The 144,179-nt window shown below is 43.8% G+C and overlaps 1 protein-coding gene across 1 annotated transcript; it reads left to right on the forward strand.

Annotated features, from left to right (window-relative positions):
- The first annotated feature begins 10,587 nt into the window (after nucleotides 1-10,587).
- On the forward strand, nucleotides 10,588-102,108 carry GRV2 (DNAJ heat shock N-terminal domain-containing protein). Its single transcript, XM_087396469.1, has 23 exons — nucleotides 10,588-11,441; nucleotides 25,382-25,517; nucleotides 26,007-26,240; nucleotides 26,435-26,522; nucleotides 55,640-55,848; nucleotides 56,978-57,079; nucleotides 57,267-57,329; nucleotides 57,410-59,647; nucleotides 60,895-61,257; nucleotides 61,746-61,886; nucleotides 64,760-65,152; nucleotides 65,280-65,771; nucleotides 85,601-85,824; nucleotides 85,929-86,273; nucleotides 97,729-98,023; nucleotides 98,138-98,614; nucleotides 98,713-99,058; nucleotides 99,205-99,548; nucleotides 99,746-100,219; nucleotides 100,308-100,432; nucleotides 100,588-100,711; nucleotides 100,862-100,930; nucleotides 101,203-102,108. The coding sequence occupies exons 1-23, from the start codon at nucleotides 11,101-11,103 to the stop codon at nucleotides 101,425-101,427; spliced, it is 7,848 nt and encodes a 2,615-aa protein (XP_087252595.1). The 5' UTR covers nucleotides 10,588-11,100; the 3' UTR covers nucleotides 101,428-102,108.
- The last annotated feature ends 42,071 nt before the right edge of the window (nucleotides 102,109-144,179 follow it).

Below are 144,179 nucleotides of genomic sequence, written 5' to 3' on the forward strand. Positions count from 1 at the left end.
TAGATATAAAATAAAAGCCTGATTCCTTTTGTTGACTTTGATAGCTAGTTTCTAAATGGCAAGTACAAACCCTTATAGATTCCGCGATGTCAAGTACAAGTCCTCATAACTTTGAAGTGGCCTCATTAAATCTCCTTAATTTTTAATGGCATGTGATAGTTTCCCTTCTCTAAGAAAGTATTGATAAGCATCCAATTACATTAGTCTCTATAATTTTGTAAATGTGAGAGGGACTATATACATTAGGATGCATACAAGCTCATTTTTCAACATGTAATGTTGCAATAGGAAGCTATAGAATCTTTACTAGTTGAGTACACTTCTATGAATTCTCCACAACCATTAATTGATGTATGAAGTTTGGGTAATTTTCCCTCCCTTTAATAAAGGTTGTGTAATTGTATATGCAATCAATATCTAAGGAAGGCTTGCTCTTCATGTCCTTGCCTACCAAATGTGTGAGTGTTTGAATTCCTAATTTACTCGAGGTGCTTTAGAGATTAAGATCCTTGCCACGAGGAAAGAATAGCCAAGATGAATTGATAAGGAAAATTTAAAAGGGTGTGGATAGAAGCTGGGTAGGATACAAGTTTCTAATTGTTTGACCCTCATGGTTGGAAGATGTATGCTCTCAACCTAAAGTTTTGATATGAGGATCATTGAATTGTATGTTAGAGCTTAAATTCTAGTTAAGCTACTCAAAACTATTAATTTTTATAAAATGTCTTCCTCAAATGCTTATGAAAATAGCATGAGCTTGGTCAATTGAGCTTATGAAGGGTCCTATATCATTTGAGTTAAGTAGACATCTTGTCGGCTCCTTAGGGATGTGGTAAGGATACTTTAGCAAAGCCCATATTAAAGATATTGAAGTGAGGTTGGACCAAAACTCAGTTACTTACACTATTTTTTGCTACAGAAGAGGTGGTCTCATCTTCATCTTGATCATCCTTCAAAAGCAAAGGCACCCCATGACCAAAGATTGTGAGTTTGGGGTGAGGGTAGTTCCTTGGAGGAGACTCGATTGGTGGGTGGCCCTAACCCATGGCCTAACATTTAAAGCCAGAGTGACATTTTGGGAAAAGGGTTTTTATAGGAAAATCATACTGTTTGGTGAAATTTTGAATTTTATCTCAACACAAAAAATCCAATAGAATTTGTGGGGAAAAAATGGGAAAAAAGGTGGGGGATCACATGCAAGCTTGGCATTAAATTTCCCATTTCCAACAAAACTACCACAATGTGATAAGGTCTTAAGAAGGAACTGCTTGGCATACAAGCCACAACGTCTATCTATGAGACAAGAAGCACTAATGCAATCTTGTATCGCATTAAAATTTCCCATTTCCAACAACACTATGACAACATGATAAGGCCTTAAAAAGAATTTTTTGACGGTCCATCACACAAGGTTCACCCACAAGCCATAATGTCAGTCTGTAAAATGAGAAGCCCCAACACAATTTATAGACCAAGCTACCATGAAGCGTAACTAAAAAATGGGGAACATGGTGTGTCGTGTCCATGTCCTCCACTGTAAGGCCATGGTACCAAGGAAAGAGGTACACTAGATGCAGCAATGGGCCTCTACTCCATGCGTGTCAAGGCAGTGTCGAGGGAGCTCAACTGGATGAGGAATACGCCTCTTCCATAGATGGTGACCTCCTGGATGTGATCGCCCTCTAATGTCAAGCTCGCCTGGATCCACTCTCGCACCTAGGCGTGAGGCCCACAATTCTACCCATGAGTGCCTTGTCTTGGAGGGACTGAACTGCCTATTGTACCTGTTGCTTGTTAGCTCGGGAAAGAAGAACCTTAACACGATTGTGGGATTCGAGGGTGCTGCAATAGAGCCCCTCTGGCCAAACCAAGGGTCACCTCTAAGATTTTCTTTGGCCTTAACAAGCACAAATGTTACCAAGCTACATAATGGGCAACCTAGATATGCAAAGTGGTAATGCTAAACATTGTCTCCCATATGCTATCCTCCAATGAAGAAATAGGATGTTGCTAGGAAGGAGGAGTCACATCTTGTACCTCAATTTGGAAGACTCTCTATCCTTGGATCCCGTAAGGTGGTGTGGCATGGCCAATGGAGAAGGTGTAGCCCCCCTCTGTCAACCATGTTGTCATAACCCAAGTGAAGTCTCATTGCATCCTCTATGTCATAGAGCCATGATATATACTTTAGGCACCTCTAAAGACAATTTGGGATCATCTTGAGATCTCTATCCATGCACTAATGGCACCTCCCAAGAGCCTGCATCTCTCCAATCGTGGGTAGATGGGCCATTTTCCTCAGGTAACCATTTAGAATAATTATGTAAACTTTCAAGGCTGACGGTTGGTCCACAAATGTGTCCTTCCTCATGATGAACCACATGGGGCATGTGCTACTCGATCCAATGTTGCTCTCTCAAAGAAGTCTAGGAAATCGCCTCCATCTAGAAATGGCAACCATTGCATGTCCTGTACAAGAAGAATGGCACCTCAACACCCCTCTTTGAGTGCTCCACTCGTGAGGCCCAAAATAACTCTCTTGGATGACTAATCTTATCCTGAAATATGATTGAAACCAGGTTTGATGGTCTAGTTTGTACCCAAGTGGCCCACTACCTTGATTCTTAGGCACTGCAGCAAGTCTAGGGCCCCATCTAGCTTTGAGATGAAGAAGGCCTCCAAGCCCCACCTTTGTAAAGTTTGGAGTAGAAGGATTTGAGGGCTCAATGCAAAACTCAATCCTCAAAGGCACCCTTGTCTTACAGAATTGTCCATACTAGTGTGATAGAGTAAAGCCTTTATGCAAACCATTTGTCCAAGACTAAAAGATGGCAGAGTCTATCTCTAACATGCATGTTCTTGCCCCCTCGGATGAGAGATGGCTTGTGTTTGTGACTTTCGAAGGGATATCACACCCTACTACTCATAAAACTGTAGATTATTGGTCTCCTCCAACAATCCAAGAGTCAACATCCTTCATAAAAAGGAAGGCTACTACTGACAAGCAAGTGCATAAACATTCACAATCGCAAATTAAGAGTCTCCCATCCATAGACCAATGCATAGTGCCTTCCCTCGTATGAGCTCTCAGTAATCGAACACATATGGGCCCAAAGACGAGGTTAGTGAAATGCAAACAACCCTACTCCTACCCACTACTGGTGGCCACACCTCTAATCCTCGCCACGAGAGGAGACAGGTCAATTTTTTTACATCTGTAGCTCATAGCATGTTCTCCTCAATCAAAATGATGTCTACCAATCATCCCACCATAGTCCTCTGCAACTCTTGACAAGGAATCAAATATTTGTGGCTATTGATTTGCTCAATCATAACTAAATGATGTGGTGATGCTCCAGTTGAGGGAGATGCAAGGGCTGGAGAAAATTGTGGGGCAAAATCAAGGATGCACTAGGAGGGAAGGAGTACAAATCGAAGAATGAGGAGGTGGAAATGGAAGGGGGGAAATGAAGCAAAAGCAAACAAGGCAAGGAAAGTAGAGGAGGAGAAGTTTTTGTGAGGGATGAAAGTTGTCAAAAATTAAATTTATTGACATTTTGCCCCTTTTCTATTATTGGTCTTTATTTTATTTCTTTTTCTCTTAATGAAATAATCCATAATCCACCCATAGTACCCCTGTTGGATAGCATTTCACAAGAGGCAGTCTTTCTAGAATAGGCACCTACTCATAGGAGAGCCTTGTTCTCTACACCCCTGTCCTCATGAGCTAGACCATAGTCGGTTGGAAGGTGCACAAGCTCCACAACCGTGCTCGTAGTCAACTACAGTACCTGATACTCCGAGAGGAGTTGCAAAGGGCAGTGGTAGGGCAGACAGTGGGGACATCCTTTTGATTCAGGAGCATATGTTCTCAGCAACAGTAGAGGCAACAGACATCAAATGGTGACACCACATTCTCCTAGGGAGAGGCCCAGAGGAGTGGTCCCCTTTAGTAGGACGGAGCGGAGGGGTCTACATCACGGTCTCACAAACTTTAGCTCCAGAGGTCAACGATCAAGGCGAGCTTATTCCAAGATGGGTAGTTTGGATGGGAGTTAGGGCGGGAGAGTCTAGGATTGGGATCTTGAACCTGTATGCCCCAATGTGCAAACAACACCACCCAACCTTTTGGAGGAGGCTATCGGAGTGTCTTCCGGATGTAGACTCCTGGATTGTTGGAGGGGACTTTAACAACCTAGAGTTTGGGGAAACCAAGCAAGGCGGCACCTCCTTCTCTAAGATGCCAGTAGCAGAGCGTAGCACTTGGGAGCAGTTCATTTTCATGATCAGCGGCAGCGGTAGAGACCCATGGCGAGAGCCAGATTTCAATAAGATACCTAGCAGCCTCCTCTTCTCTTTCGGACAGAGGAGACATGATGGACTGCTTGAGAGACTAGAGTGTTTCTATGTTGGGGACTAGGAACTACACAAAGGCGGCTCTATCGGGATTCTGGCAAGTACCATGACATTAGACCACTCTCTGGTAGTACTTCAGTTAGATCGGCCCCGTTGAGGTCTTCCCTAAAAGGGGGTCCACATTCCAGAGGACCTCTTGTAGGATGAGGAAATCCAGTAGGTCATGGTAGAGATTTGGGAGCACTTAGAGATGACACCATGCAAGGGCTAGGCTTCATGGGTGGCCCATGCAATCTAGAGGAGCAGTGAGGAGTTACAGGCTCATGCCCTTAGGCAGAGGAGGACTCTTCAAGAGCGCGAGCGGGCTCTGAGGAGAGACCTCGCCTCCATAGAGCGGCTTAGGGAGCAGGACCCAAGTTCTCAGTGGCTTAGCGACAGGTTCAAGAGCGCTCGCTTAGAGCTCCAGGACACGGAGATTCGGCAGGTTGAGTTCTCGTATCTTCCCGAGCCTGGTGGGATGATAAAGCAATTTTTTCAAGCCACTGGACCTCGATCAGCAGACACATAGCTGTAGCATCTCTGAGATTTACAAGGCATCATGCACACTGATCCGCAGGAGATATTAGACCTGACCATAGGTTTTTACAGTGAGCTTTTTCAGTGACTCCAGTTGGTGGTATTGTGGCCTGAGAGGTAGTTTGGGATCACGTTCCATCACCAGTAGTCTCGCACCATTTATGCAGCAGACTAGATGAGCCTTTCACGAATGAGGAGCTCTGGGAAGCCCTCAAAGCTCTCCTAACCCAAAAGTGTCCTGGTAAGGATGGTGACTTCGGCCTTCTTCCGAAACTTATGGGAGATTATTTCCAACTAGCATGCTAGGAGATTTTTGACACGGGCTCCCTCCCTCAGTCCCTGAGCAGAGTCCCTGAGCAGAGGGTGGATTTGTTTGATCCCAAAAGAGGGAGATAGGTCAGACATCCGATAGTGGAGACTGATCACTCCGCTTGACACTGCACAAGATACTTGCCAAGGTCTTGAGCTTGCAATTACAGCCCCATCTTACTCATCATCCACAACACGTAGACAGGGTTCGTCTGGGAGCGCAACATCCTGGAAAACATCTTCATGTTCTGGGAGACAGTGGATTGGTCCAAGGAGGAGTCACAGCCGCTATCCATCCTCTTGGATTTCGAGAAGGCCTACAATAGGGTGGAGTGGTCCTTCCTAAAGGGTACTATGTGGAGATCGGGTTTCTTAGATAGATGGGTCAAAGGAGTTTTTTCGCTTTATGCGGGGAGCTCTAGCCAAATTCTTATTGGAGGACACATGGGTGAGGCTTTTCCTCTCTCTCGCTTGGTCTGACAGGGTTGCCCACTCACTCCCTCCTCTTCTTGTTCATGGCGGAGGCTTTGGGCTACTACTTGCCATCACAGGTGGCGGGCCTTACAGGGTTGAGACTCCCAATGAGATAGGAGGAGGAACTGCTTGACTCTGAGTTTGCAGATAACACGGCCTTGTATGTTGAGGGCATCACAGTGAGTTTGGAGAGAGTCAAGGCAGCCCTAGCTATTTATTGCGAGGCCTCGAGTGCATGGATCAACTGAACGAAGTCCATAGGTTTCTTCACGGGCTATGAGGAGACACAGGAGATTCGTGATTGGGGGAGTGGCTTTGGCTTTAGATGGATACCGCAGGGCCAGACAATGAGATACCTTGGTTGCTAGGTTGGTATTGACATTACAGTAGAGTATTAAATTGCCCCAGTCCTTGCAACGCAAGCTTCTCTACTGGAGCTCGTCTAAGCTCTCCCTAGTAGGTCGTGCCTTAGTGGCAAACCACATCCTTCTACCGGAGCTCGTCCAAGCTCTCCCTAGTAGGTCGTGCTTTCATAGAGATGCATTGGGTAGCTCCAACGGTTGGTTCGAAACTTCCTTTGGGCAGGTTCGAACGGCATGTGGAATATTAGAGCCCGGGTCCACTTAGCAGCAGATGGTGATTATGCCGTAGGCACTAGGAGGCTTGGGTATCATTGATTCAGAGATGCAGAGTAGAGCCCTTCTAGGAAAGTTGGTTGTTTGTAGCCTCACCCCAGGTGCAGAGCCTTGGAAGCTCTTCTTACAAGGAGGGCTTCTTAGGAACACCCCATGCATCGGAGGACAGTGGCAGCCTTCACATAGATGGATCTTCTCAGAGGCCCCCCTTACAAGGAAGGGTTCCCCCTTGATGAGGAGCCTTCACAGGGCGTATGCTCGAGCAGCGAACTCACATTGGTTGAGCATAGTGGGACAGTGGTCCTGACCGGGTCTTTTAGCAAATGGAGTAGATTACCCATGGAGGCAAAGGCGAGGCTTGGCACCGTAGCACACTTGCGAGGGGTAGGGCAGCAGATGAGAGGGATGGACCTAGCCTGGTGAGAGGGACTTCGCATTTGGAGGGACAACATTTGGTTGGGGCAGTTTTCTCGGAGTGGTGTCCCCTTGAGGATGATGATGATGATGTCCCCTTGATGATGATGTAGTGAGGCAGCACTTACCCTCGCTTCTTCCGTGTAGGACTTGGAGGCCTACTTCATCCACTCACTAAGAGAGACCCTAAGATGGATGGGAGTCTTGATGGGATTCATTGGCATATGATCATAGTGGTGGGACGTTTGGGGAAGGAGTGGCACATTGACCCTCCCAATATCTCAGAGCAGGATGCCCCCAAAGGGCGCCTCTAGCTATGGGAGGGTAGACCCTTGAGGGAGGTTGAGTGGGATCCTGGAGAGTGGTTTTGGCCCTCCAAGGGCAGCCTTGCCGAGCAGATGGATGAGGTGCCCTTCTTTTCCTACACCACACGTATTGGCAGGAGGCTTTGAGGTGGAACCCCTCCAGGGAGTGGCATTGGGTGACCCAGAGAGTGCCTTGAGATGTCCGTTCCAGGTTTTGGATGCGGTTATGGTCTAGTATGTGGCCGAAGAAGATATCTTATTTCTTCTGGCTAGCCACCCTCGGAGGCTTGCCCATTGGACCGTGGTTGGAGCAGATGCGAGTGGAGGGGAAGTGCCATTATTGCTTTGCTAGTTTCCTTGAGACGATCCCGCACTACCTTTGGAGCTATTGTGGAGCAGCGAGGATCTGGAAGGGAGCCCTCACGATCATGACCCGTATGCAAAGTCTTTAGAGGGACTACACCTGGGGGATGGTGGCTTGGTTGACAAAGGGAGGACACACGTTCTAGATTGATGAGATCTCCCCAGCCTATCGAATACAAGGTCAGAGCATTCAAGCATTCAGAGGATAGCGCTCCATGAGGCAGTCCCTCCTGATAGCCTAGCTCCCCCTTCTCCTCTAGAGGACAGTGTTTGGGAGGTGGTAGCCAGTATCATTGCATGGAACATTTGGGTGGCTCGCTGCATTTTCGTGATAGGTGAGCATTTGGTTCCACCCTCGGCTACCCTAGTCACCATCTGGCAAGATATCATCTACACTGTACACTCCACCTAGGAGCATGGGACTCCAGGCTCTAGAGCAACTATCGAGAGGCATGCTCATTTCTGCAAGGCTTGGCGTGCATAAGTTTTCTACATTTTCACTTCGCGAGGGATTCACTGGTTGTATAGTCCCCCCACTTGGCTGTTAGCCCCTGTACCAGAGATCCCCTAGGCAGTGAGCTAAGTTTCTCTAGAATAGACCAATTTTCCTTTTAGCCTTTTCCCCGAGTTTTTCCATACTCAAGCACCTTCGGGGCTACTATTTTGTATGAATTCTTTCAAGCATTAATAGAAGGTTCCTTTCTTTGCACAAAAAAAAAAAAGGGTAGCTTGGTAACAGAAGGTCACTGAGTCCCCCTAGCCATGCTCATTGCCATCTAGCAAGATATTAGCTACACCCCGATTGCCATCTAGCAAGATATTGTCCATACCTTGCACACCATATGGGAGCACAGGATGTTAGGATCTTAGCTGATCATTGAGAGGTGGGTGTGTTGTTGTAAGGCTTGGCTTGCACTAGTTATTGGTCCCTATTTTAGAGATTTCCTAGGCCTTGGGCAAGGTTCTCTAAAACTACGCTTGTTGAACAATAAGGTTTTCTCTTTGTGTTTTCATCCAAGATTCAGATGGCTGATTTGTATGGTTGGTTTTTCAAGAATTACTAGAAAGTCCTTTTATCTGTTAAGAAGAAAAAGAAGAAGTTGCATTTCAAAGCAACACAAGTAGCTGAGCTGCAATGAGATGAGTGGTGGTGATTTATTGTGTGATGTATGTTTTGCGTGATACATGTATTATTGTAAGAAGCATCAATATAGACAATCCCTATTTCATATGGTACAACCTTATCTTGAGTTTAGTCTTAATTCCCATATTGAAATCCAAAATTATAACCTAGTCATGTAACATGTCAAGTAAAATGGAAAGTATACCTCATTTGTTCAAAGTTATGAACAAGCTTTTGTGTGGAATGAGATGGTATTAGTGCTCTCTTTTATAGAAGCTATGTAAAATAGATCATGCCTTCCATGCGAAAAATAGTTGTTCATGAGTTCATGTATATAATTATAATTGATTTTTGATGACATGGTTTTCGTTTTCATAATTTTGTAAGTGTGAGAGGGACTTTATACAGTAGGATGCGTACAAGCTCATGTTTCAACATGTAAGGTTGCACTAGGAAGCTAAAATCTTCTCTATGTGAGAATGCTTCTATGACTTCTCCATAAGCATGCTACTCATGTATGAAGTTTGGATAATTGTCCATGCCTTCAAATAAGTTTAGGTAATTATTGTCTATCCCTTCAATAACAAAGGAAATGCTTGCTCTTCACGTCCTCATTTAAGAGAGTGTGAGCATTTGAATTCTTACTTTACTCAAGGTGGTTTAGAGATTACAATCCTAGCCATGAGGAAAGAATAGTTGAGTGTTATAAGGTTCAATCTAGATGAGATGATAGGGAATTTTTGAGAGGGATTTTGGGATAGAAGCCAGGTAGGATATAAGTGTTTGCAAGTTTCTAATTGTTTGAAGCTGTATGCTCTCAGCTTAAAGTTTTGAAAGGGGGATCATGGAAAAGCTATATGTCAGTGGTTAAACTTTGGTTGAGCTACTTAGTTTCAGGTGGCAATGTCTTGCTCGAAGGCTTACAAAAATAGCCTATGCTAGGTCGAGTGAGCTTAGTAGGAATCTTGTGACTCTTAGGGATGGGGGTAAGGATACTTTAGCAAAGCCCATACTAGAGATATTGAAGCGAGGTCGACCAAAACCTAGTTTACGTACATTATTTTTTGAAATAAAAGAGAAGGTTTTTATATTCATCTTGATCATCCTTTGAAAGCAAAGGCACTCATGATCACATATTGTGAGTTTCTAGTTCAAATCCATTATCGCTATGACGTTGAGTGTGAGTATGAGAGAACGAGAGTCATCATGCCTATAAGAAAAGACTTAAGATGAAGTAATTAAATGTGGTTGTTTGATCTGGGCTTAATTACATCATGGTGGGTGTGATTGAGTATGGTAAGGTTGTGAGGACACACATTCAAGAAAGGGGTAAGGGAGGATGTAGGTAGTTCCTTGGAGGAGACTCAATTGGATGGCCTTAAACCATAGCTTAGGGTGTAAAGTTGCAAGGACATGGTGGGAAGAGGGTTTTAATGGAAAAAATCCTCATTTTAAATATTATAATGTTTGGTGAAAATGTGGATTTTAAACCTCAAAGAAGAGGAGAGGGACCACATGAGAGTTTGGCATTTTGTAGGTATAAGCCACAACATTTGTCTGTGATGGGAAGGACTGCTGAAATCCTTTATTGGAAGCACACTATGAGTGGCGCGCTCGTCCAAGATGCTACTTTGGGTGTATTGTGGATTATTATGGAGTAAAAGAAAGGAAATATAAAAAGGGCCAGACTTCATGAAATTTCATTTCAGGCCACTTTCATCTCCTTCCTCCTCCTCCTTCTTTGCTCACAGAGCTACTCCTCTTCTCTCTCACGTTGTCTGTGTGCGAGATGGGAAGCACCACTGCAACCCATGAAAACTTCTCTTTCTAGCAAAATGTAAGGAGGAGTCACACAAGGTTGACCATATACACAACACCCGTCTACGAGACGGGAAGCACTGACGCAATCCTGGATCAAGTCACAAGACTCGAGGGATTATTATTATTAACGTTAAGAAAGAAAAGAAAAGAAAAGACGAATAATATAAAAGGGGCCAGGAGTGATGAAATTTCATTTCCTGTTTCACAAAAGCTCTTCCTCTTTTCTACTCTGCTTGTATTTTTTGTGCAGCTTCTTCATCTTGTTCATCCGTTTATCGCCATCGCCATGATCATCTTCGATTTGCGGCTCCTCCTGCACCGCACCATTCCCTTGCATCTCCAGCATCACTTTCGTTTTCTTCCGTCTCAGATGCAAGATTTCACCTCCTCTGTCTCCCTTTGCCGCATCTTGCTTCCCCCAGCTCTGCCTCCTCCCAAGGAAATCGCACAGCCCTTCCAGCTCGGTATTCGGCGCTGAACGGTTTTGGCCTTGGGGTCGATCGGCAGGGAAGACACCGGGTGCAACTTTCAGCTGCGCAGCCTGTTTGTGGCATATTGAGCTTTGGAAGAAATTGGTCTCTTGCTTCAATACGATCACGCTCCGCAGAAATAGGAAGAGCTGGGGGCGAGTCAGTCGGGGGGCCGCACTGAAGCGGCGTGGAGCTGGTGGCTTCTCCGCTCGAATGCGCGCCCCCGATTGCACCCACTCCATCGCCTTCAGACCATGGATTTCGCTAATCGCCCCTCTACATCTGTAGCCTCCGAGAATGCTTCCCAGGACGTTGCTTTACAAGAAGAACCCGAGTATCTCGCACGGTATTTGGTTACAAAGCACTCCTGGAGAGGCAAGTACAAAAGAATCCTTTGCATATCGCAGGTGTCTATCATCACTCTTGATCCGACAACTCTCAGCGTCACAAATTCATATGACGTGGTGACGGACTTCGAAACAGCGGCGCCAGTAATTGGTCGGGATGATCCCCAGCCGCACCATGCTCAGGAATTCATTATTAACCTTAGGACTGATGGACGTGGCAAATTCAAAGCGATCAAATTTTCATCCAGGTTCCTTTGCCCTATATGCTCCTTGTTGTTCCTTTTGAATGCTGGCATAAATCATTACATAATTAATGCCGATTTAAAATTCTGTCTACGTAGGTAGGCCTCCAGAACTGTCGAAATTCAATGCAATTCAATAATATTGAGTGGCAAGACACAACGTTAAACCACCCTAAGTGTCTCCATTATCGTGGAGAAATCGTTGGAGTTTAAAGAAAGAAAGATCATTATCCAAAGTACTTAACCGTCGATTGGGAATAAGGGAAAATGAATTAATTCGCTAGGAGTTTAAAGCATTCTTGTAGGCTCGTTGGCAAAACAAGGTGCCAGCACTAGCAAAAGCGGTCTTGAATTCGACTGAGTGTAGACTGGCAAATACAACGGGCTAAAAAGTCTGCAGAATTTTCTGGTGTTAATTAGCGGTTCTTGCGTGTAACTCATACCGTGGGCTTGACTAACAGTCCAAACAAAACATTTAAGCACAAGTCATATGCATTGTACTTGTTGAGGTGACAAATAAATATGCTGGACACAACTACTGCAACCTGTCTGCAGAGTTCATCGAAAGAGACGTGAAGATAACATGGACTAGACTCTTTTCTAATTGTGCTGTGTTCTATTTTCTATCCACGGCAGCTGTTAAGAACTGAATCTAGCCAAAAGGTATTAGTCAAGACAAGTTTTAAGGCAAATACTGATTATCCTAAGCATGTGAACAGTATTGAGCTGCTACTGCCTCCAATTTGCACGATTAAATGATTATAACTCATTGGCAGCACGCTGAAACTGAGAACATGACCTGAGGCCCTCTTACCATCTCAAGGACATGACCTAAGGTCCTCTACCATCTCACATCGCTTGTTATGGAAAAGATGGAATTGCCACCTTCTCCTCCGGCTCATGGAGAATAGGAACCATGGGTTTTGCTGCCCTTTGCATCCAAGGAGCAATCTACTTCTCAACTAGGATCCCACAGAGGTTAGAGAGACCAATTTCATCCAATGATGTCAATTGTCGTTCTCGCTAGCGTCTCCTTCTATTCCTGAGCCCAGTTATCAGTCAGGATCAAGAGATCGACCTGATGTAGAGAAGTAAGACGAAGAAGAAGATTCTAATGAATTATAGAGGGCGGTAGGGTGATTTTACTTCTGAGCAATAAATGTATCTCCTGAGGCCAGTCAAGAGGACCGCGGGTGTCTATGATCCAGACACGTAGGAGACTTAGCAAATGGAAGCTGAGTTGATATACAAGGTTCAGGCTAGAAATGAATCCGCTAGAGCTGATGCACTCGAAGCTGACGCGTAGTACTATGATGAGCAGATTAGTGCAGCGGAATATCATTTGCAGGGGTTGAGGAACGAATGTGAAGGCCAAATTCTGAGGATGCAACACGAACTAGATCAATGCAAGAAGGAATTGATCGAGTTTGAGGCAAGGAATCAGGACTCAGAAGAGCTGGTTATTGGCCTGCACAAAGTCTCAGAGGGAATGCTAGTCTGCACTACGTTGTGTTTTTAGAGGATGAGTTTGGGAATGTTCCTGGATTCATCTAGGTAAATGCTAGTCTGCCACAGAAATGCTTACGATTGAATGGAAGCGGGTGGCTACCCTTGGGACAGAACTGAAGCAGAGGAAAGCCCCTGAATCAGCATTGAAGGCTCAGCTTGAGAGAACGATGCATTGAAGATTCGAGTGGATGACTTTGAAGACAGAGGGCAATTGGGGTCTGAAGTCCTTGAATTGTGCCAGGAATTGCTGTGGAATGCACAGGCTGCATAGTTTAGAGAAGCAACTTCAAGAAGATGAGGAGACAGGTTATCTTTTCAGAGGGGCTAGCCAGTTTCTATTCAATCATCAAGGCTCAAATTTTGCAGGAAATCCTGACTATGAGATTTCAGAGATTGATTCGTCACCCGTGATACTGACTTTCGGGCAAATATCCAGTTGCACGACGAATGGTAGACCTGCTAGGAGAAACATATGTTTAATGTCTGGCGAAGATATTTTGGTGGCAGGAGTCTCATTGAAGCTAGTGCGTGCCTAGATTGAGTGCTTCGCACAGCTGCTCGACCCTCACGTAAAGGCAAGAAAGTATAGCAGAGTGGCGCATATGGATTGAGCGATGCTATGTTCAAACTAGAAGAAGAACTGATGGCATTATCGTGGAGAAGTTCTGATTGAGAGCCAGGATTCGGAATCTGGATTCAGGCGATGTACAAGCAGCTTGACAGATTTAATGGATGGCAAACTTCCTTGTGGAGGACAACCCTGTGTAACTGATAGTGATCTAGCTGGATTGCACATCAAGGATCCTGTAGTGCATGGTGTAAAGACACTCTAATGCGCAGGCTCATTTTCATGTTGTAGGAGATAAAGCATTCTGACTAAATGGCACTGCATGTGTCATTCTAGAGCTGATCGCCTGTGTGCAGGTGACAGTTAATTAGGAGCCGCATTAGTGTGCAAAAGACTCTGTTGCCGCAGGTAGAGAGATCTGAAGGTCCTTTCGTTCCCCTGTTTCAGAGATCCGTCCGGTTTGTGCTATCAATACAATGGAAAGATATAATGAGATTGCTGTGCTCTTATTCTTGCAGCATTTCTATTTTGTCATTTCATACTGTTTCTGCTGTTAAGATGTGTTGACGATAAATTGTGCATTAAAATGTTTTCATTGTTCACTCTCTTTCAATGTGCATGGATGGATCAGCACGAGTTGGAAAGAAACCCAGATGGCAGCTTATGCTTGGGTACTGATGAGAACATAAGTGTATCTTTGCTTACTAAGTTCTTTTTGTTCATTTTTAGTTTTTCTCATTTACTCTTAATTTTGTCTGAAGTCGCTTACAAGCTTCCTTCTTTTCTTTGTTCTTTTGCGTGTTCCCTTTAAATATTTTAATTTGTAAGATTGGATATATTCTATTCTTATGAAGGGGTGTGTGTGTGTGTGTGTATGTATAACACACACACACACACACACACACACACACACACATGTATATGTATATGTATATATGTATGTATGTATTTTAGTGTTACAAAGGTATATATATATGAGTGTGTTTATCAATACGTCTTGGAAGGCATAGACTATGTCATTGAATGGAAGGGCCTACCTAAAGATGAGATCTCCTTGGACAGGCCATGAATTACTTGGATTTTGTTATCTGAATTGGTGTAGTTCAATTTTAAGAGAGCTCATGAAGTCTGGTGGAATGTCTGATTATTGACCTTGATTCCATTGGCCAAATCCTAAGAATCATGATCATATAATCTGGATAATCTGTCAGTGACTGCTGCTGAGATGGATTGTTTAATCAGTAACTGACATTCTCGGATTCAAAATTTTGCAGATTTGGCCCCTTTTCTGATTTTCTGCTTACAAATCTAGTATATTCAAAATTTGTTAAGATGAATAGAATCTTGTTGAGTATTAGAGAAGGCTATGATAGTTTGTACCAGAAAATTGACAACTTGACTGATCTTGTCAGAAAGGGTCTTTTGCAGGATAATATGGTTGAACCTGTTGGAATGTGCACAATCATGAGTGCATGAAGGTGCAAGTGTTATAGGGAGAGGGCTAAATTGAAAGTTGGAAGGCATATAATGCCTTGAGGAAAGATCTCATTACCCCGGATCCACTTGTATGAGATGAGGCTCCAAGGAGTGGCTAGGTGATTGAGGGTTGGGGCACCCTCAGTACACAGCTCCTGTGACACATTTGTATTTCTCCCAAAAAATAAAGAGAAATATTTTATATTGACTTTGGTCAAAGAAGTGGACTCCGGCTAACTAGAACAAGTTTCTTTTTTGCTTTGTGTTGCATTGGTTAAATAGTACTGCGGGGATGCCCACAACGGACTACGATTAGTCCAAGAGCTAGAATGCATGCATTTGGCTAACCTCTAATGGGTTAAAGTGCTGGATATTATTTGTGCAAGTTGTAGGACTTTGGAGAGTGCTTAATTCCCCCACTTTAAGGTGAAAAGCACAAGACAAGTGGCGCCTCATTTAATGAAGGGCCCACTTGAGCCGAAAGCATAAAAGGTGCCCCAAGAAAGTGCCTACTTTTGGAGAGATCTCAGCTTTCTGGGCTATTTTAGGCAAGAAAGCAGGCCAGCTTTTGGAAAGGACATGCTTTCCAGTTGCTTGGCCTATTCTATAAATTAAGGGTCTTTTACCTCTCGAGATCTGTAGTCAGCTCTTGCTCCCTGCAATAAAGACTTTTTTTTGTGGGACGCGGGGGGGGGGGGGCAGCCCTTATATCTGGCCCCTAGTGCTGTGTTTTCTCTCTCCCTTCCTCTACCGTATTCTCTGTCTACTGTGATTTTTTTCCCCATTGAGTTTCCTGCTTGTTGTTTGGGGTTCCTAGCTTGTTGTTTTTTTCCCAGCCCCATGGTTGAGTTTCTTGCTTGTTGTTTGGGGTTCCTAGCTTGCAGACGAATTACTTCTACAATTGTGATTCACTCCGTGGTGCTGCGTCTGGTTCTCCTTGCTGCCAATTGGATCCCAGCCTGTCTTGGCGAGGTTTTCTTCAGTGCGAATTGACCAAAAGGCTGCAATTTGCGGTATCAGAGCACAAGCTTGCCACTTTCCTTGGTGGCAATGATCCAAGAAATAGTCTAATTGAGGAGGGACATCAATGATTTGGAAGAGCCAAAGGATTTTCAGCCCGAAGTAGAGTTTTTCAACGCCAAGATCTGGACAAGGAGCTCCTATTTGATTGCGATCCAGCTCAGCCTACTCTGCCTTCTCAGATCGCTTTGAATTTGTATGCAAAGTGCGTGTGATTTTGGTGTGCAATTACTCTTTGAATTCCAGTGGAATTTGGCTTGGGAAGTTTTCCTTAATTGCTGTCCTGTAATTGTGAATTTCAAGCCCTTACAATCTCAAATTTTGACGATCTGGTTCAGCTTTGTTTGCTGTCCCAAAACAGTAAGTTATTTGGACTATTTTCTGCACAAAGTGTTGATTTCTGGGTGAGTTCTTGGAGCAGACTTGATTGGGAAACAATCTGGCCAGTTCCTCTCAACGATTCTGTCTTATTTTTGCCTCAGCAAGCCTAGAATCAGTTCAGAACTGTTTTTTCTTGATTCTTGACCATGTCATGGCTTTAGAACATGGCAGTTCAGCCACCCGACGGCCCAGTCCCATAGGGCTAGACGATGACCTTGATGAAGATTTGTGAGAACCAAAATTCAAGAGTTGGAAACTCTACAGAAGATCCCTTGATTTCAGCATCTTTTCGAGGGATAACACATGTTCAAGCAAGTGATGGTGTCTAAGGAAGTAAGTCAGCAGTGTTCTCCTAGCTTGTTACCTTGCCAATACTGACATAGTTCAAGGTAAAGGGGGAAGGAGTCCACGCCCAAGTGGAAAGCAAAAGAGATGGCCTATGCCATAGAGTAAGAGACATAAAAGAAAGTCTTCCAATTCTAGTTTCAGTACAAGTTCATCGACTTCACATTGGAAGTGCTTAGGAAAGCACTTAGATTCCAAGGCAAAGATGCTCAAAGGAGGTAAATCTGTCCGTTTTATCACCTACGACGGAGCTTTTGGACACACAGACAAATCTATGAAGTTTGTGTGCCAATTTGATGTGACTTTTGGTGTTGAGAATCCTCTTAGCTTCGCATGCTGAGTCTATATATCACACACATGGCCAGTGCATGGTGGAATGCGCAATTGGTTGCCGGGAAAGTTCTCAAGACTTGGGTAGATTTTAAGAAAGTATTCTATTGCCAGTTTCTCCCAAAACAGTTTGTGGCAGAAGTACACGACATTGGTATGTCTTCACATGGACGAGGACGAGCCTATCAAAAGTTTACAACAAAAAAAATTGGGATTCCTAAGTGCAAGTTTTCTTTTTTTTCAAAAATCACAGTTGAGGTATAGCTTCGAAAGTACACGGCATGACCCCCACCTCAGGTACGAGCTTATGTGAACAGAGCTTCATGACGTTATGCATTCAGCTGCACTCGCAGTTCTCTTGCATATCAATAACCAAAGATCACCCTTTCTTTGAGAAAGTGAAGAATTGAGGAGCAGAAAAGGAGAAGAGGAAAGAATCTTCTATGCCACTAACTAAATTTACTCTAGAGCAGACCGAAACCTTCTGAAAGGAGGGAAAGTGTTTTGGATGCGGGACAGAAGGACACTTGGCAACCAACTGTGCCGAAAAATCCAAGAACTCAAAGGATTAAAAAAAGCCAAAAGAAACACCATCATTGTTGTTTGAAGTTTTCAGCTTCCAAATGAAATCCTTCTACAAGTGTGATTTACACCTGGGTGCTGCTGCCGACTGTTCTTGTTGCGTATTGGATCCCAACCTATCTAACTCTTGAAGATACATGTCCAAATATCTCAATATGGTATCAATGCCAATGGCTTTGAGAGTCCTTGAGCAAGGTGCGAGTTGAAGAAGCGGCCTGCTATGTGGCCAGCAAGGCATAAAATGAAAAAAAACGGGGCACGCACGTCGACATCTGGGCACTTTAATCCAACTTTGACAAGTACATGCATAAAAGGTTGGCAGTATGCACAACAAAGCCAACCAATAAAAGCTGCACACATGCACAGCGGCTATGGCGGGCATTAACGTAGTGTAGAAGCAACACTATCTAAAGAATGGCTTGTAATTGACATGCAAGCAGTGCGTAGGACTAGAATGGCGGTAGAGTGTGGACCAGTGACCAAACAAAACAAGCCAACTTACGCAGTCTGCAACACAAACAACACATGCGCAGAGCAGAGAATTGACGCGATACACAGATAGAGCTTATCCCACATACAAAGTGGAGGCCTAATGTTGAAGGCATATAATACATTGAGGAAAGGAGACCTTATTACCCTGGATCCACTTTTATGGGATGAGGCTCCAAGGAGTGGCTAGGGGACTGAGGGTTGGGGCACCCTCAGTACACGGCTCTGTTAGAATTATAGATATAATTCAGCAGTGACCAATGTAATTTAATAAGCTAGTTAGGGGCACTTTTCCCTCTTTAAGAGGTTTTTTCCCCTAACCGCAGTTAGTCCACTAACTATGGTTAGTGACTACTAAGGTTTTGTCACTATGACAAAACCTTATCTCACTCCTTCAGTTATCACTCTTACACTCATCTATTTGCAACTAAGCTTTCAGTTCTCACCTTTGCTCTCTCTCCCGATCTCACATTTGGTATCAGAACCTCGTTGAGCTCTTGCCTCCAGCCCAATCTCGAAGCAGCCCATACAGCTTGCCGTATCGTCCGTACAGATCTGTACGGACTGATTTCGTACAGTCCGTATTGTACCTGCGACGCCTTGCCATTCGTCATCGTCATCGTATAGCTCCTGCACTGGTTCCGAATAGCACCGCCTGCTTCATCGTATGGCCGTACAGCTCGTCGCCGTACAGCCTGCAATCCGTATTGTACCTGCGTTGCCTTCCGTACAGCTCCATCGCTATCTTCGCCATACAGATCGTACGACTCTTGCACCAGATTCGGTACATCGTCGCCAACCTTCGTCAGTACTACCCGCACATGTGGCGCCTCGTAGTTCGTGCAATATGTCAGGTCGTACACCTGCAACTAGTCGGTACGTTCGCCGTACATCTGTGCTAGCTTGCCGTACATATCCGTACAGCCATACGGATTTCGACAGTACAGGCTGAGTTGCACAGCTCCGTACAAACTGCCGTATTGTTTGCAAGTGGGCTTGGAAATTTACAGTTTTGCAGGACTTGATTCTACTTGCAAGGTTCTTTGGCAGGCGCATTCTTTGCATATAGCCATTGTTTGGCTCAGTTTTGTGGGAGCACAGTTGGATTTTTTGGGCAAACATTGCAGTAAATCTGCAAGTGTTGAAGAAATTTGGGACTTTTGCAATTACACTGTAATTTTGCAGTAAAATTTGGGGCTTTTGTAAAATTTTGGCAGACATTGCAAGCAAATTGCAAAGATTGGCCAAGAAATTGGGGATTTTGCAGGAGAATAGCTATTTGGGTGAAATTTGACTCAATTTTAACTCGAAATTTGGGGCTTTTGCAGATCTAATCTGAAATTTGGGGTTTTTGTTTAGAAATTGCAGATTTGGGGCTTTTAGCAAATTTGCTTCTTTCTGGTTGCAATTTCATGCCACAAATTGGGGCTTTTGTGTTGGGAGAGTAATTTTGGAGATTTCAGTTCATACTGCCTTTCTGTGAGTGCTTTGAAGCGTTTTGGCCAGGTTTTGGGAGAGATTGGATGCTCTGGTAGATTTATGACAGAGACATTACAGAGATTTGAGTTGCATTTTTAGCCAGTGTTTGGATGTGTTTTTTGGGATTTGTGCACTCCATTCCCAGCAAGGGAATTCAGATTTGCATTTGCTGTATTTTCTTTCTCAGACATGGCCCAGCAAAATCGGAATGATTTCCAGTTCGGTGGTCTTTCACAGGAAGACAAGTTGGATGTTACCAACTACTCCCTCTGGAGTTTTATGGTACGCAATATTCTAATTTCTCGTAATTTGTGGGATTATGTGAATGGGGATGAGATCCGACCAGCAGGTATGGCACCTAATACCCCTCCCCAGCAAGGAGCTGAAAGAGGTCGTGCACAGGGTGCAGTTGCTGGACAGGTTGTTGGGGCAGCTGTAGCCACCACTTCAGAACAAAAGAGATGGGATTCACGGGATGCCTTAGCTTTGTCATGCATCTCTCTTTCAGTGAAAAGATTTATCATTACGCATATCTGGTCGTGTAAGACCTCGAAGGCAGCGTGGGATATCTAGAAAGCATGTATGCAGCCCGGAATGATGCAAGGGTATCTTTCTTGAAAAGAGAGTTAAGTAATACACATATGGAAGAGGGTGACTCCATGTCAGTCCACCTCACAAAGTTAAAGGATCTCAGAGAGCAATTATTGAACATTGATGAGATTATTCCTGATTCAGAGATGATTACCACCACTCTGAATTCTCTTCCTGAGACTTATCTCAGCTTTCATACCTCGCTGAACTTATCATTGAGGGGGGGTGCAAATCCTCTCACTTTTCATGAGTTGATAGGACTTCTGCTTTAGGAAGAGCAGACCAGGAAAAACTTGGCTTCATGTGCAAGTGAACAAGCTATGCTCTCAAAGTTCAAGTCAAAAGGAAAGGGACAGGCAAAGACATCAGTAAATCAGCCTTCCAGTGGGTCAGGACAGCCTTCACAAAAGGCTAAGAATGATGCAAGTAAGCCCAAGAAGAAGTTTTTTTGTCATTACTGCAAAAAGCCAGGTCATCACATTGTAGAATGCAAGAAAAGGCTTGCAAAAGAGAAGAAAAACAGTTTCGGTATGGCTGTTTCAGATTCAGCTCCTCATGCATCTGGACAGTGGGGATGCTGCAGCCAACTTTGTTGGACAGGATTATGCCTTTTTATCTTGCATTTCAGATTCTAGGCTGGCTGCTCTAGATGCTCGGGATAGTACAACCATTTGTAAAGATGATACATATGCCTTTTTGACTTGCAGTTATGATCCTTTCATGGATGCATCAGCTTTCAGTGTCAATGAAACACTGAATACTTGGTATTTTGACAGCGGTGCCTCCAAGCATATCACTTTTAGGAAGTGTCTCTTTACTTCCTTGCATCCACCTCCCGTTGGTAAGAAAGTCACTTGTGCCAACAACTCGTCATATTCAGTACGTGGTACAGGAGAAGTTGAGCTTACCGCCATTGATGGCTCAGTTTTCAGACTTTCAGATGTCTTGTATGTGCCTGGTATCACCAAGAATCTCCTTTTAGTGTCCACTCTTAACAGGGCTGGATTTCAGGTCATCTTTGAGGATGACAAATGTGCTGTTCGAGACAAAGAAAATGATTATGCCTTGAGATTATCTGGTACTCTGCTGCGTGGGCTTTTTCAACTTGATCTTTTTGAGAAAAGAGCAGCCCATGCTCTTGCAGTTTCTACTCCTACTGCTGCCATGCATAATGCAAAGTTATGGCATGCCAGATATGGCCACATGCATTACAACAGCTTGATGACACTTCAGAAGCACTCTATGGTTGATGCATTGCCACCTCTTGAGATACCTCCTCCACATGCCTGTGAAGGGTGCATTTTAGGCAAGATGCACAGATTCCCCTTAAAAAAGGATGGTTCAGTTAAAGCTGTCCGAAAATTACAGCTTATACACAGTGATGTCTGTGGTCCCATGAGGACTCCATCATTGGGTGGTCATCTGTACTTTGTTACTTTTATTGATGATTACTCCAATTTCACTTGGGTCTTTGGGCTGAAGCGAAAATCAGAAGTATTCATGGTGTTTAAACACTTTTCAGCCATGGTTGAAAATGAATCTGGACTCAAGATACAGACATTGCGCACAGATAAAGGGGGGGAATACTTGTCTGCAGATTTTGATGCTTTTCTGAAAGGCAAGGGTATTGTGCATCAGCTCACAGTGAGGCTGATCCCTCAGCAAAATGGCAAAGCTGAGAGGAAAAATAGAACTCTTATGGAGATGGACAGATGTATGCTCAAAAGCAAACACATGCCTCACAAATTCTGGCTTGAAGGTCTAATGTGTGCCAACTACATCTTAAATCGGTTTCCCACTAAGGCTTTGAAAACAAAAACTCCCTATGAAGTCCGGAATGGGAGAAAGCCTTCAATGGATCATTTCCGCATCTTTGGATGCCTTGCATATGCTCATGTGCCAGTTGAATTTCGGCATAAGTTGTCAGATAAGGCAATTAAGTGCATATTTGTTGGGTACAGTGCAGAAAGCAAGGGGTACCGTCTCTACAATCTTGCTACACGCAAGATCATTGTCAGTAGAGATGTGATATTTGCAGAAAATCCAGCTCACACTCGGGCTGAATTTCATATGCCTTCTTCTTCAGAGGATGTTTTTGAGGGGTTACTACCCATTGCCTTGGGTTCCCTTGCTGATATTTCTGATCAAATCAGAATTTACAGCCACCTCCCGATGCTCCAGTTCAGCCACAGGATGTCTTGTCACCTCCACAGGCAGTAGAACAGGTGGTTCAGCAAGAAATTGCAGACATACATGTAGCAAAAACAGTCCCAAACTGGCTGTTATAGACTCTCAGGGAGAGTAAGATTGATGCTCCATTACCTGGCAGGACTTGCAGTAAAGTAAGGCACATGGAAGGTGCTAATTCAGTGGAATCAGCATATGCAGGTACTCTTCTCGATGAGGAGGAGCCTGCAACATTCGAAGAAGCAAAGGACAATGTGCATTGGATGAATGCCATGCACGATGAATTGTAGTCCATTTAGAAAAATCAGACTTGGGATGTCGTAGACTTGCCACCAGGTAAACATGCCATTGGTACACGATGGGTTTTCAAGGTGAAACTGAAGCCATATGGCTCCATTGATAGATTCAAGGCAAGGCTGGTTGCCAAAGGCTATGCTCAGAAAAAGGGCATAGATTATGAGGAGACTTTTGCTCCTACATCCCGGATGACCACCATCCGATCTGTTATTGCAATGGCTGCACATTTTGAGTGGAATGTTCATCAGTTGGACATTAAAACAGCCTTCCTAAATGGAGACTTGTTGGAAGAGGTTTATGTCAAACAACCTCCAGGCTTTGAAATTTCAGGAAATGCACTTTACGTATGCAAGCTAAATAAAGCTTTGTATGGGCTGAAACAGGCCCCTCGTGCATGGTATGCCAAGATTTATGCCTTTTTGACCAGTAAGGGGCTGCGCAATACTCCTACTGAGAGCACCCTCTACATCAAGAAGGATGGGGGGGAAATTTTAGTCATCATTCTTTATGTCGATGACTTACTGCTCACAGGGTCCAACAAAGATAATATTGTAGATTTCAACGCTGATTTGCAGACCAACTTTGACATGTCAGATATGGGGCTGCTTCACTTTTATTTGGGGATCCAGTTCTCTCAAGAGAGATGTGGCACTGTTATGTCTCAGTCCAAGTATGTGCAGAAACTCTTGGATAGATTTAACATGCATGATTGTAAGCCCATAGCCACTCCCATGGAGCCGGGGTTGAAACTCACAATGCATGATGCAGGAGAATCAGTTGATGCCACATTTTACAGTCAGGCTGTTGGATGCCTCATTTATCTCTGCAACACTAGACCTGATATTCAGTTTGCAGTATCTCAGGTGAGCAGGTATATGCACAGCCCAAAAACTATGCATTGGCAGGCAGAAGCGCATCTTCCATTATTTGCAGGGCACGAAGTCTTTTGGCTTGTTATTTCCCAGGGGGGGTGACTTGCAGATGCATGCCTACAGTGATTCAGATTGGGCTGGTGATTATGACACTAGGCAGTCCACTAGTGGCAATTGTTTCTTTTTGGGTAAAGCTTGCATTTCCTGGCTGAGCAAGAAACAATCTACAGTGGCTACCTCATCATGTGAAGCTGAGTACAAGGCAGCTTTCACAGCAATAGTTGAATGTGTCTGGCTGCGTCGTCTATTTGCTGATCTTCATCTGTCATTGGAGGGTCCTTCTCCAATTCTCACTGATAGTCAGAGTGCCATTGCAGTGGCAAAGAATCCAGTGTTTCATGCTCGCACGAAGCACATTGAGGTTCACTATCACTATGTCAGAGAGAAGTTGCATGCAGGAGAGATCAGTATGATCTTTGTGTCCACACATGACAATGTTGCAGATATTTCCACCAAAGCACTTCCACGTGAAAAGTTTGAGGCATTTCGTAGCGCCCTGAACTTATATCCGTTTGGTGATTAATCATCCTTGTACATGACATTGGCACTGCAGGGGGGTGTTAGAATTATAGATATATTTCAGTAGTGACCAATGTAAGTTAGGGGCACTTTTCCCTCTTTAAGAGGTTTTGCCCCCTAACCGCAGTTAGTCCACTAACTATGGTTAGTGACTACTAAGGTTTTGTCACTATGACAAAACCTTATCTCACTCCTTCAGTTGTATCACTCTTACACTCATCTATTTGCAACTAAGCTTTCAGTTCTCACCTTTGCTCTCTCTCCCGATCTCACAGGCTCCTAGTGACATGTGTCCAAATATCTCAATAGAACACTGATCTAATGCCGATGCAACTTCATATAAGATTCTTTAAGTCGGCAAGGCCTTGCTCACGAGAATTGGTAAAAATTTGATGCATTATACTGCAGATTGTAGCTTAAATAGTTGCTTGACACTACAATGCACACATGGCAATGGGCACTTTGAAACTTGCGGGCATCAGCACAGGTCTATGCAAAAATCTCGAGAATTTTCCTTTTCAAGGGTGACATGTGGTAATAGGTAAAATCAATATTGGAGGTGATGTCCATGATGAAATTTTCACGGGGCTTGCATCTAGGTTCAATATCTCTTTGCCAATTTCAGATTCAGTACAGGGAAAATTCCTGACATATCCCAATAATTATGGGCTGTGATAAAAATGAAGCACAGAGAGCCCTGATTTTTAATTTTAAAAGGTCTAGGAAAGCAATAAGATCCTAGGCTAGCCTTAGAACTTGGAAGGAAATCCTAGAGCTCAAGATTGAATTGCCAAACATTGTTTAGACTACTTGAAATGTGCACCTTTTAGCTTTGAAGGACATGGGCTGCACTTACAGCAGTGACATTGAGGGGCTCCTTGTTGAGTGTGACAGCCTGGATCGTCCGATTGGGAAGGATACGAAATCCTGTTTGTTGAGATACCGCACGATAAGCTGCCCATCCCGTCTTTGCCACACTGCCCATGCTTTGCTTTGCCCATCCCACTACACAAGGCAATGCTCATGTGTACCTGTATTCTCTTGTTATTGTTACTATTTTTCGGCAGGGAGTTGGTTGTAGTTGCCAGTGGTAATTTGAATTTTCAGGTTGGTTCATTACAGTTTTAGTATTTCGTTTAGAGAAAATCAATGTTTAGAAAATTTGTCATTTTAACATAGCAAACCATTATCGTCCTTCTCATTTGTCTTGATCTCAATGCTAATGATGTGGAAACCTTCAGGTATCGTGCTGCTTTATTAACAGAGCTCCACAGATTGAAATGGAGCAAAAATATAAGTCCAGTGCCCTCTGTTTCTGTGGTTGCTGACTTTATGGTCCTTCATTTGCGGCGCCGAACTTCGAGCTGGGTTCCATTTGTAAGGTTCTAACTGTTCTAAATGACCACAATAATTTTGTTTTCTACTATATTCTGTCCATTTTAAGCTCTGCAATTTTCAGGCAGGCAGCAGTGGAACCAAACCCCCTTTCTGCCCTCTCGTTGAACCACGTGGCATACTATAAAAAGCAACACCCAGGGAGCACAGTGGCTTCGAACAAGATTCTACCCGCCCAGCCTGACCGTTCACTGCTGCCTGCCCGGTTCTAGTTTTGTTGTTTAATGTGTTTATCATGATTTGAAAACTTTGATATAACATTGTACAAGGAAAGGTCATTAGAAATACTTGGTTTTTCTGTGATGTGATGCATTTGATGGCTGCTGGCCATGAACCGGATTTTGTTCCTACTGGCATGTGGATGCCTGAATGCAACCATAGGAATTTCTCAAATTTGCTCTTCTTTTATAAACAAATTTGTGTGTTTTTAATACTGGGTTTCAGCTTAGCATGGCTATTTATTTGATACAGACTCTACGGATTACAGCTGTTGGGGTTGAGGTCCGACAACCCAAGACGGGGGATCTGCACTGGTGCCTTGATTTTCGGGATATGGATTCACCAAGCATTATTCTTCTCTGTGATGCTTATGGGAGAAAAGGGGTGGAAGGAGGTGGTTTTGTGCTCTGCCCACTCTATGGCCGGAAGTGCAAGGCATTTATTGCTGCTTCTGGTGTGTCAAACTCGGCCATCCTCTCAAAGTTGGTAAGTTTCTGAAACATATGTCAAGCATTCACTCTTACTTTTGCTTTGACTTTGTTGGGACACTTGCACACGAAATTGGGGGATATCTGAAACATCAATCAGACCATGCTCTTAAATTTACTTTTTATAAAGGGGGGCACATTGGGGCATGATTTGTGAGATGCTTTCTAAATAATAATCATGGGCTTTCACAGACAAATGTTGCAAAAACACAGTTGGGGTTGACGTTGACCATTGACAGCTCTCAATCCATCGGGGCAGCTGAATTTCTGAAGCAGAGAGGTGAATTCTTACACTTGCCATGTTGAGAAAGATAAGAGCTTCATTTTTAGTACCTCACAGTTGACTGTGAAAAAATCAGGCAGGTGTTTGGGTGCTAGATTGAGATGAACATTGATGGTAGACAAGGTTGTTAAAATAAATCCCTATGTTGTGTTGGTTTTTGTGTGTGCAATTTGTGTTTGAATACCACAATACTCTCTTAATTTAAAGAAGGTATGTTTTTTCTGAATGGTTTATGTTTCATAGCACAAGTGCATGAGATGGGGATGAGGATAAGGTTAAGTCCCTATAAAAATTGGTATTCTGTTTCACTGCATGTACTGTGTTAAAAAAAAAAAGGTGAACGGTAGAAAATCAGGCGGTCATGTTAGAAATGAAGAGGGAATGAATCACTCAATCCTCCACCCAAGATCTCTCCAACTCTTACACACTCAATGTAGATAGATGATCACAGATGCAAGTAAAAAAAACACACTCAGATATAACAGCAAATATAGACGGAGAGAGAAAGTATATCCATCCACCGAATGGTGGGCAGAAAATGGCTCCAAGGGAGCAATACAAATCTCAGCAGGGTGCAGGAGAAAACTGATGAACTCTCTCTCAAAAACTATCCCAGATCTGAGTGCTAAACACAGCCTTGGAGAAGGGCTTTCTGTACTGCACTGGATGCTGGGCTGAATGTAGAGTGGGCCTTTTATAGGCTCTGCCCCGGCCCCTTCAGATGACTGACCAGCAGGGTCGGTTACCCTGTCTGGTGGCCGACCATAGGGCCCTTTAAACCCACCAGGGTTGGCCCTGGTCGGTGGCCCTGGTTGGGCCGACTTGGCCAGCCACAGGCCCTTATATAAGGGTGCCCTGGGCGGCCAGTTTGCGCAGCTGCAGGTGCCTCCATGTGAGGCCTAGAGCCCCCTCATACCTGCTGTTGCAGGCTGCGACCAGCCCGTGTGCTGGTCGCCTATCTTTGCCATGCACTCCTCCCTCTGATGCCGGCCTGGGTCTCTCCCCAGCCCTCCTACCTCTCACTGCCCCTTGTCCCCTCGCATCGGGGGCTCACAGGTGGGCACAGTGAGATTCTAACAGGTCATTTGCCCTGTGCCCACTGTGACAAATGTTCTTGGAAAATATTTGTTCAATAGATTGAATCCAGTGAAACTATGGGTTGGCTGACAGCCAGCTTTCCTCCTGGCACAGTGGCATAGTATCATGAGGGGCACGGTTTTGATGTCTCCAGTTGATTTTAAGACTTTATATCCAAAGGTAAAAGGGGATTTTGTTGAAAACATTAACAACAGCGATTTGGGATTTCATGTCAACACTTTACAATATTTGTCCATTGATAGAAAAAGAACCTGTAAAATTTTGGGTTAGTTATGGTTTAACATACCATCTCAGCACATATGTATGGACTAGACATGTATGAATGGATCATTGCTTCTGGGAGGCTGTGTTGACTTTGCTGGGAATATATGTGCACGGTGTTGTTGTTGGAAAGGTCACCTCCCCATCTGTAAGCCCCCATATGAGGAGAGCATGGGGGGGGTGAACCTAGTGTCTGAGAGAAGGCCACATGGGCAGCACTATGGCTGCCATGGGGGCAGAGAGGGGCTGTCAAATGGGCAGCACCTCACATCAAAAGAAGAGAGGAGGGTACCTGGCTGATCTGCAGGAGCATAAGGCGGAGCAGAGGACAGCAGCAGGTACCCAAGAGAAGAGGCGTCTCATGGCGGGGTCCTGGTGCGGGGCACGATTGGGGCCTGCACAAGGGCCTGTGGATGCTGGAACAGCTGCAGCAAAGGGTAGCTTAGCAGCAGCCCAAAAGGGCCTGGCTAGGGCCCTTTTATAGGGCTGGTTGGACCAGCCAACCACGTCCGCCATGGGGAGGAAGAGAACCGACCAGCAGTCGGCCATTAAAGGCTGCTGGGCTGGTAGGTTTTCCCAGCCCTTGGGGGCCTATAAAAGGAGAGGCCTCAGGCCTCATTTCATATCACTTGGAGCAGCAGTTCAGGGAGCAGAAGGAGCAGCAGATCAGCCACCTGTGGGCCTCTATCCAGAAGGAGACAAGTGGGCTGTAGAGCTGCAGACCTAGCTTAGAGTGCTGCCCACCTAGGCTGGTGCAAAGACAGCAAGGTGGAAGGGATCTAGATGGAAAGTCTACTTGCGCTCGAGGTGGAGCTCGCGGGCTCGAGTCTAGAGATAGCCTGGGTGGATAGGAGAAGTACCTTGTGGTAAGATCAAAGGACCACACCATTGGTGGGCTTAGAGTGCTGCCGACCTAGCTTAGAGTGCTGCCGACCTAGCTTAGAGTGCTGCCCACCTAGGCTGGTGCAAAGACAGCAAGGTGGAAGGGATCTAGATGGAAAGTCTACTTGCGCTCGAGGTGGAGCTCGCGGGCTCGAGTCTAGAGATAGCCTGGGTGGATAGGAGAAGTACCTTGTGGTAAGATCACATTGGTGGGACTCTGGATCTATCTCTTTTGTATTGTGTCCATAGCTTTGGACGGAAATATATTATTTTGGTGGTTTCTATATGTGGCTGGTTCATTGTCTATTGATGAGTCTGCACATCTATCTGATGCACATTAAGTTAAGAAGTTTGTGATTCCACACCCCACACCACACCGTGTGAGCTCCTGGGCTATTCTATTAGTCTTCCGCTGTGCGTACCCTCTGTTGGTCGATTTCTAACATGGTATTAGAGCCCAAGTAGGAGGCTCACAGGTGTGGGAGCCTGAAGGCAAGGACCTTGCTGAAGGACGACCCTGATTTAGAAGCTCTTCGGAATTGGTTTCCACGACTGGAGGACAGTGCCCTTGCGAAAAGGAGGGTGACTCAGGTTCAATCAGGTGCGTTCAGTGTTTTGGTCTACGGAAGGTTGAGTTTGTTTGACTTTGCTATGTGGTTTAGCAGCAGAGATGTTGATCTCTTCATCCTCTTCAGCCCCTACTCTCCCTTCCTCCTCTCCCAAATTTCTTTCTTTCACCATCCTCAACTTTGGAGAGTCCGGGAAACTGGATGGGTCAAATTACCCAATCTGGAAGGTTAAGATCTAGAGTCATTTAGTGGCTCAGAAGCTGTGGAAACTGACAACGGGAGTGGAGGCGTAGCCAGAAGATATGGTGGATAAACAGGGGAGATACTGATGGTAGTAGACGAAAAGGAGCTCAAAGCTTGGAAAGATAGAGATGCCCATGCCCTAGCATTGATCATAGGGACTACGGCGGACTTTGTGCTTCCTCACATCCAGATGGCCGAGACGTCAGTAGAGGAGTGGGTCATTGTGAAGGATCTGTTCGAGACAGACAACACATCCCGGATCTTGCTTCTTCAGCATCGGCTCTACAACCTTGATATGGATGAGGGAGATTCGGTACATGACCACTTGACGAAGGTCAAGGTGGTGAGGGATCAACTAGCACTGGTTGGTTAGAAGGTGGACTCGTGCCATTTGGCCTTGATGGTATTGAGGAGGCTACCTTAGAGTTTCAAAAGCTCTGTTACGACTGTTACAGTAGGACATATGTTAACAACCAAACAAAACTCAGGAAACTTCTTCCCGTCGATTTAAGCTCACAATCACAGGCGATGGCATCACGATTATCCTCCCAGCCTATCTCATGGATTGCATGCACACACAAGATACGTAATTCATTTTCTTCATGCCTATCCACAAGCCCACAAATCCTTAGATGGTTCCCTCTTGCCACATGTCATCATTTTAGACCTTTAGCTTGATACACCATTTACCCCTCTCTTGGGGCACAATTAAAACATTTGCCCCTTGGCATTCTTACACATTTAGGTGCACCTAGGGCTGAGCACTCAGAACCACCTAATACACCCTCACCTAGGACCTTGGCAGTTACTTCCCTTGATCATTTAATTTACGCACATAAAATATTACAGAAGTCGGTCCTCTAAGGGAAAATGCCCACCGATCTTTCCGAGGTCATGCTATCTCGGCTAGAGCATAACATTCATTCCCTCTTCAAGCATCAACGCCCTTGATGATGAAATCTGGGAACACTCTTCGTAATTGGTATACGGATTCCCAGGTAGCTTCTGATAGAGGTAGACCATGCCATGCAGCCAACACCGTGGGTATCTTCCGATTGCGCACTTGCATTGTTCCTCGGTCCAAGTTTCCTGTTGGTTTGCGTCTTGCATTATCCTCTATCTCCTGAAACAAAACAACACCTTCGATTAGTGAGTCACCTGTATGCAAAAATTTCTTTAAACGAGAAACATGAAACACTGGGTGCACCTTACAACCCTGTGGCAATTCTAATTTATAGGCTACCTTGCCTATTCTTTTTAGAATTAACCATGGCCCACAATATTGAGGTGATAACTTAGCACACTCTCCTGCAGTCAAAGACTTGGAGTGCGAAGGAACTTTGAGAAAAACTTTTTCTCCTTCCTTAAATTCTCTAGCGGATCGGTTTTCATTCGCATACGCCTTAGCTCTATCCATAGCTTGGCGAATGTTAGCTCTCACAAGTGCTAGCATCTCCCGCATCCGAACCACAAAGTTCGCGGCACTAGGCACTTTCTGAGGTATTCCAACTATAGTTGGATTCGTTGGCCTATAACCATGGTTCAGTTCAGACGGACTGAACCCTGTAGAGGAATGTTTTCTATCATTGTAGGCAAACTCTAACAATGGCAACCACTTGTCCCATGTATGTTGCCTCAATGACACATATGCTATAAGCATATCCTCTAAAATTTGGTTGATTCTTTCCGTCTGACCATCCGCTTCTGGATGATTCCTACTACTCATTCCCAACTCAGTCCTTAGTGTCTCAAACACCGCAGTCCAAAAATGACCGGTAAATTTGATAACTGTTTGACACTATGGATTTGGGTGATCCATGCAGACGAAATATATGTCTAATAAACAAATCCGCCACTTGCGGGGCACTAACAGATTCTCTAGTTGGAATGAAGTGAGCCATCTTGGTAAGACAATCAACCACGACAAGGATAGAATCATATCCACCTTGTGTCGTAGGCAAACCTACAATAAAGTCCATGGAAATGCTCTCCCACTTACTTGGGTGGCTTCACCCGCTCTGCCTTACTTACCTGACATGAAAAACAACGTGTCACATATTCATGAATATGCTTTTTCATCTTTGGTCAAAAGAAATCTCGCTTCACGAGATCATATGTCTTCTCGACTCTGGATGTCCCGCACATGGGCTATCATGGCATTGTTGAATGACTCTCTGCTTGAGATCATTTTGATTAGGTACTACTACCTTGCCATTTCTTTTCAGCATACCATCCCTTATGGCATATCTTGCATAAGTTTGGCCTTTTCTGGATGCCAGGTTTTAACATATGAGCCTTAGGCCATAGGCTCTGGACGAACTCGTCCACCTTTTGAGTTTCTCTAATCTCGGCCATTAGAGCACTCTCTAACACCGTGAAACTCATGTTATGCATAATGCGTGACAACGCATCAGCAACTTTGTTATCCTTCCCTCTTCGGTACCGAATCGTCAAATTAAACTCTTGCATGAGTTTTGCCCACCTAGCTTGGCGGCCTCTCAAGTCAGGTTGTTTACAAAAATGTTTCAGAGTATCGTGATCAACATTCACATAAAACTCTGATCCATACAAATAATGTCTCCATGTTTTCAAAGCATGGACAACAGCATACAACCCTAATTCATGAGTTGGCCAATTTCGTTGAGAGGGAGAAAGCTTCTTGCTTTCAAAGGCTACTGGCCTTCCCTCTTGGAGGAGAACTGCTCCTACTGCAATGCCACTTGCATCGGTTTCAAGGAACAACGGTTTCTGGGGATCAACTATTTTTAACACCGGTCCTGTGACCACAGCTTGTTTTATGGTGTTAAAACTTTCCTGTTGATTCTGTCCCCATATAAAAGGTACTTTGTTTGAGGTCAGATCAGTCAATTGCGATACTATTTCGGAATATTTTTTGATATGCCTTCGATAAAATTGGACAAATCCTAAGAATGATCGCAAAGCGGTCAAACTCTGAGGGATTGGCCAAGTCAGTATCGCAGCCACTTTCTTTGGATCCATGAGAACTTCTCCGATATCTCTTTAGCCAACTCGGCCATTTCCCCATCTTGGGTAGCCTCAGTGCTAGCCGATGCATCATCAATCGACTCTACTGATGCTATACACAGACACAGAAACTCTTTCGGAGTCTTGCGAATTTCCATGGCTGAAATCAATGGTCTTCGAGGTAAATCCTTTTCACCTCGCAAAACATATTCTACCCCGTTCATCTTGAACCGGTAAATATGCTTTTTCCAATCAATGGCTGGATTTTTCTAAAAATGCCAAGCCATGCCTAGGGCTATATATGTGTGAGCAAACCTGGTCAACTCAAAGTCCAGCTTCTCAATATTGTCATGTATTCGAAGTTCCAACTGGGTAACCCTCTGGTCCCATACTTCAGTTGAACTTCCGTCTGCCATCCTGACCGTATAAGCATAGTCAGATGGACTAGTTTTCAACTTGAGCCTCTTAATAAGCTTCGAGTTAATTACATTGTGCATTGACGCTGAGTCAAACAATACAATCACATCATGATTGGCTACTTGCCCTTTCATTTTAATCAACTCGGGCTCATCGAAGAACTATATACCCCGTTGTTGCGGGCTTTGAAAGGATGTTATCGGGTGCATCGCTTACTAACTTAGTAACAGACACACTTAACAACACAGGTACTAACCTCTGAGAAGGTCCCACCTATTGCATCTGCATATGTTCCGCCTCCTGCATTTCTGTGTCGCATTCAGATATTATCATATTGGCCGTGCGATGGTCTTTGTTTAGTGGACAATCTTTCCACTGATGTTGCTGAAGGCAGCCGAAGCACAATCCTTCTTTTCTAGCTTTTTCTTTTTGCTCAGGGGTCAACGAGGACTTTGACCAAGCCCGGGCTGCCATCGGAGTTACTTTTCTTTTCACCCCAACGGTGGTACTTGTCTTTGCTTTTCCCTCAACCGGCTTCACCTGCTTGGTTTGGCCACTTGGCTGCGAGACACTTGCCTTTGAAGTCCATTTCCTCTGAGATCCCCCTTTTCTTGGGTACTCATGCTGAGTCCCTGCCTGCACAAACCCACTAGGTCTGCCTCTGGCATCCTCATAGTTCAGGGCTACGGCAATAGATTCATCTAATGTAGTCACATATTTAGCCCGAACTTCCATTTTAATTTTGTCATTCAGTCCATAGATATAGTCTTTCAACTGAATCGACATAGGGAGAGGGTCTGTTATTTTCATAACACATTCCTTGAACTTGTCAGTGTACTCTGCCACCGACAAATTCCTCTGGCGAAGGTTTCTGTAAGCATCCCAAGCTCGGGACTCTTCGTTAGGTGGAAGAAAGTGTTTCTTAAATTCAGCCTTAAACCCTTCCTAGGTGGTAGGGGCAACCTGATCTTTCTGTTGTTTTATCCACCACCTATCTGCTGCCTCAATAAACAGGTGAGTGGTCTCGCGGATTTTCTTTAGATCAGATCTAATTTCACAAATGGCGAAGGCTTCTTCCCACTTGTGTAACCAAACCTCGATCACATCAGAACTGCGCTCGGTCATGCGACCAGCGTACTTTTCCGGTCTATAATTGGCAATATTAGGTACCTTGACCTTCGCACGTTCTGACGAATGTATACTGGGCTCTAGCTCTGCTGGAGCTTTGCCCTTTTCATTTCCAGATGGTCTAGCTGACAAGGCTTGCACCATCTCTCTAATTTCATTTTGACTAGCGTTCACTTGAAGGTGTTGGTTCATGATCTGTTGTAAGGCATCTTCTAGTACAGAAATCCTACCCACCAGAGTAGGTGTTGTGTGGTGGGACACTTGTTGCGTAGATTGCACTCTAGATTCACCAGGATTTACCCTGGAATCTTGTCCCTCTGCCTCCATTCTTTCAAAAGGGAAAATAGATTTTTTTTTTTCACTTCTTTTCGTACGCCAAAACTCCAAAAGTATATCACACTTCAAATTCCCCTTTTCTGTATAGGAATAAATACACTGCAAACTGAAAACTGAAAATTTGTATAGAAGGGAAAAAGAAATGCCCCCTGGAAGCTCCATGAAGTCTTGAGAGGATATGCCTATCCCTGGTATTCGGATCTTCAATAAAACAGTCAAACCACTGCCAAAGTGCGTAATTTGCGCGATGTCTTAGTCTTGGCCAGACAAGTTCAAAATCTAGGCGACCTGGTCTTGACGTGATTGTAAATCACATGGCCTTCACCAGATCAGCACATACACTTCAAGAATGAAGATAGGCGTTTAGATCCCGAACTTTGTTTCTTCTTCTTCACAGTGAATCACGGGTTACAGCACTGTGTTTACAGAATTTTTCCAAGGCAATCTCGTAAGTAACCTGCGCACGTAACCGTACCCACGCTCAGACGATCACCTCGCTCCCGGGTTATTTGCGTGACTACATCCTAGATGCGCAACTCTTCCATGCATCTTCGGCGCTGCTCATCAACCTACCCAACTATTACACAGCTTGCACACCCGCGACGCCAAGGAGTTCTGAAAACACCACGTGGTACAGTTGTAACGACGTCCGCTAACTGACACCGTAAATCATCTAAAGCCATAGTTTCCACTCCTGCGACCGCGTTTCCCACAGTATGGCACAGCAGGTCCTTCGATGCGTCAAACGCCCAACCAGTCCCATACTGCTCTCAATACACTTTTCTCAATACACTTTGCGCTCTGATACCAATTGTTAACAACAAACAAAACTCTCGATTCAAGCTCACAATCATAGGCGATGGCATCACGATTATCCTCCCAGTCTATCTCATGGATTGCATGCACACACAAGATACGTAATTCATTTTCTTCATGCCTATCCACAAGCCCACAAATCCCTAGATGGTTCCCTCCTGCCACATATCATCATTTTAGACCTTTAGCTTGGTACACCATTTACCCCTCTCTTGGGGCACAATTAAAACATTTGCCCCTTGGCATTCTTACACATTTAGGTGCACCTAGGCCTGAGCACTTAGAACCACCTAGTCGATGGCAATACACCCTCACCTAGGACCTTGGTAGTTACTTCTCTTGACCATTTAATTTACGCACATAAAATATTATAGAAGTCGGTCCTCTAAGGGAAAATGCCCACCGATCTTTCCGAGGTAATGCTATCTCGGCTAGAGCATAACAACAGAGGACCAAACCTCTGACTTTTGAGGAGTTGGGTCCATTACTGCTACAGGAAGAAGCTAGGGAGAAGCTCTACAACAACGACAAAGACGACAAGGCGTTGTTGGCGAAGGATTACGCTGGCAAAAGAAAGGGCAAGCCTAACAGTGGCAAGTCCAAGAAGGATGACTCTGATGACGAGGACACTTCCAAGAGGAAGAAGAAGAAGTGCTTCTATTGTGACACACTAGGTCATTTTGCGAAGGACTATAGAAAGAAGGCGGCGGATTAGAAAAACAAGAGGAAGGAGTTTGACTCAGATTCATAGCGTAACATAAAAGCCAAAGCTAATGTGGTAATCGAAGAGCTGTTCTTGGTGACATCTCCATGTGTTATTGAGGTTAGATATGCCGACCTAGAAACCATAGTGATGATGTCTGACATTGAGATGTGGGTCGACGTGGAGTCAGAGACCTTTGTGAAGGTGAAGGGCAGCATGGAGTGCTTGGTATCTTTCAGGTGCGTGGCTATTGATACTGACACGAGGGTGGATTCCATGGAGTGCCCTGGAGTTTCATGTTCAGATGGATGCTGTACTTCAAGAGGGGACAGTGCAGGATTACACATGCTATTGGTATGTGCCTCGATGAGGTGCATGGTTTGCTTTCAGAGCAAGCACACATGTAGTACTACGATATGGTATGTACTTGATGTTCTTAAATTGAGCCTTTATAGCATGCTGTGGAGAGACTTCGCTCTCCATTTGTCTCAAGGAATGCGAGATTTGAAGGAATTGGCCTTCTTCAAAGGCAAAAGGGGAAGTGTGGGTGCTTCTTCAAATCTCGGACATAGATTGCTGGAAGGTGACGGACAAGGTGTACTGAAGCCAGAAGAGTACCTGCTTGAGAGCTCAGTGAGAGTTCGTGGTCCAGGTTATTTGGAGATATTCATTTGTTGTGGACCTTGCCAAAGGAAGGACGGGTTGAAACAAACCCTCAGAGCATGGTGCCTGGAAGACTCCAGGTTGTTCACTCATTATGAGGGGGACAATTGGAAGATGGTGGCGGCTGGATTGCTCGAGTTCGATGGTGGGAACGTGACTAAAGGTGGTGGTGCCAGGAGGTGCTACCAGAGATAAAGCTGTGTACTAGGATATTGTGTGGAAGCAAAACCAGATCTGGTGGAGCAGGAGCCACTGGATGAAAAAACTGAAGGTGGTGGTGCCAGGAGGTGCTACTAGAGATAAAGCTGTGTACCAGGATATTGTGCGGAAGCAGAACTAGACCTTGTGGAGCAGGAGCCACTGGATGAAAAGCCAGTAAAAGATTTCAACATTGAAATGTTCTAGAGGACTTTGACCAGGGATTTACTGGAGCATTGTCATTGACGTGTTGGCATTGGTGGGTGAGATGAGTCGGTGAGAGGGGTTGTTGGAAAGGTCACCTTCCCATCTGTAAGCCCCCATATGAGGAGAGCATTGGGGGGGTGAACCTAGTGTCTGAGAGAAGGCCACATGGCCAGCACTATGGCTGCTATGGGGGCAGAGATCAGAGAAAGAGAAAAGAAAGAGAGGGGGCTGTCAAGCAGGCACCTCACATCAAAAGAAGAGAGGAGGGTACCTGGCTGATTTGCGGGAGCATAAGGCGGAGCAGAGGACAGCAGCAAGAGAAGAGGCGTCTCATAGTGGGGTGCCGCAGCAGCAGAGGCGCACACGTGCGGGGCAGGATTGGGGCCTGCACAAGGGCCTGTGGATGTTGGAACAGCTGCAGCAAAGGGCAGCCTACCAGCAGCCCAAAAGGGCCTGGCTAGGGCCCTTTTATAGGGCTGGTTGGAGCCAGCCAACCAAGTCGGCCAGGGGAGGAAGAGAACCGCCCAGCAGTTGGCCATTAAAGGCTGCTGGGTCGGTAGGTTTTCCCAGCCCTTGGGGGCCTATAAAAGGAGAGGCCTCAGGCCTCATTTCATATCACTTGGAGCAGCAGTTCAGGGAGCAGAAGGAGCACCAGATCAGCCACCTGTGGGCCTCTATCCAGAAGGAGACAAGTGGGCTGTAGAGCTGCAGACCTAGCTCAGAGTACTGCCCACCTAGGCTGGTGCAAAGACAGCAAGGTGGAAGGGATCTAGATGGAAAGTCTACTTACGCTCGAGCATGGTTGTAAGACACGTTAAGACATAACACATTAGACACGCTTTAGAGACGAGTGTCTAAAGTGTCTTAAAAATAAGACACGTAAGACACGTCATTGTAATAATAAATATTTAATTTATATATGTATAAGAATACAATTGTACAACTTGCTAGCATAGCTAGCAGCTAGATTCTATAAGTACAATAAGTTACACTTAAACAAAGCACTTGTACAATGTACTTAGGACTTCAAAGGTAAAGTTTAGACTCACGGCCCAAGAGCTTGCAAGTCACGACACAACTTTAAAGGTTTAGACTGACAATTGAATCTTGATTTTTTTAAATCCAGATAAACAACTTAACAAGAGCTTAGAGGGCTACATAGATTATATATCAATCATCATATATCAATAAACATAAATATCATGACAATAGTCAGTCAGTCACATGTGACATGAATGAAATCTACATCTCGATACATATAATAGGAAACTTTTGACTTTCAAGATTCATCCTAATCTGAATCTGTGAGGTCACTACCACTACTGGATCCAAAGTCGCCATCAATGATAGCATGGTTAAGTCAAACTCAATGTTTGTTGTTACACCCTACTTTAAAAAAAAAAAAGTGTCTAAAGGTGTCTTAAGGTAAGACACGTGTCTTAAGGTAAGACACGTGTCTTAAGTGTTGTATCATAAGACACGAGTGTCTTAACAACCATGCGCTCAAGGTGGAGCTCGTGGGCTCGAGTCTAGAGATAGCCGGTGGATAGGAGAAGTACCTTGTGGTAAGATCAGAGGACCACACCATTGGTGGGACTCTGGATCTATCTCTTTTGTATTGTGTCCATAGCTTTGGACGGAAATATATTATTTTGGTGGTTTCTATATCTAGATGGTTCATTGTCTATTGATGAGTCTGCACATCTATGTGATGCACATTAAGTTAAGAAGTTTGTGATTTCACATCCTACACCACACCGTGTGAGCTCTTGGGCTATTCTATCAGTCTTCCGTTGTGCGTACCCTCTGTTGGTCGATTTCTAATAGTTGTGTCCCCGCCGCCCCCCCAGTCCTCCTCTTTTCAATTCCTTTCTCCACATGTTGTCTTTCTCCACAAGTGAAATTAGGCAAAGATTCCCCTGTCTAATCTATTTCCTTCCTTTTTCTTGTCCTAAAATTGCCTAGAAAAGCTTAATGTATTGAAGGCCAAGATTGGGCCAAGTTAGTCAAGGTTAGGGCTAATTTGGCTAGGGGGGTTTTAGGCCTAGAGAGGGCAAAAAGGAGATATAGTGGAGGGGGGAGTATTTAAGTCCATCTCGTTACCCTTGTACTTACCTTGGATGTCACCTAATCCTATCTCCTATCCTTCGCCCTCCTGCTACTTGCTGCCTACTCTCTCTCTCTCTCTCTCTCTCTCTCTCTCTCTCTCTCTCTCTGTCCCTCCCCTGAGTTTTATCGCGACCACTTCTTGAGAGTATCAGAGAGGGATTCATCATCAGACCCCAGTATCTGGAGGATAGAGGAGTCTCCCATGCATTGAGGATTGCCATTGGGTTAGTGCGGGTTTCGTCCCATAAGCTAAGATCTGTGCATGGCTGCCGAGAATGCGTTGAAGATCATGACCGGGAGAAAGAAAGAAAGAAAGAAATTTTATTAGAGTCTTCGGAAGACCGATGGGTCTATGAGACTGAAAGAAAACCTGATACAAATCACAGTAAGGGTGGAGCTACTGAAACGAGCATCATCACCCGTGCTGATCCCTAAGTCTGATCGTACATAATCAAATACATTTGGATGTAACAATGAAAAGAAAAGAAAAGGACTAGAGCGGAGGGGAATATTCGTATGTCATGTCGTTTGGCTAGTGCATAGCCGGTGATGGGACGCTGGCGCTCATCAAGGTGTGCCGTGCATCTCGGCCTCCTGGACGAGGCTTGACACAAGACCAGAGCCACCGTGACTCCCATGGGATGTATCTCGGGTCTAAACAATGACGGGAGGTCCCCCAGAGTGATCTGTGTCCCCCCTCGATGTCTCGTGTGTCGTGCTGTGGTCGTCGGGTCGGGGTCTTTGTCACGTCTGCGGCTAGAGATTGGACGATCAATGTCACTCGATGGGAAGAACTCTGTGATCCTGCTCTGAGAGGTGTTTGATGATGTGGCCAAGCCTCATCGCCTGAGTAATTACTCTCTATGTTGGACCCCCTCATGAATGAGGCCATGAGGCATCTTTGATTTGGGTAGGCGAGGAATCTGGAAAGGAGCCCGGAGTTGTCTTTGAAGACGCAGTGGTAGCGATCTCGGATCTTGTAGTACACTGGGCACCTGAAAATAAAATGCTGCTCCGACTTAACCTCTTGACAGTCGCACAATATGCATAAGCGATGCTCCGAGTGAGGCATATGAAGCTCAGTGTACCCTGGTGGTGTGATGAATCCCTCCTCCGAAATATGAAGACAATAATCTCTGTAGAAACTCAGCTTCACTGGGAGCTCCCTCGGCTCCAACCAGGTCCTAAAGGTGTGTAGCTGTAGGATATCCTCTCGAATGACCTGGTTGGTGTGTGGCCCAATCGGGATGCTGGGTGGGAGTATCGGAGGGGCATCTAAACTGTATCGAAAAGGAGGTATCCTATCGATGTGGAACCCTAGTCTCACAAACCATCTGTGAGTCCGTGCATACCAGCATCGCTCGTCTCCCTGTGCTGCCAACCTCATGGAGGAATCGAGAGCCAACCATGGCAACCTCTGTCTCCCTAATGTGTAGTCCCCATATGATCTAACCCGATGTAGATATGTGATGGTCTGAAAGGCTGCATCTAGTTGGAGTGGAGAAGCACCAAACTCGGCCTGAATGATGTGATGTGGTATAGACGGTTTCCCCCGGATCATCCGTGAGAGCATGAGGATCTGTAGGCGCTCCACCCGTGTCCACTCTATCTCTGACATGTTAGGCCCCCAACAAGTGCTGCCATACATACCGGCTGGTCGGACCAAGGAGTCGAAGAGAAGAGCCTTGGTCCGAGGGTCTTGGAAGTGGGAGTGAAAGCATTGTCTCTCTAGCCGAGCCAGTGAGGCATATCCCCTGCTCAGTCTGGCTTGCATCGCTGGTCTCATCGTGAAGATCGGGCCGGAGAAGATGACCCCTAAGTAAGTGTATGAGGATACGATCTCAATTGGTGACCCACCGAAAGTAAAAGTAACTTGCTTCCGTTGCATGTTTGCTCGAGAGGTGTTAAAGATCATGACCTTGGTCTTGCCAAGGTTGACCTCCAAATCATGGGATAAACAAAAAACCTGCAGTGCATCCAGGTGTCGCTGGAGCCCCTCGGGTGTGGACGATAAGAGTGCCACGTCATCTGCATAAAGAAGAATCCCGATGATGATCCCGGCAAGTGAGCGACCGGTCCCTCCGAACATCCCCATGAAAGTCTCAAGCTCATCGATGTAGAGGCCAAACAGGGTCAGTGATAAGGGACAACCCTGTTTGACCCCTATGGTACTTAGGATCTCATCTGTCCAACTTGCGCCTGTCCGAACTCGGCCTGAGACTCTCTCATACAGTGCCATGATTACCCAGATGATCTCCTGATCAAATCCCAGTGTTTCTAGGCGTGTGATGAGATGAGCTCGAGGTAATGTGTCAAAGGCTTTGCGGAAATCCACAAAGCAACAATATATCCTCTCCTTCCGTGATCTGGGCTCCTCAATGACACTCTTGGGTGTGAGTATGTGATCCATAGTCTCATGGTCTTGCCTAAAACCGGCCTGACCCTCTGCTCTGAGCCCTCTCATCTCTGCGAACAGGCTGACCGATGCATCCAATACAGCTGCATAGATCTTGGACATCACATATCCAATCATGATAGTCCTGTAGTTACTCGGGTCCATGGGATTCCCTGCCTTGTGGATGGGGGTGATGGTGTTGAGTGTCCAAGGTGGGGGAAGCCAAGGCAAACAGTGTCATTGAATAGCTTTGCTAGGATTGGGGCTAACGTGTCGATCCCATATGCGATAAACTCAGTGCATAGCCCCTCGTGATCTTCGCTCGGCCATTGTGCAGTTTCAATGTCGCGTCCTTGACTCCCCCTCTGGTGAATAACGTGCAAGTGGTGGGGCGAGGTGTGTGTATGAGATCTGGAGTGGGCTGGTGTGGGACATCATAAAGATGGTGTGCATACGTGTGCCAGACTCTCATGTCGGTGAAGGGTGATGGGGACCTACGCTCAAGGAATCTCCGCCAAAAATCCTTAGAGTTGCTGCTGTACAAGATGTGCAGCAGCTCCTCCTCATTTCGACGAAGATATGCTTGCTTCTTCTGACGTACGAGACGTCGGTACTTGCGTACCGTGTTTGGTGTGTTTGAGAGGTGACATCTGGTTTCAAATCGGAGCTGTCGGCGATAAGCCTTGCACTCCGTATTGTACCAATTGTTGCAGGGTACAGAACCAAGAGGTGGTGGTCTAGTGGACCGTGTGGTGTGAGCAAAGATTTGGAGGGCAGCCTCGTGGAGTGTGCGACTAATCAGGGCAGCACGGTCCTCTATGAGTGGTATGTGATCGATGTAGGTTAGGAGTCTGTTTAGGTGTCCAGAGTAGGCCGGTGAGAGGGTGTGATCAAAGTGTATGTTGTGGTAGGTGTCGTGCTTCCTATGTGGTGTGTGTGGTGTGGCTAAGTGTGGGGTGGCGATAGTGAAGAATAGGTATGTGTGATCAGCTCCTGGAGGGAGTGGTGCTACGGTGAAGTCGGTGATACATGAAGTGAAGGTAGGGGATCCCATGATGTAATCTACTACACTGGTGCCCCCCCGTGTGGGAAGCAAGTAAAACCACCTGAGGAGGGCCATAGGTGGAGCCCGTTGTAGATGATGAGATCATGCATTCTGCCCAGATCAAGGAGCGCGTGTCCATATGGTGTAACAGGCCCGTGTGGGTCCGATGAGGTCCTGGTCATACCTGCTCCGTCTAGGTCCATGTCTGGTAGCATGATAGAGTCGTCTTGGAAGTCCAGGAGTGGTGCCTGGTGCGTGCTCGTCTTGGCGTTGAAGTCCCCAATGAGGAGAACTTCCCCACGGACGAAAAGGTCTGGGATATCCCGATGTAAGGGTGCATATGGCGATGCCTCACCCTCTCTCGTGCCACTTTGGCGAAGTGGGATGTGTTTGGCGGGAAGTAGCATATTGCTATGAAAAGGTCACGGGTGTTTGTGCGTCGGATCTGGATCCACATGAATCGGGAGTGTGCGTCCTTCCTCTCAATGGAGATGGCTCCAACGAGGGAAGACCTGTACAATACAGCGACCCCGCCTGATACTCGGACTCCTCCTGTATCCCTCGTCTCATCCCTGAAGGCTGATTCCCATGTGTATTCACTGACTATTGGTAGTGGACGCTCTGGGCTCTGGTGTGTCTCCGTGTAAAAGACTATGTCTTGTCTTGTATAAGACTTTGAGAAGTTCCCTGGGTCTGACCATAAGGTACCATTACAATTCCAAATAGTGCAGTCCAGGGTCTCGGAAACCTGAGTCTCATAGGCCCCGTCCCCCTAGGAGGTATGGGTGGGAGCCCGACGGGTGCCAGTCAGCAACCTACCATCTTGGACCGCAGCCCATTTTCCCTCCTTGCGGGCAGCATCCCGCTGCTGCAGAAGAACTTGTCGCTCCTTAATCTGTAGTGGTGTCAAATCCTCGTCCATGGACAGGGTGGGATGCTCTCGTAGAGAGGCTTGGCGTCGGAGTGTCGCTAGTCGAGCATGTGAATCTTTGAAGTGAATGACTAGGGGCTGCTCTCGGTTGGGATCTCTCCCAACACGCCATGCTCCCTCTATGCCATGGTCGGGGACTCCCATGGTGGTGGTCACAAAGGTGATCGCCTCCTCCATGGGCGTTGTAGTGGTGCTAGTGCTGTCTCGCGTGATCCCTCGTACTCGGATGTTGAGGGCCTTCGAAGCCCTCTGCGCTGCTCTTGTATGGCAGCTGAAACGGTTGCCTTTGCGGGCTCCTGTTTCGCCACGTCCACCCATCTAGTCGTCTTTGCTATAGCCGACTGTATCGTGGCTATCTGTGCCTCCATCTCTGTGACTGGGGTCCCTCCAGTCGCCGCTCTGAGGGTCCCGAGCTCCTCTCGAAGCTGTGTGATGTCGTGTTTGAGTCCCTGGATAAGGGTGCCGTGCTGCTGTATAATGCAGGCTTGCTCCTTGGTGTATCGGGCCTGCTCCTAGGTGTAATGTGTCAGCTCTGCCTGACGGGCCCGGATGCTATGTATCTCAGCCAATAGGGAGTCCCAAGCATCTGGCGGGGGCCTAAGATGTCCTGGTCCAGGTGGGAACTAGATCTCAAGAGGGGTTGGAATGAAGGTGGGCTACTGAGGTTGTACTGAGGGTGGGGGCAGCATGATCTGGGTGGGGGAGTGATATGTAGGAGTAGCGAGGCCGGACGAGGTGATGAAGGGTGGCTGGTTGAGAGGTGGAGGTGATACGAGGGGAAAGTACTGTGGAGCCGTGGCTAGTGGGGCGAGTGGTGAGGTTACTGGAGAGGAGACCTGTGATGATGATGTAGGAGAGGGGGAGGAGAGAGGTGGCGTAGATGATGAGGCGGATGATGGTGGTGACATAGGGGTGGTAACCATAGAGGTCGAGGATGTGGTGAGCGGCATGGGCTTTGGGTGAACCCCTTTCTTCTAGGCCGTGGTGCTGTCCACTGTCAAACCGCTCCGGTTATTTGACCGTCCCCTGCTGCTCTCTGATCTGTCGCAGAAGCGTCTCCCTATGTCCTTGCATCTCCATCAAATAAAGCCCGATACAGACCTGGTCATGGAAATGGATCTGTTGTGACAAAGGATCGAAGCCACTCCTCTCTAGGTAGAGACACCGGTAGCATCCCCGAATCTTGTAGTAGGCTAGGCAAACACAAAGAAAATGCTCCTTTGTCCCAACCACCCCCAGCGTACATAGTGTGCAGACCCGTTGCTCTCTGGGTATATCCGCTGCTCTCCTTGTCTGGGTCCTCAGCTTTTCACCTCAAGAGGGCTGCCAATGGAGGTGGTTGTATCCTACACATACTTGGAGGTTCCTTTTCTCTGGCCCGGTCTTCACGATGCGACCAGCGCTACAGGCAGAATTGAGCAAGGGTTACGCAGCATTGGCCAGATTTGAGTGTGTTAGAAATGACCCAATAGAGGGTACGCACAGTGGAAGACTGATAGTAATGTCCCGGAGCTCACACAGTGTGTGTGTGGGGTGTGGAATCACAAACTTCTTAACTTATGTGCATAAAATAGATGTGCAGATTCATCAATAGACAATGAACCAGCCAGATAGAGAAACCACCAAAATAATATATTTCCGTCCAAAGCTATGGACACAATACAAAAGAGATAGAGCTAGAGTCCCACCACTGGTGTGGTTCTCTGATCTTACCACAAGGTACTTCTCCTATCTGCCGGCTATCTCTAGACTTGAGCCCGCATGCTCCACCTTGAGCGTAAGTAGACTTTCCGTCCAAAGATCTTCTCCACCTTGCTGTCTGGAAACCAGCCTAGGTGGGCTGCCACTCAAGCTCAGTCTGCAGCTCCTTTAGGGTCACCTTCACCTCCTATGGATAGGCCCAAGGCTAGCCTGCTTGCTGCTCCTGTCTGCTGTCGGAGGGCTGCTCTAGATGTGTGATGATCACAACACCTTGCTGCCCTAGAAGACAGCCAAGGTCCAGCCTCTAGGGAACTGTCTGCAGAACACCTTTCACTCTCCTTCACCCCCAGTGTGAGGCCCAAGGGAGTGGCTTCTGGCTGCTCCTGTCTGCTCCTGTTCTTGCTGGATAGTTGGATGATGAATGAGGCCCATAGCCTCTCCTTTTATAGGCCCCAAGGGGCTGGCAAAAAACCGACCAGTCAGGCTGCCTATGGCTGACCCAATCAGGCTGACCAGGCCCTGATCTGGTCTGTCTATAAATGCCCCTTTGGGGCTCTCTTTTCTAGGGCCTTTGGCCCACACTTCAAGGCCGGATCCAGCCCCTAGTTCTGCTAAATAGCTGGCCTGGTTGGTTGGCTCCAACCAGCCCTAACCAGCCAGTTCTCTGGCGAAAGCTGGAGGCAAGAGGCTGGGAGTAAGGAGCAGGCCCGGGAAGGAAGTGCTCTGATACCAAATGTGAGAAAACAAAATGGAAGCAAGAGTGAGCAAAGAGAGAGTGAGCTGAACGTAGTTCACTCCCGAATGTCAATTGAATTGAAGTGAATGAAGTGTGTGTACAAGGATAGAGATAAGGGTTTTGTCTAAGTGACAAAACCCTATCTAATCACTAACCGTGGTAGATATTAGATCATGGTTAGGGGGGAGAACCTATAAGAGGGAAAAGTGCCCCTAACTCACTTATTACATTACATTGGCCACTGCCTAGAATATATTAATAATTCTAACAGAGGGGGCAACCCTGCTTCACACTTATGGTGCTCTCAACCCAATCTGATAGCCCCCCCAGGAACGCGGACTCGCCATCTGACGGACTCGTATAGACTCATCACTCCCCAGATCATGACCTCTAGGAGATGCAACCCCTGTAGTTTCCTGATTAGGCGAGAGCGAGGGATTGTGCCAAAAGCCTTCCGAAAGTCTACAAAGCAAGTGTAGACCTTCTGCCGTCTCGACTTGGCCTCCTCGATGATGGCTCTTAGGGTAAAAATATAGTTTAGTGAGGAGTATTGTCTCCGGAAGCCTGCCTTCCCAAGAGCCCGCTGTCCATGATCCTCTCTATAACTACTGATCGCCCTCTCCAGTATCGATCCATAAATCTTAGCCAAAGTGTGACTAATCATGAGAGTGCGGTAGTTCCTAGTATCCATAGGGTCCCTTGCCTTATGTATCGATACAATGGTGGTAGTGCTCCAAGTAGATGGGAACCTGTGACATACTGCATGGTTGAACAACTGCGCTGGAACTGGGGCCAAGACCTCCTATCCATGTGCGAAGTGCTCTGTATGTAGCCCCTCATGGTTTGGTGCTCTCCAGTTGTGCAGACGAAGGAGAGAAAATTAGAATTAGAATTTATTATTATCGTACAAAAATCTCCTCCGATGTGGAGGGGTCAAGAATTTTCAAGTTCTTGACGGTACGAAAAAAGACGGGCGACGAACGTTGCCGGAGGGGCAATGGTGAGAATTGATGAGAGCTGAGTGGTGTCTACCGACATCTGCTAGTAGTCGTCCCTGATATGTGTATATCTTGGGCATTGTAGGGCTACATGTGCCTTTGTCTCGATTGTCTGTGAATCACAGAATTTGCAAACTCTGGCATGTCGTGGCAAATTCAGCCTAGCTCCTTTCTCTATTGCCAAGGTGTGTGATCGTGTGTGGAATCTGGCAATATTCCTGCGATAGAGAGAGGGACGGGAGTGTTGATGCATGGTTGAGCAAAGGCATCTGATGTCATGAATGATGACCAGCATAGGGGGTTTATTTGATCTTGGTAGTATTCTAATGTTGTCTTCTTTTCTGCTGTCAACCATTGAGCCTGTAGGGTGCATAGTAAGGACAATTGAAATTCTTGTAGATTGACCTTTCCAGGTGCCATAGTTAAGTATGATTCCACTTTCCATCTGCTGAACCATTTCCTTATGTCTGTCCCCCATCCTGTACAGATGATCTTTCTTTCATGGTTTTTTTGAAGTTTCATACTTGCTGTCCATGCTCACTCTAATCAGTGCATGGAACTGAATTGGCCTCCTGCCCATTTCCAATAGGAGCATTGCGTAAGGGGTAGTAGCCTTGACTCCTAGATGTCATCGTAGGAATGCTTTCTGCATTTTTTCAATCTCATTCCATGTGGATGGAGAGATGTTGCCTCCCCATACTTCTACTCCGTATAGCACTGTTTAAACTACATATGCATCAAACAACCTATTCCGGATCTTCCAGTTCCGGGTGTCAATGTGCCTACATTTATTTTCAAATTGATAGTATTTTCCCCAACTTGTATCCAACCTTCTTTGTGCACATTGCCACCATCTGTGGTCAGCTGGTATGTCGATTCCACACAAAGAGAGAGAGAGAGAGAGAGAGAGAGATTAACGTCTACGAGAGGCCTTGCAAGCCTATGAGACAAAGTGCGAACCCAAGAAGTACCTCATACAAGCCACCGAGGGCTGAAGCAAAGGGTTCACTAAGACCCTTGCTGAGAACTGAAAACTTGAAAACTGAAAAAACTGAAAGCAAAAGCTAACATGCTAACATGCTCATCTAGTGGGCAAAGTAAGACACTAGAGTAGCAAAGTAACATAAGCGTGTCAAGTGCTCAGAGCTAGCACTCCTAGTATGTGCTTAGGTTCCATATATCCAGGTAACCTAGTGGCACTCTGATGAGATGTGAAGCTCTCGTATCTGTGTCTGTTGAGTTGTCTCGCGATGTGGGAGAGGGTGTGGTCTCCTTGATCTCTGGATCTGGTGGGCTACGTCAAGTGTGATGCCTCCTCTCTGGCGGTCACACATGAGAATGGAGGAGGATAGGTCGGACCTCGATCATGCATACTCTGGGCTCTCTTCGTGTTGTATGTAAAGAGTGTCACTCGTATGATTGCATCCTAGTGGACAGTCATGCTACTGATCCATGATGCTCTCATCTCATCAAGCTTCTCACCCTCAGCCACATTGGCAGTTGACTCTGATGCATAGAAGTCTGTGATCTGTCGATGGTGACCTGTGCTCTGTTGCATCAGTGTGTCTCTTTGTCGATGCATCTCAAGCAGGTAGAACCCAACACAAACTTGATCATGAAAATGTATCAACCATGTGAGTGGACCAAAGCCATGCCCCTCCTGAAAGAGACAGTGATATCGTCCTCGGATCTCATAATAGTCAGGACGGGTACATAGAAAATGCTCCTCCGTCTCGATCTCCCCCATCTGGCATAGTGTGCACGTCCTCTGCTCTCTGGGTATGCCTGCAACTCTCCCTGTCTCAATCCGCAGCTGATGTGATGAGACTCGTATCTGACTAATGGCGATCCTCAGTGCATGTGAAACTCTCCTATCCTCAAGATATTCAGGTCTGATGACAAGACTGTGCTTTGAGACCCTCAGGAAGTGATCATGGTAGAACTGGAGCTTGGTGGAGAGATCCTCTTCCCCCCAAGCCCTAGATGTATGGAGCTGGAGGAGGTCCAACCATATGATACGGTTGATCTCATCTCGTGGGATCATCTCGGGTGGTGCGTCCAGGCTGTACTGAAAGGGGGGGAGTCTGTCCATCTGAATGCCGTGACTACCAAACCATGTGGAGAGAGAGAGAGAGAGAGAGAGAGAGAGAGAGAGAGAGAGAGAGAGAGAGAGAGATTAACGTCCGTGGGAGGCCTCGCGGGCCTATGGGACTAAGTACGGAATCAAGTAGCTCATACAGACCACTGTGGGAAGGGGCAAAGGGCTCACTAAGGCCCTTGCTGAGTACTAAGATACTATACTAGTACAAAGTAGAATAGCAAAGTAAAAATGCGAAATGAGAAAGAAAGAAAGAAAGAAAGGTTATTAATGTCCACTGGAGACCTAAAAGGTCTATGGGACAAAAGAGACCTGCTTATACATCAGTACAGAGAGGGCCATAGGCAACCTCCCTGAGAGTATCATGAGATTCCTCCAAAAAACAAAACACATAGAACCTAAAAACATAGAACATAAAACATAAAAAGAGAACTAGGTACTAGGCTATGGGGTGGCCATTACATCAGTTTAAGACTGAGGGTCTTTAGGTTTTTGTCTTAATTCTCTAATTACTACAAGACCGTCACGATAGACTGCCCATTTTCCTGCTTCCCTGGCTGCCCAAACCTTAGCAAGCTCGGTAGCTTTGTTCTTCAGTTGGGTTCTTGTAAGCTCCTCAGCAATCCATATCTTTGTCCCCTTCAGCTTATAGGATTGTCGTAGAATCCTCTTCTTGAGTGTCTTCGAGTTGAAGGTGATGACAGCGTGTCCATTCCTGGGCGATAAATAAACTGGGAAAGACTCCTCTTCATAATCATTCTTGTCATCAGTTGGGCTTGCTGACCAATCAATGGCCGGGACTGCTGCCTTGATTCTTTCGATTGCCTCATCGAAAGTGTCATTCTCATGCTGCCAATCTGGTATTCCCCCTATTTGAATCTTCATAGCATTCTCTTTCCGAAGGTGATGTTCTTGGATCTCTGTTTAGATGTCAACCTTGGGTTCAGCCGTCACTTTCACCTGGATGAGCTCTCTAACCGTGGAAATCAGCTGTGATGTTGGGGGTTCAGCTTTACATGTTTGTACGGCTGCTGCAATAATCTCCTGCTTCCGTGGGCCTTCCAAAGCTGCAATACGAGCTAGGGCTTGGGTGAGTTGGGACCTCAGGTCTTGCACTTCTTGCTGGAGATGGTAAATCTGCTCTTGCGGCTTGGTCGGCGTCGAGGGAGGTTGAATCTTATACCTAGAGTACGTCCTGTCGGAGGGAGCAGGGGTTGTGGTTGCCATGGCGGAGTAAAGCTTGGGGGGATGAGGGGAGGATGGGCTGGCCATATCGACTATCCCCTTTTTGGCTGGACTAACCCCTTGGCTGGGCCTGGGGTACAGCCCACCTAAGAGTGGGGAGAGGAAGAAGAAGAGTCTCGATGACTTGAGCGGCGAGAAAATGACGACGACCTGAAGGTTGAGCGACGACAAGCTGGGCGGGCTGAGCGACGACCGGCCGGACGGGAGAGAGAGAGAGTGACATGAAGATATCAAGTGCTCAGAGCTAGAGTCCCAAGTGCGTGGATTTCCCCTACGTATCTGGGCTTCATGATGGCTCTTTGATGAGATGCAAAGAGCTCACGTATCTGCATCTGTCGGGATGTCTCCTGTCGTGGTGGAGGACATGGTCTCCTCGATCTCTGGATCGGATGGGCTATGTCAAGAGTAATGCCTCGCCTCGGTTGATCTCCCCTAAGGAGAGCTGAGATAGGTCGAACCTCGATCGTGTTTGCTGTGGTCGTCTGTCGCGCCGTGTACGATCTCTGTGTCCCTCGTCTGGCAGTGCTGTGTCGGCTACCTCCGCTGATCCATATATCTCTCATGTCGACTAGCTCCTCCTCCTCCGTCCTAGAGTGCCCTAGGGCCGAGTCAGATGCATAGAAATCTCCAACCTGTCGGTGCGCTCGGTCTACCTCGGTACCCTATGGTGCGGTGGTTCCATCCTCTTGCTCTCATATGTCGTAGTAGTATCTCCGTGTGTCGTCGCATCTCCATCAGGTAGAGCCCAATGCAGACCTGGTCTTGGAAGTGGATCAGTCGTGAGAGTGGGCCAAAGCCGTATCCTTGTTGAAAAAGGCAGTGGTAGCGCGCCCTCGGATCTCATAGTAGGCTGGGCATACACACAGAAAGTGCTCCTTTGTCTCGACTGTCCCCATCGTGCACAACCTGCAAGTCCGTTGCTCTCTGGGTATGTGTGCAACTCTCCCTGTCTCGATCCTCAAAACTGATGGGACGAGACCCGCATCTGCGCGATGGCAATCCTCAGTGCGTGTGAGACTCCTATGTCGTCGAGATATTGAGGTCTGATGATGAGCCCATCTTTCGATACTCTCAAAAAATGGTCATAGTAGAGTTGGGTTTTGGTGGGGAACTTCTGGTTGTCCCCCCCCCAAGTGCGAGATGTGTGGAGCTGGAGGAGATCTATCCGTATGATGCGGTTAATCTCATCTCGTGGGATCGACTCGAGCGGTGCATCCATGCTATACTGAAACGGGGGAAGCCGATCCATCTAAATCCCGTGACTGGCGAACCATGCGGTGGTGTGTGCAAACCATGCTGTACCTTCCCCACTCTCAGATAGTCGTATGGAGGACTCTAGTGCCAGTGTCGGAAGTCTCTCACGAGGTAGGTCCCAAACTCTGTGGAGGAAAGTCACTGTCTGAAAGATGGCATCAACCTGGAGAGGGGTCATGGCAAACTTTGCCTGAACTATCTGATGGGGGACCGAGGGCTTGCTCCGGATCATCGTGGAGCCCATAATCACCTGCAGCCACTTGAATCTCTTCCATTGTGCTGCTGAAATATCACACCCCCAAAACGGTGCCGCATACATGTTACTAGAGTGTCGAAAAGCCAACACTTCGTCGGTGGATCCTGGAAGTGTGCCTAGAAGCACTGTCGCTCTAGTCGGGCCAAGGCACCATGCCCTCGTGTGAGTTGTGCTCTGGCTGCGTGGGTCATCGTGAAACTGACCCTGTGAATACTGCACCCAAGTATGTGTAGGACTGCACAATCTCCACTGGCCGACTCTGGTATGTAAAGCTATGTCGGTGAAGCACTGTGTAGGAGGTGTTGAAGATCATGACCCTGGTCTTCCCAAGGTTAACCATCATGCCTCTCTCTCTGCAGAAGACCTCTAGGGCATCTAGATGTCTCTGTATTCCCTCTGTTGAAGATGACAAGAGGACTATGTCATCTGCATATAGTAGAATCTGTTTCATCAAGTCCGCTAGTGGTGCTCCCTTGCCTCCTAGGCGGTCTATGAAAGATGTAATCTCATCAATGTAGAATCCAAAGAGAGTCGGTGAGAGAGGGCACCCCTGCTTTACTATGATCGTGCTCTCAATCCAGTCTGATAGGCCTCCTGGGGCACGAACTCTCCCTCTAACGGACTCGTATAGGCTCACCTCTCCCCAGATCAGAACCTGTGGAATTTGCATATCCTGTAGTCTCTTGATCATGCAGGATCGCGGGACAATGTCGAAGGCCTTCCGAAAGTCTACAAAACAAGCGTAGACTTGATGGTGTCTCGACCTCGCCTCCTCAATGATAGCCCTCAAGGTGAAGATGTGGTCTAGAGTGGAGTGCTATCTCTGGAAGCCTGCGTGCCCTAGAGCATGTTGCCCATGTGCTTCTGTATGACTGCTGATCTCCCTTTCCAGTATCGATCCATAGATCTTGGCCAGCGTGTGGCCAATCATGAGAGTGTGATAGTTCCCAGTATCCATGGGGTCGCCTGCTTTGTGTATCGGTACTATGGTGGTGGTACTCCGTGAGGGTGGGAAGCCGTGACATAAGGCGTGGTTGAACATCTGTGCTAGTACCGGAGCCAAGACCTCCTGTCCATGATCAAAGTGCTCAGTCCGTAGTCCCTCATGGTCTTGTGCTCTCCGGTTATGAAGCCAGCTGAGTATTCTGTGCAGTGAACAAGTGGCAAGTGGTAGGTCGGGGCATAGTGGACATATCAGGTGGTGCCTGCATCGAGACATCATAAAGAGAGCATGCATAAGTGTGCCAAACACTTGGGATTGAGAGAGACGATCATGGGAGGCCTCGCGGGCCTATGGGACAAAGTGCGAAAAACACAAAAAGGGAAAAAAACTCATACAAGCCACAAAGGGCTGGAGCAAAGGGTGCGCAAAGGCCCTTGCTGTGCTGAAAAAAAAAAAGGAGCTTAGTTGCTCAAGCAAAATAGAAAACAAAACATGTCGTATCTTATCATGTCATGTCATGTCATATCATGCGCTATCTGAAGTGGGGAGGAGAGAGCTGGACTTGGAACTTTTGAATTGGAATTGGAACTCAGAATCCGAAACCCGGCACTGTGGTGGCTCGTCTATAAGTAGCAGAGATATCTTGGATCTGTGTGTGTCTGGCCGTCTCACATTGTGGTGGTAGAGGAGGGCGTGGTCTCCTCGATCTCTGAACCCGCTGAGCTATGTTTTGAGTGACCCCCCCGTCTCGGTGAGGAAAGCTGTGATAGGTCGGACCTCAATCAAGTGTGCTCTGGTCGCTCTCGGTGTCATGGGTAACCTTTGCAATCCTCTCTCAGCAGTCCATACCGCCCGCATATCAGCTAGCTCCTCCTCCTCCACCCCACTGTGTCATGGAGCTGACTCAAAAGTATAGAAATCTGTGACATGCCGCTGTGTCTGGTCAGCCTATGTATCTTGTGGTCTGGTCCCCTCCTGCTGCTCCCTGATCTGTCGTAGCAAGGTCTCCTGTGGCAGCGCATGATAGACCAATGCAGACCTAGTCATAGAAGTGTATCAATCGCGATAGCGGGCTGAACCCACTGTCGTCCTGATAAAGATAGTGGTATTGCCCCCGGATCTTGTAGTAGGCTGGCCAGGCGTAGAGAAAATGCTCCTCTGTCTCAATCTCTCCTAGTGTGCATAACATGCAGATCCGCTACTCTTTGGGTATATGTGCTGCTCTCCCTGTCTCAATCCTCAGCTGATGAGATGAAACTCGCATCTGCCCAATGGCGATCCTCAGTGCGTGTGAGACTCCCCTGTGCTTGAGGTACTGGGGTTTGATGATGACGCCCTCCTCTGAGACTCTGAGAGAGAGATTAACGTCCTCGAGAGGCCTCGCGGGCCTATGGTACAAAGTACATCAATTGGAAAAAACTCATACAAGCCTTGAAGGGCTCAAGCAAAGGGCACAGTAGTACCCTTGCTGAGTACAACGATAAGCTAAAACTATAGAGCTTAAGAGCTCAAACAAACTCAAAACTCAAATAAAGACTGAGAGCTGAGTCTCAGAAACCGAACCCCGTCACCATGGTGGCTCTCCGGTGAGCTGCGACGATATCTCGGATCTGCGTCTGTCGAGCTGTCTCGTACTGTGGCGGGGGACGTGGTCTCCTCGATCTCTAGATCAAAAAAGAGAGAGAGGCTCTATTAACATCTATGGAAGAGCAAAAAGACCTATGGCACCAATAAGTACCTTGTGCATCAGATGTCCGAAATGGGAGTATGTGAAGCATTTCCTTGGAAGTAAATGAAGCATTTCCACCATTATTATAAACCATAACTGTTTTACATAATATGGCTTGCATTATTAAGTTTAAGACTGTGAGTCTTTAGGCATAGATTGACACGTGCTTTCCCTTCTCTATAAACCACCCATTTGCCCTCCTTCCTCGCTTTCTTTAGTTTCGTCTGGTTGGTTGGTAATGTTTTGCATCACTCCAGGCATGAAACATTGTTGCTTTGTGTCCTGTACTTCTGCCAACTAGATTTGAGTGATTGGAACCTGGATGGCAGTCAAGCTAGAGGAGCTGCATCTTGTCATATGGAAGTATACACGAATGCTTTGATCGTGCTTTTTTCATTATTTAAAGCTAGGCACATGAGATTTCTTTTGAAAGGCTATATGGTAGATGAATGCGAGAAATTAATTTTCCTACAATAAATACGCTGGCAGTTAGTCTCTCCCAAACCAAATACTTGGAATGTCTCCCGACTGGGCATGGCAGCTATACCAACACTGGATAGGCATTGATGTTGCTTGCTGCTGCTGGCTCTTCCCATTGTTATTTTATGTTAATGTTTTCTTGTCTTTTATTCTGATGCAACTAATCATTTGTTTGTTTTTTGTAATAATGCAAGCAGTCTTGTTCACCTTTTGAGTGTTAAAAGTATGCATATTGTTGAGTTTTTAGAGGAAGGACGGATGAATCATAATTCAAACCAGTTGTCTGCCAACTTATGCGAAGGGATAGCTGATCAATCATAGGGTATCCCTGTTTATGTTCAGTTTTGCCAAGCATTTTAGCAAAGCTTCTGAATTCAATATTCTCTCTGTGCATTTTCTCTGTGTTTGCAGGCATGAATTTACATTCTAACTATTTGATATCAATTTCATTCTGCAACAAGGCCCTTTTATTTTGGCCTTTGAAGGCAGTTCTTTCTGCGTTCTTTTTGTAATCTTTCTGTAGCTCTAAAAATATTATGGTAGATGGTTGTCATTGAAGTTTTGATTAAGTATGCTGTTGAGTGGTATGGAGCTGGCACAGGTAGAATATTAGCATGTGCAATTTTGCTTCTTATGCTTCCATTTTATTAATTTGTGGCTAATAAAATGGTTTGTGGTTTTGCACCAGCCATGGCCGCAGTTGGCGGAGAGGAGATAAGATATGGAGAGTGGTCTGTTACTAGGCTACGGTCTGCTGGACATGGTACCGCAAATATTGTAGGATTGAGTTTTGGACGTGGAGGAAAGAGTGGATTAGGCGACAATGGTGATTGTGTACCCAGACAACTTGTGTTGACAAAGGTGTCTTTAGTAGAGCGAAGACCAGATAATTACGAGGTAACTTCTTATGAAGCACATACTCATTGAGCTACAAAATCAGTTTCTGAAGTCCATATGATGGGGTTGACATGCATTAAGTGAAGGACTGTAAATAGGTTTGTAGATTAATTAATCAATTAGCAACTTGTCTTATAATAATATCATTCAATGAATATGGTTCCTCAGTCATGCTCAATTCCTTGCAGTTTCACGCACCCAGTGTCAGTGGTGAAATCTTTTAAGTACATTGTGCATCCATCCTTCTTTGTCTATGGTTGCCACTTTGACTCAGAAGTGGTGTCTGCAGGTGCAGAAATCATGCAAGAGCCTTTCATTCTACATGAGTGTTTCCTAAACGTTTAAAACTAGATCTTAAAAAAAACCTCAAATCTAGATGGGATTCAGATTAAAAGCATGATTTTGTGTTTACAGTTTTGACCAGCATGCCTAGTATATATGTTAATGGCTTGAGAAGATATGAGCACATCAAAATGAGCCATCGCATGAAGAAAACTACAATAGCGACCAACATGCGACTTACCTGGTTATTGACAATGTTGGGACTGTATGAACATGAAAGCCTTTGCTAGATGCATGCAACAAGATCTCCTGTGCATATGGATGAAGTGTTTGCACTAAATCATACTTTAGATTACAATGCCAACTAATTTGGATACTTTATGAAGATCTGGTCAGTTTAGAAGCTTTAAATGATGTATCAAATGGATCGTGTGAAGTAATACATGCCTTTTGAAACTCTTTTGACCTCTATTTAATGCACTTGTTTTAGCATTTTGGGGTCAAAGAAGCAATCATAGCCAAGAGTAGTATGGATGCACAATATATAGGGAAGATTCACCGATGAGACCAAGAACAAAAATGCAATTGCACCCACATCATTACACAGAAATTTGGGTTTTTGAAGTTGCAAGTATGGTCTTAAGCTTCTTTTAAAATATATTTTCAAGTTTTGGGGTAATGATGGATCTCACGTCTGCAAGGATTAAGATGTGCTTTTCCAGGAAAACCCTATATTTAGTGCCATCTAGTTTTGTCATTTCCTTTCTGTGTTTTGAACTGGTTTAAACTGTCACATTTTTTCTGTGTTTTTGAACTGGTTTAAACTGTCATTTGAGTGAAAACGCAGGCTGTCATTGTTCGGCCGTTATCTTCAGTTGCTGCACTAGTCCGGTTTGCTGAGGAGCCACAAATGTTTGCTGTGGAATTCAATGATGGCTGTCCCATTCATGTAAGTAGAATAAATGTCCTCTCTGAATGATGGAATTTGCAGTTCTGTGGGAGTGCTTACAGTAGCCCCTTGTCTTGCATGTACTATTGTAATACAAACCATGGAAAGTGTTGATTATGTGATTATATAGTTGTTTCAAATTTCACTCAACTTTTGAAGGGATATATAAAAGAGGGAAATTTTCCAGGTATATTCAAGCACATCACGTGACAGCTTATTGGCTGCTGTACGAGATGTTGTGCAGACAGAGGTGAGCTGTATTTGCAGTTATTTTAACTATTTCTTTACTTGCCGAAATTTGTGGACTTACTTGGTCATCTTCTATTGCAGGGGCAGCGACCGATACCTGTTTTGCCAAGATTGACTCTTCCAGGTCACCGTCTTGATCCTCCATGTGGCAGAGTACTGCCTTTACCCCAGCCTGCTACCACTGCCCACCATCGACTATTTGCAGATGTTGAGGGTGAGGCTTTGCATTTAAAACACCTTGCTACTGCTGCCAAGGATGCAGTAGCTGAAGGTGGTTCTCTTCCTGGATCCAAAGCAAGATTTTGGCGTCGGGTTAGGGAATTCAATGCTTGTGTTCCATACAGTGGTCTTCAACCTAGCATTGAGGTAGCAGATGTTACACTTATGGCATTACTTTCAATGCTTCCTTCTCCACCTAACTTGCCCCCAGAAGCTCCTCCACCACCTGCTCCATCACCAAAAGCATCGGCAACATTGATGGGCCTTATAGCTTGCCTAAGGCGGTTGCTTGGTTCTACAAGTGCAGCTTCAGTGGTGGTTTCTATGCCCATTGCTGTTCAACGTATTATGGGGCTATTGCGAAGTGGGTCTGAAGGAGTAGCAGCAGAGGCAACTAGCCTTGTTGCTGTGCTTGTTGGAGGTGGCCCTGGAGAGAGCAATTTTGTACTCAATTCCAAGGGAGAGAGACATGCAACTTTGATGCATGCAAAGTCTGCCCTCCTTGGGCATGAATCATACATAACAGTCCTAGTAAATAGACTCAAGCCAATGTCTGTATCACCTTTACTGTCCATGGCAGCTGTGGAGGTGTTGGAGGCTATGCTTTGTGAACCTCAAAGCGAGACAACAGACCATTCTACTTTTGTAGAAATGCTACGTCAGGTGGCAGGTTTACGAAGGCGTCTATTTGCCTTGTTTGGACATCCTGCAGAAACTGTAAGAGAGACTGTTGCAGTGATTATGCGGACTATTGCTGAGGAGGATGCTATTGCTGCAGAGTCCATGCGAGATGCTGCCTTACGGGATGGTGCTTTGTTGAGACATCTTGAACATGCCTTCTTTCTTGAGCCAGGTGAACGTCGTGAAGTTAGCAGGCAACTTGTAGCATTGTGGGCAGATGCATACCAACCTGCATTAGAGCTCCTTTCACGCGTGATACCTCCTGGTCTTGTGGCATATCTGCATACACTTCCATGTGAAGATGAAGAAGATGTACCAGATCCTGCAGCTCAAGCCACTTTTTCCACAAAGCGCAGGCAGAGGCGCATTCTTCAGAGGAGAAGGGGACGAATGTTCCGCACAAAGAATGCAGGGGAAGTTGCTGGCAAGACAGAGGGAAATGTTCTTCCAGATATTGGAAATGCAATACATGCAAATGGAGTAGCACTATCCAATGCACAGGTGCAAGTGAACAGTCCCACTTTAAATATGCCAACATCAAGTCCAACTGGTGGGGTGGCTTCTATAGAGAATCACACTGGAGATTGGGCAGCTTCACCATTGTCTCCGGACCCTTATTCTTCTATTTTTGTAGCCAATAATCTTTTGAATCAAAGCAGTATTGATGCAGCTACAAGTGATAATGCTGTTGGTTTATCCACCTATGCAAATGTCCCAGCTCCTGCTCAAGTGGTGACAGAAAGTGCTTCTGTTGGATCAGGGCGACTGCTTTGTAACTGGCCAGAATTTTGGCGAGAGTTTGGACTTGATCACAGTCGTGCAGATTTAATTTGGAATGAACGCACTCGACAGGAGCTGAAAGAAGCACTAAAAGCTGAGGTTCATCATTTGAATGTGGAAAAGGAGCGCACTGAAGATGTTAATGTTTTGGGATTTGACGTTGCTGACAAAAAAGGACAGGAGTTTTCCAACCAACTCTCTTGGAACTATGCAGAGTTTGGCGTCAAGTATCCTAGCCTTTCGAAAGAAGTGTGTGTTGGCCAATATTACCTTAGGCTTTTGCTTGATGGTGGGGGGATGGGAGGCCGTGCTCAGGATTTTCCTCTCAGAGATCCAGCTGCCTTTTTCCGGGCTCTCTATCATCGCTTTTTATGTGATGCTGATACAGGTTTGGCAGTTGAAGGAGCAAATTGGGATGAAATCGGTACTTCAGAAGACTGGTGTGACATGGGCAAGCTTGATGGCTTTGGTGGAGGAGGTGGCTCCTCTGTCAGGGAATTATGTGCACGGGCAATGACAATTGTGTATGAGCAACACTTTTCTGTGATAGGTGCCTTTGATGGAACTGCTCACATTACTGTCCTGCTCGATCGGACAAATGATAGGGCTCTTCGACATCGCCTTTTGTTGCTCCTGAAGGTGAAAATATACTTTTTATAGGTTTTGTGTGCTTGTTATGCTTACTCAGTTTTTTCCATTATTTTGTGGATGCTATTCTCTCCTATTCGACTCTCTTGTTCGCCCATGGGCTGGGTTGGGCTGTATGGCAGTCCCTTTTAGACGGTGTATCTAACGGCGGAGGTTACGGAACTAGTTGGATCCTTGATGACAGTGAAGGCACATGGGATCCTCCGAAATCTGATGTTGAGATGAGAGCCTTGTTGGCTCTCTGTTGCTGTTGCTCAAGGATGATGGATGGTGTCCTTCTCAGGCTCGCATTTTGCAATGCCCATCCATCTAGTAGTCTCCTCAATAGCTGACTACATGGTGGCTATCTGCCTCCATTACTGGAGCAACCTGATGGCATACATCGGCAAGCTGCTTACGGAGCTGTGTGACTTCCAGAATGAGGCTATAAATATACCTCTGCTGCTTGGCCTCTTGCACACGAAGACAATGAACCTCAATGAGGATCTGCTCCAAGACTGAGAACTGCCGTGGCTGATACGTGTAGAGTAGGGGTGCAGAGGGCTGGGTTTGGGAGGATGCGAGCCTGGCAGTGGATAGGGAGGTCATGAAAGGGGGCTGGCTGAGGGTATAGGGGATAGGGGCAGGGGGTGAGAATGATAGAGGGCTGGGAGGGAGGGAGGGGGGAGACATCTAAGGGGGGGCTGATGTGAATGCGGGAAAGGGGGCTGTCTGAGGGGGAGAGGTGACAGGAAGGTTGAATGCTATGGGGGATAGGGGATAGGGGCAGGGGGTGAGAATGATAGAGGGCTGGGAGGGAGGGAGTGAGAGGACATCTAAGGGGGGGCTGATGTGAATGCGGGAAAGGGGGCTGTCTGAGGGGGAGAGGCGACAAGAAGGTTGAATGCTATGGGGCAAAAGGGGGCACTGTGGTACTAGAGCTCGGACTGGAGGGGCACACTGATGATAATGCTGACGCTGCAGACTTCTGCAGAGCGATACTATCAGTTAGTCCACTATGATGAAAATTGACGTTATTGTCAATGCTGGTGTTTTCTGCATGTGTCTAGATCTCCACGATCCTAACCCGTTCAAAAGAAATGAAAGAGAAAAAGAGGAAGAAAAAATAACCCTCCCTTTCCTCACTGCAAACACCTAAAAAAAAAGACAAGATTGAAGATAAAAGAACAGAAAACCAAAGAGGAGGGCAGTGAACTTATCTTTGATGCCATCCTGCTCTTTACTTGCACATGAATCAGGTGCTGATGAAGGTGCCAGCCAATGCAGAGGCATGCGTTTCTGTAGGAGGTTGTGTGTTAGCAGTAGATCTTTTGACAACCGCACATGAAACATCCGAGAGAACATCCATCCCCCTACAGTCCAATCTTATTGCAGCCACAGCTTTTGTGGAGCCACAGAAAGAGTGGCACTACATCAATAAAGATGGAGTTCAGGTTGGCCCCATGGAGAAAGATGGAATCAGAAGGGCCTGGTCAAAGCAAGAAATTGACTGGAACACCAAGTGTTGGGCTTCAGGAATGACAGAATGGAAAAAGCTATGTGATATTCGTGAAATACGCTGGGCTTTGGCTTCTCGAGTTGCAGTCCTCACACCAGCACAGGTACACAGTTCTGCGCTTTCTAGATCTCCTTCTATTTAAAATGCATGTGTAATAGAGTTAACATCTGGAAAATTCTCTATATCTTTCTCATGTAGTCTGTAGTATTAATATCTACATTAAGATTTTATATCTTTCTCATGTTGTATGTCTGTAACATATATTAATCTTTGTACATTTTGGTGTACTTGATGAAGACTTAATGCCATGCTCTCAAACATTCAAGGCATGTGAAGGTACACACATGCGCGCACGCACGCACCCACACACACACACGCATGCACAGAGCGCAGATCAACTATGCATCCTTTGTTGTATACAAATCATATTGCCTCTCTTGTAGCTTAATATTTTCTGAAAGTATGAATGGAGAATATCAATGGCTCTCTACTAAGTTTTACTTGAGCATGTGACGTTTTGTAAGATTTGTTTATGAAGAGCTTATTAGAATAACCTACTTGTTGATGTTGTCATTGTGCTTTGAAATACAGGTGGGGGAGGTTGCTTTATCTATTTTGCACAGTATGGTGAATGTACATTCTGACCTGGATGATGCCGGAGAGCTAGTGACTCCAACTCCACGAGTGAAGCGTATTTTATCCAGCGCACGCTGCCTTCCTCATATAGCACAAGTACGTTTTTTCCAGCTGCTTATTCCCAGCCCCCTCAAAAAGAAGGAAGGAGGGGGGGTGGTACTCATCTTGTGCCTTTGTGTTTGCAATTTTGGTCCAGTTTCCACTCCTTGAAGCTCATCATTTGCCTTTTTCGGTGTAAACAAGCCATTGTGGAACCAGGAGAATCAGCTTTAATCTACCGCTTCTCTGCTGTTATGTTGCAGTGCTGCTATTGATCTCAGTTACTTTCTAGAATGGCTAGTAGATTCAGGCTTTGTGAACTCCTCGATAAGATACAGCCAAGAAACAACCATATCATATTGTTTGAATGTGTGTGTAAGGTACCTTTGTACAGAGGTTGCCTCATCCCTTACAAAACAAAGACAATTTTCTTAGATTCAAGTCATCTCATCTATATTGAAGTCTTACATGTGCACTACCTAATAACCAGTCCACGTGCAGGCCCCCATATGTGCCCCATGTCCAGATATGGTAAGCGCATGCACGGATGCTGTAATGTCTCTGGACTTTCTGACTGTCTTTGTCATCTTCACTAACGATATTATGTAATAAGTGAGAATACTACCGCACCTCTCTAGCCTATTATCATTCTACAGAGCGGAATATATGCTCCCCTCAAAAGAGTGTTTACTGGATGACTGTGCAAAAAGGCTGATTACACATAGGCGAGAATACAACTGTATGAATGTCACCCTTCCTGTAGAGATGGAGATGGAATGAGGCAGGCTGCTCCTCTACTGCTCCCTGACTGCTGCACTGACCGAGGCTGTAGGCTGCTGCTGGAGGTTGGTGCTAAAACTCGAGCTGATCCTGGAATGAGTGGGAGAGGGACCCTTTACATAGGTTGGGCCCTCCTATTGACAGACGACTGGATCCTGCCTTATCCGACTGGATGCTGATCTGGACGACCCCTTCTGCTGGACTACAACTAGTCTGCTTCTGCTCCAGCTGTCCCAACCTGTGGCGTGGCAGTCAGTTGTTGGCTGCGCCTAGTCCATCTTCTGTATGCACATGTGGCAGGCCTGGACTGGGTGCCTGTACTAACGCCTACACCTGTCCCTGCAACTGCGGATGACATCAGCACTCTGCTTGTACCTGCAGACTGTGCCTATACCTCTTGATGATATCAGCATGCTGTGAATAATGTCTACAGGTGCTTGCTGCTCCGCTGCATCTGCTTTAGGGGCAGCAGGTTGTCTTCAAAGCTCAGCCATGCCATGGGCTGACAAATGCCCATGGCATCCCCTTCTTGAAACTAGGGAAGATACACTGGTCGTTGTAAGCTGAAATGAGGTGAGGATAATTGAAGAAGAAATCCTCGTTGACATGGGGCTTCGCCCGAGCTGCAGTGCTTGAATTTGATTGGGTAGAGACAGTGTTGGTAGACTGTTCCCTTGTTAAACTGGTGGAGCAGGATCTGCTCAAGCTCCATGACTTTGTGTCATCCACGATCTTTGGATGCTCCACATCGGGAATGGCTGGCAATGTGCTGGCCCATGTGTGGCTTGAGCCTCCACACATGAAAAACAGGGTGGTCCATGTCTTTGGCAACTGGAATTTTATGGACACATCGTCGATGATATGAAGGATTGGAAAGGGTCTAAAGGTCCAATGTGAAAGCCCAAGGCAATGTCTTTCAATCTGCTTGAGGCGCTTCTTAATGTTGCCAAGGTAAACCCAATGCACTTCCTTATATCCCATGCTGTATCTATGTTTGTTGGCTTGTAACTCTTGAGCTTTGGCAATGCGATCCTTGACAGTCTCCATGGATGTGACCATTGTAAGATTATGAGTAGTGTGGTGTGAACGCACCCTTGGGACACATTCCCCTCCAGTTAGGAGGTTTGTTTCCCTAGGGTTAACTTCCTTGGTAGAGAGCATTCCCCTCCAGTTAGGAGGTTTGTTTCCCTAGGGTTGCTTCCTTGGTAGAGGATATATTACTCATTCTCTTGCATTTTCAATACATCTCTAAATTTTGGTGTTATCCTCACCCCTACTTCCAACATTTGGTGTCAAAGCCCTACTTCTCTACCAGCTCATGCTAGTCTTGCTTTAGGGGCAGTTCGATAGGTATTTTAGCCCTTGGTATGGCCTTGTAGGCTAGTGTGTGTGCTAGTCACATTGTGCACTATTATTTCATAGCATAAAGTCAACCTTATAACATTAAAATTTGCCCATGGTTGTACTTCTTCCTGCACAATTGAGTGTTGCTGCAATAAAATGGCTCGTTTTTCAGCTTCTAAGCTCAGTTTCTCAGCTCCATTGCTTCCTAGCAACCTAACAAACTCCTACCCAAGGAGGAAATGGCCCCAAGTCTTCAAGGCATGGTCCATGGATGATTGCCAATAGTTCCTTGGCCTGCAGATGGTATAAGCACTCTGCGCCTGTACATGTTGGTGATGCCAGCATGCTGCGGATATGTCTAGCTGCTCCATGTGTGCCTGCTACATCTGCTGTTGGGGCTGCAGGATGTCTGCAAACCTCCCAGCAAGGCAGCCATGCTATGGCCTGACAGATGTCCGCCATCCATAGAAGGTTTTTGCCTTCAACAGTCATTAGTGCTTGTTTCAAGGGGCCTTTAGATCCTGGAGAACAAAAGCTAGCAGGTGAAAGTAGCAAAAAGTGCTATTGGTCCCAAAGATCTATGTAGAACTCCCATTTTTTATGTGAGGAAAGTGTGCATCCTTTTAGGCCAGGTTCAGGCAATCTGAACTGGGAAGAAAGGAAGTCCTGTTAGGTTGTTGCATTATCAGCTGATTTTCATCTTTTAAACAATTGAAGGTGGTTTTTAACATGTATAGATGTTTTTGGAGCAGCTGTTTGCTTACACTGCGTATGAATTTTTATATAAGACGTTTGTGTGACCACAGGCAATTTTAATAGGAGAGCCAGCAATTGTGGAGGGTGCTGCATCTCTTCTGAAGGCAATAGTGACAAGGAATCCTAAAGCAATGGCCTGGCTTTACAACACGGGTGCTTTCTATTTTGCATTAGCTTATGCCGGATCAAACTTGAGCTCTGTTGCAAACCTCTTTGCCGCTACACATACCCACCAAGCCTTTCATGGGGGTGCTGAAGCAGCTGTGTCTTCATCACTTCCCTTGGCAAAGCGTAGTATACTTGGTGGACTCTTACCTGAGTCTCTCCTTTATGTTCTTGAGAGGAGTGGTCCCGTGGCCTTTGCTACTGCAATGGTTGCTGATTCAGACACTCCAGAAATAATATGGACATACAAGATGCGGGCAGAACGACTCATTGATCAGGTTTTCTAAATTTCCATTGGCTGAGAATCGTATCAACAGAAATAATATTATTTTGTTTTGCAAAACTTTTTACTTTCTTTTTTGGCAGGCATACTTACCTGTTTCATGAATGTTGTGACACTTGCAGGTTCTCAAGCATCTTGGAGATTTCACCCGCAAATTATCCCAACATTGCCATTCTCTTTATGACTATGCCCCCATGCCGCCTGTCACTTATCCAGAGCTTCAAGATGAGATGTGGTGCCATCGTTACTATCTCCGGAATCTGTGTGATGAAATCAGGTTTCCTGAATGGCCCATTGTGGAGCATGTTGAATTTCTCCAGTCCTTACTCACTATGTGGCGTGAAGAGGTGACAAGAAGACCCATGGACCTTTCTGAGGAGGAAGCTTGCAAAATACTAGAGATATCTTTAGAAGAGGACATGGAGATTGGAGATAACAGCAATGACAAACGCCAAACTGGGGGTGAAGACGAGGGGAAAAATGGAGATGGCCGCATTGATGAAGAAACATTGAAAAGACAGTACAGAAAGCTTGCAATGAAGTATCATCCAGACAAAAATCCAGATGGAAGGGAGAAGTTTGTGGCTGTGCAGAAGGCTTACGAATGTTTGCAGGTTTGTGTGCATCTTGGTAATAAATTACTGTGTAGTTTAGTTCTGCTTTGAAAATTCTCTCAAGTTGAGCTATGCCTATGTGAAGCAATTAGGGTTTTGTATGCAGAAAATATAGTTTCTTTCAGCAGGCACTAGCTACAGATCATAGATGTTGGTGGTGGGCATGTCTTGATTGTAAGGAACCCATAAGATGAGGGGCAGTTTATAATCCATGAGAATTTTGAAACGCGTTCAATCTGAGGGGAGTCTTGCAAACGCCTTCGTGCTCTTCTGCTATAGAGGGAGACCAAAAATTCGTATTCTCGGTTTCAATTGGACTTGTCCATATCCCAAGATAGCAGACTTGTCCATATCCCAAGATAGCAGAGGAGGTTACAGGTGTTCCACAGTGTTTCAGTCAGCTAAATAGGGATCCCTGGTGGAAAGTTGCCCCACATTGAAAGTTGATGGCTTCAGAAGTCTCTTGTAGACAGCCTAGCCAATTTTTAATGTCAGAGCTCCTGAGTCTTCCCTTGAGCAAGCATGCCAGCATTCCCCTCAGGAAGACTGGATGCCTTCATGCTTTATATGTTTTGATAGAGTTTCTCTTGTATGAAAGAAAGGCCATTGAAGGGAAAGTTTGTTGATGGCTGGATACTGGAAATAATATATTATTACACTTTCTCAACCGTCTAAAGGATTCGATGTGGGTGCAGAATCTCTTCAAGAATTACTTCCTTAAGTTGAGGCCTATGTGGAAGCTTTCTCCCCTGCACTTTTTGGTTAGTATTAAGAAGGTTCTTTTGAGTTTGAGGGAAGATGATGTAACCTGGGCAACACTAGTAGTATTTGATGCCATCTTGCCAGAAAGAAAGAAAGAAAGAAGAAAGAAGTTTATTAAAGTCTTCAAAAGACCAATGGGTCTATGAGACTGTGAGAAACCTGGTACAAACAAGCTGTGAGGTGGAGCTACTGAATGAGCATCCACACCAATGTAGGATGCAGAATGCAAAAATGCAAAATGATAGTACTAGGTACAACATAGTCATGCCAGTGGTCGACTACAAATCAACATCATCATCATCATCATCATCGCCATCAGGACATCAGGGTGGATGAGGCAATGGAGGCATGAAATCGGCAATAGAGTGCTGTCGGCTGCTCACGGGTGCGGCTCTGTGATGTCTCGTAGTCATAGCTCTTTGTCTAACAAGGGCCATAGTAACCTCTATCGGTCGGGCTCCAACTCTGAACAAAGAGGGGATGTCTCCAAGTGTAGTCTGTGTGTCAACCCTCTGTCTGAGCTGTTGGGTCACTGGCTTTGGATCGCGATCATGTCGAAGCGTCGTCTCGTGGGTGTCCATGTGATATGGCAAGAAGAACTTCGTGATAGAGCTCTAAGAAGGGTCTGCTAAGGAAGAATTCAGCTCTTGTCTCCGTGATCGAAGTATCCTCTCGCGGTGCTTGACCACCTCATGGATGAAGCCCGCCAAGCATCTCTGGTCTGGGTAGGAGAGGAACCGGGACAAAACCCCAAAACTATCTCTGAAGAGGCGATAGAAACGCCCTCCGATCTCATAGTAAACAGGGCACAAGTGCTCCTCCGTCTCAACCTCCTGTATGTTAGGAGGGGAGAAAACGGAGCATCCATACTGTACTGGAAGGGAGGGAGTCTATCCATGTGGAGGCCTAGTCGGTCAAACCATCTCTTAGTACGTGCATACTAGCATCTTCGGTCCCCCCTTGCTGAAAGCGCCATAGAGGAGGACAAAGCTAGCCAAGGTAGTCTGCTGCGCCCAGAAGTGTAATCCCCGTACTCCCTGACTTCGTACAGATACGTGATGACCTGAAATGCAGCATCTAGCTATAATGAGGATGACCCAAACTCAGCCTGAATGATCTGGTGAGGAATGGACGGCTTTTCGCGAATCATCCGCGATAGCATGAGAACCTGTAGCCGCTCCACACGAGCCCACTCTGTATTCGACAAATCTGGCCCCTGACAAGGGCTCCCATACATCCCCGTTGTGCGGACCAAGGAGTCAAAAAGTAGCTCCTTGGTCCGTGGATCCTGAATGTGCGAGCAGAAGCACTGTCTCTGTAGTCTGGCCAATGAAGCGTATCCCCTACCCAGGCGGGCCTGCATTGTTGGTCTCATAGTGAAGATGGGTCCGGAGAAGACAACCCCCAGATGCGTGTATGATGAAACTATCTCAACAGGTGACCCATCAAACGTGAACTGCTCCTAGTGCATGACGGCTCGAGTATTGAAGATCATAACCTTGGCTTTACCAAGGTTGACCTTCAAATCATGAGACTCACAAAAAGACTGTAGTGCGTTAAGGTGTCTTTGGAGCCCCTCAGTCGAGGGAGACAAAAGTGCCACGTCATCTGCATATAGCAATATCTGGATCAGAGTGCCAACAAGAGAGCATCCATCTCCCCCCTATATCTGCAACACTGTCTCGAGATCGTCAATTTAGAGGCCGAACAGGGTAAGTGATAAAGGACACCCTTGTTCGATCCCAATAGTGCTCATGATCTCGTTTGTCCACCCTGACCCTGCTCGAACTCTGCTTGAGACCTCTCGTAAAGTGCCATGATAGTCCAAATGATCTCCTGGTCATAACCCAAATCCTGTAGGTGTCGGAGGAGGTGAGCTCTTGGCTCCGTGTCAACTGCTTTGCAGAAGTCAACAAAGCAGCAATAAACACTCTGCTTGCGTGCCCTCGCCTCCTCGATGATACACCTGAGCGTGAGAATGTGATCCATGGTTTCATGATCTCGCCGGAATCCATTCTCTAAGTCCTCGACACTTTGCGAATCGATTGACCTTGGAATCAAGCACTGATGCATAAATCTTGGACATGACATGTCCAATCAAAATGGTCTTGTAGTTCTCTGGGCTCATGGGATCCCCTGCCTTGTGGATGGGTGAAATAGTGTTAATGGTCCAGGTGCGTGGAAACCCCAAGCAAACTGCTTCATTAAAGAGCTTTGCTAAGATCGGGTCTAGGAGGTTAATCCCGTATGCAATGAACTCAGTGCATAGCCCCTCATGATCCTTCGCTCGGCCATTATGAAGTTTCATTATGGCATCCTTCACTCCCCCCTTAGTGAAGAGGGTGGAAGAAGTGGGGCGTGGTATATGTGAGATGTCTAGGACTGGCTGATTTGGGATATCATATAATGTGCATGCATAGTTATGCTAGACTTGGCTGTCAGTGAGAGGTGAGGGGGACCGTCCCTCTAGAAATCTATGCCAAAAGTCCTTAGAGTTGTTACTAAACAAAATGTTAAGTAGTTTCTCCTCGTTCCAACGAATGAAATCTAGTTTCTTTCTACGTACCAGTCGACATTACTTGCGTAGCGTCTCTGGTTCGCTCGGAAGATTGTTTTTGGCTGTGAATCTGAGTTAACGGCGTAGAGCCTTACACTCATCATCGTACCAGCTATTACAAGGTATGGTCCCGGGTGGTGGTGGGCGGGTGGAGCGAGTGGTGTGAGCGAAAGCGTGAAGTGCAGCCTCGTGTAGTGAGCGGGTGGGTGATCAGGGCAGCGCGATTCTCTAATAGGGGTATGAACTCAATATAAGCGAGAAGTATGTATAGATTGCCCGAGTAAATAGGTGTGTGATCGCGGTCAAAGCGTATGTCATGATAGTTGGAGTAAGAAATGAGTAGGGTGGAAGGTGCTGTGCAACGGGGAGTGGAAATACTAAAGAATAAGTAGGTATGATCAGCTCCTGGGGGGTGAGGTGCTACAGTGATACAAGATGTGAAGGCAGGGGATCCCATGATGTAATCAACAACGCTAGAGCCTCCCCCATGTGGGAAGAATGTGAGAACACCTGAGAGCATACAGAGCTTAAGATAGGGATCCAGAATATACGTTCTAATGCTGATCAGATCTAGTAATAAAACCATGCGGTATATATTTCAAGGAAAAGGTTGGTTTTGTCTACTATTGTTCTCTTACAGATGCTCTCTAAAACAGAAGACATACTGGGCTGAAAGGATCCCAATGCTGACCCGGCATTCATGTCCTGCTTCACCTCCAGGGATCCACAAGATAGTGGCTCTTGAGATATTTGGCTTGTTTAGGCCCGTTAGGACATCAACAGACTGCGGGTATGCAATGGCATCGGCTACTTGTTGAATAATGTGTGCAACATATTACACACATGATTCAATAATTAGCCGATACCATCTCATACACCATCCTGGAAACAGAGAGTGAAGGGCAGATATATACAGAACCAAAAGTACATGAAGTGATTGAAGGGCTTCTGTGAGGTCTTTGGCTTCTTCGACTGAAAGATGCTTGGCAAGGAATTAGATTGCAGAGAGGCCAAAAGGCTTTCATGGTCAATACTTCTTTATCCATGCAACTTGTACAATATGAGGACAAGAAATACTATTATTGCTGCCAAGCATCAAAGTGGTTTAGGTGCTCCTGTTGGGCCGTGTCTTTTTTCTGCTGTAGGTGGTGTGAAGCTCCCTTATAATTCATTGATGCTATCTACTTTTCTGCTTCTTGTTGTTGTGCTTGTGTGTCTACGTTTGCTTATGCTTCTCATTGTCATGACCCACTTCAATGCGTTAAAATAAAAAAGTATGCAAATGTGCAGAATCGGACACAGCATTGGCCCTCCAAATCGGAATTGCGATAGCAAGATGTAGCATGTGAAACTCCTCATGTGTTAACATGAGGAGGGACGCCCATTCTTTTGTGGCTCCTGTGATCGCCTAAGGTCCACCTTCTCATTTACACCTACACTTGGCCTAAGACTCTTCGACCTACCTTTTTATGCATCCTAGCACCCATCCATTTCCTATTTTCCTTAGGACCTAACACATGTGTGCGTGTGTGTGTGGTGTGTGTGACTCCCTGCTTAGCTCTCCACATTGCTTGGGAAATCTTTCGGCCGTCTAGCTAGAAGTGTTTTCAGTTCTTTTGTACTAGCTGTTCTTTGTTGGAGCAGCGCTCACTACTTTTAGTTGTCAGTATTTTGTTGTGGGTAGTAGCTGTCCCACTTTGGGACAGCTATGAATTTACATGTTTTCTTAAAGCAAAATTTCTTTTACCCAAAAAAAAAAGTGTGTGTGACTCCCGCTTTGGCAAAAGTTCTTCTTATGGTGAGTTTTGATTGGGGTTTTTCCTTTTGGGCAGCCCTTAGCTTGTTGTCACATTGTACCTGCCACTTCTAGATGATGTCTGACCTTGAGGGAATCTATGCCTCATCTTTTTTGGCATTGCCTTGAGTCACGGGATTTCTTGCTTATGCTACAACAACAGGTTTAGGCTTGTCTTCCCAATGCTTCTTTTGGAAAACATTTTTGGCTGCTTGGATTTTATCCTGTCAAGCAGGGTTTTGATCTCCTTTTTTACTTGGTCCATCATTGACCTTTTGGAAGGACCGCAACCATTGGGTCTTTGGTGATCCCATTCCTAAATATCAGTTCTTCTAGGCATCTCTATTTCAAGTCCTTTATGATTTTCTACGTGCGCATGATTTAGATTATCTTGCTCTCTTGTTATATAATGAAATCTTTTGATGCTTGTAATTGGAGGTCCCAGCTTTTGGAATTGATTCTTGTAATATAATCCTCAATGGATTTCACACTCTCCCCCCCCTCCCCCCCCCCCCCAAAAAAAAAAGAAGAAGAAAAAAGAGTGTCTTTTATTATCATAATCTTCGAAAGATATCTAGGTTCATTATGTAGTCAATTATTCCTACCTGTAAAATACCTATTTCTAGCCTAACGAAGTATTATGTTTCATTTTGTTCCTCCTTCCGGTGCACAAATTTATAGGCCCTAATGCAAGAATGGAAGAGGGACACATTTGGGGAAAGGCCAAAGATGGCAGAGAAGGGGAAGCGGTAGGGGAGTGGAAGGAGGAGAGAGAGATAGGAGATACGATATGATATGATTGTATTAACGTCCTCGTGAGACCCTTCAGGATCTATGGGACAGTGATCACTATCAACAAGTAGTGATTGTTTACATCCATTGAAAGAAAATAGCAAAAATAAAAACATAAATGTGCCATGCAGTGAGTACTTGTTGTGCTAGCCTGTGTGCTAGACCAAGTACTTTGTTGTGATATTATAAAATTTCCTTTATGTAGTTGCCTAGCTCTTTGGCTGGCCATTCCAGTATGGATTTCAGGTTGCTTCTATTGCCCCTATAACATTCTCTGATTTGCGCATATGCTCGACATGTTAGGAGCACATGCTGCTCATTTTCTACTTCTCCTGCGGGGCATATTTTACATGTTAGGAGAGAAAGGGGTAGGGAGGAAAGAGGAAGAGAGTGAGAGGGGTGAGGGAAAGAGAGAGTTAGAGAGAGATTGGGAGAAAGAAAGAAAGAAAGAAAGTTTATTAAAGTCTTCGGAAGACCGATGGGTCTATGAGACTGTGGAAATCTTGATACAACAAGCTGTGGTAGTGGAGCTACTAAACGAGCGTCCATACCAATGCAAAATGCAAAAATGCAGAATGGTAGTACTAAGTCCTAAGTACAACATAGTCATGTTGATGGTCAACTATATATCAGTCTCAGCATCATCATCAATATCATCATCATCATCATCGGCAACAGCAAGATATCAGGATGGATGAGGCAGTGGAGGCATGAAGTTGGCAATAGAGTGCTGTCGGCCACTCAGAGGTGTGGTCCTAGCACGTCTCCTGGTCGTAGCTCTGTGTTTGACCAAGGCTACTGTGACCCCTGTTGGTCGGGCTCCGACTCTAAAGGAGGAGGGGATGTCCCCAAGTGTGATCTATGTGTCGATCCTCTGTCTGAGCTGTCAGGTCACAGGCTCTGGGTCATGGTCATGTCGAGGCCTCGTCTCGTGGGGATCCATGTGATCTAGCTGAGATAGAGCTCTGAGAGGGATCAGCCGAGGAAGAAGGCTGCTCCTGTCTCCGTGCTTGAAGTATCCTCTCATGGTGTCTAAGTGCCTCATGAATAAAACCTGCCAAACACCGCTGGTCGGGGTAGGAGAGGAAACAGGCCAAAATCCCATAACTATCCCTGAAGAGGTAGTGGAAACGCCCTCGGATCTCATAGTACACATGACACCTGAAGATGAAATGCTCCTCTGTCTCAACCTCTTGCATGTCACATAGTGTGCATATGCGCCTCTCCTTGGGTAGTCGCTCTGCTCTGCCGCTCTCGATGTGAAGTCTATGTGAAGAGACCGGGAACTGCCCAAGAGAGAGAGTGAAGGGAGCACGTAGGAGGAAGGAGGTGGGAGATAAGATTCGATGTCACGTCATAAAGTGTACAATAGGGGGTGGATGTGGACTTATATAGTCCCTCCACATTGTCCACCTAAAAGGCCTCTAAAGGGCCTCTAAATTGGCCCTTTCCCCTCTTCATTACAGCCATCCCTTCCCATAGAATTTTTCCCTCAAAATTTCACATCCTGGCTGTCCAAAAAGTGCAGCAAACAGCAACTACTAATCAGCCTGGTAGGAGATAGGGGTGGTCGTGAAACAATGCTTTCTGGCTGCCATGAATTCTCATCCTTAAGATACATCATATTGGCATTTCCAGCGTGCATACCTCCCATCATAGGTTGCTGCAAATCTTGCAATCCTGGCTGCTTATTTGCCAAGTGAGTGCCAGGCATTGCCACCCCTTCTGCAGGCTGTCCCACCATTGCATGAAAGACAGACCCTCGTCCAAAGTATCTTGGATGCATTGTTGAATGAGGAAAGGTTGGCTGTCCTTGGTTAATGGACTGGAAATTATTGGCCTGTTGGACATTTCCCATTCTAGGACCAACTGAAGGCATCACGGGTGGCTGTTCACCAAAGGGTACATGACTAGGTGCGTGCCTATGTTTCTTTTGCTTCTTTGTAGCTGTCTTCTTACTTTTGGAAGGGGCATTCAAAATTTCAGCAAGGTTTTGAGTTATCTGTGTCAAGGTGCCCCTTGCACTTGCTAGCGGTACCTTAAATAGGGTTTCCGCATCTTGCTCTTTAACCTCATCTGCCTCATCTTGGGAAACCGTAGTGGCATGCTCTGGGGGAACATGCTGTTCCTCATCATCTTGCTCTTCTTCTTCTTCATACCATGCCTTATATTCAAAGGACTTTGAGTCCTTCCCCGACCACTGGGTGTATCCATCATTGTGGCTATAATAAAAATGCAGCAAAGGCTTCCTTTTCCATCACTACCAGGGCTCACTTGTGTAATAAGATGGTGATGGTCCCGGCAACGGAATCGCTGAAACCGGCCTCTAGCAAGCTAAAGGGCAGTAATCCATAACTAACTTAACATCCGCATTAATCATAGCCACAATGCATCACTTTCAGCCACTACCAGTGAGAAATAAACTTCAAGACACTGGAAAGGAGGCTAGAATGCCCCTGCTCAAAAACCATACACAAGAGACATAGATTGGCCCCAAATGCTTTGGCCCTTTTGGTATTTATTCATTTCTTTTGTCAATGGAATATGCTTTAACAACAAGGGCTCACCCCTAGCACTTTGCTTCAAGCATAAACTGGCACCCAACGGCCAAGGCAAGGCTAAGGCATTCCAGAGTGTCTGTGACCATATGAAGCTGACAATGCATTCCACAAGGCATCCAACTTGCTAAAAAGTGTTTGGCAGTCCCAAAACCCAATGTCCAGCCTCTCAAGGCGACAAGGCACAACACAAATCCCAAAATGCATAAGTGACCTCAAGGCAAGATGAAACTCTGCATCAAAGCCGTAAAATCAGGCAATCAGCCTCGGATGCGTGTACAGCCAACAATAGATCTCGAGATGCGTGCCAATGCTTGCAGGTGGGCCGTACAGCCAAGAGCTGCCTTGGAATGCACGATGAAGGCTGTACAAATGCTCACGGGAGAGAAGGAACCGTCGTACGTTCAAGAAATAGCATCGAAATGCGTGCTAGGGTGCATGCAAGTATATGCATTCAAAAGGACTGCCACGTGGCTCATTAATGCCTCTAACCCACTCTTGTTGTTCACACTTGTGCCTTCCCTTGGGCCTAACATTTAGGCCCTCTTATTCTTTGCCTTGGGCTTTGCACTTGGGCCTAGAAGGTGCACTTGGAATTAGACCCTACCCTAACATCAAATCTTAGGGGCTTTTAGGAAGTTAGCACTTGTTAGTCCCCCACGGCCAAAGTATCCATAGGTTTATTTGCACATCAAAATCACGTCACCGTGACAAATGGATTCGAGGAGTGTCATTTATGTATGCAGGGAATGCCAGCTTGATGCTCATAGGTGGTCACACGGGGGAAGCCTTTGCTTGTTCTTGACCAACTCGACGAGGTTTCCTACTCGGTCCCTTTCTCTATCTCTTTCTCTTGTGGAAGTTGACAACAAAGCAAATAAGTCTGATATCCAAGTAGAGATTAAAGAACACGAAGCTAGATGTGATAATGCGCTGAAGATTAGAATAGGGGGGGCTCTTAAAAGATTGGTACAAAGAGGAGGATACATATAGTGAAATATTGACAAAGATCAAATCAAGTTTGCCCAACATCGAATGGGTGAATGATGATGAGCAGGATGATGACTCCTCCAGGCCAGCCTCTATTTTGCACTATAGAGGTCATGCAATCCTTACACTGAAGTCAAAAGATATGCGGATCAAGCTTCTTCGACAATCTTACAAGCTGAAGGGTACCAAAGTATGGATAGCAGAGGAGCTTACACAAAATCAACTCAAGATTAAGGCAACTGAATTAGCTAAAGTCAGGGTTGCCAGAGGATGGAAAATGGGCAGTTTACCGTGAAGGGGTAGCACTAATCAGAGATTTTAAATCAAAACCAAAAGACTCTCAGTCTTAAACTGATGTATGGCTGTTTACTCTCCAGAATATCATGTAGGTACTCTAAATAATTGGGGTTGCTTTTTGCACTCCTTGGGAGCTGCCATGTGCCCTCCCTAAAGCAGATGTCCTAGAGGGTTTCTTGCTGTCCCATGGACCTTTTGGTCTCCAGTGGACGTTAATAGACTTTCTTTCTTTCTTTCTTTCTTCATAGCAGAGGCTGAAAGCTACATTCTACGCTCTAGGCAGCAGACCTTTCACTGATGCATCTTCCAATACGTCAAGAGGAGGAGCCTTTGGACTCGGAGTTCGTAGATGACACGGCACTCTTTGGGCTTGGAGGCGGTCAAGGGGTCTCCTGAGACCTATTGCTTGGCCTCAGGGGCAGGATCACTTGGTTCATGATTGGGGAGATGCACTTGGCTTTCACTTGATTCCAAGAGGGCACATAGCGAGGTAGTTAGGATATCAAGTGGGCATCAAAATTACCGCAGTGCAGTAGATCACCCTAGTGCTAAAGAGAGTGAGGCGCAAGCTTTTGTACTGGAGCTCAACCAAACTCTCTCTAGCAAGCAGGGCCCTCGTGGCCAATGAGGTCTCTTTCTCTCTCTCTCGGTGACGACTTCTTATGGGTTTTCACAAAAGCTGCATGGGCTAGCTCAGGCACGTAGTACACAACTTCTTATGGGTTCGGATGGTACGAGGAATACTAGAGCCATGGCTGCTTGGCAGACGGTGATCTAGCCCCAAGCATAGGCATTATTGACCCTGAGACGCATAGCAGAGCCTTTCTAGGCAAGTTAGTGGTACGAGGTCTCATCCCAAGCTTTGAGCTCTTGAAGCTCTTGGTTCCCCAGCAAGGGCTTCGCAGAAACACACCCCCACAGGGGGACAGTGGCATTAGTCCGACAGCTGGATTTTTCTAGAGGCTCAGGGAAAGCTCGCCCTTACTGAGGAGTCTTTACAAGGTTTGATAGCGGTCATCTGGCGGACTCATTCGGGCTAGTCCCACTTATTATAGGATGAGTTTGAGAGGCAATTACTCATTTTGCACTCATAGGTTAGGGATCATGAGGGATGCTCAAGTATGTGTGGGTGTGTGGATTTGTATGTGTGAGAGCATATGTTTATACTATGGTCTACACCCATTGTTGGATGCTGATGATGTCAGTGTGGATGTCATATAGCTAGTCTTGGCTATGCGTGATGGAGTTTATGGTTTTCAATCTTATGAGTGACTATCGTGATTGAAACTGCACTATGTGTTGTATTTTTATAGGATGAGTTTGGGCATGTTTTTGGATTCATCTAGATATATAGATTCACATTAGTTGGGCTCAGTTGGATAGTGGCCTAGGTAGGTTATTTGGGACTTGGAGCTACCTTCTCGCGGAGGTAAAGTCACACGAGTAGGCACACTATCATTTGAGGGGGGCAGGCGTTCGGATGACAGAGACTAACGCAGTGATCGGGAGGAATCACGCAGCACGTTGGGACCCAAGGACAATTTTTGAGGACTGGGGTGCCTTTTAGGATCTAGTTTTTGCGGCAATCCCTTGGCTCAGTGCATTTTGGGCTTGTTTTTTGAGGGTTGGCTCAGATCTAGACTCTTTTCAGTCATTCGGGCCTTCCTCCTGTTGCTCCACCCTGCACTAGCACCATTTTACTGGGATTTTCTCCCTATTGACTTAGATCTGCCTGGTGCAGTTGGATTTGAAGCTTTTCACCCTCTTTTATGTGACATTTGCATGCATTGTAGTGACATTGAGGTGATTTTACTATAGAAGTTTGGGGCTTTTGTGTCACATTTGCAGATTTTGCAGTGACATTTGCTCCTTCTGGTCACATTTTGGGGCTTTTGCAGTATTTGCCCTATTTTGATTCCATGTCAACTCCAACGTTGGGGATTTTGGATCTATTGCTGGCGGATTGCGGGATATTTTCAGGTTTGCAGCTTATTTTGTCTCATTTGCCTAAATAGTAGTGACATTTGGTTGCTTTGATATGAAATTGGGGGTTTTTCACTGACATTGGTAAGAAATTGCAGCAGATTTTGTTATATTTGCAAAATTACAGCTTATTTTGGGGCTTTTACCAATTTGCTCTTTACCAATTTGCCCTCTTTTGGGCACAATTGCGCATAATTGCCCTCTCCAAATTTGGGGCTTTTGCCAGATTTGCTGATATTCGCAGCATTCTTTGCTTGACACAGACAAATTTGGGTTCTATTTGCATTTGCCCTTTGATTTGGGCCATTTGTCCTTTGAAATTTGTGGCATTAAGCCATCATTTGGGACAAATTCACCTCAGCTTTGCATTGGACAAATTTGCAGACATTTGCCCTTTGATTTGGGCTGGTCATTTGCTGGACAACTATTTGTAGGGGGGTCCTTTGAAGGGACAGATATTCTCTTGCAGGCCATTTTGGGAACAACTTGTGCAGTTTGCTCAATGTTTGAGCAGCCATCTTGGCATTGACACTTGCAGACATTGGCTGTCATTTTTGTCTGACCTTTGCAGCAAGCAGTTAGATACTTGGGCAGCCAGCTCTTTGCATTGTAGCCTTGAGGTTGTGACACTTGCATAGCACTTTTATTTTTTGGGGATTTTCATTTGCAATGGCAAACCATGAATCTTTTGGGATGCTTGTTGTCGAGGACAAGCTTGATGGCACCAATTATCCCATGTGGTCGTACTTGGTGCGTCACCTGTTGGTGTCCAAGAACTTTTGGGGAATTGTATCTGTTTCGGAGACTAGTCTTGTCTCTTCATCACAGGCACTTGCTGCCACCGCAGCCACTTCTCCCACTTCTGGTTCATCTACCACTACTCCCTCAGCGCTTGCCGCCGCTGACCCTCCAACACAAGAACAGATCCGTTGGGAGGGAGATGCACAGGCACATGTAGTTGATTGCCATGAATTGCAAGATAGTTGTTATACCTCACATTCGGTCTTGCAAAATAGCCAAGGTTGCATGGGACACTTTGGCTAGACTTTATCAGGTACGCAATGAGGCGAGAGTTGCTTATTTGCGCAGGCAGCTTGACAATGTTAAGATGAATGAAGGGGGCAGCATGGATGCCTATTTGACATAGGTCAAGGACTTTAGAGAGCAGCTCATCAATTTTGATGAGATTGTACCAGACTCACAGGTTGTGTCCACCACACTTGATGGACTTCCTGACTCATATCAGGGATTTGCTATAACAATTAGACTAGTGGCCATGGGTAACCCCAACCAATATTCTTATGATCAGCTTGTATTCCTACTCCTGCAGGAGGAGCAGAATTATCAAAACAGGGCTGCTTCTACTCATGCAGATCAAGCCTTTGTTACGATCATAGGAGCAAAGGAAAAGGGGGGAGAAATTACAGCAAGTCCATATTGCAAGAAACCAGGTCATGACATCTCTGAGTTTCGGAAGCGTATTGCTTCCGAGAAGTAGGGACAGCCAGGATAGAAAGGTCTTGTTGTCACAAATATTCTAGATGTAGTTGGGCACTCCTCCACACCATGCTCCAACTGCATATAGATCAATTGTTGGAGCGAGATTGCATTCTGGAAGGTCGACTCTTGTGCTCCTTCCAACACAGTGAGTTGGACCATCAGAGAAAATGGCGAGTTCCATCGAGCCATCACAGGTCACTTAGAAAAATTTATTCGTGGTTTGGTTAGGTAGCTTGGGTTTACTTAGAGGGTTAGGTTAGCCTAGGTCAGCGCCCTAACAGTCTTAGTGGTCTTAGGTTAGGGCTGTCATAACCGTCTTAGGTGACTTAGGAAACCCCCCCCCCCCCAAAAAAAAAAAAAAAAAAGCTTTTTCCAGCCTCTTTCTCATAGCCATTTCGGGGCCTTTCCTAGCCCTGTTCGGGCTTATTTAGTCCACATTTTGCAGCTTCTTCATCGACTTTTCTCTCGAGCTTCTCCATTGACATTTTTGTGGTTCTACACACTATATCAGTTTGGGAATTTCTTTGCAGGGAAAGCCATACATTCAAGCTTCCTCTCTCTCTCTCTGTCTCTCTCTCTCTCTCTCTCTCTCTCTCTCTCTCGGTAGTTCACCATGGCACCCCAACATTCCCCTCTTGAGTCACTTCATGACAGTGATTAGGCTGCTCAGCGTGAGCTCCCCAGTGGCGCTTCCACTAGTGGTACAAATGTTCCTACTTACCACTCAGGCCCTCTCTCCTACATCTCGGGTTGTTTAGGCTCAATTCCTTGGAGCATTCTCCTCCATGCTCCAACAAGATACATCTTTACAGTTGGGACAGCAGATGATTAGTCAACAGTCTCAACAAGTGGCCAAGTTGTCACACATGCATTACCGGACAAAGGCAAGCAGCCTATACCCCAGCATGGGTTCCAATCAGACAGCCTGAATGCATTCTCTACACCACGCTGAGGTTTTATGGCAGATGTTGCATGCAGAGTAGGATTTCAGCCCTAGGGAACTCTTTCGATTACCATCTACAACCTCTTGTACCATATTACATTGGATGTGTTACATCAAGTACTTTCCCTTTTGGGCTTATTGAGAAGATTGTTATGCGTCAAGTTTCAGGTGGACTGCAAGCTGAAATGCATTTTGCCTCACAGGCTAGTGCAGTGCAAGCACAAATACCTTGCATGGTCGGGATATATATGATGGTGGTTGTACCTTACATATTCAGCTGTTAGATTTGACAGCGATGTCTAAATGTCGAGATACAAATGTCATAGAGCAACGTGTCGTTGGAGCTATGATGCCAAGGGGAGTGATGCCAAAGGCTATGCAAGCCTTTAACAATAGACACCCAACACTTGGGGAGAATGTAGTCAGGCCAATGCTTGTAATGCAGTCTAGCCATGTTATGCCACTCCGTAGCATGCAGCCAAACCATGCTTTAAAGCGATGGATGATGCCTTTGGATGCAGGACAAAACTATTGTCGTTGTCAATTGACTGCAGCTGCAAATAGTAAAGGATGTTGTGGGGAGAATTGTTCTAATGAAAATAGCAGCTTAAATGGCTATGAACAGCAAGAATCAAAGCTGTCATTTTGGGAGCACCCAAGGGTATACCTCCTAGCTTTGCAATGCACACGCTTGATGGCACAAGGGCTGAATTCATGGATGCTTCATCGGTGATGCTTCAGAGCGTGGCAGAGAAGCAGATGGGCCAACAAATCGGCGAACAAATTTATGAGAAGGTCGGAGAGGTTGTGCACATTGCAATGCAAACGATGGGAAAGCAGCCCATGCCTTCCTTCTATGCACCAAAATGATGGGAATGGGAAGGAGGAAACAAATATGGACAGCAAGGGGGCTGTTATATCAGTTTGCAGGACCGATACATTGCCCCAGATGATGCCCTGGCAATTCAACACACTAATGGAAGAAATGCCTATATTCAAAGTAGCCTACATAACCGTGACAATGAAGCAGACCTGATGGGTGAAAAGATAGATGAGGCGCTAAGCAATGATGAGCAAATCTGTGATATTGATGAAGATGCACAGCAAGATAAGGATGTGATGCACTTACACTTGATCCTTCTAGGCATGCAAACTTTGAGGACAAAGTTTTTGAGGAGGTGAGTATCCAGCATTGTATGGTCTCCATTAAGGATGAAAATATAGAAGACCACACAGATGACAGCAAGGGATGCCAAAGTAAACTTACCCACAATGACAAGGAGCAGCTTGTGCAGCATGAAAATGATATGCAAGACAGTTTTAGTCCTGAAGCTGTGTCACAACACATTCAGGAGCATGACAGTGGGGAATATGGTCACAACTTCAACATAACTGATGCCCTTCACTGCTGTTCACTAGGTGAGTATAGTTGGGAGTTTTGCTTGCTACACTTAGCAGCCATTAGGAAAACAATGGCATCTCATAGGATTGCTGTAAATGTGAGGGTGGAACTTTGCAACGGTGTCCTAGTGCTTGATACAGCATGTGATAAATGCTGCCATGTATTGACACTCACAAAAGCAAATCTGTGTGCACATGATGAGGCTGAACAGACCCATGAGGGTGATGTCATGACTATTACCTATAGTTCATCGAAGTTGCCTACCAGTAACTTGCAGATACCACTAGCCTATGAGCTAGAAATTGAGAAATATGTAAAATGGTTCTTTGTCCAGCAAGTTGCAGACATAAGCCAGCAAGACAAGCCCCAAGATACAACTGTTATGATTGTTGTCCTAATGCAGTGTGATGTTGATGCTTTTGGGCCACAAATTTTGGTGTATGTGTCCTGAAGCTGTGTCACAATACATTCAGGATCATGACAATGGGGAATATGGCCACAACTTATATATGGAACCTCATTTATCAGCTGATTGGAAACCCTACAATGATATCAATCGTGGATATTGTCCATTGTATGGAGAGCTTAAGAAGAGGCAGCTTTGCAAAAGATCTACTTGAGGTTGAAGGAGCCAGTTGGAACAGAATGATTGCACGAGAATGTATGGCTAGGCCTTGTGTTTCCAAGTTTAATGTTCATGTAACCTGCTGATGTTGTGTGGGAAAAGGGGCAGAAGCATCCAGACAGCCAATGGTAATTTGGTAAAGATTTGGTTGCAGTATATCTTGAATATCAATGTATGCAAGCTTATGCCTCTCCTTCAACAAAGAAGGCGTACTCTTCAAAGGGCTTGATTGGATCTTGGTTAGTTGTACTTGAGGACTATGGCAGAGACGACTTGCTCAATGATGCTCAGATGCAGTCGATATGGCATGCATACGCAAGACTATGGGTCAGCACATGCACCTTGGGTTGCACATGGCTGATAGCCTTTGTTCTCCATGCATGTTTGTGTTGTCTTCTTACTACCACAACAACATGGACAGCTAACCCTTTTTAGCCCAAAGCAAATGGAGGTCAAACAGGATCTAGCATTTTGTTGTTTCATCCAATGCCCCTAGGTTCAAACAATGTGTTTGATTATTGTGTTGTCTGGGGTTTGGACTTTGGTGTCTCTAGTGACAAGGAAAGTTTATGGGATCATGCCTACATGACTTCTAGCAGGCGTAATTTGTCTCTCTCAGATTATTTGGCTGTTTGCAGGCTAGATGCACCTGGAAGCCATTTGAAAGACATGTATGCTACTGGCATCCAAATATTGGAGCCCTGTGTTGTCATAATTCTAGATCCATGCCATGTTGGGGTATTGAAGAAGCTTATGGAGCTGTTTGAGTCCAAATACAGCAGCTATAATGAAGATGATTTTCAGTTCTTGACATTTGGCAAGGACAGCATAACCAGAGATGCAATGCAAAGACAGCTCATTGAAGCGCTCATGGAAGCTACCATTGAGGGTATATGGCAAAGCAATCAATGCTTTACATGTGGAGAAAAGTGGAGAGCAAAGCACAATGTGGTGTGCAGAACCAAAAACATGGGGACAGCCGGAACGTATGTGATTATGGAGTTTCATGATGATGATCGTGGCACGAGGGATTACCCCCCACATGACCCTGGAGGTGCCAAAACACCCAAAACACAGGCATATATTACATTTCCTTTTCACCCTGGTGGTATGCATGACGGCGCATGTCCTCTCTACAGCAGGGGGCCCATCACCTGCAATTTTCAGGACAAATTTATTTTTTAAAGGAGGGATGGTTGTAATGAAGACCAAAAGTTTGTCAAGTTAGTGAGGGTTAGGATAATTAGTATTTGGGGTGTTTGCAAGATAGAGGGGTCTAAAGGGCTAAGGAGGTACTATATAAGTACCATCGTCTCATGTACAAGGACTCTTTTGATATGACATCTAATCTAATCCTATCTACTCTCCCTCCTCCTTCCTGCTACTCATTCTCCCTCTCTTCCCTAGTCAATTCTCTCTCCTCCCTACCTCATTCTCTCTTTCTTCCTCTCCCTCTACCCTCTTTTTCTCGTATCTCTCTCTCTCTCTCTCTCTCTCCTCTTTCCCCTTTCCTGACATCTCTGGAGCTTCACCAATTCAGCCCGGGTTACTTTCCTTGTAGGTGGCGGCAAGCTCGCTCCCTGCCTTGATGTGGAATGTGTGAGATGAAGTGTTGAGCTCTTCCATGGTAATCCGTACTACATGGGAAAGGTAGGTCTCTGGGTACCTTGGTGTCCAGATAAAACATCATCGTTCAGATGAAGGAAATGCTCTCTGAAGAAGGCCATCTTGGTCACATGTGGCTGCGGGGGGGACACCCATGGCCTATGGATGTATATGTGCCATAATGCCGAATGATGTAATGAGCTGCATGCTATGTCAAGCCCAAGAAGGGGGCATCCAATGAGTATTAATATGACGATACATGATCGATAGACATCCCTTGTGATCAAAACCATCTGGAGAGACGTGCATACTGACATTGCTCATCTCCCTTCGCTACAAGCTGCATGGAAGGTGAGTGAGACAACCATGGTAGTGTCTGTTGTTGGCTTGTGTTTGTTAGACTGAACTGTCTCGCCGTATCTACATATGTAATGATCTAGAATGAGGCATTTGTGCGAAGAGGTCTTGCCTTGCGAACTTTGCTAGGATGATGTCGTGTGGAGTATCTCTCTTCTCTTCGATCATGTGAGATAGCATCATGACTTGTAGTCTCTGGAAATTGGTCCGCTACCCAAAAAGCACCTGCAATAGGACCACTGGTCGAACTAGAGAATCAAAGAGGAGTGATTTTGTATTTATTTTCTGAAAATGTGTCTGGAAACATTGTCTATCCAATCTGGACAGTGACTAGAGGAACACTGTCTATCCAATCTGAACAGTGAACATGCCCTCTAGTCAAAGATGCTTGGGCTGCGGGTTTCATGGTAAACTTGGGGCGTGTGAAAGTGCACCCTAGGTTTACACAAGATCTGACTATCCCAACCAGCTACCGTGAGAATGTAAAAGATCGAGTTGAAGTGGAGCGTCATTGGTGTTGAAGATTATAACCTTGGGGTTTATTGATGTTGACCTTCATGTCTCGCCTATCACAGAAAATCTGCAACACTATCAAAGGCATCTGTAGTCCCCCTGTTGTGTTTGAGATCAGCAGGATATCATCGGCATTAGCAAGATAGGTATGCCATACTGTGCTAGAGTTGATCTACATCCTCTTAGTGTGTGATCCATCTTGTCTGGAACTTGCCTGCCCTTCCACCCGCATGCCTACTCTCACTGATGGGTATCTCAAGAGCTGACCCATAAATCTTGGCCATCAAGTGGGCCAGCCATGATAGTCCGGTAATTACGTGCATCCATGGGATCCCCTGCCTTGTGAATGGGTATGATGGTGTTTGTGGTCCACAAGATCAGAAAGCCTTTGCAAAAGGCTTCATTGTACAGCTTGGCTAGGATTGCAGCAAGTATGCCCCGTGAGGAGTTCTACTTGTAGGCCTGCCTGATCCTTGTAGCTTCTTGATGTGATAAAGAGCAAGGGTGAGGTGGGGCGGGGGATTTCTTCTGAGGGGGGCATTGGCTGGTCAAGAATGCTTTCCAAAGATTAGGGTCCTTGATAGAACATGGTGATACTTTCCATGAGCTTCATCCGAATTCTTTGGAGTTATTGCTAGACAGGATGCTTAAGAGTTCTTGTTCATGGCGGATAATAAAATGTCGTTTCTGATTGTTGACATTCTTTTTCAATCTGTTCTTGGGCAAGGTGCCTTTGATTGGCCTTGGAGTGCCGACGTTGGCTCAACGCTTTGCACTCGTCATCATATCAACTATTTTGAAGTACAGACCCTTTGGGCTACTTTCCCATTTTCTTGATTGTGAATAGGATGCAATTGCTGTGCTGCGATGTGGGTGGAATGGTGAGGAGGAGATATGACGTCTATGTATGTCTGTTCATCTATCATTTTTCAAACTTGTTTTTACGATGTGTGTGTCAAATAAAAATATATGTGCAAAAACACCAATTCCCTATCCCATTGAAGGAGAATGAAAGGGGTTTACTTGGATTCAGCAGCTTGCCTCATTGCAATTCGCCTCATATTTGCTTGGCTCCTTTATTTATCATACATTGGTTTCTTTCATAGTTGGCTGCAATTATGTTTAAAGAGAGAAAAATGTATATTTTCAGGCTACCCTACAAGGCCTTCAAGGACCACAACATTGGAGATTACAGCTACTGTTGAGGGGTCAATGTATTCTGTATAGAAGATATGGGAACGTTTTGGAACCTTTCAAGTATGCTGGATATCCAATGCTATTGAACTGCATCACGGTTGATAAAGATGATAGCAATTTTCTGTCATCTGAAAGAGTACCACTTCTTGTTGCAGCTTCCGAGCTTGTATGGCTAACGTAAGCTCTATCTGAATGCTCTTGAATGATCTAAGAATTGTATCCATTACAGCAGTGTTTGAGCTTAAAGGTCACCTAATTCATCCCGTGTTCGGTTGGAGCAGATGTGTTTCTTCTGCACTAAATGGGGAGGAGCTTGTCCGGGATGGTGGGGTCTCCTTGTTGGCAACATTACTTTCAAGGTGTATGTATGTGGTTCAAAGGAGCACCCCACCAACAGATCCTGCAGCAATGATTGTAACAAACGTTATGCGTACATTTGCTGTGCTCAGTGAATTTAAAAGTGCCTGGAAAGAAATGCTTGAGTGTCCTGGATTTATTGAAGATGTGGTTCACTGTTCAGAGCTTGAGCATGCAACTGTGGCAGTTGACTCTGCTCTCCAAACAATTGGCAATCTGGCTGCATCACCTGAGCTGCAGGAGTGGATGATAAAGGCTGGTGTTATATGGTAAGTAGATATTGTGATCTTGGACCAAGAATAATGTTAAATTAAACACAAGTACTTTGCTCAAGTAACTGTGATTTGATTTCTGCTTGCTTGACCTTGGTTTTAGTATCTAACTACTAATAAAAGTTGGATATCTGCAGATTATGCATCAATCATTACAGAACCCTTGACTACGTACCTTTTCTTTTTCATGTAGTGCAGAAGATATCACATGGCATCCCTCATGTTATTAATGTACAATAATCTGAGAGAAATGATGTTACATTAAGGAAACTTTGATGCTGTAACTTATGCAGTATTAGAGATTGAAAAATGATAGCTTGAGGAAAAATCATGGTGTAATAATCACTTAGCTCTAGAGAATCGTCACAACCTTTTGGAGCAGGCAAGCAAACGGCTTAGTAAGCTACTACCAAGCAAGGCAGATGAATCTTTGCTTTTGGTTGTTCCAGTTGAACTTTGGCTATCCAATGAATGGGTCTCTGATGAATATTAAGAAAGCAGTTTATTTGATTTCAGTCTTCTTGGTCTCATAGGCTTTCTTGGCCTTTTGCAGAGGTTAATAAACCTTTCTTTCTTTCTTCCCCCACCTACACACACTTTCATCAAGAGAAAATATCCGTGTAGGATAAATATACATCATGATCTATGCAGTGAGTTTGCAGACAATCAAAAGTGGATTGCTGCAAAGAATGACGGAAGAAAACACACACACACACACGCACCACAGGTTGTCGACTTCCTACCATGGGCTTGCTTCCATCTCACAACTTTGGAGTCTGGTATTGCACATGATGTTGTATGGGCAATCGTGGCCTTCTAGAATAGTGTCATGGTGGGCCTCTCTCTCCAACCATCTTTGGTCTTTACATTGCTTGGATGGCCTGTCTTGTTGATACTTTGGGTGGACAAGGGCGGATATTTGCATAAACTCTCATTCCTATCTTGCACTATGTTCATGATATCGTATTACAGATGCATTCACCAGCTCTACATTCTCTCTCTGAGATGAAGGTCAAGTTTGGTAATACCAAGGTCCTCATCAATAGCAGTTCCAACACGAGTCCTTCAAATTTGCAAGAGACCAATTGAGATGGTTAGGTCTTATGTGTACTTGGATTGTATCTTTGTAGGACAAAGTTCATTATGAATTGGCAGTGCAGGTAAGGTTGACTAGAGGGCATGTGTCATTAGCGAGAATTGGGACGAAAATGTTTCTAGACCCAATTCTGACATGTTGATATCAGCAAAGTCCCTCCTTTGTGACTCACTAGTGAGACTAGGAAGTGTATATGCAGGATCCTTCTAGGTTGTAGATCACACAGAGGATGAGTGTATGGGCTTCAAGATCATGATGCTGTCGTGCATGATTTGGGGTAAGAGGTGCGATATCATACTTGTAGAGGATGCAACCTCTACACACACATGCCTCATTTCATATCATCACTTCTCTTGACTGTGCTATAGACAGTGGTTACGATGGAGGACTCCTTCATAATTGTTCACTTGCAACCAACACTATTGGTACGCACGGGTCAGCATATGATTTCATCACCTGGCATGGTTGTTGATCATCTCTTCCCATACTAGTACTCCCTGGTTGCCACCTCCTTGTGCTTGACACAGTACTTCCTATACTAGTACTCTCTGGATGCCACCTTCTTATGCTTGGCACAGTATGAGATCCATCAGGTCATCAAGACAACCTATAGCAGGTTTACATTCAACAAAGATGAGTATCTTGACCATAGCCACATGCTACTAAGATTGAAAAGGGAAAACAAACTAGAAATCAGGAAAAGCGCAAAGAATTCAGTAAAGGCAAGGAGTGTTGTAAGAATCAGAATTGGTGGATTGTATGCTGAGTTGTACAAAGAACATGAAATAGAAGAAAGTTTCAACAATGTATCATAGAATGTGACAACAGGGAGGTGCGCTGATTGATTAGAAGAAATCCCATGTGTAGGGTATGCTCTTTATTAGAGCAGCAAGGATAAAGGTTTCCAGGCAAACTCCTAAACTCAAGTGTCACAATGCTAACAGATAGGAACAACCAGTTCTATGAGCTGGAATCAGGCAAGAATAGCAACGTTGCTTTGTAGCAACATGCTATGTTGGTCCTCTCAAATTTTCAATTTACATGGAGCTTACAAAAAGGGAACTTCTGGAACTTACCAAAAGGGAGTTATTGTGATAGTTGGTGAGATTATTGCCTGTGCAAGATCTAGTCAAGCTCTAATAACAGTGGAAGGCATAAATTTTTATGGATGGAGGAAAGGGACAAGAATGCTTCATATGTGGCCAGTAGCAGGACACCAGCACACAGGTCCACATGGCCATGCAGACTGCCACGTGACCTGTTTTTTTTTGTGTGTGTGTGTGTGTTGGTAAAAGAAAATTTTCATTAAGAAGAATGCTCATTCATAGCTGTCCCAGAGTGGAACAGCTGCCACGTGCACAGTCAGCAGCACACAGGTACAGGTGCAGCAGCAGCAACAGGACAGGTCAACGATGATGTCACTGACAAGCGCTGACATCAGCTGCTGATGTCAGCATCCTGCCAGTCGGCAATGGAAGGTTGGCTGACTGACAGTTTGGGTCAGTCTGTCAGATCTGTGTGGTGTGGTCTGTCAGCTTCAGTTGGCTGACCCAGCTCCAAAACCTGCCCCTGGCTCCCGCGTTTTAGATCACTCCAGGCACTCAGCACTCAGCCTCCAGTGGATCCAGGAGGACCAGCAGGGCCTTGAGCTTCAGTCACGGAGGAGAAGAAGAGGAGCAGCCTGCGTCTCCCTCTCTATCCTACACAATGGGGCATCCCTTAATCTACAGCATTGTATTTCAGCTATTGGCATACAAATTGCAACGCAATTGCATTCCCTCTCAACGAGCACTTGAGTTGTGTGCCTTTCATTTCAGTACACGCTTCTGAAATTACAATTAGATAATGCGCTAGAGAGTGTGAGCTTGTCCCCTTACCTGTTACTGTGGTAACGGGCGGCAAAGCTGTAAGAAGTACTGGACAACAAAAGACAGCAATGTGTCGGAGGTTTCCTGGACGTGTACCAAGAACACCATTGCTTTTACTGTCAGGTGCATGGGCCACAAGAAGCAAGGATGCCCGCCCTTAAAGGGCTCTGCGAGGAGATGGTCACACGAATTGGTGCAGTGATCTCTTCTATGACATCTGTTGAGGAGATCAAGGATCAGCAGAAGGGGGAGTCTGATGCATTTCCCACCATGTTCCAGTTCTATGGCCAGATTGGTGGTCACCATGTCCTCATCTTCACCGGCCAATTGTGGAAAGCACTATGGAGGTCAAACCAGCCATCGTGAAGACTTTTGGATGGGGCCATTCGTGGTAGCAGTGCGCACCGACACAAGATGTGGATATTCATCTTTTGAGCCTCATGGTGGCACTAGTTTGAGGTCCGGCCGAACTATTAGACCAAAGGTTTGGATCTTACCAAGCTGTGCATTTAATCCCTTGGCTTTGAGATGTTTCTCCACAAACATATCTTAGTGGCTTAGTTAATCAACGACCATGCCCTAGATGAACTACATCTTGGAACGACTCAATGGAACCAAGATGTTGTCAAAGATTGATTGGAAACATGGGCTTGTTAGAATTGGATTCATCCAAGATGATGCTTTAGGTCTTCAAGAACGTCACTGCTAAAAAAATCTTTGTTTTTGTGATATTTTGAAAATTTCAAAGGATCCCACTTTGCATGAGCTGAATGTCAAACAAGTCCTACAACTCCAACTTGTTGCACATCATGCCAAGAAGAGCAATTTCTTTTTGGTGGAGTTCCAATATTCATCAATTTCCAGGGATGCTTGCTTGGACTATGATGATTGCGGTATGCATCATGAATCTATTACAAGGATTAAAGAGCAAGAATACGCTTCACTCTAGAAGCTCTTATAGCCTTCGACTTATTGAAGGAAGCAGTTACCACAGCTCCATGCTTGGCATTGGCTCAGTAGGACCAACCGTTAGATGTGAAGACCAACGCCAATGACCATGCCATCATAGTAGTCAGATGGTCATCATAGTGACTCAAGCTAATTCCCATTGAGAGTAGGTATTCAAGGAGCTTCTTGCAGTTATCCATGCCCTCAAGACATGAAAATATTCTTCGTGGAACAAGCCCATGATTTGTTGGTATTGTCCTCCGTTCCTCTCCCTTGGATGTCCTTGTGGGAGATGCGAGGCAGCCTGCTATTGAGATGTTGCAATGATGGTACCTCGAATGGAGTGTGTGCTCTCAGGGCCTAGATCTACTCTCGTGCTGAGCTGGCATGCTTGAAAGTTAAGGTCTCACTCTCGGCATCTTCCCGTGTAAAGAAGAAGTCTATGATCTCATGCTGTCTGATGTTGTGATCCATAACGGGTCTCATGAGTTTAGACCAAAGTTAATGGCCTTATATAGGAAGAGTGCGACACGTCTTTGATAAGTATAGTCAATCACTCTGCTCATGTCTGTGTATACGTAGGTGAAGAGGCAATGGTACCTCCCTTGAATCTCGTAGTACCTTGCGCATTTCATCAAGACATGCTCCTTGGTCTCCACCTTGTGTGTGTCGTAGAGAGTGCAAAGTTTCATATCTCTATAGTGTCATGTGGTTGCAAGCTCATGTCTTACCTGGATTTAAAATTGGTAGGTTGAAGTCCTGAGCTGCCCCATGGCAATTCAGAGTGCATGCGAAAGGCAGATCTGTAGGTATACTGGTGCGTGGATGAATACATCCTCGCTAGGTGAAGGAAATGCTCTTTGTAGAAGACCATCTTGGTCACTTGTGGCTACACGGGGGGTTACCATGTCCTATGGATGTCTACATGCCATAGATCGTCTCGTATAATCTGATGAATCTCCCAATGAGTTAGGCGCAAAAAGGAGCATGTAGATGATACTGGTATGGGGGTAAATGATAGATAGACATGCCTTGTGATCAAACCATTGGGCTGCTCGTGCATACCAGCACTGCTTATTTCTCTCAGCTGTGAGCTGCATCAATGATGAGAAGGCTGAGGGCTCTCCATGGTGGTCTGAGTCGACCCGCATCCATCCATCCAAACGGTCTAGATATGTATGATTTGGAATGAGGTGGAGAGGCCTTGCTTCGAAATCTGCTAGGATGATGTCATGTGGGATACTTTGTGTCCCTCGAATCATGTGGGATAGCATCATGACCTTTAGCCTCTCAAATTGATTCATCTCATTGTCTTAGAAATGTGGCACCCAAAAAGTTGTGCATATAAGCCATTAATTGAAGGAGTGAAGAGTGACTTGGACTTCACATGCTGGAAATGTGGCCGGAAACAATGTCTCTCTAATCTCAACAAGGAGGCATGTCCTTTGGTTAGTTGTGCCTATATTGCCCGTTTCATGGTAAACTTGGGGTCTCTGAAAATGCACCCCAAGTTATGTAAGACCTAACTATCTTCACCAACTCCTTTGCCAATGCAAAGGCCTCTGTTGAAAATCATAACGCTATGACCTTCCTTCATAGCCTCACAAAAAGCTTGCAAAGATTTGAGATTCATCTATAACCCTTGTTTTGTGTTTGATATCAGCACCACCTCATCGGTATATAGCAAGATGGTATGACTAATTGTGCAGGATCAATGCTCAATCTCCAATTGTGTCCACAAAGGAGGCCAACTCATCCATGTAAAGTCCAAAGAAAGTGGGGGCAACCTTGCTTCCCCAATGGTGGTGTTCACCTCTTTAGACATCCACTATGTGGTGCACACTCTGCCTATAACCCTCTCATACAAAGTCATGACTGCCCATATAATATCATGTGCCATATCCAAAGCTCGCAGTCATGCGATAAGTGGAGCTCGAGGTATAGAGTTGAATGCCTTCCAAAAGTTGACAAAGCAGCTATACTCTTTGTTTTCAAAATCTGGCCTGTGGCTCCAGATGTGGTCCAGTGTGGAGCAATCGTGTCTAAAGATTGCCTATCCGTTGCGCAGAAGCCCTTGCTTTCTAATGTGTATCTCAAGAGCTGATCCATATACCTTGGTCTGCTTGTATCCATGGGTTCCCTTGCCTTGGGAATGGATATGATGGTATTTGTGGTCCAAGAGCTTGGAAGGCTTGTGCAAAAAGAGCTCAGCTAGGATTGGAGCAAGTACCTCCCACATGTGGATTAGGAGTCACATCTAGAGGCCCTCCCAATCCTTGGTTTTACCATAATGGAGCTTCTTCGTGACTTCTTTTAAACCAATTGTGGTGGGGCGAGGGATGTCGGCATGGGTTTGTTAGGAACATTGTAGAGTGTATCCATGTAAGCTTTTCAAAGGCTAGGGTTCTTGATAGGACATAGTGATCTTGTCTCCAACAACTAAATCCAAATTTGTTTGGAATCACTATTGTAAAGTACACTTAAGAGCTCTAGTTAAAGTAAACTTAAGAGCTCTAGTTAAAGTAAACTTAAGAGCTCTTGTTCATAGTAGGGAAGAAACTATCGTTTCTTCTGCAACACTAACATTGAGACTCTTTCATTGTGAATGGCCGTGTTAGGATAAGATCATCAACAACGAGAAAGAAAGAAAGAAAGAAAGAAGGTTAATAAAGTCTTCGAAAGACCGATGGGTCTATGAGACTGTGAGAAACTTGATACCAGCAAGCTGAAAGGGTTTGTAGCTACTAACCCATCATCAACACCCATACAAAAAGCACAAAACTACATGCTACATAGTCATTTAAGAAAAATAGTCCTCTACATCATCAATATCATCATCATCATCATCATCATCATCATCATCAGATGACTGTCATCTGAATACAAAGTGAAATATGCTCCAATGTCATTGTGGTTCCCCCTCATCAAGGGTGGGGGAGCGAGATCATGAAATCAGAGATAGAATGCCGTCGGTTGCCTGTGGGCACAGTCCTGCGTTGTCTCTTGGTCGATCACGCTCCCACTTTGAACAAGGAGGAAATGTCCCCAAGCGTAATCTGTGCATCAATCCTCTACCTAAGCTATCGTGTCATTGGCTCTAGGTCGCGATTGTGTCTAGGGTGTGTAGGGGGGGAGCTTATATGGTCTAGCAGAAAGAACTCTCTGATCATGCTCTGAGAAGAGTCTAACAGGATACACTCCTCGTATCTCTATGATCGAAATGTCTGGCTGCCTCATGAATGTATGGGTCCAAGCATCTCTAATCTGGAAAAGAGAGGAATCAGGATAACAACCCGGAGCTATCTCTGAATAGACAATAGAAGCGCTCTCTAATCTCATAGTACACTGGGCATCTGAAAATGAAATGCTCCTCATACTCAACCTCCTGTAGGCCACATAAGGTGTATATGCGTCTCCCCTTGGGTAGACCCTCTGCCCGACCACTCTCAATACAGAGTCTATGTGAAGAGATATGAAAATGTCCAATAGAGATTCTCAGTGAATGGGGTAAATGAATCCACGTATATCCTGGTGGGTCAATAAACCCCTCATCTGAGATATGTGGGCAATGATCTCTGTAAAAGCTGAGCTTCACTGGGAGCTCATTCGGTTCCAACCAAGTCCGGAAGTGTGTAGTTGCAGGAGCTCCTCACGTATGACCTGATACCGGAGTGGGAAAAACGGCGCATCAATATGTTGTACCGGAAGGAAGTCTGTCCATGTGGAGCCCTAGTTGCTCAAACCGTCTCACCGTGTGTGCAAACTAGCATCTCTGGTCACCTGCAACTGATATTGCTATAGAGGAGGATAATGCTAGCCACAATGGTCTGTTGCGTCTAAAGGTTCGATCCTTATATGCCCTAACTCGATATAGGTAGGTAATGACATGAAATGCTGCATTGAGTCGCAGTGAAGATGACCCAAACTGAGCCTAGATGGGGTAAGTCAAAACATCGAGCGACTGCGTTCGAGCGAGCCCAGAGTTCGAGCGATGCTTGTGATGAACTTTTTCTGAACCTATAGTAGCAATAGTTTTTTACTAGAAATGGTTGAATGTACATGACCATATTAGAGATTGTTCTTACTTATTTTTCGTATGATTCTTGGCAACATACAAAGATAAAACCTACTATTGGAGATAACTGATAAGTCCATACAAGTCAGCAATGATTCAATGAATACCAAATGAAAACTTATTGGCAACATACAAAGAGAAAACCTATTATTTGATAAATAGTAAATCCATGCAAGTTAGAAATCATTCAATAGATACAAAAGGGGAAATGTTGTAATGTCTACACCTCGAGGTAGTCACTCAAAATTATGTAAGGTAGCACGTGAGTTGAACGGGTTTCTTTATTTTGTGGACTTACATACAAACAAAATAGTCCCATCCATGATATAGAAGCTCCTCCTATAAAAATCCTTCACAAAAAACTATTTGTAGTAGAGATGTTTTTATCGAAGCTATGCTCATATATTAATATAAAATCTTGGCGAAACTTTTTAAGCTCCTTTTTTTTGTTTCACAATATCAATCGAATTTAGTACCTTTTAATATATTTTCTTTTAAACTTTGAAGAAAAAAATGTAAATCTTGTTGGTGAAACTTCACTTTTTTTTACATAAAAGTTTCAAATCTTGGCAAATGTTTCTAACATTTATTTTTATTAGGGCATACATACTTTCGATGCCAATATAAAGTTTTAGATTCATAATGAAACTAACTTGAAAAAATTATCCATGATTTGTAGCTCATCGATTTTTATGCTACCCATATGATATGATCCATTTTGTACACAAAATGATAACATGAGAATAAAATGTTTAAACTATTGAGCTAATAAATTATTGATCACCTTATGACCATGATGCTAATAAAATATGGATCACCTTCATATGTCCATGACCATGTATATACGTGTGGGAGGGAGGGAGAGAACCAAGGACCCGAACTCTATATGAGAAAAATTTAAGAAAATATAAGAGTTTGATAAGGTTTAGCTCTGATGAAACAAAGATAAGTACAAACTTTTTAAAGTTGTAGAATTTAGACACTCTAACATGATAAATGGATTCATTCATATCATTTCGATCGTTTTGACTACAAACATGACCATATTTGGAGTTTGATTGACCAAGTTATGGCCCAAATAAAATTGGCATAAGGAGCCTCCCAAGGGACCGCGATATTGCGGCCTCTTGGGAGGCTCCTCCTCCCATTATCTTTTGCCTTGAAAATGGAAATTTCACAAGAAAAACACATACTCTAACCACTTTCTTCGACCCCTCCTTCTTCCTTGACCCTTGCAAAAACATTGCAAAACATTTTTAAAAAATTGTTGTTTGTATGTAAGGCAATTGATTCCTCATAATATCATGGGTAGTACAACAACTGTAAAAGTAAGCAATGCATGCTACTTTTTGAACATAAATCATCACACTAGAATGTCAATTTTATGAAAGTCCTTGCTCGAACTCCCACCTCGCTCGAACGCAGTCGCTCGAATTCTGGTAATCCTCAATTGAGCCTAGATGGAACTGATGGCTTATTGCGAATCATACATGATAGCATGGGAAGGTGTAGTTGCTCCACATGATCCCACTCAATATTTGAGAGATGTAACCCCTAGCAAGGGCTGCCATACATTTCCGCTGGTCGGACCAGGGAGTCAAAAAGTAACCACTTGGTCCGAGGGTCCAAAAAATGTGAGCGAAAGCACTACCTCTCTAACTTGGCCAACGATGTGTATCCTTTGCTGCATCATTAGTCTCATGGGGAAAATAGGTCCGGAAAAGATAACCCCCAAGTATGTGTATGACGAGACAATCTCAACTGGTGACCCATCAAAAGTAAACTGCATAGCGACCCTAGATGTATTGAAAATCATAACCCTGGTTTTACCAAGGTTGAGTTTCAGATCATGCGACTCACTGAAAGACTGTAGTGCATCTAAGTGCATATGGAGGCGTCTCTGTTGAGGATGATAGGAGTACCACATCATCTGCGTATAGCAATATCTGAATTAGAGTGCCCGCAAGAGAGCACCCTATGGTTTGCATAATTGTCTCAAGCTCGTTGATGTAGAGGCCAAACAAGGTTGGTGATAGAGGACACCCTTTTTACTCTTTTACGTACCTCCCATAAGTCTTTGGTGTATGAAGTATTTTGGAACAATCCAATTTGTCAGAATTGCTTGTCAATGCGTTTGTACCAAGCCCTCCATATCTATAAGCTTATAGAGTGCCTTGCGGAGTTAGCACACCTTCGTAGGTACCAGGTGGTTGCTATGGTCAAGAACTCCGCTACCTTCTCCGTAGCCACTCCTAACATTGAATGGTTGGAAGACGAAGATGAAGACGGGTCAGATTTGACAAATAATATTCGACACTCAAAAGAACATGGTATTATTACATTTGGCACACACGGGATCTACGAATTAACGTTTTTTGAGGGACAAAGAAATGGATAGCCGAAGAACTTATACGAGCTCAACTTAATTAGAAGGCAATGGAATTAGCCAAGGTTAAGGCTTCCAGGAAGGAAAGAAAAGGTGCCCTCCCTAAGCGGATGAAATATGTGGTTTTTTGGGCTGTCCCATAGACCTGTTGGTCTCCCATGGATATTAATAGACTTTCTCTCTTTCTCTCTTTCTCTCTTTCACCTTCTCTCTTCTTGATGGTGGAAAGTTGGTTCTGGAAGTTTGAGTTCTTGGGGTTGAGTCTCATAGCAAGGTTTACGAGCGTTGATTAGAATTATGTTTGGCTCTTAAATGGCTCGGAATTTTCATCTGATTCAACAAATCAATCACATCTCAAATCTGTTTGATTTACTTAAACGTTCTGTCTTCAATGTTTAAATGAAATAAAATACAACAATCTTATTAAACTCCTTGACCATACTAGGAACCATTACAGGATCTCCCATTTAGTAGCTCGACACCAAAGATGTGGAGGAAAATGTATATGATAGTGCAAGGTTTCCCCTTGTGCAATCGAGAACATTCGTAGGTGTCAACAATCCAAAATGTATGTAGTCACCCCATGTTGAATTGAGAACAATGATAAAACCACCGTACAAATTTGCCAAGTTTGGCTAGCAGTTGATTTCTCTATGAACATATTGAACCTTACACACATTTAATGTGGCTAGACCTGTCTAGAATGTAAATGAGACAATATATAGATTTTCTTGAACATGTTGCAAAAATTACTTTGCTTCTTCATAGCTGTTTACTTGGTTCTCCGAAATTCTTCCCTCCAATGGCAGATGAATGACTTCGATAGGAGAGTGGGAATTTTGTGGGATGTCAAATATGACACTCCCAGCTTTTGTACCCTTTTTCTCTTAATAGGGTGAGTTATCCAAGTAATAACATCCTCTTTGACCTTCTTAAAGCTGCCCGGATTGAGGCAGGTTGGGGATACTGTCTTGAAGATGTGATTTTGGTAGAACTGATGTGCTTCTGTGAACTCATTATCCATGCATTTGTGACTGAGAAAGTATCGACATTAACCTTCATGTATTACCTTTTTGTAGGTATCTTCTTCCCCTTCTTTTGCAGTATGACTCAACAGCAGAGGAAGGTGGGAAACCTGGTCCACATGGTGTTGGAAGTAGTGTACAGATTGCCAAGAACTTGCATGCTTTACTTGCAGCCCAGGCTTTTAGTCGGTTGCAAGGGTCAAATACGGATGACCTTATTATGCCATACAATCCAATTGCTGCTAGCTCTTTGAAAGCTCTTTTAACTCCAAAGTTGGCAACGATGCTTAGCCCTGAATCAATAAAGCAGCTTCTCTTTAACCTCAATTCCAATCTAGAGTCACCGGAGGTATGTGCTCTCAAATTGAATTACATAATAAGCAGGCTCTGCCAGGGCAGTTGTTTCCATCTTAGACACTCCTCACATCCCTCTGAATTAAGTTTTAAAATTCTGTCCTCTCAGATTATCTGGAACTCATCGACAAGAGCTGAGCTTCTGAAGTTTGTAGAAAAGCAGCGCATATCTCAGTGTCAAGATGGTTCATATGAGATGAAAGAAGCGCAAGTGTTCAAGTACAAGTCTCTTGCCAAGGAGCTGCATGTAGGAGAGGTGTACTTACGTGTTTACAATGAGCAGCCTGATTACGAGCTGAGTCAGCCTGAGTTCTTTTGTTCTGAATTGCTGCAATTTATTTCGGAACTGGTTGACGAAAGAAAGAAGCTCAATAATGCAAAACTGGTTGACATAGATCCAAGTGGTGAAGTTAAACTGGGAATACCTTCCCAGCCTCTATTAGAAAGGGAAAATCATAGCAATGAATCTGGACCAGAAGTGGATAGGGAGTCATCTCAAGATTTGTCACATGAGCAGCCCAAGGAGGAGACCTCACATGAAGAAGTTATTGTGCACAACCTAACAACTGGGCTTACAGCACTTCAGGTACATAAGTTTGAGGGATAAATTCAAAGTTTCTTTGCGTGGAGAGAGTCTTTCTTTTGTGTTAGTATCTGACAATCTTTATAATCTTACAATCGCAGAATCTCCTTACGGCAACTCCAAGCTTGGCTTCCGTCTTCAGTTCAAAGGAACAACTGGTACCCCTCTTTGAATGCCTTGTGGACACAAGGCCTTTAAGTGGAGAAGTGCCACAGCTGTGCCTGAATGTTCTATCGCGCTTGACAACCTATGCCCCTAGTGTAGAGGCTATGGTGGCAGATCGTTCAAGCTTGCTTCTTTTACTTAAATTATTGCATAGCTCACCAATTTGCAGGCCAGGTGCTCTGAGAGTCTTGTATGCATTAGCAAGTACTCCAGAGCTTGCTTGGATAACTGCAAAGCATGGTGGATTCATTTATATTCTGCAGCTTCTTTTGCCAATGCAAGGTACTTACCTGACTTCTTTAAAAAAGTGTGGATGCTGGGTTTTTAATGATTTCCGAAGGCATGGGTGTTTTGTACAAAAGTAGTGGGGCTCAGCAAAATATGTGTGTGTGTAACTGGCTTATTTTAGAGGAATTGATATCCTGCAGAGGAGATACCTCTTCAGCAACGAGCAGCTGCTGCGTCTCTTTTGGGAAAGCTTGTTGGACAGCCAATGCATGGTCCTAGGGTGGCTATAACTCTTGCCAGGTATCTCCCAGATGGACTTGTGTCTGCTATTCGTGATGGGCCAGGGGATGCTGTCGTTGTAGCTCTTGAACTGACTACAGAAACACCAGAGCTTGTTTGGAGTCCAGCTATGGCTGCATCCCTTAGTGCACAAATCTCCACAATGGCATCTAATCTATATCACGAACAAGTGAAAGGCCGTATAGTTGAATGGGACCTACCTGAACAGGCATCTGGCCAGCAAGAGATGCGTGATGAACCCCAGGTAACAATTTGCATCCCAATCACATCATTATACTTAAACCTTTTGAGGGCGTTCAATAATCTGTTCCGTGTCCATAATATTGACATAGGATGCTTTGCAAGGCTGAATCACTTCCAGTAGAGCATATATTATCTCGTTGCTATCGAAAGATTGTTTGATGGGGGACAAAGGAAACTGATAGAACTATCAAATTGCAGGTGGGTGGTGTGTATGTAAGATTATTCTTGAAAGATCCCAAATTTCCTCTTCGGAATCCCAAGCGTTTCCTGGAGGGTCTTCTTGACCAGTATGTCTCGGCAGTAGCAGCAACTCATGCCAAAGGGATGGAGCTTGCAGACCCTGAGCTTCCATTGCTTTTATCGGCAGCCCTTGTGTCTCTCTTGAGAGTACATCCATCATTAGCTGATCATGTAGGTCATTTGGGATACATTCCAAAGCTTGTTGCATCTACAGCAAACGAAAGCAGAAGGGAAACTATGTCTTCTGGGGAGGTGGTTCTTTCAAGAGCGAGTACAGATGATTCCTCAACAGTGGAGGATAGTGAAGGAATAGTAGGCAATCAAACTTCTCAAGAGAGAGTACGGTTAAGCTGTTTACGAGTCCTACATCAGCTTGCTGCCAGTACTGCTTGTGCTGAAGCCATGGCAACCACAGGAGCAGGGTCTCCACAGGTGATTCATCTGTTGATCCTTCTCCAACAGCTTCTTTGTGTGCCTATATTGCTTGCCAGCTGTAAACTAATTTGCAACATGTTTACAGGTGGTACCCTTGTTGATGAAAGCCATCGGATGGCAAGGTGGAAGTGTCCTTGCACTCGAGACCTTAAAGAGGGTTGTGGTTGCTGGAAATCGTGCAAGGGATGCTCTTGTTGGACAAGGTTTAAAGTGAGTTGATTTAAACTCTTAAATTTTCCTCAATTACTAGTTCACTCTGTTCTTTTTCATGCAACTCAACATTCTTTGCAATCAAAGTAGACATATGACAGGAAGATCATGAATGCAGGATCAACCTAATTTATATGATTTCTTGAATATTGTAGGGCTGGATTAGTACAGGTCTTACTAGGACTTCTTGACTGGCGGGCAGGAGGCACTAATGGTTTATGTGCACAAATGAAATGGAATGAATCTGAGGCTTCCATTGGAAGAGTATTGGCTGTTGAGGTCGAGAACTGGAAACTTGATGCCTTTATTTTAGATTGTTGCTCTCTTGTGCGAGTAATGTGCCCCTGAAGTTATGAATGCATTGATGACGTTCAATTGTTTCAACTTTCTAGCTTTTACACTGCATGCTTACATGGAGCTTTGTCCCAGGTCCTGCATGCTTTTGCCAGCGAAGGTGCTCACTCAGCTAAAGTTCGTGAAACCCTAAATGCATCAGATGTAAGTCTCATTCCAGACTAGACAGTTTTTTTTTTCCTGCTCTGCGTTAAACATTTTATGTTTTTTTTCTCCTCTGCGTTTAACATTGTGTCCAAGCAGTTGCAGAATTGTGAATGCTGCTGTTTGTGTAAGTATGGAAGTCTCAGGAGGCAAGTGTAGAGTGGGTTTGTAAATGTGATTTGTTTGAATAAATGAGGGTGCTTTGAAGATTCTTTGCATGAAAGCTTAGTCTGAACATGTTAAATCAAATTGCTTATTCCGTCTGTTGACAGGTTTGGGGTGCTTACAAGGATCAAAGGCACGATCTTTTTCTGCCTACAAATGCCCAATCTGCGGCAGCGGGAGTTGCAGGTCTCATAGAGGGCTCATCTGGGGCTTTAACTTACGCCCTTCCAGCCCCGGCACCTCGGTCTGCTTTGGTTCGTCTATCAATAGGCAATGGTCTTGCACAGGACACCTCAAGTGAGCCGTTGGTTGAAGAAAATGAAAGTGAATGAGGTTCTTGCATGGAGGCTAAATTTAAATAGCAGGACCAGAGAAGATACGAGTATAATCAACACACAGATTTTGGAAAATGGGGTCAATATGGGAACACTGTATGATTATGAGTTAATCTATTTAAATGGGAAAACTCCTCCTAGAAGGGGAATAATGCTTTTCAGATTTGGCCCCCTTTCTTAAGGTCTCAAATTGTTGTAGCCATTGAGATGCCAATCTTATGAGAAGTCATTTCTCATGGCATTTATCAAGTGCCCGAGCTGCAAGCATGACTTTGTAGTCTCTTGGCAAGTTTTCTGTATCAATAGTATGCCTGTATTACTTAAGGGCTGCTCAGAAAGTCACACAGTGAGGGTCATATATATATACGGCAGTGGGTAAGGGACCTGATTTTCAACTTTTCAGGTGAACTTCCCTGTTCAAATGAGGCGTGGTAGTTTGATTCTTTGACTTATGGTCGCTGTAATTTACCAAAGTTCCCATGTACATATTGTCAAGGTGTCTCCTAAGTGACTCATGAAGCTGTTCACTTGTTCAGCAATGTCAATATCATTATTATGGTTCCCAGAACTATGGTGTCTTCATACAGAACGAAACGTATTAAGCTTGTGCTTTTGTGCTTGTAAAGGCATGTGAGATCCTTGTACACAAATACAGTTTGATTGTTTAAATCTGTAAAGTATGGGCTGCATTATCAGGTTTTAAAGGGTTGAAAGTTTACTGTTTCTTGTTTTAAACTAGTGCTACCAAAGAGTGCCTATGTTGAGCATTGATACTGAATTTGGACTGATTTCTATCAATGCACTATTTATTGGTATCCAGTTTATTGTAGGATCTTCATCTCTTCATCCATGCATGACGAAGCCACAATTTCATATATACAATACTATCTGTTCTCTAATTGAGTGTTGTACTATTCCAAATAATTTAAGCGTTTAAGTTTTAATAGTATGGTTCCTATATCATACAAAAACATTAGAATTTTAGCATCCTGGACATCTAAAGCGTCCCACCCCCACTCGTTATATGACACAGCAAAGAGTGAACTACGTCTGAGATAGGACTCGTTTTATTGTTGTCACTACTAAGAGTTGACTAAGATGAAAATTGCATCGACATATGTGGTATTTGCACCAATTAATGCGATGAACTTTAACACAAAGAGAGAACATGGCAAAACATGTATGGCAAAAATCAATAAAAAGCTAACCATTCAAGAGCTCTTGTTGCACACACTTTAGACAGATGCCCCCAAGTCTCAACAAAGAATAATGCCACCACCATAGAACCATGCAAGGGACACTATGACTACGCATAACAAGCAAGAAGGTTAAATTACTTTTACCGAGTTGGGTGCTGAAGCATGGATGCGAGAAAAGAAACTAGTACTCAATATCACTAAGATGCAGAATTTGTAGACATAGACGGGTGCCTTGGTAGTTGTCCTATGGGCCGTGAGAATTTATCGTATTTGCATCTGTGGGGTCGTCTCTTGTCGCGGTGGTAGGCATGGTCTCCAAGATCTTTGCATGTGGCAAACCATATCTAGAGTGACACCTTTGTTCGAGCGGTCCCCTCCAAACAAGGTAGGAATGGGATGAACCTCCGTCGTGCGTGCCTTGGTCCGCCTTTGTGTCACAAGTGGTCCCTGTGTGTCTAGCTATGCCTCGCCTCGTCGTCTCCTCTCATTGATCCATGTGGCCCGCAAATCATCTGTCTTCTCTACGTCTCTATGTCTTGGGGCGGACTTGAAAACGTATAAATTTGTGAGATGAGTATGGTCCACCTCTATCTCCTAAGTCCCAATCTCATCCTACTGTCTGGCATGATGTGGTACCGTCCTCGTATCTCATATTATATTGAGCAAGTGAACAAGTCGTCCTCCTCTGACTCCACCTCTCCCAACATGCATAGCTTGCAAATCGGTTGCTCTCGAGGTGTACTTGCAGCTCCCCCTGTCTCGATTCAAAGCTGATTGGATGAGACATGCATTTGTCCGATAGCAATCCTCGGGGTATGTGAAACTCGTCTATCCTCCAAGTACTAGGGTCAGATAATTAGTCCTTCCATTGACACTCTCAAGAAATGGTCTTAATAGAATTGTGTCTTGGTGGGGAGCTCTTGATCTTTCCCTTAGTTTGTGATGTGTAGAGTTGAAGTAGGTCCAATCGTATGATACGGTTGATCTCCTCTCGATGGATCAAGTGATCAGGGGCATCTAGGCTGTATTGAAAGGGAGGGAGATGGTTCACATGAAAACCCTGTCTCTCAAACCATCTAGATACGTGGGCATACCATGTTGTCCGACCCCCCTCTCGGCTAGTTGTATAGAAGACTCCAATGCTAGCCTCGGCAATCTCCGCCTGGTGAAGGCCCAGACTCTGTGGAGGTAGGTGACTGTCTGGAAGATAGCATCAATCTAGAGCGGCGTCATAGCGAACTTTGCCTGAATAATTTGATACGGGACTAATGGCTTACTCCTAATCATCCTGGATCCCATGGTCACCTGGAGTCTCTCAAAACTTTGCCGTTCAGGGTTTGAAAGGTCACCACCCTAGAAGGGTGCCGCATACATGGCAATAGGTCTCACAAGCGTGTCAAACAACCACAGTTTCGTCGGAGAGTATCAGAAGTGTGTCGGGAAACACTGCTACTCAAGTCAGGCCAAGGTTCCTTGCCCTCGTGTGAGTCGTGCTCTAGTTGCATCGATCATCGTGAAAATTGATCCCACAAAGACAGCACCTCGTGTGAGTCGTGCTCTAGTTGCATGGATCATCGTGAAGAGTGATCCCAGAAAGACAACACCTAGATAGGTGTATGATTGAACAATCTCAACTGGCTCCCCTCGGTAGATGAAGTGATGTGGGTGGAGTGCTGCTTGTGAGGTGTTGCAGATCATAACCTTGGTCTTACCAAGGTTGGCTGTGAGGTCTCTCTCCCTGCAAAACACCTCTAAGTGTCTGTGTAGACCTGCCGATGCTGTTGATGAGGATAGAAGGACTATGTCATCTGCATAGAACAGTATCGGCACTAGTTAAGTCGGCTAGCATTGATCCTTCCCCTTCCAAGTAGTCATTGAAAGTCGTGATCTAATGTAAAGCCCAAATAGTGTCGGTGAAAGGGCATCCCTATTTCACTCCTATTGTACTTTGGATCCGGTCTGATAAGCCTCTAGGGACACGGACTCTCCCTCTAATTGACTCATATAGGCTCATCACTCCCCAAATCATCTCTCTTGGGATTTGCATCTCCAAAAGCCGTACAATCATGTGAGATCGTGGGATTGTGTGGAAGGCCTTCCGAAAGTCTATGAAACATGCATAGACTTTTGGGGATCTAGATCTTGCCTCCTCGATGATAGCGCACACAGTAAATATGTGATCTAGAGTGGAGTGCTGTGTTCGGAATCCGCTATCCATGTATCTCCGTGTGGGAACTGAGCTCTCTCTCGATTACTAATCCATAGATATTGGCCAGTGTATGGCCAATCATGAGAGCACTGTAATTCCTAGTGACCGTAGGATCTCCCCCTTTGTACATCGGTATAGTGGTGGTGGTGCTCCAAGCAAGAGGGAAACCGTGACATGCTGCATGATCAAACATCTGTGCTAGGATCAAAGCCAGAACCTCCTGCCCATGTATGAAGTGCTCAGTCTGTAAGCCCTCGTGATCCTGGGCTCTCTTGTTGTGAAGTTGTCATCGCAGTGCAACCCACACATTCTGTAGTGAATAACGTGCATGTGGTGGGCCTGTCAGGTGACGCTTGTGCCAGGATATCATACATGGATGTAGTATAGGTGTGCCATGTATCTGGATCCATGATAGGAATGGGTGGTTTCCCCTCAGATAGGAGCCATGATGCAAAGGTCATCTGCTTGAAAAGATCGGATCACCGGCCTCTTATGTCGTGCTAGGCGTCTATTGATCCGCTGTGCCTCAGATTTGTCAAGTGTCCCAAGGTCTGCTCATGTGTGAGCTGAGATTGCATCTCTCGGCACTCGTGATACCTGGATTTTGCAATGTCTTCCCACTGTAGGGCGTGCAGTAGACCAGCTCGTGGGAAAAGAACTAATGGCTACATCATCAATCACTGAGACAAGTGTGTCAGAGGCAAGGGCGAGGTCTGCATCTGCTCCAAGGGAGGCAGCTAGACCATGGGACAGGTGGCTCGTGTACACTGCATCGAGGGCATGATCATAGTGAACCCAGACATGGGTGGAGGTCGGAGGGTCAGGTCCTATGTTTGGTACTTTGTCGAAATGCTGAAGGACAGGTATGAGTGGTCAGCACCTAGGGGAGGGGGGAGGATCATGAAGTCATGTACCCGTGTTACAAAACCAAGGAGTGCAATAGGTAATCCACAGTGCTCGTACCTCCTCCATGTGGGAAGCCTCCAGATGGCGGCCATCGCTGAAGGGTGTTGTTTGTGCACTCAAGTATCTCACATACCCTGTCACATGTGGGGCATCCTCTGAATGTCTCTTGATCTTGATATCCATACGATCTATCTCTGGCACTTCGAGATGATCTGACTCAAAATCCAGCAGCCCTACTTGCTTATCCCCCGTGCGTGAGCATTGAAACCTCCCAGCAGGAGCAGCTCTCCTAGTCTAGAGAACTCTGATATTCGTATATATCGCCTCGTATGGGCTATGACTCTCTGCAGTGACCTCATGTGCATATGATGATGTGTCTGGGGGGAGGTAACATACTGCAATGAGGATTTGTTGTCTCAGGGGGCTGAAACCGTACCCACATGTGCCTTGCATGTTCCTCCTTCGTATAACATTGATAAACGGTCTCAGGTGTGATCTGAAGAGGACTGGCACCCCCTCATATGTCACTATCTCTCCTCGTTTCCTCTCTGTAGGCTGATTCCCAAGTAAATCCGGTGACTATGGGTAGTCCCCTCTCCGGGCTCTCATGTTAGAGAATATCATCTCTCTGCCAGTATACGTCTCTGAAAATCCCCTTGGATCCAATTATAGGGTGCCATTACAATTCCATACTGCAACTTTCCATGGTCTCGACACTGTCATGTGCTATCTTCATCTCCCTCGCCTCTTCTATCTATTCTTTCTCGGTTGATGACCTTCCCATCCTTGTAGACAGCCCATTTTCCTGCTCTTAGGGCTGCTATCACACGTGCCATTCCTTCCCTTCGATGCTCTTGTTGTTGCAAGAGCATGAGATCATCATCTAGATAGATCTTGGTACACGTCAACGTGGCTCTCATACTTAGTAAAGTAGATCTGTCCATAGCAGTCCTATACTTGATTACCAGTGGTCTCATGGGTGCGTCATCTTTCCCCACTCTCCATGCATTTTCAAAGGTGTGGTTAACACCCATCTTAGCAAGCAATGCTGTATCTGCCATTGGAGTATTCCCCCATTGTCAAGCCTCTGATGAGTACATTTAAGGCTTTATTGCTTCGCCTTTTCTCCTCCAAGGTGTCGGAGATAATTGTCTTCTTCGGGGCTGGTGCACCTCTTTTTACCACTTCTTTCCATTCTAGGATTTTCTCTTTCCCTTCAATTATTTGCTGAGTAAATTTTGCATCCTTTCCCTGCATGTTTGCTTGAATGGCTGCCATTTTCTTCTTAAATGCCTCATTTATTAGAAATTTTCAGCGCTTTGCTCGTGATTTTCTCCTCTTGATCCTGAAGGCATTTGACCTGCTCTTCATTCAGAGGTGGCTGGAATTCTCCCTCCCGTTGGGCATATGCTTTCAGCACTTCATTTTCTGCCTTAAGAGCAGTGATCTGACCTTCTAGCTTCATGATAATCAAGGCATGATGGCACAAACATAGCTGGAGGGCAACATTAGGAGTGAGAGCTTGACTAATACGTTTATTTTGGTTGGCCTTGGCATTCACCAATGAGTCACTTAATATGAACACTTCCTCAACGAAGGGGCACATTAATGGAGAGGCTGGATCTGCTGACTGAAGAGGCTATGGCTGGCTACTCATGGGTGAATCTGATGGAGCCTGAAGGCTGGGAACTGATCCGACATCAACACTGGATATGGAAAGAATTGGTAGCTTCAGGGCCTCTGCTTGGGGAGGGCTGATAGGTGCTACAGGTGCGGGTTGAAGTGCTGCTCTAAAAGATAAGGCTGAGTGAGGGTTGACGCCTATTTTTATAGGGCCAGCCTTCCCTGGATCTGGCCGACTGGAACAGGGGCTGTTTGGACCTGATCTGAGCCCGATTGAATCTGCTCGGGCCGACCATGCTGATGTGGCAGCTGATCGGCTGCTTGTTGATGTGGCAGACTACCATGTGGAAGCCCTGCTTGTTTCTGTGGACAGCTGACTGGATCTAAGCCTATGAAAGGCTGCTGCAATCTGGTGCCAGTGTTTGCTTGCCCTTTTTGCTACTGCATACTGCTCTTCATGATGTGGCAGCCTGTGTGACTACCTACTGCTGCTGAACCAAGTCCAAGTCTCCTATGACTGGATGCAACCCTGGCTGCAGCCTTTACGGTAGCCATTGGTCAAGTAGATGAGCATTGGCTGTTGGATGCCATGTATGCTAAAATAGAAACCCATAGAGATTATCCTCCCAGCTTGAAGGGGAAAGAAAGCTAGCCACATTGGTAAACCGGTGCCATTACCCACTCAACCGACATAGGCCTGCCTGTGTATGGGTGAAATGCTCAAGAGAGCATAAAATTGGAGGCCCCACGGAAGGAGATTAAATACTCTACAAGTGCACCAAGAGCATAAATAATAACAATGATTTTAATTTTCTCATCTCAAAACCGCAACCTTCATTAAGGCTACCTACGGCAGGCAAAAAAGAGCGCAAAAGATCTTAACTATATGGCGTAGATCAAGATTATATCATACAAGTCTCACAAAAGAATATTGCTCTTAGAAGAGGTGGCAAAAATGTTCATGTAGATATGACTATACAGTGAAGTGAAAACCCAAATAGAATATTATACTATGGGTACTATACGCCTTAAGAGTGCGAAAGGAATCCCATAGACACCCAAAATTTTAGCTCAGGAAACAAGAGTAATGAATCCTTGGTGTTGGGAATCGAGCTTGCCCTACACACGAGACTGACATATGGCCAAGATTGGTGTTGCAGTGTTGTGGCTAGTTATGGAGCACGAATATTGATAATCACTCTCCCTGTCGATCTGATATCCTAAGGGCCCTTTTGGAGTCTCTTGGCGGACTGATGTGATGCAATGTTGTAGCTCCCATTGCCACGTGTGCTTACTTGACTAGCTTCGGAATTAACATGGTATTATAGCTTGGTTGTATACGTGCATGTGGTGTCTTCTAGCTTGGGAACGACAAGTTTTCTGAACTGACGCCACTTCTATGTTACATAAAAGCTCTGAAAAACTGGGTTTATGTAGTATCAAAAGACATCCAACTCTCCGTGCTTCTCGAGTTCCTCGCTCACCAGCAACATGAACACAAAGTCATGCCCAAAAAATCAATACAACAGCGTGCACACACCACACAATTACACTGCTCAAGACTTGTTGAAATTTTCAAGCATAGTTCTTGAAACAAAGTACTAAGGCGCTGCATTTTGGAGTATCATTGTAAGTCTAAGTGTAAAGTAGCTCGATAAATATTTCCAATAACTAGTAAAAGGGAAACGATAGGTGTAAATTGGAAGTAAAGGAAAAGAGAAAAAGCAAGTGAAGGTGACGGTGAAGGAAAAGAGGGGTGTGTGGTGTGTGGATGGACCATTAAATAAAAGTGGGGGCATGCCTATTTCTAATAGAACTTTTAGTGGAAAGGGTAAGAAAGTATGCCCATTTATTTCTATTTTGGCCCATGCTTGCAAAAGGACCTCAACAAAACCTCTAAATTTTGTTCCAGTCTCCATGCCTTTCATTAAGTTTTGAATAAAACCCCATTCCATTTTATCATAATCTTTGTCGAAATCCAAGCAAATGTCTTGGCCCTACTCACTAACATATGCAAGAACCCAAAGCCTTGGAAAAAATCTTATAACAAGTATTGAACATTGTAAATTTCGACAAGGGACTGTCTTCTCTAGGACTTTCCCCTTCGCCATATTGTTAACATCACCTTGGAGCTTTTAGAATGCCAAATCTCAATCTAGAATTCTAGAGTTTGAACTTGTTATGCAAGATCAAGATCTAGGTGCTTGGGTGGCAAGTGAACATCTGCCAAGGGACTGAGCAACTATGGCACATGCATAGTTATTTCCAAGATGCACACAACCTATCTTCCCACTGTCATAAGTGGAGAACCATTCCCTATGGGGAGTAACATGGAATGAAGCACCAAAATCCAAAATCAACCCTATGGGAGCTATTGTGGTGAACCTTGGCAAGAGCAGTTAAAGGTGGTGTCATACAAGAGACATAGAGAGCCTCCATCTTCAGAGAGAGATACCTAATGAAAGATAAAAGCATTTAGGATCTCCACAAGAGGTCAAACAAAAGACAACAACATTTAGGACCTCCACACACAAAAACCTTAAACCCTAAACACATCGGAAGCCCTTAAACTACTACTAACCCACACTTAAACCTCATACTAATCACAAATTGCATGGTCGAATTGACCAAATGAACTAACTTCAAAACTATGGACCTAATTAGCAAGTCACTAACCAAGACATCCCTGAGGATCCTTGCAGGGGCAAAAAGCATCCACATAAGTTGCATTTCTCATTGCCCACGGATCATGGATGAGCAAGATTGCCTGCCCACGTCCAGCTCCATGGCCATGGGCGGGCATGGGAAGCTCTAGTTTATAAACACAAAGTTGCATCCTTGCGTGTGTGTGGTGGCTTCATGTGGGCTTTTGCTTACAAAGACATGAGCTCAATGAGTAGCTCATTGAGTGTTGCAAAAGAGCACTAACAAAACTAAGTCCAAGTCTCCTATGATTGGATGCAACCTTGGGTGAGGTTTTGGCAGCCTTTATGGTAGTCATTGGTCAAGTAGATGAGCATTGGCTGTTGGATGCCATGAATGCTAAAATAGAAACCCATAGAGATTATCCTACTCAAGGTAGTCTAGTAACCTAGGCAAGCAACTCCATCAATTCGAAAGACCATTTTTACACCATTCTACATCCCCCTTGCATCAAAATGAGGTTGAATTCAACTGGAACAAGATGCTGATGCAAAGAAGCTACAAGCAAAAGAGAAAAAAGAGCACAAAAGATCTTAATTATATGACATAGATCAAGTCGTCCAAGTATCATCAACTATATTGTAGGTGCTTCAAGTTGTCCAAGTATCATCTGTTGTTTATGTAGAAAATTAATGTCCCTTAGTGAGAATTGTCTTCACTCTTATATTCTGTGCTTGTATGAAACCGTCTTCCTACTAGTAACGAAAAATTCCCATGAGATTTCTACTTGGTGGATCTTAATTTTTTGTAGAGTTCCATCACACAAAGGATATCTTTCTTTGCATGTCTTTGATTTCATAACAAATAAGCTCTTTTGTAGAGTCAAGTATTTGCTATCAAAGAATAGATAGTTATACTGAAGTTTTCTTTTGTTAAATGATATTTTAATTTAATAAATTATTCAAATTAAAAAAATAGTGTATAATTAAACATTCACAGACCAAAACTACATACACATTTGATAGCGTGCGTGTGAACACGCAAGCATGCACACACACGTGCACGTGTACACTATACACACACACACATACATATATATCTATTTAATTATTTGTGTGTGTGCGTGCCTCATGAATTGCCTCTTACTAAGATTACTAGTTTGATCACATTTGGTCATGGCAAAAAGATATTGCGACATCGATAACAATTGGTGGTCTAAATTAGGTCCTTTATTCTATCATATCTCTTTTGTGGACGGATGCAAGTGAGTGGACCTCCTTCTCAAATATGTTTTTTCTTAGCACCTTATGGGCTGTTATGTTCAAAATGCACCACCACATTCTATACATCTTGTCTTTTATTTTCTTGGCTTTGCAAATTTTGGTGATTGTCCATATTGTAGAAGTAAGGAAATGAGTATGTTGATAGTAGTCATGCAAACACATGTGTACTTTGAAAGGGATGGACAAGGGAGGTATTTCTCCTCCTTTAGTGCCATCATGACATATCTTGTTCTTTGCCTTCTTTTGTCCATTACAGGACTATACTTCACAAGATGATCTTATGAGAATCGGATCTAAGGATCCAATGGAAAAGATATTGACTTTTAGAACAAATCTTTAAACCCAAAGAAATCTAGGACCATGGAAGAAATACAACATAAGATTTCCCGATTCTCAAATTCTCCTTCACATGGAGAGATATGGGGTGGTGCTCCTAGAAAGGGTGGGTTTGATCCCTCTACTAGATTTGATAGGGGATAAAGATAAGTGGATTCTTGTGGTGTCCTTAAAAATAAGAACAAAGATAAGTGGATCTTATGGTATTCTTAAAAACAAGAACAATGGAAAAAGACAAATATCCATAAAGCTAGCTCCTCCCTCCAACTCATTAGTGAGGTTTGATGAATACACAAATAGCCAGACAGATCTTCTCCCTCTAGCTCATTAGTAAGGTTTGATGAAAGCTGTGAGAATATGAAAGGCCCAAGATGTGATCATGATGGTAATAGGGATAGTGGCCATTGTAGGCTTTTCTCTAGAATCTCGCTTATAGTGGTGAGGTAGACCTTGTACATGTTTCAACACAAGTTCGATTTGCAAACCTTCTCAAAGCCCACTTTTACTCAATAAATTCTGCATTTTTTTATTACAACTTGGAAATTTTCAAAATCAACTACAACTTACGAGTGAGTAGTGATGATTAAGTTCTTTTTTATGTATAGCAAGAGAAAGTATGTACATCTTGCTAGATATGTTCATAAGCACAACCACATACTCTAAATTTTTTGATTTTTTTCATGTAGTAAGTTCTCCTTTATATACATAAGCAAGAGTGTGATTACACACTCTTGCTTATGTATATAAAGGAAAACTTGCTAAATGAAAAATTTAGAGTATGTGATTGTGCTTAGGGATGTATTTAGCAAGAGTATGTACATCTTGCTAGATAGGTGCCTAAGCACAAACACATACTTTGATTTTTTGGATTTTTTTCATTCCAAAAAATCTAATAACATTTTTAAAAGTACCTTCTACTTATCCAAATTAAGTTAACAGGGGGTGTCGAACCACATGAATTTCATAATGCACATATGTCCTACATGGGCTAAGTTAAATTTGTCTCTCACTTCAAGTATTGTACACTTAGTCTAAGTTGTATGGTCTCCTCTTTTTGCCAAGATTTTCACTAACACTATCACATCCAGTTGCCTACTCAGTTTCTATAGTGACTTCTTTGGGCTGTGGTTCCTCAAAACCTTTAAAGGGCACTGAATTTGTTGACAAAAAGTTGTAGTACCAATGATGGCATAGTGGAGATTTCCACACTTGTTAAAACTCGAGCCCAAGCATCAATGTGTATCTAGAGGTTGAGGACATTGAGGTTGCATCAAGTTTGTGAAAGGAAGATCATGGCTGCTTATGACAACCTATTAGGTGGCATAATGGAGCTTTGAACCATTGGTGAAACCTCAAGCCCAAACATCAAGGTGTATCAAGAGGTTGAAGACATTGAGGTTGTGGCAACTTTGTGGAAGGAAGGTGCTATCCGCTTATGGATTAGTTTGTGAGATAGTAGACATGCTTGCTTCATTATGGATGCAAGGTTATAGACCTTGATGACTCGAGATATGAGATGGTATACATGCCTCCTTCAATGGGGAAAAAATCTAGAGGTTTAGTAAGTGATGAGACTGTGTCATGGCATTCTAATGATGAGAGTGTTTGTCATGCTGTCATTGGAGGAGTGCATCAAGTCAGGAGGAGGCTATGAACATAGGTGAGACATTCACAAAGGATACTAAAGGTAAATACAAATTTCTTTCTACGTCTTGCTAAAAGCTTATGACACATCAATGCTACATGCCACGCCACCTTTATGCTAGTTTAGCATTAAATGGTATTGTTATGTCGTCATTTACATGTGTCTTTTATTTTTAGACCTTGAGCTAAAATTTCATTCATCAATCCGGTGATCAAACACCACAAAAGCTTGAATTTATAGAACCTTACAGTTATGGAGATACATAGATGCCTAAATCAAGGTTTGCTTTGGCAAACTAAAAAATCCAAAATTAGTATCTCATAATTTAGTCATTTTTAGCATCTAATCTAAACCTGAATCTATGCACTTCTGGAAATATTTTGTTTGTTTTTTTGACAAAAATTTCTCTAATTGAAAATTTGCCCATTTTCCCCTTTATATTGACCTATGTTTAAGGTTGATGGTCGCTAGTTGATTTAAGGTTGATCATGGCTGGTTGTAGGCTTTGGTGTATCCTCTTCCTCTTGCAAATTAAATTCACATTTTTCTCTAAAGAGATAATAGTTTGAAGTTGCAAACTATCATTAGACTCTTCTTTGCATATGTGTTCCAATATGTTGGAGTATTCTACCTAGTGACCATGGTAGTCACAAATTGATCATATTTTAAGACCAATCCATTTAAGACAATTTGTCCCAATCTTGTGTTGTCAATTTTGTGATCCAAATTTGTAATCAACTACTTCTAGCTAGTTCACTAGATCCTTTAGTCTAAGTAAGTAATATAGGGCCGATTTGGATGAGCCTTTTTTTGTATTTTTTAATTTGTGCTCAAGAAAAAAAACCCTTCACATGGCTATTAGCCCCTCTTCCGGATAGTCCCTAGGTAGCGAGCTAGGATTGCTGACAGGTCGGGCTAGTGTTTTCTACTTGTATACACCATCATCATCCTTTTATGGCAACTGATTGTATGGGGATTTCCCCAAGCATTAATAGATGTTTCCTTTCTTTGCAAAAAAAAAAGAACCCTTCACATATTTTGGCAACAAATCTATTGGCAAGTGCATGCCAAGATTCAATTGGACTCCTCTTCTCTTTGAATATGGGTATAATCTAATCTTTCACATTAGCACTAATCATGTATAGCTTGTTCATCTCTTTCATCTTTGATCTTGTATAACCTGTTCATCTCGTTGATCTCATCTTTCACATTGCTCCACATTGGCATTGATCATGTACAGCTTCCCTTTCATCCCATTTATCCTAATCATTAACATAATTGCAAGACATGTAGCTATACCATCAATATGTTCTAAAGTTCTTGAGACCAAGAATATTCACCATTTGAACTTCAAGGTGCCACATTTATTTTCATCCAATTTGCTATTATAATACAATAATATTATATCATCATGCTTTGACATAATGAAAAAAGGACTACAGTCCAATGGATAATGATTTTCCTTTGTTAAGAGATTGGCTATCTAACTAATGCATTCCAAAGACAAAGGTCTCTCTTTGATTAGCAGAAAAGGAGATCATTTCCAATATAAGGACAAAAAATTGTGCTTTCTTGAAAACTGGAACTTTTTGAATTAATATATGCTCATGTGTTAGACAAACTTAGAAATAAAATTGATACCACTTAACAAAAATATGTACAACGACAAAAGCAAAGCCTATTAGCTATGGGATCTTGCTAAAATGTAATTCACTCTCTCTCTCTCTCTCTCTCTCATGATGTCATTGTTGATGAAGACAATAGCTACTATGATTAGTCAACAAATGTCCAAATACCTACAAGAAGTGAGCAATCTGTGATGACTCATCAAACCACTAGCTAATGCTTGAATCAATTCAAATCCAACAAGTAAATATTTCCAAGAAAAAGGCTATTATGTATAGTATTGAAGTTGAAATGAATTATATAATCAACTCTCGAAAGAAAAGTTTGGGCGAATAAACTTATATAATCAATTACAAGCCATAGTATTGGACATTAATGAGATAGCAACACATCAAGAAGCTACACAACATCTAGAATGGCAAGCACCCATGGATGATGAGATATGCTATCATGAAGGACAAGATATGGAAACTTGAAGAAGTACCTAAACTCAAGTGTAGCAGTGGATGCATTTAATCTCACATCTAATGGTCAAATTGACAAAGACAAAGCCGACCTATTGCCAAGGGATACTCACATAAGAGTATGGATAAACGATGATGAAACTTTTGCTTTGGTTCCCAAAACCACTATAGCATGAACAATGATCGCCATAGCTACACAAATAACCTACCAATCTATCAAATAAATTTAAAAATTCCTTTCTACATGGTATATTGATGAGGAGATCTACAAGGATCAACCTAAATGTTATGTTGTTCCAAGATAAGAACATTATTTAAGTCACTTCATGGCTTCAATCACGACCCCAAACAATGGAAAGACAGAATTGATGATTTTCTACATAAATCATGGTTTCAAACTTTATCTGTTCATCCCTACGAGTCAAACGTAGTAGTTATAATTTTCTATAGTTATTCATAGTTGTGAAAGAACAAATCACCACAAGATTGTCCATTAAAGATATGGATCATTTGTATTACTTTCTTCGCATTAAAATGTGGAGATTAGATTCTCTTATTATGTTAACTTAGTCTAACTATGCCAAACAACTCTTGCAATGATTTCTACATGGTTGATGCCAAACCTTTGATGCTAAAATGGAATGCAAGTTGATGTTAGCAACATCAAAGTAGTCACATATGTAGATTCCACAAACATTAACACAATATTGCCAACTTATTGAGAGTCTCATCTACTTGATAATCCCAAGACCCAACCTTAATTGTGCCATTGGTGTACTTGTACGACATTTACAAGAGGAGGGTTCATCTTTGTATACCACAAAGAGTGCACTCAAATACATGAACAGAACCATACACTCTATATTAAAGTATTAAAATGAGTGAGACCTTCAACTTTTAGCATTCATAGATGCAAATTAGGATGGTAGTATTGATTGAGAGAAGATATAAAGGTGGTTTTCATTTTCCCTTTTTTTTGCATATATTTCATGGCAAAGTAAAAAACAACCCATAGTGGCCTTGTCTTAACAAAAGATGAATACCAATGTTTACATAGTTAGCTTTTGTGATAGTGTTCATTAATATTGCACCCTCCTCTATAAAGTGTACTTTAAGAGGGGATGTTCAGAATGATTATTGTACTATATGCATTCGGGAAAATTCAGATCCAGGGGTGGTAGGAATGGGCATGTTCCCTCATGTAGAGAATAGTTATAAAACTACCATAAAGGGTTTCCTATGTAGGGTTGTAACACTTTTAGAAAGAATTGTAAATTTGTATAGATTCTTAGACTTACATGGTGCTCTCCTCTCCCACAACTTCAACAATCCTACTATAATTTTGCACAAGTTGCCATCTCTCAAACCATGCCTAATGGTTCCTTCTTTTGTAAAGATAACCTTTTTGTCATTAACTAGAACCTAAATCTTTGATACTTTTGATTAAAAGACTACAAGATTGATAAAGTATTCATTGAAAATCTAGGCAAAATAAGACACCATAAATGGGTTTGATCTATTGAATAGGAAATCGAATTGGTATGTCACCAATTTCCTTGATTGGTACTACAATTGGCTAAAAACCAATCTTGTGCATTTTTACATTTATCTTATTCAAGTGCTCCATGATTGCATCCCCATCTTACATCTTCAAGTTTGCCAACTCTATCTTGAAAGAAGGTGGTTCACAAAGTGTCTTGCCCTCATAATTAGAATTGAAAATTTTCACACCTTTGATCCTTCAGGCAACCCAATTCAAGGTAGAGCGTGGAATGAAGGCCCACCATCTCCCAAAGTAATAGAAGAAGCAAGAAGCCTGTAAGCCCATTGTCCAAGAGCTTACTAGTATAATGGGAGGAAAGACTAAGACCCAAGGTAGCAAAGCCACCAAAATTTGCTCAATTTACTAAGGTAAAATTCGAGGACTTTAAAGGCACCAAGAAAAAATACCCTTATAGCCACCTACTGAGCTTTTGGTAGGTTTGCCACATCAACAAGACAAAGACAAGAAAGGAGTGCATGAATTATTTTTCATGTACTCTAGTCAACGGCTTAGATATGCTTCAACCAATTTCCAATTGGCTACTTCCAATGATTTGTAATACATGTCTAAAGCCTCACTCAGGAGATTCAAGTAGGATATCAACAAGGAAGATGTCCAAACAAAGTTCAATGATCTAAACCAAAAGAAAGGTGAGACCATACAAAATTTTGTGCTACATATGCAGGCCCTCATATATCAACAAACACATTGAAAGCTTTCCACCAAGCTACTAAAAAAGACAAGCCAAAGGATGAGGGTACACCATGGCCCAAGCAAGGACATGGAAGAGGCAGAGGTCAAGGCCACACCAAGACCAAGAACCAACATGACTAAGCTACTTTTTCTATAAAGAAGATGATCATGTTAAGTTAGAATGAAAACTTTGGCATGAGCATCTTAAGATTCTTAAAAGAAAATCCAAGGAAAAAGAAGCTGACCCATACTATTGAGTAATTTTGCTAGAGGTGAAGGAAAGTAGTTGACATCAATGTGGTGACTTGGTCCAAGGGCACAATGACTAGTCTTGACAAGACACGATCTCCAACATGGGACATTGATTGGAAGGAGTAGATTGAGGTTGCATTCAAGGTGGCTAAGGAGTTAAAGTGAAAAGCACTTGTAGTTAAGTTGTCGCCTATTAAACAAGCTAGTTCAAGATCCAAAGATGGCTACTGAGCATCGAGAATCATCAAGTATACTAGACCTAGAACCAAGCCAAGGTGATGGGATGCATTTTGAGGTTACTCAAGCTTGGGATATATTCTGCAATATGATGATAAGCTTGAATATGTCTAAGATTTTGCAATTGGACCCTTATTTTTTGCCAAGTAGGCTTAGCCCAAATCAATACGAAAAGGCACTAATAGTTGATTCGTTGGTGGTATACCATCATAGTAATTGAGACCCTTGTGCTTGATGAGGCAGTCCCAATCATCATGGGCAAGACCTAGAAACAAAAGATTCTAGGTGTCATTGTGGATGGATCATAGAGACCCATGGATCCCAAAGGTATGTTGTCTAATGTGGTGATCACATACAATTAGCTTGATCATTATTGCTATGGAAGGGAATGCCTACCCATTGCTATTAGCAGACCTTTTTTGAAAATGTGCAAAGGTGTTGCATGATTAGGGTTTAAAAATGATAAAAACTAAGACCAAGGACATTGAATACAAGATTTTGATCAACCTGAGAAAACTATCAAGTAGCTGCAAGCCAAAGGACTTGGAGGTTGATGATTGATTTCCATAAACATCAAATCTTGGTTGGTGGAGATGCATATCTTTCATGTAAGATATAGATTTTCTAGGTGGTTGTAAAAATCAATCAAAAGATGAAAGAGGAGAAAAAACAATTATATCTCAAGCATTTCATTGAAGATATCAATAGAGTGAGAGATAGACCTTGCCAAGGTAAAAATCATTCATCTTGTGGCTCAAAATTTAGTTTCCAAAACATCCCAAGAGTTAAAATCGGGTACAAAAAAGGAGCCATACACTGTGTCAACAAACAATAATGTTGTTGATAAACTGATCCATGCTATTAAAAGTCCATGAGAAATAAATCTATGATATCAAAAGTCTATTCATGAAGCATAAAGATGTGCTTGGTTGGACATTAGGAAAAAAGGGAGTTAATTTTGGGGCCCTATAAGAAATTCACTATTTTCTCATTTTTCTTTGCTCCAAAATCTACAAAAATGCATTGGCATCAAATGCTCCTACATATTCTTTCTTTAAAGCACGTTTCGCCTAATCCTGACTCATGGTAGTAGTAGAGTTTTGTGTAATAATATCATAATTAACGTTTAAGAATCTTTGTTTTTCAAAATTTTAAACCTCCACATGAAAGATAAACGTGGACTTATCGTGGTAAATATGGACTTATCATTGTTGACTTATGTGGGCCACAAGATTCGATGGTAAAAAATGTATAACTAACCTTTAAGAATCTTTGTTTTTAAAAATTTAAACATCCTTGCAAAAGGTTAACATGGATTTATCACAGTCAATCCATTGCTAACACTGTGTTTTATAAAAGTTAATGAGGGTATGAAGCAATGGGACAACGTTGCTCAAAAAAATGGCAACATGCGACCACACCACTGAAGAACAATTCATCAAGAAGATACTTTACCATCTCCATATTGATTTAGAAGAAGAGTATGCACCTGTGCAAAAATGATGGAAGGGTTAACAAGAGGATAGAAGGCTTACAGCATATCGATTTATGGTGTAATGGAAACATTTACCCCAAAATGTCCAATCAAAAACTTTACACCTCCATTTTCCAATCCAACAATACTAGTGAAGTTTGTGGGTGATGGCAATAAGGGCCTACTTGGATATGTCAAAGCTCAATCTGCGGTGGCCATAAAAATGTACAAAGGCTTGTACCAACAAGAGATGGGAATGAAATTGCAACAGATAATAGAAAGCTCTAAATTGAAAGAGCAGCTACAAAAAGAAATTGAAGAACACATGATGACAAAGAAGATGTTGAGCAAAGCCACACCCTTAGGAAATAGACTTAGAAATAGAAAAATTTGTAACCTTGTGGATTTGAAAGCTGGCAGTGGAGGATGCAAGCGTAGAGTTCTGGAAGCAAGGTAAGTCTTTTTTTGCTTTTGTGATTTTGAATGCAACACAAAGACAATGATTACTCGATGATAATAGCAATTGAGCTTAGAAAAACTCTTTTTTTTATGCTTGTTATAGGAAAATTCTTGAGCCTCAAAAAGAAAATGTTGATCCTAATGGCCCTCCAATAAAACAAATGAAAGGTTTACTATCAACAAAGTTGATGTGAACGTAATCCAAGGGACATTGGGTGAGAATGGAGTGACTAGGAAAGATTACACTTTCATTTTTAATGCAACATCAACCACCTTGAAAGATCAGAGGATAAAACGTGTGCTCTTGTCGAAGCCTGCAAAAGTGTGGAAGTTAACAAGCCTACTCTACCAACAAGTAGATGATTGTAATATGAAAGTGACAAGGGGACCACTATATATAACTATTTTATCAACATTTTTGTCGATCTTCAATGTTGAGTTTTATGGTATGACATTTGAAGAGTGCAAGGGGCTTTTGAAGTTTGTTATAAAGCTGGACGAATGTGAAATTGTCAAGGAGAGAAAGATTGAACGAGTGACCATCACTCGAATGGATAGAGCTCTTGTTCCCTCAATTACAACAGCAGACTTAAAACACTTTAGTGTGCAATTTGAAAAGCACATTTGGTGGCTAGGCGCATTTGATGTAAGCACATGCTTGGATTGAAAGTAATTTTTTAAGAAGCATAATGTATTTATTACTATCTGAATCTTTAATTGTATTTTCAATGGCAGGTTAAGACATAGGACAAACCAACTAGATAATGAGGCTATGTTCAAGAGTGCAGTATGGCATTTGGAGGCACGCACAAAATGCAATTAAAGATCATGAAGTAGATGGAATTGCAGGAACTGTTAAAATAGCAGTATGGAAATCCTAGCAAGCTTTTCATACTTTTGACAAACAAACTTGGACCAAGAATGATCACCGTGCATTGGAGGAGGAGTTGAAGACTTTTGGAAAATCAATGAAAGAAGCTTGGATAGCTTGCAACATAACACATTACATGGTAATAAAATTTCATTATTTTCTTATTAGCATTTCCTTATGTTATCTCTTAACAACACAATGTGACTTCTTGTTTATTGTAAATGCAATATATGATCTACAATCATCTTCCACATTTTGCAAAAAAATATGGATGCCCTACAATTTGGTCGACTTAGGGAATGGAGAAGTCTCATTACACAGCACAAATTTTTCCAACACACACAACATTTGGAGGACCACAAAAGGCAAACAACCTCAAAGACGTTTTCCAGTGGTTCTATCGATGTATGCTACAAAGGTTGCAATGTAAGAAAAAAGTGGCAACATCAGAAGTCAAACTAGCATTCAAGATGGTGCAAAAAGAAAGAAGAAGGCAAATAACTCAATAGCTACATAGTGACATGCGGAATGGAGACATTCAAAGCCTTTTGTGAACCATAGGTGGACAAATAGAGCTTAGGAAATTTGTAACAAAATGTACAATGCAGAGCTCAATAGAGCAAAGCAGTGACTATATTATGTAAAATTTGCAAATTCTATACATGTACACTTAGGTTCCTAGAGTAATCAGCGGCTATATGATGCAAGGTTTGAAATTCAACACAACTATTGTCATTGATATAATATGATTCAAAATCAGTTGCTACACTTTGCAAGAGTTTTAAAACTTACTAACAATACAATGTACAATCACTATAGTCGAAACAATGACTATATGATGCTTGAGTTCTATAATGTACTGAACTAACTTGTCTCTAGCTAAGAGTGAAGGCCCTCTTTGCAACTTTAATTGCTGCCATCTTTTGAAACCTCATCAACGGGACTACCTTGCACCTCTTCCTTTTCATCTTTTGCCTACTGCCTCTCTTGTTGCTGAATTGGATTGTCTTCTTCATATTGGATGGCTTCATGCACTAAAGCTGGTTCTCTAAGCCTAAGAAGATGGTGTTTTCCACATGAACATCTAAGTTTAGAGGGCTTGTAATGCCACTTAAAAGGGCATAGGTAGTGTAAGCAAGATAATATCCTACCCTAGAGTATATCTTGCCAGGATAGTAACCAAAAATATTATAAGGTGAGACTTTTTTGACAAGAATGATCTTGTCCTTCTGTTGGTTGATTTGATCACCTCCCAAAAACTCTGACAAATCTTTGAAGAACCAAATAGCTATCTCATTATCCTTAAGTGATGGTGATAAATTAATAGTGAGATAGGTTGGCAAACTGGCCAAGACCTCTCTCCTTGCTCCCACCAGACCTCATGAGGAAGGAATCATCTTTAACATACAACTGCACAAACCAAATCAAAATGAGCTTTCCATTAAAGGCAACATGATAATAGAGATATCAAAAGACAAGAACACTCAAATGAAAATGAGAGCAGAGTTACCAAAAGACAAGATTATTCAGCTTCATATTCTCCTCTAATTATAGATCCTTGTCCTTCCAAAGGAATATGATTCTCTCTTTGATATCTCCTAGTACTCTTTTCTACTCCTCCCTTTTTCCAATCTTGTCAAACTTGAAGTTGCCATCCATGCCATGGAAATGGTCATCCTCCACAATGATCTCATAATCCATATGGTAGGCTTGGGCAATCAATGCCAGCACATAATCCTCCCTCAAGTCAAATATTGCTTGAATGTCATGAAGAAGAATATACTCCATATCTCCAATTTGGAAAGTGGGAAGCAATGACACAACATAGCCACAACTTTCAATGGCAAGGCCTTTAATACTTAATGGCCTGTTACTTTTGTCTGACCTTAGTGCCACAAGGTTGAGTGCAATAGCTTCATCTCTCCCCTTGAATACATCTATCACCTTGTCTTTGTCCCCCTTCTCTAATACTTCTCGCTGCTCTTGGAGTTCCTCTTTATGCTACGCTTCTCGATCTTGATCCCAGGGCCTCTCATCTTCTTCCTCATCCTCTTGTATCTCTAAGACTTTTTAGTGTCAACTTGGTGATAGTTCAGATATAGTATAAATCCCAAATGTTCCTCCAAAAGTTTGCACTTTTTATTGTGCATGTTGCACTCTACCTTAACATGCTTTTGCAAAAGGCCATATCTCTTATGAATCAAAGTCTTGAACTTATTATCTATCAGTAAATCCTTGATGTGGATGTAACTTATTTCCAATACAAACACTTTCTGCCCCAATGAGCTTTTGAAAGATGTTGCTTTGTTTAGCCATAAATGCAACGTGTTGATCAACCAAATCTGAATTGTCCATCCCTTGTTGAACATTTCATAGAAAATGTGGAAATCATGTTGGGCATTGCATTTATGAAGGAAGTCAAAAAGTTCATCACATGACTTTATTTTCTTCTCTTGTTGACTTGGAACCTTCCAAGGCATGTGATGATGTCCTTTCCTTGGTGTATGTGATACTCTTTCTTAACCCCTTTTCCTTTTCCCTACATCATTTAAAACTTTTTATGAATATCTACTTGTAGACATCAACACAAGAAAGTCAACACACATAGAATGAGGGTCTACCATGTTTAGGATGCTCCATGAGGGTAACATCAGAAGTCAAGTCCATAGTCCTATTATAGTCCCTTATCTGTGGATCTAATAAAGCAAACATATTTTAAAAGAGAGAAAACTTACACATTGTGCTTAAGACAAATAGAAATTCAACTTGATATGAGGCATCATGATTCCTTTAAGGATTGTGCTTGAGGGAGCAATTTTGGCTATTGGAGGCTTGACCAACAAGCCAAATGGCTTTCTTGAGCACATTTAAAGAAATGCTTAAAATGTGCTCAAGAAAGCAATTTCATTTGTTGGAGGCTTGCCCAATAGGCCAAATTGCTTTGTTAAGCACATTTCTTAGAAATTCTCTCAAGTGGTATTTTAACATGTTGAACAATTCCAAGATAGCCAATATCACATTCAAAAGCATCACTTCAATAAATGGGCTCAAAAAAAAGGAGGTCCTCATACTGTAGAAGACCAACCAATAGAGAGAGTAATGATTTTACCTTGTACAGGATGGTCCCTAACCCCAACATCATAAGTTGTTACCTTGGTCTCTTCTTGGGAGATCTTACCCTTATCTGTTAGATCATACAAAGCAAAAGTGTTTCCATGGCATGACCAACAAAAAAAGGAGGAGAACCAGAGTAAAATATGTGCTTAAAAGAGTTATTTGGCACACATAAAATAGTAGCTAGAGAGGTTTTGAGGTCTTCTACATCTAGGATACCTATTGGACTCTATACAATAGCTACACACCTTGTAAGGCCTTCTGAAGTGTGGGGCCACTATTAAATATATATGACTAACAAAATGTAAACATCTGCTTAAGAAAGCACATATTATAGAATTGTGCCCAAGAAATCCATTTGGTCTATTGGACAAAACTCCAATAGGCAAAATCACCTTCTTTAGCATATTTTTACATTGCTTTTAGTTGACCAATGGCGAGAGTAGTAGTACAATGAGCTGAGCGAGCCAAGTTTAGAAGGTGGTCCTTCAGTAGTTTAGAAAAGTTTTGTAGTAGGAAGAAGGGAAGAGAGAGTGACATTGTAAGTTCATGCTCTCCCTCTCACTTGGCTTGCTAGGTTAGGAAGCTTGTTATTACTGAGTGTGCATTGCAAACCGAGGTAGCTTGGTCGTATCAATTTCTTTAATATACAAGTGTGGTTTCATTCCTATTTGTCTATGATGTGTATACTTGGTGTGATGTTAATATCCTAACTATTAGTAACTCTATTCTCCTATCATCATATGGTTTCCCCTTCAATATAGCAACCCCCACCTCTAAGTTTTTCTTGTTGACAACCAGTTTGTCACCCTGAGCATGCACATACTACACTTAATGGGGATTGCAAGAGTAGGCATCTTCACCTAAGCACTACATAGGGTTGAGATGTTTATGAGCATTGAGTGTCTCTGAGTGAACCTATCAGAGTAAACTAGAGCATCAACATGGACTCTAACTTTTGACTCATTGTCTTGGTTCCAATTTTTGACCAGTTCGATCCCATCAGACCAGTTCAAAATCCTAATAGTTTCTGACCTATTGGATTGATTGCAAAGTCTAACAAAAAACTTGAGTCAGAGTCCATTATCTAGTTTGAGCAAATTGTTTCCATGCATATCCAGTACTCGAAACGTCCCATGACCTAGATCTTCAATTATTTTAAATGGAACATCATATCTTAACCTCAATTTTCTCAAAAATTTCCCCAACTTAGAATTAAACATCAATACCCAATCTCCTTCCTTGAACACCTTATATTTGATATTTCTATTCACCCATGCTCGTCTACACTCTTGTAGGACCAGTGCTATATATCAACTTTGTAATCTATCCTCCTCTAGCTGTGCAAGTTAATCACATCAAATTTCCATTGACTCCTTGAGGCCTAATTTTTTTGCCATGATCCAAAAACTGCTAGCTATGAACTCCATTGGGATGACTGCTTCCAACCCATAGACTAGCTGAAAGGGTATCATTATTGTGCTAACTTTGTATGCTATTTGGAATGACCACAATGAGGAATCAAGGTTAGTGTCCCAATCCATCTTATTTTTTGATACTGTCAATTTCAAAATTCATTTGAATTTTTTTGTTGCTACTCTTTGTCAATTTCAAAATTCATTTGACTTTTTTTGTTGCTACTCTCTGCCTACCCATTGCATTGTGGGTGGTATGTGGATGCAATTTTCGGACAATCATATGCACTGATGTTAGTTTCTTCACTGCAATGTGGCAGAGTCTATTAGGGATTTGAATCCATTAATCCATGCTGGAAGATTTTGCCATTGTTTCCAAAGTTGGTCTTTTTGTAGGTGCTAGTCATGCATTTTTTTTGCAAAGAAGGTGCTAGTCATGCATTTAAATTGAGGAACTATTGAGCATAAATCCCGAGGACTTTACATACCTTCTACATAAGGTCATTTCCACATTTTTTATGCCCAAGATAGTGAAACTTGGTATGGAAAGTGTGAAAAATAACCATTCATGGATTATTTAGAAGAAAAAGTGGAAATTAATGCTTATATGGCATAGACAAAATCTTAATGACATCAATTATGAGGTCCTTACATAGTCATTTACCAAATAAAGGGTCTTTACCTAGTCCATATTCCCAAAACCTATTAAAAATGGCTCCCTTGGTATTAAATCTATGAAATAATAGAAATAGTTAAGAAAATTTGAAATTCTACAATAAGTGTTTATTATGCATAAGAGGGATGCAAGGGAACATACAAGGTATTTGTAGTGGGGACAAGTCAAGAAAGTACTAGAGTAAGACGAATGGGAGAATGAAGAAGAAAAAGGATTCTCGGGTTGATGATAGTGGACAGTCTACATTTGATGTAGATCATTGTTGGGTTTAAGAACTTTTCTACTTGTTTGGAATGATATTTCACTTTACTTGCATGATTAAATTTTTTTCCTTATTTCATACTTTGTTGCTTTGTATTCATTGACATCTTGGTTTCTTAAAATCTTTTGGGGGTGGCAAAGAGAACATTTTTATTACTTTGTGTTTTATGAAAGATCTTACAATTCAGCTCCAACATACTACATCCTCCAAGAAGGAAAGATCTCAAAAAAATAACCATAGTTATTCAATGCATAGAGTAGGTAGTGCATAAAAGGGTGAGTGCTCAAAGAGATTACAAGATATTGCTTCCACCTCACAAAACTAGAGTGGTTTAATGGTAACATTAGCAAAAGATAAAAAGACTAATCATCAAAATCCTCCAATTTGACTACAAAGCTATCATCTTGTTATCTCTCCATGTATTTAGGGTACTGAGTGTATAGCTTATCATGATCATACTTTTCTTTGTGAGCAACAACATAACTTCATTGAAGTTAAGTTTATCTAGGTTCAACTATCCCTTGGCCTATTGAGAGCACACACATACCAAATTAGCAAAAACAATACCGAGTTAAACTAGAATATCATATAGGTTAGTGGTTGTCTAAAAGGTGAACCATATTGAAAATTTTCAAAAAAGCTTCATGAGCACATAGGATACTACTACTAAATTGCCAATTATTTATTGAGATCCAAATATACCAAATAGCATGATCCCTAACTATAACTTAAGTGTCATGTTTTGTTTTACTAGAGCCTCCTAGAAATGGATTTCCAATTCAATGATTCACCAACATGCATTTCTATGCACGTCCACACTTTTCTAGCATAAGGACAAGAGGCAAATATGTGAAAAATATATTCTTGTCAAAATTCAAGCCACTGCAATGACTTGAGGCCCAATTGTGCCATCCAAATAATCATGAGCCATCTCAATAAGCTACCTTAAATTAATCAAAATCCAAGCCGGGTAATTAACTGCACTAAAAAGATTTTGCCCCAAAAATAATTGCATGCAAGCTCAACATGCAATCACATGCCACCACAGTGATTAGTGATTAGCTATAGTAGGATTGGTGATTAACTATAGTACGATGTCTAAATAATCATGAATGAGCCACCATGCCAAGATGTGCAAATAATCATGCAAGATTGTATGGACGGGCAAGATTACCCAAGACGTGGCAATCTTGGGCAAGATTTCCCACATTGTAGACACATCCAATGCACCCTTAAATTGCATGGCTAGCCTAGTGGTGCCATTCATATGATCATGAAGGAGTTGCCATGCTGTTGACTGGTAATTAAGTTGCTGCCTCAATTTAAATGACTGCTCATAACCAACCTCCCTCAATAGTTTGACGGTTTTCAATCTTTGAACTTTTTCCTTGAGGCGTTGGTTGTCTGGTTCATTTTTGTTGAGATATCGAGCTCCACTCGTGATATGCTAGGGTGACCATTGTGCATTTATGTCACCGACTTTTAGCTGTAGATGCGGTTGGTACACCGCCCATGAATAATAGTTGGATGATAGCTATCTTTATGTACTCTAGTTAGTGGCTCAGTTAGTATGCCACCTAGATTAGTTGAGTTTTGCTTGAGACCCACATATAGGGTTCATCTATTCCTTTTTGTAAGAGAGAGAGTTTTTTGGATTTCACAACTAAGAAGAGGAAAACTGTTTTCAGCCTCCACCTTTGTGTGTATTCCCCCATTATGTATGTGAGAAAGCTACAAGTGAGACTCCTTACCTCTCTCCCACTCTCTTCACATGGTATCAGAGCTTGGTTCATGGTAAGGAGCTCAAGGAAGCAAACCAAGTTCATAGTGTCTTGGTAAGAGGATCAATGTTGCTTTCCTTTCTCGAGTTTGGGAGCAAATCTCTGCAGGTAGCACAGCCGGAAAGTGCAAGAGTGCACTGTCTCAGATTGAGACACCCTTCATAGTGTGGCAAGAGGGTAGTATATGCTACAGGATTAGGCGAAGCCCTTGGTGACATTACTTTTCTGATTTGAGGCCATTTCAGCGCCCGTTTTGGTGGTATAAGTTTTTTCGCAGGCACTCAAAAAAGTGGCCTATTTGGCTGTGCGACCATTGTTCTGTAGGTCGGTGAAAAGTTGCCACAAAAATTGCATCGTATGCCTATGCGCAAAGATATTGGGAGTGACAGTATCATTCTTATTTCCTGTTGATGCAAGATCATCACTAGGAAGTGACTGTGTGGTCAAATACCACTTTCGTCAGTTTTGTAGATTTGCCTTGTGAGGTAAAAGTTGTGTTTTTTGAAGTGAGAATATTTTGTAGTGTTTTGCAATGGTGTCTGACTCTCTTTCACAAATTGTCAATGAAAAGCTTGACAAGAACAACTTCCAAGCATGGAAGTTTAGAATGACGAATTTCCTTATGGGAAAAGGCTATTGGGAGTTCATTATAGGAAATGAAGAAGAACCAATTCTTCGTAATGTTCCCAATCAACAGGAAATGCAGGCATTTAAAGGCTAGCATGAGAGATCCAGAAAAGTTATGTACTGGATGTCTATCAGTATTTCAAATTCTATGATTGTGCATATTCAGGATGCAAGCGCTTCCATTGGGTCACCAGTGGAAGATGATGATTTAGTTTCTGTGGCTTGAATGGTCTAGGAAAGGATTATGCGTAGTTTCGGACATCCATTGCCATTTGTCAAAAATTTCCTGATTTTCAGGAGTTGATTGCTCTCCTAATTTCTGAAGAGCGGAGAAATGGTGGTGCATCTTCTTTGGGAGGAACTTCAAAAGAAACTATCTTCTACTCAAATGCTGGAAGAGGTAGAGGTAGAGGTAGAGCTGGCCGAGATCTAGAGGCCATGGTAGAAATCAGAATATGTAGCAAATTCAAGAAAACTAGTCCTATGGAGGAGGACGTGGTAACCTTAGAGGCAGGGGGAGCCAAAGAGGTCGTGGTGGATGGCAGAGAGGCCAAAATGCAAACAGCAATGTTGAATGCTACTATTGTGGTAAAATGGGTCATATGGCTAAAGACTACTACAAAAAGCAGAATGACATTATGAATGGAAAATTGCAGCAAGGCAATTATGCATCCTCTAATAGACAGGGTGATGATAGAAATGAGCATTTGTTTATGGTGCAGCACATGACCAATTCTGTGACAAGTGTAGAAGAAAGCAATGATGTGTGGTATGTAGACTCAGGTGCATCAAACCACATGACAGGTCATGCAGAATGGATGCAGGATGCAAGGAAAAGGAAAAAACCAGGATTTGTGGGGACTCGTGATGATATTGCACATCCTATTGTGCAGATTGGTAAAATTCCTTTGTCCATGTAGGATGGGAAAAAGAAATACCTGTCTGATGTATTTCATGTTCTGAACATCACCAAGAACCTGGTTTCTATTGGTCAAATGGTTGAGCAGGGCTTGTAGGTCAGATTTAATCCTCATGGATGCTTTGTTGAGGATATGAAAAATAAAGGTCACTTGATAGCAAAAGGGAAGAAGAAGGGAAGATGTTTACGTTGGATGTGGACATGCCTGAATTGAGTGCAACAATGTTTGCACATGGGACCTGTGTAGTTGCAGATATTGATATCTGACATTAACGCATTGGTCATGTTAATGTACAGTGACTTAAATTAATGCAGGCCCAAAATATTGTTGCAGGATTGCCCAAGTTCAAGGTTGTAGAAATGCATAAGATATGTGAAGCCTGTCAATTTGGAAAACATGCAAGGAAACCATTTCCTAGACATGTTCAAGAGAGTAAGAGGCCATTGGAATTAATCCACTCTGATGTGTGGACTACTAAAGCTGCATCTATTGGAGGCTATCATTATTTTGTCACTTTTATTGATGACTACAACATAAAAGTTTAGGTGTATTTTATGAAAAACAAAAGTGAAGTGCTTGGGCATTTCAAAGCTTTTAAAGCTATGGTTGAAAAGAAACAGGCTTGTAAATAAAATGCCTAAGCTCAGATGGAGGGGGAGAGTGCCTCTCAAATGAGTTTGCAAGGTTCCTACAGGAGCATGGGATAAAGCAGCAATATTCATGCAGTCATACCCCATAATAAAATAGACTTGCAGAAAGGAAAAACAAGCATATTGGAGAGGTATCTCATGCCATGCTCAACGAAAAGGACTTGCCAGATTTTTATTAGGCTGAAGCAGTTGCTACAGCTGTCTACATAATGAACAGGACTCCCATTGCAGCAATACATGGCATGATGCCAGAGGAGAGGTATACTAGTAGGAAACTAGATATTTCTCATTTGAAAGTTTTTGGTTGCATTGCCTATGTTCATGTGCCAGATCAGTTGAGATCCAAGTTGGATCCAAAAGCTAAGAAGTGCATCTTTATTGGTTATTCTCTACAATAGAAAGGGTATAGATACTATAATCCTTCTACTCGTAAGTTTACACTGAGCAGAGATGTTTTTTATGAGATGAGCAGCTGGTATAAACCCGTAAATGTGGTTAATGATGTAGATGCACAAAATGGTAATATTGCATAGAATTCACAGTAGCAATCACAAAATATTAGTGGACTTATAGTGTCCTCTAGCAGTGGTTCACATACTTCGCCATGGATAGGAGATTGAGATCAAGAGAATCTCCTCAAAGCAATGCAGATAGTGGTATGCAGGTATCACAAAAAGGAAAAGAGAAAGTAGATCAGCCTATGGTTGATGCAAATGCAGGTCACTCTTATGTGGATGGTGAATCTAGTGGCTCAGAACATAGCATTGATGATGAGTTGGGTATTCCTTCTATTGTTACACCTGGAGTAAGGAAGACCAGGGATGTTTTGAGAGCACCTAGTAGTGAACCTATTTTGTGCAGGTCTACTAGAGTCAGGTATCCTGTGGATAGGCTGAAATATAATGGATTTATAGCCATTCACTATGCCTATATGGTCAAAGTGATACAAGAACCAGAACCCACTTCTTTTGAGCAAGCCATGGGAAAAGAAAAATGGGAGAAAGCCATGGATGATGAAATGGATGCCTTGGAAGCAAATACTACATGGGAATTGATGCCTTTGCCTAAAGTTAAGAATGCAGTTGGCTGCAAGTGGGTCTATAAGGTGAAGCACAATGCAGATGGTTCTGTGAGAAGATACAAGGCAAGATTAGTTGTCAAGGGGTATGCACAAACATATGGCATTGATTATGAAGAAACATTCAATCCGGTTGCAAGGATGGCAACTAGAAGAGCAGTCATTGCTATGGCTGCATCGAAGGGATGGTCTTTACATCAGATGGATGTAAAGAATGCCTTCTTGCATGGTGATTTGCAAGAAGAGGTCTATATGGAGGAGCCACCTGAGAGTGCTCTCAATGGAAGCAAGAACGGAAGAAGGAGAGAGAGAGAAAGAGAGCCACACAAGTTTTGGTGGGTGCAGAACCACCCTAATCTTCTTTTTCATTTATTTATATATGTGTTTGAGTATTGTACATAATTGGGGTAAAGGCACAGTGACCTTTAACCCCCACAACCTCCCACTTAAAGGACAATGTGCCTTTAAGGGAGAACAACCAGTGAGCATACTATCCAATGCCCATCACTACATGACAATACCCAAACTGTTGACTAGGTAGACTCTTCGTCAGCATATCTACAGGGTTATCATCTGTATGAACCTTGACAAGCTCTATGCGCTTGTCCTCAAGTACCTCCCTGATGAAATGGTACCTGACCTCAATGTGTTTGGTCTTTGCATGAAAGACCAGATTTCGCGCTAGCTGAATAGCACTCATGGAGTAACTATGCAATGTCGGTACACCTGTATGAGTCCCCAAATCTCCCACTAGCCGATCAAGCCATATAGCCTCCTTGCAACCCTCTATGGCTGCAACATACTTAGCCTCTGTGGTAGACAAAGCAACGCACTTCTGTGTGCGAGACATCCACGACACTGCACCACCTGCAAAGGTGAACACATAACTAGAAGTGGATCTCCTACTATCCACATGCCCTGCATAGTCTGAATCTGTGTACCCAAGTACATGCATGTCTCCTTTACCAAAGCAGATGCACATCTCCTTGGTACCCTTCATGTACCTCATGATGCACTTAACTGCCTCCCAATGCCTCTTTCCTGGATTAGCCATATACCGGCTAACAACTCTTACTGCAAATGCAATGTCTGGTCTAGTAGCTATCATAGCATACATAAGACTCCCAACGGCTGATGCATAAGGAACCTTGGTCATCATGGCCCTTTCCTCATCTAATTTGGGACTATCTGTATGACTCAATTTCACATATGGAGGCAATGGAGTACTCACTGCCTTCCCCCCCTCCATATTGAAATGTTGCAATACTTTTGTAACATAATCTTTTTGTGAAAGCCAAAGGAGTTTCCTACTCCGATCACGCGTGATGCGCATACCAAGAATATGACCTGCAAATCCCAAATCCTTCATATCAAAGGCCTCATGCAACTTGGTCTTTAATGCATCTAGCTCATAAGTATTCTTGCTAGCCAATAGCATATCATCCACATATAGTGCCATGATTATTAGGCTATTATCCTTAGCCCTTTTAGTGTAGAGGCAGTGATCAATTTCACTCCTTCTAAAACACTGGGACCGAATGAAAGCGTCAAACTTCTGATACCATTCTCTAGGCACTTGCTTAAGACCATAGAGACTCTTCTTCAGCTTGCAAAATAAATGCTCTTTGCCCTTTTCTTCAAAGCCTTCCGGCTACACCATGTAAATTTCCTCATGCAAATCCCCATGCAAGAAAGCTGTCTTGACATCCATCTGCATAAGCTCCATGTCCTCTAATGCCACTAGTCCAAGCATGCATCTAAGTGTGGTCATCTTCACAACCGGAGAGAATATCTCATCAAAGTCCACACCCTTCTCTTGCTTGAACCCTTTAGCGACCAAACGGGCCTTGTACCTAGGCACATCATCACCTGTGACCTTCATTTTGTAGACCCATTTACATGGCAATGCTTTCTTTCCATGTGGCAAAGAAACCAAGTCCCAAGTCTTATTCTTCATAAGTGAACTCATCTCTAATTGCATAGCATACTCCCACTTGCATTGATCCTCACGCATCATAGCCTCTCTGTAGCAAGAAGGCTCCCCGCAATCAGTAAGCATCACATAGTCTACCCCTGAAACAAACTTATCAGGTGGTCTAGACACTCTAGAAGATCTTCTCAAGGGCATTTCAACTTGCTGTCTCACTTGCATATCAGCCACATTTGGCTCATCATTTCCAACAATAGATGATCCATCATCTACCCTTGATTGTATACCTGTGCGAGTACTTGGTGGTACCATTTCTTGCACATTTGGTGCATGGACAGCTTGCTATCTATCAACATATGCAGGTGGATTCACATCCTGGAAAGTGATTCTCCTCATTTCCACATCCCTCATGGGTGCCTTATGCATCTTCTTGTCATTGAAGACCACATCATGGCTGCGTATGATCTTCTTTGCTTCTAGATCCCAGAGACGATAGACCATCTCTCCACTTTCACCATAACCCAGAAAGATGCATTTCCTAGATTTAGGATCTAGCTTCTTTCGAAGCTCTTTTGGCACATGTGCATATGCCTCACACCCAAATATACGAAAATGAGAGTAAGAGGGCTTCTTGCCACTCCATGCCTCTTCAGGAATACCACCATCCAAACTCTTAGTAGGTGATCTATTGATCACATGCACTGCAGTCTTCATTGCCTGAGGCCAAAAACCACCAGAATGAATTGCATTGGAAAGCATGCATTGCAACCTTTCTTGAATGGTACGATTCATCTTTTCTGCAACTGGATTTTGCTCTGGAGTATGACGGGATGTGATCTCCCTCTTAATCCCACGTGTATCACAGAAATGCTGAAAGTCATGAGAGAGATACTCTCCACCATTGTCAGTCCGTAGGCATTTAAGCATTCTACCTGACTGATTCTCAACCAAGGCCAGCCATTTCTGAAATACCTAGAACACATCACTCTTCCGAGCTATAGCATAAGCCCACACTTTCCTAGTTGCATCATCAATGAATGTCACATAGTATTCAGCCCCGCCTAATGACCGTGTAGGCATGGGACCACATACATCTGAATGCACCAAATCAAGCTTTTCAAACTCTTTCTTTCCCCTTCTTTTATGGGCTGATTTAGTCTGCTTCCCATAGAGACAATGCTCACAAAATTCAAAATCAGAGAAACTCAAATGTGGTACATAACCCAAACGACATAAGAGTTTCATTCCATTCTGGCTCATGTGCCCCAACCTGCAATGCCACAAAGAAGTGCTTGGCTGCTCAGTTATTGCAACAACATGATCAAATACCCCTGATACATGTAAGGGATACAAAGTCCCACACTTGGCACCCCTGGCCAAAAGCATAGAGCCCTTTTGAATTTTCCAACTCTGAAAGCCAAAAGGGGTGTGAAAACCAGCATCATCTAGCTGACCCACTGAAATAAGACTCTTGGTCAACTTAGGCACATGTCTCACATGTTTTAAAACAAATGCAGACCCATTTGCAAAAGAAAACTTTATGTCACCTGCTCCCACTATGTCACATGCATAGTCATTTCCAAGATGCACACAACCTATCTTTCCACTGTCATAAGTGGAGAACCATTCCCTATGGGGAGTAACATGGAATGAAGCACCAGAATCCAAAATCCAATCCTAGGAATATGCATCATCTAAAGTGGTAAGCAACTCTGTAGATAAACTAGACATGAAGAGAACGTCATTGTCACTATCATGTGTGACTGCATTGATCTCCTCAATCTTCACTTTTCCTTTGTCCTCCCTTAGACTCTCTTCCTTTTGATTTGCACCACAATTTGCATTCTTTTTCTTATCCTTTTGCTCTCTTTTCAGCTTCTCTTTTCAGCTTGTAGCAATCCTTTTTCATATGGCCCTTCTTGTCACAATGGTAACACTCAATGTTCCGTGCCCTAGATTTGCTACGAGACTTCCCTCTTTCTTGGGACTTCCCCCTGAATTGTGATCTGCCCCTTTGCACATTTAAGGCTGCATCCTGCTTGTTGCCATCCATAGACTTCCGTCTAATCTCCTCGGCCAACAAGCTACCCACAACATCATCAAATTTTAGTACTTTGTTGAGATATCGAGCTCCACTTGCGATATGCCAGGGTGACCGTTGTGCATTTATGTCACCTACTTGTTAGCTATAGATGCGGTTGGTACACTGCCCACGAATAATAGTTGGATGACAGCTATCTTTATCTACTCTAGTTCGTGGCTCAGTTAGTATGCCACCTTAGTTAGTTGAGTTTGGTTTTGAGATCCACATATAGGGTTCTTCTATTTCTTCGTACTTGAGTTCTTTTGGCTTTCACAACTAAGAAGAGGAAAACTATTTTCAGCCTCCACCTTTGCATGTATTCCCCCATTGTGTATGTGAGAAAGCCACAAGTGAGACTCCTTCCCTCTCTCCCACTATCTTCACATGGTATCAGAGCCTTGTTCGTGGTAAGGAGCTCAAGGAAGCAAACCAAGTTCATGGTGTCCTGGTAAGAGGACCAGTGTTGCTTTCCTATTTCGAGTTTGGGAGCAAATCTCTGCAGGTAGCACAGCCAGAAGTGCAAGAGTGCACTGTCTCAGATTGAGACGCCCTTCGCGGTGTGGCGAGAGCGCAGTATATGCTATGGCATGACTTTATTTTTCTGATTCGAGGCCATTTCGAGGCCCGTTTTGAAGGCGGAAGTTCTTCGTAGGCACTCAGAAAAAGGCCCTGTTTTTGTTGTGCGACCACTGCTCGGCTGGTCGGTGAAAAGTTGCTGCAAAAATTGCATTGTATGCCTATGTGCAGAGATATTGGGAGTTGCAGAATCATGCTTGTTGCCTGTTGATGCAAAATCGTCATTAGGAAGTGACTGTGTGGTCAAATACCACATTCGTCAGTTTTGCAGATCTGCTCGTGTGAGGCAAAAGCTGTGTTTTTCGCAGTGACAGAATATTTTGCAGTGTTTTGTAATGGCGTCTGATTCTCTTTCGCAGATTGTCACTGAAAAGCTTGACAAGAACAACTTCCAGGCATGGAAGTTTAGAATGACGAATTTCCTTATGGGAAAAGGCTATTGGGAGTTCATTACAGGAAATGAAGAAGAACCAGTTCTTCCTAATGTTCCCAATAAACAGGAAATGCAGGCATTTAAAGGATGGCATGAGAGAGCCAGAAAAGTTATGTATTAGCTGTCTATCATTATTTTAGACTCTATGATTTGACAAAATATGAAGAGGGGAGAGGAGAAGAGTGGAGATGAGGAGAGAGGGCACAGCTAGAGAGCACACCACAAATGACTAACTGTACACTAGAATTAGTTGAAAAAATAGAATATATACAAACCCTTTTAGGGTTAGGGTTAGGGGATCTAACCCTTTCCTTTATAGCACTCTATAAGGTTAGTGCTATGCACATATGATCACGTGATGGTGCTATGCACACATGATCACATGATGTTGAGTGTGAACTCTCAACACCTTCCCTCAAGATCAACATCATGAAGTAGGCCTTCCCTCAAGATGATGATTCTGGGGAATCGAAGAAGGACTGAGCATTACATTCCACACACCCCTTTAATGGGAATGTCCTTCTTTTGCATCAAACCAAGAGCTAGTCGGTGTTTCTCGAATAGCTCTTTACCGAGTGGTTTGGTAAAGATGTCTGCAACATTTTCTTTGCTATCACAATGCTGCAGTGTGATGTCACCAAGTAACACTCTTTCTTTGATGAAGTGCTCTCTGACATCAATGTGCTTTGTCCTGGAGTGATATACTGGATTTTTGGCTAATGCTTGAGCCGATTGATTATCACAGTATATTGTTGTTGGCTTTGACGCATCAAAGTAATCTGTTTCTGACAATAGTCTTCTGAGCCATATAGCCTCACATGCACCTGTAGTGAGTGCTCTATATTCTGCTTCAGTCGAAGACAAAGAAACAGTTGGCTGTTTGTTTGACAACCATGATATAGCACCTTGACCAAGGAAAAATGCATATCCCTGTGTCGACCTCCTGGTCTCATGATCTCCAGCATAGTCACTATCACAGTATCCATGCAACCGTGGATGACTTCCTCTGTATTCTATCCCAAACTGTCTTGTACCTCTGATGTATCTCAAGACTCTTTTGGCTGCATTCCAGTGAGACTATTTTGGATTTGCCATAAACTGTGCTAGTGAGCTTACTGCATAACAAATATTTGGCCGTGTGATGGTCAGATATATAAGAGATCCAATGAGTTGCCTATAGTATCTGTCATTGACTGTAGGCTTTTCTGAATCTTTAGTAAGTTTCAAACTCTGTTCCATGGGAGTGGCAGCAATCTTGCAATCGGCCATATGAAACTTCTTCAGGAGACTGTCAACATACTTGAGCTGACTCATGAATGTGCTATCTGAATCTCTCCAGAACTCAATTCCAAGACAATAGTGCATGAGTCCAAGATCTTTCATGTCGAACTCTGCAGATAAGTCTTGTTTTAGTTTTCTGATGAAGCTATCCTTGCTTCCTGTCACAATCAGATCATCTACGTACAAAAGTGCAATAGTAATATCTTCCCCTTGAACTTTGTAGTAGAGAGTATGATCTGCATTGGACTTCATGTATCCCAGATCAGCAAAATACTTGTCAATTCTGCTGTACCAACTTCTGGGTGCTTGCTTTAAGCCATAGAGACTTTTTTTGAGATGGCAAACCTTGTTCTCCTTTCCTGGTTGAACATAACCGGCTAGTTGTTGCATGTAGACTTCCTCGTCTAGATAACCATTGAGAAATGCATTCTTGACATCGAGCTGATACACATTCCGTTTATTGAGTGTCGCTAGTGATATCAAGAACCGTATGGAATCCATCTTTGCTACTGGAGCATAAGTCTCATCATAATCTTGGCCATATTGTTGTGCAAATCCTTTTGCAACTAATCTGGCTTTGTATCTCTGAATACTACCATCTAGATTGTACTTCATTTTGTATACCCATTTGTTGGCTATGGCCTTCTTTCCTGGTGGAAGGTCGCATAATTCCCAAGTGTTATTTTTATACAAAGCATCCATTTCTTCATTCATAGCAGTTTGCCATTCTGGCTTATCTATTGCATCTTCGAAGTACACTGGCTCTTCTGTAGCCATGATGGTAGTCATAAGAGCATAGTTGGTGGTTTCCACCTGAATTGCTTTGCCTTTCTGAGCATATGTCAATCTGGCTGGTGGTCTGCTTTCCCTAGTAGACCGTCTGAGCTGCTGTGGCACTGCTTAGGGTGTTGCTGGCAATTCTTGCTCTTCTTCATCAACCTGTTCTATAGATGACTGTGAAGTCGATGCTTCTATCTCCTGTGTAGGTGAGGTTTTCCATTCTGATTCCTCATCAAAGATTACATCTCTAGAGATAATGACTTTGCGGTTGATGGGATCATACAATTTGTATGCTTTGCTTTCTTCACTGTAGCCAACCATGATGCATTTGCGTGACTTTGCATCCAATTTCCTGCGATGATCATCATGTATGTGGGCATATGCTATGCAACCAAATATGCGGAGATGCCCAACGCGTGGCTTGTGTCCAGTGAATGCTTCATAAGGAGTCATACCTTGTATCGGTTCGGTAGGAAGCCGATTAAGCAAGTAGTTAGCTGTAGCTATTGCTTCTGCCCAATACTGATTCGGAAGATGCTTTTCACTAAGCATTGCTCTAGCACTGTCTGCTAAAGTCCCATTCTTCCTTTCAGCTCTTGCCTTTTGCTGCGGAGTATCTGCACATGTGAATTGTCTTCGAATGCCGTAATTTTTGCAAAAGTTTATGAATGCTGAAGACATGTATTCACCTCCTCTGTCTGATCTCATGACCTTGATCTTTCTGCCTGTCTGGTTTTCTACCATGGCTTTGAATTCTTGAAATCTGGCAAACACTTCAGATTTCTCTTTTAGAAAGTAGACCCAACAATATCTGCTGTAGTCGTCGATGAAGGTCAAGTAATAAAGTGAACCATTGATGCTGCGGGTTTGGGCATAACTAAGAGTGCTCTCAACGGAAGCAAGAATGGAAGAAGGAGAGAGAGAGACAGAGAGCCACACAAGTTTGGTGGGTGCAGAACCACCCTAATCTTCTTTTTCATTCATTTATATGTGTGTTTGAGTATTGTACATAACCAGGGTTAAGGCACAGTGACCTTTAACCCCCACAACCTCCCACTTAAAGGACAATGTGCCTTTAAGAGAGAACAACTAGTGAGCATACTATCCAATGCCCATCAATACACGACAATACTCAAACCGCTGACTAGGTAGACTCTTCATCAGCATATCTGCAGGGTTATCATCTGTATGAACCTTGACAAGCTCTATGCGCTTGTCCTCAAGTACCTCCCTGATGAAATGGTACCTGACCTCAATGTGTTTGGTCTTTGCATGAAAGATCGGATTCCGTGCTAGCTGAATAGCACTCATGGAATCACTATGCAATGTCGGTACACCTGTATGAATCCCCGAATCACGCAAGAACTGATAGGTAGGGGTTTTTGGGCGTCCGGAACGCAATGGGACAGACGGTTTTGGAAACCGTGGTCTCAATCACTGGGTCCAACACACGGACTGAAAAACGTTTTTTGAAATAGAGCTATCTGTAAGCTCCATCGGAGTGTGAATGATGAGCAACATAGAAGTTTTAGGACCTCCTGAGTCCACCGGAACTGACAGATCTGCAAATGGTTGCTCCAAACTTGAGTTCCAACACCCGGGCAAAAAACGCAGGAACTGACACAGTGACTCAGAAATCCAATGAAATGATCCCAGATTCAGGAATGAAGGTGTTTCCAGGCTCCTGAAGTAATGTGGACACCAAAAGCAAGTAATAGTTGCCTCTACAGGTCAATACGGAGTCTCTGTCATCGAACGGAACAGGGAAAAGCTCAAAAAACGACTTTTTCTTTGAAAGCACTTAACAGGCTCTCAAAACCACTTCGCAAAGCCAAAGTGACTTTTCCAAATGTTCCTCCAAGGTCTCTGCACACTCGGATGCAAGTAAAGTCGCCCACAAAGCTTCCCACAGAGCTTCTCCTTCCTCCCATAGGGCTGCTGAGCTTCAAGCATTCACGCACGCTCAGCTAGATCACCTGGGCTCTGATACCAGTTGAGAGTGCTCTCAACGGAAGCAAGAACGGAAGAAGGAGAGAGAGAGACAGAGAGCCACACAAGTTTGGTGGGTGCAGAACCACCCTAATCTTCTTTTTCATTCATTTATATGTGTGTTTGAGTATTGTACATAACCGAGGTTAAGGCACAGTGACCTTTAACCCCCCCAATAACCCCATACATCTGTATGAATCAAATCAAGAATACCTCGTGCACGAGAGGTACTTCTGACAAAGTTGGTTTGCTTTTGTTTACCGAAACATCATGCTTCAGAATCCCAATTGCCATATTCTGATTCCTTAGATCTAACAAGTACTTGAAGTTGACATGACCATATCTCTTGTGCCATTTTGCAGATAGTGGCATCTGTTGCATTTGAGCTGACATGGCATGCTTATCTGGTACTGTAGCTAGCATCCTGTATAAGCGTCCTTCCTTGACACCTTTTGCTACTAGCTGACCTCTTTTGGATTTGTCTCTGATAGTGCATTCATCACCGTCGAAGATGACTTTGTAGTTGTGTTCCATCATTTGACCTACTGACAAAAGGTTCTTGCTGAGCTTCGGAACATAGAGCACATCTTTGACTAATCCTTTTGTACCAGTGAAATTGTTCATAGGGATAACACCTGTCCCTTGAACCAGATTTGGTGTATTGTCTACTGTGTAGATGACATTCTTTTGACCTTCTAATGGCTTCATTTCTGTGAACCATTCCTGGTGATTTGTCATATGAGATGATGCACCGCTGTCGATGTACCAAGGATCCTGTTCCTCTTGGTCGACTTGATAGCTGAAATCCTCTTTGGGATTGAAATCAGTGTTTGGGTGTATTATATCAGTCTGATGCAATTCCTCACTTGCAAGAAACATATTTCCATGTTCATTTGCAAAATGACTATGACTAGAATGTCCACCACGATGATTTTCTCTTCCTCGAGAATTCCCTCGATTACTGGATTGACCGCCTTGGTCGTACTGCTTCTTGCGGCATTCTCTTTCATAGTGTCCAAACTTGTGACAGTAGTTGCATTGAATGTTTGACACATTGGTGGATGCATTCCCTCGTCCTTGGAATCTTCCTCGGTTGGAATGATTTCCTCTTTGCTGATTCTGATGTTGCTGAGGATGATGCTGATGCTGATGCTGATTCTGACTTTGATTTTGTTGATGATGACCACTTTTCTGATATGATCTACCTCTGTTTCTGCCTTTGCCTCTGCTTCTATCTGAAGCTGTGAATGCCTGATCATTAGAATGACCTTTACGTGCTTGAATGGCCTGAGTCCTGAGTTCTTCACCAAGTAGAACTGACTGAAGTTCTTCCAGTGTTGGAATTTGCCGTTGGATGGCAATACTCTGGACTAGATTCTCATATCCTTCTCCTAGTCCATTCAGGATTACTTGAACCATTTCTGCGGGATTCATAGTCTCTCCTGCTACTGCAAGTTAATTGTTGTAGTCTTTGATGCGGAGTACATAAGCATGACCGGTTTCACTGCTGTTGCGAAAACTCTGGTTGATCTGGTTTCTCAGGGTGAGAATCCTGGATGTGTTCTTGGACTCGTAGAGAGTTGCGAACATATCCCATGCTTCTTTTGATGTCTTAACTGTGTTGAGCTGTCCTAGCATGACATCTTGCACGTTCTGCTTGATCAGGTGATAGGCATACTTGTCTTTCTTATCCCATTCTGCTTGAGCTCGGGCAGTGGCAGGATCTGCTACTGGTGCAGAAACTGTTTGTGTAGATGTAGATCCCGATGTAGATCCCGTTGCTGGTACTGTGACAATAGATGGAGTAGAGCTACTGGTGGCTGGATTGGCCAATGGTCTAGGTATAGATCCATCGACATATTCCCATTTGTCCTGAAGCACAAGAATGGTCTCCATTCGGTATTTCCATGTACCGTAATTGGAGTTGTCTAACTTAGCAGATGCCTCCAGATTTAGATTGCTAGTCGACATGGTGCAAACAATGTACTCAAAAGTGTCCTGAAAAACTCTATATGAATCAACTACAAATACACTGAAGATGCCAAGTGAAATCTCTGTACCGTCGGTGAAGATAGAACTGCAGTATATAAGATCTGATCTGTGTTACAAGGCTTGTGGCAATGATGCCGGGAATAGCCAAGAGGCTTTACAAGGCTGAAAAATGATGTGCACGATGCCGTGAGATAGCCAAATAGGCTTTACAATGGTGGCATGTGTGTGTGAAATCAAGTGCTATCTGCCCACTAAATCAAACTGCAATGCCTCTGAACTCTGAAGTCTGCTCACTGAATTGATGAACATAAGGTTTCAGGTAATGTAATGATGTGAAATCGGATGTGAGCGTATGGACTGCTGACTCCGAGTAGGTACTAATCGAGAATTTCGGGCATGGCTTAGATTGGCAACTTGGGGAATTCAAAGCGTCCCCTCTATGGCAATCTAGTCTACTCTGATCTAGATCTAAACCAACCGTCGATCAATGAAAGAGCAGCAAATAATTCCTTTTCTTTTGTTCTTTTTAAGTGTTGGGTCAGATGCGTCGATGTAGAGGCAAATGTGCGTGAAGGAAGTGGTTTTGTCGGCAAGGCTCAAATGTGAGTGTAACTTGCGCTGAAATGTGCGCGTGATGTAACGAGCGTGTAGAGCACAAAAAACCGAGCGACTTTCCTTTTTGGAGCACCCTCAAATTCTTCCTGGATCAAGAGATACGACTTGATCTAGGTGGAGGGGCAAAAGGAGTGCAAATGGTGCTCAATGATGATGTGTCACTGTGAGTCACATGCAGTGATGATGTGGCACTGTGCTTAGCAAGAGGTGTGCCAGTGAAGCTCTGTGTTGAGGTGGCAGGAGTGTGCACATGCAGTGTGTGCACAGTGTGCCTAGCAAGGGACTGTGCTTGCAGAGGTTCAGTGCTGACGGGACTGCTGAGGTGGTAGTGCTGATGTCAGCAGGGTGATGTGGCAATGCTGACATGGCACTGATGATGTGTCCCTGATGATGTGGCATAGGTGATGTGGCTGATGATGTGTCATTGATGACATGGCACAGGTGATGTGGCTGATGATGTGTCAGGTAGGATTGACATGTGGCACTTGGCTGACCACACCTAACCGGGGTTAACTTGACTGTACCATTTAACTGAAGTCAAATCTAATCTGCCACGTGTCGTTTGGCTGACCCCACCTCAGTGTGTGGTGAGATTGAGGATAAAGGGTATCCTCCCTCTTTGCCACGTGTCGCTACGTGGAGAAGCTGGATGGAATCTCTGAGATGCCGATAGAATCTCAGAGATTCCGTCGTCGTTTTCGTTAGAGAGCGTGGTTGGAGCTCTGTTGAAGATGGAGCCCGTGAGCTCCAGCTATGGCTATGGCGATGGCTGCAGCTTGGATTTGGTAGTGCTGGAGTGAGCCCGTGGCTTGGACTGTGGGTCTGGACTGTGGGTCGGGCTCTCGGCTCTCGGAGGTGTTGATTGCGAGGAGCGAGGCTGGACGCGACGGGAGCTGCTCAAGGAGCCGCTTGTGGATATGCTTGTCAAGATAGTGGGAGAGAGGGAAGGAGTCTCACTTGAAGCTTTCTCACAATCACAATGGGGGAATACACACAAAGGTGGAGGCTGAAAACAGTTTTCCTCTTCTTAGTTGTGAAAGCCTAAAGAACTCAAGTACAAAGAAATAGAAGAACCCTATATGTG

This window comes from Dipteris shenzhenensis, chromosome 25 (assembly GCF_047967505.1).
Source record: "Dipteris shenzhenensis isolate YYH24624 ecotype China chromosome 25, Dip_SZ_1.0, whole genome shotgun sequence".
Lineage (NCBI taxonomy): Eukaryota > Viridiplantae > Streptophyta > Polypodiopsida > Gleicheniales > Dipteridaceae > Dipteris > Dipteris shenzhenensis.

What these genes read in the sequence shown, in the direction of transcription:
- GRV2 (XM_087396469.1), top strand. Translation starts at nt 11,101, where the DNA reads ATGGATTTCGCTAATCGCCCCTCTACATCTGTAGCCTCCGAGAATGCT. An exon ending in CTTCGAGCTGGGTTCCATTT is followed by an intron (nt 25,518 to 26,006) that starts GTAAGGTTCTAA and finishes TATTTGATACAG; the next exon opens with ACTCTACGGATTACAGCTGT. An exon ending in GAAGAGTATTGGCTGTTGAG is followed by an intron (nt 100,712 to 100,861) that starts GTCGAGAACTGG and finishes GCTTTGTCCCAG; the next exon opens with GTCCTGCATGCTTTTGCCAG.